Source organism: Melanaphis sacchari, unplaced genomic scaffold (genome assembly GCF_002803265.2).
Source record: "Melanaphis sacchari strain LSU unplaced genomic scaffold, SCAv2.0 Contig43_pilon_pilon, whole genome shotgun sequence".
Lineage (NCBI taxonomy): Eukaryota > Metazoa > Arthropoda > Insecta > Hemiptera > Aphididae > Melanaphis > Melanaphis sacchari.
Window position 1 is genome coordinate 3,068,287 of NW_020271284.1, and position 124,227 is coordinate 3,192,513.

The window sequence follows — 124,227 nt, forward strand, 5'->3', positions numbered from 1 at the left end:
CGTTTATACTACCTACCTACCTACCTGATATTTATTATTGTCGACATTTTAATATTCTTAGTTATTTTCAAAATACAAAAAGACCAAGTAATAGAATTTTTATTAACCAGTGGTTTTAATACTTCAACGTACCAACGAACAAAAAAATCAATTGAATCTTAATCGCCCAACTTCTCATTGATTATTATAAATGATCGCAGAATTGAATTAAGTAGATAACAAAAAAATTTAAATAATTATATCATTAAACCAGTGGTCGTGGTTCCCAACTGGTAGTCCGTGGACTCGTCTCAAGTGGTCCGCACTTTAGTAACAGCATAACGTTTCCTCGTGGTTTTTTTCAACCACATATTTATGTGAGCAAGGATTTTCCTCGCAATCGTTTATTAAAAAATAAACAACGAAATTGTCTGAATTCAAGTGACGATAATATGCGACTTACACTAAGCAATAGCATCATTCCAAGAATGCCACAACTGTTCAAAGAAGCGCACACTAATAAGTCACATTAATTACCTAAGTACCTATTATAAATTTCTTCAATTTTTTTTTAAATTGAATAAGACTTAAGTTAATTAATATATGCCCGTAAAATGTAGGTAACATTTGAATTTGTATTACCTACCTACCTTATTAAACAGTATAAATTAATGTATTCAACAATTATTATTAAAAAGGGTTTTTCTTGTTCATTGCCTTATGAAGTTTATGTTACAGAATTTATGTCTCTCCAGAATATTTACTCACGAGCCGCTACTGTTTATAATATATTTATTTACAGCCCATATTTACGTAGTCTGTACCTACTTTACATTGTAATTTGTAAATATTTGTGATAACTGATAAGGCCTATCATTTATATTCCGTAGATGATAACGAATTGTGATAGTGTGATACTATGTTTTTTAATTATAATACTATAATATTATTATAGTAAGTAGTAACTATTAAATAATAATAGTAACTATTGTACTGTAATTATTCATAATCCATAATTCTAAATATTTTTAATTCAATTTCTTGTCCAATATTTTTACTTCATCGCACATTCCGAACAGTTGACGCAACATGGTCGATTACAAAGAGTTCGATTTCCCAGCCGAATTGTGCTGTTCGCCCAGTCCACTGATCGCCATCGCCGGCCTGGATACAGTTAACAATACCATCCATAGGACAATTTGGGATGCTTTCCACAGCCCTATAGGCCGTGACAGCCGAGCTGTTTTAAATTTCTTTCACCTTACATCTGAGTACAAGTTTCCTAGTTTGAGCGAAAAGGTATATAATAATGTATTATTAATAAGTCACTAATTTGACCCCATCTGAATCAAACCAATCAAACTTAACCAGTTTACGTTACATCTGCTTTTCTGAAACTTACTACACTATTTATGTTTTTTAGAGGGTGATGCCTTATATTCCAAAAGGTATACTCAAAAGAAATTGGCTTGAAAAACATATTCGTTATGATCCTGCTGTGGTAGTAATTTTTTACGACTGTGATTGGAATGACGAATCGTGGAATGAAAAAATCAGTGAATGTTCATCCAGAGTCCAATCAATTAGGTTGTTGTTTAATATTATACAATTAGACTTACTTTAATAATCAATAGTTTATGGTTTTCAATCTACTTGTAGTGATGTTTATGTTTTTACTATAACCATTTACAACTTGTCAACCAAAAAAAAAAAAAAAAAGTTTTACTCTCAACCATTCTTAGAAACTATTATTTTCCTATTAACTACCCTTGTTGTATTTACATGAAATTAATAGGCTGTCTCTGGAAGGAAGGAAATCAAGAATTGTTGTAGTCTTAATACAAAAACTAATGCCTGTGGTTGATGACACTATTACTACTGAAAGAGCTGCATCACTGTGTGAAGCTTGTACATTGAATCCAAAAGCTTTATTTATACTTCCAATAGTAGACAATATCCATGGCTATGCTATAAGGTAACATCATTTTAATACACTTATATAAATCAATTATTATTTATTAATTATAAAACTTAGGTTAGAAAATGCATTTTATGATTTGGCGCAGAATTATTATCAACAACAAATCAGATCAGTTAAATCTAAATTAGAAAATTTAAGTAAAACCAGTCATCAATATTTAATTGTTCGTTATTCATTCAAAATTGGATTTTATAATGAGCTTAGACAAGACCATCATAATGCTCACAAGTTAGTATGCTATTATATTTTACATTTCTAATATTTTAATTTGTTTTGTCAAATGTTCATATTTAGGCACTATCATCAGTGTTATATGTCTTTATTAGAAATACGCACTTTTGACACAAACATCTATGAAGTGAAAGTTGTTGCTGCATACATTGTATACAAAATAAGCAGATTGTTGTTTGCAATGAAGAGAGCTCGAGATGCATTGACTCAGTTTAATTCCCATATAAATGTATTTAAATCAATGATAGGACCTCCAGAATTGATGTTTGAACACTATTCTTGGTTATCAAAACAGTAAGTTTTCACATACATTATCCAATCAAGAATAAAAAATTATTTTTTTATAGATTTTCAATGTTTGCATCATTATTTGATGAAACAACAGCTGAAAGTTTCACTGCTACTCAAGCATTAAATCCAGGATTTTTCTTTAAAGAAGCTGCAGACTATGCAAAAAAGAGAAAAAGTAGTGCTCATGATATTTGTCAGGTATTATGACTATAACATATTATTTTTCTGTATTAATTTCACATTAGAATCAAACATCACTTATTTATAGAAATGTAAACATTTTCAGTAATTTTTATGATTATTTGATGACTTATTTCTTATAACATTTTAAGCTATTATAAGCTTAATAATTCTAATAAGTTATATAGTATATAATTTATTATTTATTTACTTAAAAATAAAAATTTTATAAATTTTACAAAATACTAAATTAAATAAAAATAAAATGGTCATTGTGTTATCTAGGATGCAAATGTTTACCCATCCAGTAATCCATTAAAAGAATGGAATAATATTGAATTTTATGGTCAAAGGCCATGGCGACTTATGAAAACTCTCAACAATTTAGATTTTGATACTATCGAAGCTGATGGTGTTCAAGCTCTAAAATTTTATGAAAACACCAAAGTTGATCATTCAGTATGTAGTTAAGACAACCAAATAATAAATTACCATTTATCTTTCACATATTTAAAATTATTTATTAATATTTTTTAGAAAGCAATCATCAGCTTCTTAGGAAATGCAATGAAACAATTTAAACATTATAAGTGTCCTAGAATGAGAAATTTAATAGGTATTTTTCTAACAAGTGTATATTAAATTATTTTCATGTAAATGTTTATTTATCATTTAATTTTAGCTGTACAGATGGCTGATGAATATTATAACGCAAAGGATTATAGCAAAGCTCTTACGTAAGTACTTTTATCAATTTAAATTTATAACAGAATTATTGATATTAAATAATTACCATTTTATAAATAAGTTTATGGAGTCACATGTTGTGGGATTACCGAGACGAAGGCTGGGAAGCAATTGCCCACGAACTAGTAAATAAATGTCTGAAATGCGCATATTTAACAGCGAGTGTTCAAAATTATGTAGAACTAAATCTAGAAGCTTTAAAATATTACAAAAACATTGATCTCCAAAAAGCTTTAAACAATATTGGTTCGATAATACAAGTAAATATAATATTACAATAAATAATTTTGAAAACTTATAATATTAACATATATTTAAACAAAATATGTTTTTAGAGAAAAATTCCAGAACCTGAAAAAACACTTAATGAATATGAGAAAAATATATCCATGGAAGAGTGGCAAAAATGTGACTTTATGCGATCAAAATCTGTTTTGGAAATAGATATGTCTGTTACAAATTCTACAGTTGATACCAAAGTTATTCTGAAAGATGTTTCATGTGATGGAATTGAAATAGATATCTTTATCAAGTACTTTATCAACATAAATATAATATAATATCTATCATACTGTAATTTAATTTAAACCAGTTTTGTACTATTTCAGGGCTAATTTTCCTATACTGGTGCAGTTTTCAAAACTTATAGCTTGTGTTACTTGCATTGATAATACATATGATGTTGAGGTCTGCACAGATAGCTCTAAACTTATTTATGGAGAATCAAAAACTCATACATATACTTGCAAATTTGTGCCTTCGCCAAATGATGTTGGAAAAGAAATCACTGTAAGTATTATAGTACAATAGTGAAATCAGTTTTGTTCATATTGTTCAAATGAAAACAGACAAATTCAGTCGGTTTCAAATAAGAGGTTAAAGTACTGATACTTGTGCAAAGAAGAGTTTTAAAAATCCTAGAAGAATTAATTCAAAAATTATTAAAACCTTTTTTTTTTTTTTTTTTATTATATTACAATAAGGTACTCCTAGCTTACGCTATCTATACCTAGAGATGAAGATAAATTAAAACCTAATAAAGTGTGAAAAATTATGCTTATTATGCTTGCAGTAAAAGTTTAATTTTTGATGCTAGTTGAAGTGTGTATATCTGACTTTTTTTCATTCAATGGACAGTAAATACTTTTTTTACTTTTGTGAAGTACCAAAAACAGTACATCGTAAATTACTGTTACACTTTACATCAGGGGTCCCCATCAATATTTTTGAAGGACCGCAATAGGAACCTGAAAATTACTCTTTATGGTAGTTCTAAGCCTAACAAAACATAATAATCATTGTCACAGAAATATCTATGAGAGGCCAAAACCTGACAAAAAAGTGTAATTTGTGTAGCTTGTGCCTTTCAATTTCAATCTTGATAAAAATACATCTCACAATTTATTACAATAACTCGCTTCCCACCTTTGCTACAAAAAATACTATATAAATACATAAATTATTAATATAGTGGTAATTTTTTTTCTTTTTGTCTATTTTCACATTAAAAAAACTGTCTTTGTTTAGCTATGAATCAAGCTATTGAATTATTAAACTATTTAAATATAAACTGCTATCATATATAAGTTTTTCCTGAAATAAAAAACTTTTTTTTTTTATTAGGTTAATTCTGTTAAACTACAATTGGGAAATGAACCTGATTTTCCAATAGTTTTGAAATTCTATAGTTCAATAAAGAAAACCAAAAGCTTTGAAAGAGAAATGATTAATTTCAGGTATTTTTACATCATAGATAATAATAGTGATGTTACAAACGCTGATTTTTAAGAACAAATCAAACTTTAAAAAAGTATATAAATATAATATGATGATTAAAAATATTATATTTATCCTAACATTTAATTAAATGTTATATTTTCTTTATAGTTCTTCATCAAATTTAGAACAAATTTTAGATTTTATTGGTTTGATTCTATTTACATATTTACAATTAAAAAAGCTCAACATGCAAATTTACAGTTTGTAATATCACTAATATTAATTTATTATTACTTAATTTTAAATATTTTACTCATTTTCATGATTATTTAAGTTTGTCTAAGGCTTCTGATGATGAATTTGAACGAATCAAACAGATAACATCAACTACTCTAAAACCAAGAAGTTCAAGACTAGGCATGGAAATCAAACATAAAAATCCAGCACTGTTATTGGAATGGTATAAAGTGTCCATTTGTTTGACAAATTTAGAAGATCGACCTGTTAGTGATGTTTGTTTAAATTTCTCACTCAATCGCAAAAATAATGAAAAAGTTGAACATTTGAGTAAGTATACGATATTAAACAAAAAAAAATTATTTCTATACCTATTAACATTTATCAACGATGTACAGCTGAAATATGTGAAGATCCAGATAAAAATGTATTACCATTGCCTGTAGATTTTAAATTAGACAGTATGCCTGTTGGAGACCAGAAAACTCAATCATTTTATGTTAGATTTTCAAGTTTAGACACTCGTTACTTTCAACTTATGGTCAGTATACATTTTTTATTTTTTATTTTATTGTAAACCATTTATAAAATAAATCAATATGATAAAAACTAAAAAAAGTAGTTATAAAAGTGTTCAAATTAGAGAAACTTGAAAAAAGTTTGAATTATTAGAAAATTTGTAAATAGTGTTCAATTTATAGGTGGAGTACATAAATTTATTATTCAAATATATTTATGAACACTTTCAGTTGAAAATGTTCATTGAAATAGAAAATAATTCGAAGGTTTGGTAAAATTAATAAAACTATAGAATATAAGATATTTCACTAGTTTTGAATTTCATTTTTTATTACAAAATTATTAATGTCTGTTGCTATTAATTATAATAAAATATCATCATTTTATTTTGATTGTGAATACAAACATTTCTAGTAAAAAATAATTTAATTTATTTGTTTTAAAGACATTAAAAAATTTTTCATGAATAAGTAATAAGTAATTATCATAAAATCATTATTTTGTGTGAATAAATTTCAATGATACATGATGACAACACAGTTAACATTTTAATCATAATAGACATTAAAAAAACATTTTCTAAATGCAGTTTAATACTATTAATTACTGTTATTATTTTACTTAAAAATTTTAAATATTTAAAAATGTTATATATTGCTGCTATGTATATACTTTTTAATGGTTCATTAAATGAGCATTCACATATCTAGATGATTAACATTTCACTACATAGGACCTTTTATAAAGTGAATGTCCACATATAAAAGATTTCTTCAGCTAAAGATTTATAATTAAGTTTATTTATGATAAGTATCTAACCACATTAAAGAATTTTGCCATTTCATGTTGAACTAATATATTTAATATATTACTAATATATCATTACCTAAATATTTAATGTATGAAACATGATACAATAAGTTGTGATTGCACCATTATAGTTATTATTACATTTCATTTATATGTTAATCCACTACAGATTAATAGTTTCAAAAGGAAATTATTTGAATGTTTAATGATGCTCATTGTCAAATTAATTAAAAATTACTTTTATTTAACATTTTAACCCATCATATTTTATTTGAACTCTCTGTTAATATGTATACAAACTATTATCAATTAATTAACCAACAATATTATACTAATATTTATTATTATTTCAGATAAGCTATTCAATAGAAGATAATAATAGAACAAAAATTGCTTGCGTAAAAGATGTTGAAATAATTATAGATGTGAACATTGTATTTGACATAACAGTTACTTACATGTCTTCCAAATTTGAACCTGTATCTAAGGTGTATGTTAATGAACCATTAATAGTGATGCCAAACATAAAGTGTCTTTCCCCATGGCCAATATTTATAGAAAATACATCTTTTCAATTGGTAAATCTTATGAGAAAAAAAATTATTTAAATCAATCTAGAAAATTTTCATTTAATATTACAGGCTAAACATGTTAATATTTCGGCTGGTGGTTACCAATCAGTACTTAATGGAGTACTTTTAGAATCTGATGAATGTGCTTCAGAAGTAATATGTATAACACCCTCTGAGTTTAGTGAAAATATTTTAGGTTGTTTCACTATAAATTGGAAAAGGTAATAAAAAATATTATAAATAACTAATAAGTAAATATTTAAACTAATTTGTAATTTTGTTTATAAGCTATAAAATCTTCATTTTTATTTGAATACCTACTAATTTTTTGCTTTTTTATTTTTTTGTCAGGGCTAATGTGGAAAGTGAATGTAAGAGTGGATATTCAAGTATAGAATTACCTAAAATTATTGTTGAAAAATCTACATTTCTGGTCAGTTATTTTAAATTATGTGGTTTTGATACTGAAGAAAGTGATGGATTAATTTTGATTTTAGGTGGACATGAAATTACCAGCTCACGGGTGGCTACATACACCAATGAGTGTTGTATACTTTTTACATAATAACTCTGAATCACTACTTACATTAGATGTATCAATGGAAGCAAATGAAGCATTTATGATGGCTGGACACAAAGATGTATGTATACAAATATACTATATAATATCAATATCATACTTAATTGTATATCATTTTAGATGAACGTCACAGTTTTGCCTGAAAGCACATACAAGTTGCATTTTAATCTCTATCCTCTTGTTGTTGGTGTGTCAACATTGCCAAAAATGCACATTGACTGTACTTCTGAACCTAATGATTTTAAACACATTTTAAATGATGTATTAGTTAGATCTTTACAAACCCAAATATACATTATGGTGAGTAATATTATTGCTTTTTAGCACATTGACTGCCAGCAGTTGCATGGATATTTTTCTTACAGAGCCATGTTCTATTTTTAATACCATTTTAAAGTAATATAAAATTGTTACATTCTTATTATTATTATTATATACAGATTTATTTGTTTATTAAATAAAACTCATTATTTTAAAATTTATTAACTTAAAAAAAATTTTTTTTACTTAATTTCTTATCGAAATAAAAGAACTTTTTTGAAAAATTATATTTTTTAATATATTTTTATAAATTACATACATTTTTAATTACATAATTAAAGCAAAATATTTTTTAGATTATTTTAATGTATACAAATTGAAATTTGAATGAGTATTTTATAAGTTATAAATATTTAGAGTTTAAGTGGGTGGAATGAAAATACTCTGTAAAATGTAGTCTACTACTCCACTTACTTAAACTTTAAATACTTATAACTCATAAACTACTAGTCTAAATTTTGACTTTTATTGTAACAAAATACTAAGAAAAATATTTTATTTCAAAATACAAAATTAAAAATGTATTTTGTTATTTAGAAAAATAAAAACATTAAAAAAGTGCTGTAATTTTGACTGAAAATTAAGTATTTTTAATAATTTTTTTTTTAATGCGGTAATAAATTTTTTAGTGCATATAATATAATCTGTTTAAGACTACTAATATATCTTTCAATCCAAAATTTTCTCCTCTTTACTATCATCAATAAATATTTATTATTAGTTCAATGCCATGGAAAATATCTATATTTAAAAATAAAATGTGTGGTCATACAGTATATAGATAATGACATAATATAGATAACATGGTGCAACTGCCAGCGTTTATAAAAATACTTTTATACTCTGATACTGTGCTTGTGATTGCATGGCAGTCAATGTAAATAAATAAATTAATAATTATATTCAATACAAAATAAATGTGTGATACTTACCTTTATTAAGTTTAAATCATTTGGGTTTATAATTTTCAGCCCAAACACTTGCCAATTCAAACAAATGAGGTTTTGAAATAAAAACAAATATACTTTATAAAGTTACTTTTATTATTATTTTTTTTTTTTTTTGTTTATTATGGTTGATATTACAATTTTTTATCCAAACAAACATGCAATCGATTTGCTGAATATTTATAATATTAAATGTATTTAATTTTTAATTTTTTGCGTCATTATCATGTTAACAATTGAAATGTGTTACCTACTTATAAGTCATAGCACTGTTCAATATATATTTATTTATTTATTTTAAGTTATTATAATATTGTCTATTATGTTATTATTAAAACTATATAAACATTTTTTTTAAATGTATTAGAAAAATTAATATTGAATACCATTTAATGCATTACTATATTGTATTTTATTATACTCTAGTCTATATTAATTATAAAATCATTCATTATGAAAACCTATTAATCTCTTTCAAAATAATAGAATTCTATTTACTATAAAAGAACGAATATAAACCATTCTATTATACATAATAAAAATGACAATGAAGACTATATGATAAATGTATACATGATAAATTAAACATCAATACACAGAAGTACAGAACATTAAAGATTTATTAACAAATATACATCATTTAAGTAACCAATGCAATTGAATTTTTAGAAAATTAAGAAAAAACGGGAAATTTGACACTAAAATAGTTAAACAAAATCAATATTTTTATTATGTCGTAGTCCAAAACCGAATAACCATAGAAACTTGAAATTCTCACCAATTGTTAATATTATCATTTTTTATCATGGTATGATTTTCAAAATATTTTACTTGTTTTTGACTTATTTATAGACAACTGATACAAGATTTCTCATAAGTTGTTATAAATAAAAATTTAAAAAAATAAGTCGAATGTAAATTCACAAAAAAAATAATAATGACACTGAAACTTGGGAGACCGGTTATATTACTTATATTATTTATTATTTTGTACCTCTGTAACAGTTCCTAGACTGACTGCAACTGTTTTTTTTTTTTTGTTTTTTTTGTTTTAAAAGTTTTATTTATATGTTTTGTTTTACATTTTTAATTTCAAGTCCAAGTCTAAATAAATAGGTTACAGCAAATACCTAATAATGACGATAATATTACGAAGATATTATGCTAGATTGGTAATAAGTAATAACACTTGGTAATATTGACATAGTAATTTCCAGCTGCGTTATTTGTTCAATAAGCAAAACATAAATACTCATTAAGAGTTATTGTAGAAATTTTAATAAAAGTAATAAAAGACACATCAGATTTCTTATTACAGTTGGTAATATATATTTTAATTATTGTAATCTACAAGTGATAGTAAAGACAGAACAAATACATAGGTAAATATTATACAACATAATAGATAATACAAAAATATTATAAATATATTTAAGTGTTTGTCAACCGATATTATTTTTTTGGTAATTTGTATTGTGTTCATGAGATAAATAGATATATTACATAATACATTATTAATAGTGTAGAGTTACCTGTCTTGGTAAATTTGCTGACATAGTGTCGAAATGGTGAAATGACTGTCGTACCGGTAACTACCCATCTAAACGATAATATGATATCTACCTATTTTTGTGACAAATGGACAGCGTTTAATAGAATAACATTGAATCGAATCATTGAATCCCAAGTACTGAACGAGTCTCGCAAATACTTTTGGGTTACTCGAAGTCGAGTCCGACAAACATTGTTAGGTAATTCGAATCGAGTCCCTTCCTTTAATTATAATAGTAAGTATAAAAAGACAAATAATTAAAAAATGATAATAAATAAATATAAATTTTACCTAGAGAATAATTTTTTATCGACAGTAAATAGTTATAGAAAATACTAAACAAAAATTGAAAATTTGTCATACTTATAAATATTTCAAAAAGAGTTAAAATTTTTTGAAAATTTTATCACAGTATAAGTATTGAAAATAATAATTTGGAAAAAATTTTAAGTACATACTTATCTTATTATTTTTGGAAATATAACGAAATATAACAAATTGTTTGAAGAGAAATATTTATTTTACTGGTAACTATCTAAACATACACTCCATTTTTCACTCGCAATAATTTAATAATTAAGTAAGAATTAACTAATTGTGTGTCATCGGCTATATAGGTATAGTTATGAAATTTTATCTTTACTGACTCAATTCAAATATATTAATGTAATAAGCTGAGCTCACAATTCAAACACATAAAAGTAGCATGGATTCAATTCAATATCACTGATTTAATGCGCTAGTACATTTTAAGGGATTTGCGTGACACTCAAAACTGGCCGAAGAATAAAATGTTGAGTTGTTTTTAGTTGTAAAAAACGAAAAGTTTTTAAATTGGTATGTAATTCTCTGCAGTAATCCTGCTAATACACAGTAATATATAAAAAAAAAAAACATTAAAAGTATTTTACTGAACGCATTTATTATATTTACACATTTGTTTAAAAAACTGAAGACAACAGAGGTAACTAATTTTTATAAATCGTATTGTTATAATAATTAACATACGTAAAACATATTGTATACAAAATTTTTAATATATATATTTTATATAGATTTACCATAACAAAAATAATTCACTGACGTGATTGCGATAATTGACATTACTTGGTTTTTAGAACAAGTGAATCAAGTTTAAATTACTTTGTTTGTAATAATATATTCTAGTATATTATGCAGTTAGATATTATTACTCTTTATAAAAATCAATAGTAGGAAGTTAATTTATTACACGTGTAATGTAGGTTTATATAGTAACTATTAATAATTAAAATTACAATACACGTTAAATTATATATATATATATATTAATAAACTTATAATAATTATTGAAGATTGTAAAATACAATGGCAACTAAGTTTTTGAGAGATTATAAAATATAATTCTCATTAAAATTAAGTACAACTGCTGCATAATGCGTGTACTTACTAATATATTAGATATATATATTATGTACACTGTAGTATAAATATATCTTATTTTCAAAAACAGGTGAAATAAATTAACCTTTTCGAAATATATGATATTTTAACTAAATAATAGTATAATATATAAATATATGTATATATATTGATATATTTTAGAAAATTATTATTTTCCAGAATAATGTGATCCAATATTGGATGGCGGTCCTCTCATGTGTGGATGGTGTTTGGCGGTGCCCGAGTACCGACTACCTGGTCGTGAGTGTACTATCGCATAATGATCGCTATTTGTCGACATGGATCTAGTTGAATTCATCGTAGAGCCACCAGATACGTATCCTGGCTTACCATTTAATGAATACCTAAATTTAAAAAAAGTAATCAATGATCAAAAATAATTTATTACAATGTTTTATCAAATTATAATTCAAATTGAAAAATCAGAAATTTCTAATAATGTTCATAATAAAATCGCAAATACTAGTAATTATTTTCGAATTATTATTTTCACCATATCATTTATATTTTGCCGAATTTGATTAAATTATTTAACTAAAAATTTTTCTGAAAATTTTGACGTATCAAAATCAAAACTATAAACGACCAAATTCGACAAGCAACGAGAGTAACGCGAGATCTTAATTAACAGTAAAGGGGGGAGGCGTTTGAACGCAGAATTTCTGATCAACACAAGAAACTCTTTAAGTAGTAGGTACAATAAATTTCGAGAATTTCAACATATATACGGTCTTAAAGTATGTTTAATGATCCCATCAAAAATCAAAATTTAAATAAATTCGTCATTATAATATATTTATATATATTATATTATAATGGGAATGAGCATGCTTGGCGAATCACACTACAGAAAGAAGTAAAAAAAAAAAATGTGTTACAATGAAAACAAACTCAACGAATAAAATAGGACCAAGTCAGAGTTAAAATAATCAAACGAGAAAACCATCTGAGAGGACGAAGGATATAAATATGAAGATCTCTGTGGCCGGTGCGGGGTAAATGCATTATTTTTATCCGCTCGACATGTGAACGCGGCGAAGGGGATGGAGATCTGCGGGGGTGTAGAAATTTTATCGTCGTCATTACCACTATACGCATATCGTATACACAATATAATGTGATATTATTTTAAACCGTTCAAATTGTTTTTTCGGTCGCACGCCATCGCCGGCCAACCGCTTACCTCGATCCGTACTGCGAACCATGCCAGCTACGGTACGGGTCGTAGTCTTCGATGATGCTGGGCTCTTTTTCAATGATGTCGGTGCGAGCGCACGAGCACGTCATCGCCGAGCACAGGAACACGTTGATGACGAGCATAATGAGGAACATTAGCCCGAACGCTATGCACAGGTATAGCAGCCACGGTGGACGGATGCCACCGTCAGCCGGGTCGTCGCATAGCGTCAGGCTGCGGGCCGTCTCGCCGGGCTCGAGCACGAAAACCGTCGTGCTGGCAGTCAACGTGCCGTTTTCCGCTGGCGAGTCAACAGCGAACTCGTACTTGATCTGCTGCTGCTGCTGCTGCTGCAACTGCACCGCGGATACGCCGTCGCAGTCGGGCTCCACGCACGCGCCCCGACACACCTCGATGTCGCACTGGAAATACAGTTCCGGGCTGTCCGGAAACCGGAACATAGAAGACAGCGTCGCGTCCGCGTACCCCGACTTTGGGTCGTACTTGAACGGCGTGATGACCTTCGAGTTGGACGGACAACTGCGGCATTATACGTGTATAATGAGAATGATATCAATACAATTATAATATTATTGCATATATATAGTGTTTGAAAAACATAAATAACTAATTCGATATTTTTCTGTCCAATATTCTACAGGTAGGTATCTAATACGAAAAAATAGAAAATGTTTTCGAAGCGACAGTGTTTCTAAAATTATGATACGGGTGGATTTAGACGCGTTCTCAGCACGCTTTTTATGAACATTGTTGAGTACAATAGTGAAACCAATAATTACTGTCCAATGAAAATCGGCACAGTTAACTTTATGTTATTAAATAAAAACTAATTGATTGTAAACAACTCGAAAATATTTCCGATTTGATATTATCTGCCACTGACCATTTAATAAAATTGTTGACTGTACGAGACCGTTTATTTTGAGAAGAAACATACTGCTCTGATCTCTCGGACCATTGCGGTTATTAACGAAACAAAATAATAGCCAAGTATAAAAGAAAATCCCATCGAACAACATCTTCTTAGAAACGCTAGAGCAGACGTATGCGAGTTAAAAAACAATCACGGTTTAAACCACTAATTTCAGAGTCTTTGGAAGTTGTAACTAGAAAAACCACATAATTGTACTATACGCGGTACAGCGGGAGATCTTTTGTAACCAACTATGTGCAGTATCGTCAGGGTTCACTTACCCGAGCTCATTGATGAGGTTGACGCTGTTGTTCCTCTTGTTGAACGCAAAACAGTTCTTAACGCGTATTCCATAGGCGCCTGTGTGGTTTAGAACATGAAAAAAAAAAAAAGGAATTTATGTTTGATTCCTCGTAGTTGCGTATATTATTTACACAATTATGTACGATATACACCTAGGTTTGGGTAAATATGCCTTTAATTTTTTTTTAACAATATTTATATTTAATGGTTGTTCCACTTCAATAAATTACGTAAAATGTTGAAATATTAATAAATTATAAGTGTAAAAATTGTTTAATAAAACCACAAATTGAAATTAAATATTAAATTCAAATTATCATTATTGAAGCGTGTAATTTATTACATAAATACTTTCTCACGATAAAAAAAAAGAAGAACACTGTAGCTTTAGGAATCAATAATACACGTATAAATTAAATATATTTATGTATTATACATAAAGTATTAAAATGTGCTAATAACCGTTACATTACAGTGAAATTAAATATTTATATTTTAGTTGATTTGAACAATGTGTATAAATTGGTTTTCAGAAATCTTCCTTAGTAGGTAAAATGAAGATACAAAAATAAATACTTAGTAGTTACCAACCAAAAAAGCTACAAAAATAAGTGTATTTTATTAACTATTATGTTTGTGTATTATATTATAAATTATAATAAGCGTATTATGATTTATGATAATATATAATTTCATCATAAGTGCATAGAATAACTTTAAGGGTTTTAAAGATAAATAAAAAAAAATTCCTCTAAAATGTATTTGGACCCAAATTTATAACACGAACAATATTAAATTTTCTTATAATCATCCGTTAATAAGTTGTTAAAAGTTTCAATATTAATTAAGTATTATTCTATTTTACCATCGTGTCTAGATATCTCAGCCCTTAGTGTGTATGGATGGCTGTAAACAACTTCCTGAATTCTTTTCCCGTTCTCGAGAAATTTTAATGATACCAACGACGTTTCGTTTCTGAAAAATAATTTAATGTTTTAATCTTGTTGAATTTTTTTTTTCTTTTAACATTTGTAGAATTTCATCGGCAAGTTCAAGTTTATAGACATTATTTACTTGGAATTCTTGAATCCCGATTTGCCACATGTGATGACGTAATACTTATCGTCCGCAAGTTCTAGAGTCCTGTGTATTCTTATAGCAATCGGTACTGATCTTTCTTCGGTTTTCTATTAAATTAAGTATACAAACATTAATTAAATATAGGTATAACGATTATATGGTGTGAAAACTTAATTGTTAAATTTTTCATATGGACCTAGTGAAAAACTATATAATCTAATTAAGTGTTAACTACATAGTGTGTATAATACATTTAAATATTATTCTTATTTCCTATAATATTAACATGTTTTTATATGTGATTGGTATTCTAATATTGGGTAACGACTTATGAGCTCAGTTGAATGAAACAAATTATTAGTATATTTGTAATGAAATTTTAATTGCCAAAAATCAAAATTCAAAATCTTCTGACTTTATTCGGTATATCTATTTGTTTAGGGGGAATGTTTATCTAAATTTTATTATGTACATTTATATTATTTGAAAAATTAATTTCAATTTTTAGACCAAGTGTTTAAAACAATAAACATTTTATGACCATTTTAAATTTTTAAATATATTCAATCATATTATTTTAAAATATTTATATTAATAAAAGTGAATGTTTATGTGTGTGTATGCAATCCACAGTCAAGTCTATCGCACGCGGCGTCGCGGCGTTCTGAAATTTGGTAACTACATAAATAATCATATTCCTATACTAAAGAATGTACATCTCGAAGCCAAATTTTAAAGCGTGACTCACACAGAGATTTGTTGGCTCCTGAAAAATTAATATTTATTTTTATTTTTGTAGGTTACTTTAACCAATAGCATCTATTGGTTACATGAAACAAAACAGCCATGATAATTTAAAATAATTTTAGATCTATATTATATATTTTATCTAAATCTCTCAAATAATTGTGTTGAGAATTTGTATAGTTTACTCTTTACATTTAACGGAGTTCAAATAAAGGAAATCTACTAGATTTTAATTTGTCACGGGCAACGTTCTGCACAAACAGTTAGTGTGAAATATATTATATGAATTATCATTTTTATCGTATTTGTACAATATAATTAGATTTATATTTCGAGTAGGTATCTAGGACCTAATTTATCAATCCCGGTACTTATTTTTTATGTGTACATAAAAATGTGATTAAATGAGAAATGAGAATAAGTATATCTACCATTATTTATTGTAAAATAAAACCTTAATGTTATAAGCGCATAGATTCTAGTTTTTAGACTAGTGATTACAATAAATTATGATTTAAAAATAATAAACTTTATCTAAAGAATATAATCAGAAAATATACGATCATAATGTACGACCCACGTCAAAAAGATTAACTCTTTTAAATGCACGGATTTGTATATTAAAATTTATATTTATATATACAATTTAGTCGTTGATTTAAACGTGTTCTATTTATACTTCCGACTTCCAAGTTATTTACTGTGATTATCGTTACCGAAGATTAAGTATGTCGTTCACCTTAATCTTAAATAGTAAATACATTATCTACATTTATTTCTGTGTCAAATTTTTTATGGGCCTATATTTCATTAAGGAATCCGTCACATGGATCAACTCGATTTTGTTTATTACGTAACTGTAACAACTATCCACGAGAGAAAAAAAGAAAACAATTGGTCATTCAAATACGAAAGAAAAATGTTTATGTGTATATAATGTTTCAATCGTTTATTAGACATGCTCGCGTAATGAATAATTTTTTCGTCACCTCCACGGATCATCTGTCCCTACCGTTGCACTTTCCCCGTTCGCTCGATGGCTTCGGTGTACTGACTTCGCTGTGGTCAACTACTCGACCGTAACCAACCACTTCTATTTTATTTACACAATATTCACCAAACAGACACTCATAAAATAATTTACTACACTTTGAATAAATAAATATGCTAACGACTGAATCTATTAATTATTGGTAATTGATTACTTATACGTGTATAAATTATAGTGACATCCGCGGTTGATGGTCATATATTAACATTCATATTTTATATCTCCTTAATAAAACGTACTTATTCGTCATATTATGTAATAAAAAAAAGACCAAACACGAAGAAAATCAGATCTCGACACTGGAAATGTAATTCAATAAAAAATTTGATTAAATTACGTTTATGAACAAGAAAATCACTTGCCAGTTAGTTTAAGTACAAATGAAAATAATGGCAGAAAATTATTTTTAAATGTGAAGAGTTTTAACGAGTAAGGAATAAAAAAAATCATTAAAACAAGTTTGTCAATTTACGAGTTCACAATTATTATTAAATATACCTATTAATCACATAAAATTACAATAGGTATATATTATATTTATTTGTACTATCAAATTTTCCGTAACATATTATATTATATGATAAAAGAATACCATTAAAAAAAAAAAAAAACCAAAAATAATTAAAATGGTCCATCTTAGATGAAGTTAATTTCAAATGTATTAAATAGTTATTTAAATGTAAATGCATTAAACAGTTACAGTTGATGTCCTACTCCACTGTATTATTTAAATATTAATAAATAAGTATTTAAGAACGTATTATGCATGATAATAATGTATAGTTTTTTAATGGTAAGCTAATGTTAAAATCAACAAATCCATTTTGTTCGGAATAATTTTAGTATAATTTAGCTAAAGATATACTATTTCACGACAGTTTCTTAAATCCTAATATATATTCAAATCAAATTATTAAAAACGAGCCTATTATATGCTATGGAAAATAATTGTTTTTAAATACATACACACTATTTTCAATACATAGGTTTATTTTATATTTGAATATAATTGTGCCCTAAAGTGATTATATGAATTTTAAATTACATAATACCTGTAATAAAGTAATAGGTAGGCGTCTACCAGAGAAAAATGTTGATTTTAAAAGATAATAATAATATTTCAATCAAAGACTTTTTTTTTATTTAGCTTTTATAAATTAGGTACCAAGTTTATAAGAATGTAAATCATGATATTAAATCGTTATAAAATATGTAGGTACGTATTATATGTATGGTTTATTTTAGATAAACCGAACCCTGAGAAATTGAAAATACTTACTATACTACTATAGATAATGATCTGTAAAACTATTTAATTACAATGTGTGATTTTTGCCCCTAGATAACTTTTTACGCAGTAAACAAATTCCAGCAGTTGTCAAGGAAAAATTTAAAACATAATGAGATGGAGAAAAATGAATAGGTACCTATAAGAAAAGTTGAAAAAATGTATGGAAGTATCAAACATTAAACAAGACCCGTTTTTAATTTCATTCTTATTATTGTTTCTTTAATCTATATAATATAGTAAAGTAACCTACTATACCTTGATAATTATAAACTTAAAAAAATTATTTATAATATCAAATTCCTATATGTTTATACTTCTATATTTTTCAGAAACCAAATTTTAACCTATATTACTTTTTTTTTTTTAATTGGGGCCTAAACAACTTATAGAACCTCCTTTGATGAATGCTTATAGATATATTATACGGTCGTATAAAAAGTAAAATAAAAATACACGACTTATTTTTATTTGAATATTATAACACTAATTTTTTTGACAAAATATTATAATGTATTAATGTATAGATAATAATGGTAAAAATACGTACAAAAACCAGTGGTAGTCGGTAACACGTTTTTTTTTTCAATACAATTCATACTTAAATATTAAATGAGTGTAATAAATAAGTACGAAAAAAATATTTCAATTTTAACGAAAAGAGTACAATTTATTTTAAGAGTAATTGCCAATTCACAACCGGAATTGGAAATGACTAAGTAATGTTATTTTCATGAAAGACTGAGTACGTATTTACCTATATTTTATATTAACGTATACGATACTGTCTATAGTATTCTAGCATCTGTATATACTATATATACTCTCAAGTATTTTGTCATGCTCATAGAATTAACATTAAAGAAGGTACAACAATTGAAATGACAACGACAGAATGCTTTATTCTTTGTAATCAAAATGTCAAAAACCTGTTGTAATGTTATTCCATAGAAAAACGGGTATTAAACGCCAGTAGAAATATATATTATACTATTAAATCGAATTGACGAGTATCATATCATAGTTTAGGCCAATAGCGTCTTCAAATGGTGATAAAAGGGGAAATTCATCATCATATCGTTGAGCTTTTAAAAAATGTTTTTAGTTTTATATTGTTAATCTTTCTATAATGAAACAATTTTTGACAAAGTATTTAAATTAAGTACATAAATATAAATAAAATTATACATGAATGATTAATGAATATATAAATATATAATTAATAATAATAAATTAAATGGTTAAGTTTTAATACATTAATTATATTACACATTTTTTTCGTCTCATATATAGGTATATATATTATGGCTAAAATTGTCTATCGTATATTGTACGTTTGAATTTAGTTTGAAATAATACATTTCAATACAATTTAAAAACACTTTTAACTTGTTTTAAAATTAAAATATGAAAAAAAAATCTGTTTGGTGATAACGAATAACGTCTAACCACGTGTGCCTTTAAAAATTTAAACTTAAAACGTCTTTAATATCAACGGGTAAAAATGAAATTTATTTATAGACTGGAATACCAATGGTACTCTAAGCTTAAAAAGACGCCTATATAAATTTAACTTGTAAGAGGTAATTTTTATTTGTATCTTATATCGAGTCAGTAATTAATTAGTTATTCTTATTCGATTTATAAAAAATCATATTTACTTTGATAAAGGTAGATTCGAAAAGGAGTAAGTAAAACGTACAAGCGTTTTGTGGAGACCATTGTACTTGCCCGCTTATCCGCTCAATTAACATACAAGTAAAATATGCTTATGACCGATTAAAAAATAATAGCTGGTGCAACTTAAAAAAATAAACGGTTTTCAATACTAACGATTTCAAATTGTGTAAAAATTAAGGTTTCAAAAAAAAAAAAAAACACGAAATTTCCGAAAAAAATGATAACTGTTTAGAGATAAATTTTACCTAGGCTATTTATTATTATATTATTATAACCTACACATAAAACTATAATTCAGGCACGCCCATATCGAAGTATAAAATACTGTGCGTGTTTAACAGGTGTTCTACGGTTCTACACGCTTATGGCGCATAATAATAATATTATAATAATATGACGCCTTATACGACTGCACACGTCATGGTATTCGTACGAGAAGATGGTGCTATTGACGGGATGACGTCTGTCCGTGCCGCTTTTCCGAGGAAAATCTTTACGGGCGGCGACGTGATATCATTAGGCACACGTCGTTCGCAACAATCGCGTAACGCATGCCGCCAAAAAATGCGCTGCGCACCCACCCGCCGTTAGTAAGCCGTTTACGCCGTCCATTCGAGACGTAGTTTACCGTGAAATCGGGTGCAAATTTTTCCCAGGTACACACAACATAACACAACATAACATAACATAACATAATATAATATACGGTACACGATGATAGATAAATGGTATTATGTCTCGTACTCGTCTGCCGACAGTCATCTACTCATCTGCCTCGGCCGTGTGTGTCGTCGTAACACTCGCAACGATAATAGGCACCGAGTGGTCGATAATAGAAGGTATTCGGACGACAAACGGTACAAAATATAGAGCTGTGCGCAAGACGTGTGTAACCATCATAACCGTGCCGGCGAACGAGTAGGTACGTATTACACGACTAACACGTCCGAGCTCTCGACGAAGGAAACCATTAATTTATTTTCGCTGATATTGTCAAAACTCGAAACTATTATTAGCCGAATAAAATTATCCGGTTTCGCCCGTCTACAGTTTTGACAGAACTTTTTCCACCCATTTAAACTAACTATAATTTTCTGGGTTAGGTACGGTGGCACGTTAAATAAAATATTATTTACATAAGTTTATTTTCAATTATTACCTCATAATATACGCGTTCAATTTTTTAATTTCCACGTAATGTTTAATTATACTCGAACTTACATTGTTTGTTTTTAAAACGACGTTCCGTCCAAAACCTCGTTTTGCCCATGAATAGTTTTTATGCAGTAATACAGTTAATTTTTATCTTATTTTTTTTTTTTTTGATTTCTATATTTAATAACTATAATATAATAACACAAATAATCTCTAACCAATGGCAATAATTTTAAAATTAACAATAAAATATTCTATTTTCCTGAGTCAGAAGTAAATTAATGCGTGAGCCACACCTATACTCTATAGTAACCTATAAAGATAGAAAAAAATAAAACTACATACGCCTAGTACATACTCCTAATTCCAATGCATTTATTAATACAACTTGTATTAAAAACAGTTTAATAGTTCCTGAGAATATAAAGGATAAAGAATCAAATAAACCAACATTCGTCGTTTATGAGTATATAACATATTATACACATACTATAAATTTAGAGATTTATAATTGCATTAAATATTTCAGCTGTAACAGACTCGCAACGAAAGTGGCGCTTTGTATACGAGTACACACGATGGATGTGGATGATTTAACGTTATAGATAAAATAGGCCTGTTTTTTTATTTACATGTTTAATAAAACGCTCGTATAACGTATAGCCAGTGGCGGACTATGACAGCGGGATGTCCCGACTTTAACCGGCGGACTGCAGCTAGTAGTGGGGGCAGCAAACTATTATTTATTAAAATTAATAGTTAAAGTCATTCCTGTTTTATGGCTGCAGAGAAAGATATATGTTATACAGAATAATATTTATGTTGAAGACATTATTGACATTGTTAAAAATGAAAGTGATTTATTAGATAAAAACTACGTATGTGTACATTTTTATTAAATTTAATATTGTGTTTTGTTTTTATAAAGTGAGGATATGAGTTATTTTAATATCTAATTTGATAGAAACATATTCTATTAGACTTTAAAATAAGCATGTATTTATAGCCTAAAAAAAAGTCACTAAATATATCCAGGATCAAAACAAAATTAATGACCAGTCAAATAGTTTTCCCGGGTTGCATTGTTTTCATAGTCTGCCACCGCACATGTTCATCTTACTAATTCCACGAATGCGTTACAACAACTTTTCTCTATTTCAATACAAGGTTTATACTCGAAAGTATAGTATACGTTAAGTGATATAATATGTTTGTGTAAGCAATTAAAACATAATAATAAACAAGTATTTGATATCTGTGAAAAAGCTTGATAATCTATAGTTTTAATTGGTACCTACTTCAATTTTGTAAGTGTACTTAATCAATATATTATTTTGAAACCCAAACATCCTTTGTGGAATATACCCATATCAATCACAGATTTATACGAGTTAAGGTAAATTATTATTTAATATTGATAATACATACGTTGTTAATGAATATTCCACAGTAATCGGTCGATCCTTGGGTGGCCAAAAGATTGATGCCGAGCGTGGTGAGCTTGGTGCCGTTACCGTAACTCAAGCAACTCGGTGAACGATAATCTCTAGCGTGCACGGCCCCTGTGAAAAACAAAACGGTTTTATTTTTTATAAAATAATAATTTCGATTCGCCACGACGTTTGCGATGTGGTTATGGGTGCGTCCGGATTTCGAACACTGTTCTTCTCTAATTCACTAATATTGAGTATGGGCAAGTGTAAGTATTTTATTATTAATAAAACGCAAAAAAGTAAACAACACGTATCTGAATATCTCCAATTATTTGGATTGCATTTATTTTTGGAGATTAAAAATGTACTTGATTTTATTTGAACGATTTTTTTGAGGAGAGAGAAAAGGGACGTCATTATATCATGGTTAAGTCACGACGATAACTATAAAGAGATTTATAATTTTTTTTAACAAAATTGGATATAGATAGGTACGGCATGATAAAATGTGAACGTAATGATATTTAACATTATAGGAATATCAACTTCCACCGTCCACGTAAGTATATAATATAATTCTATACACTACTTGTACACTATTACGTTATAGTCATAAAAGTTAATGGTATAATATGGTATACTAAACTTAAATTTTTAATATACACAAATATCATACTTACATAATACGTAATTCTTATTTATTATAAGTAAATGTCAAATAGTTATTATTCTTCATTAAGATCTTAATTATTATGTAATCTTTAATTTTTTTTTTTTAGTGAACACGCTATACATTTAGTAATCTATGTATATTTTATTTCAATGTAGTTACATGATATAATCTATGTATATATCAGTTAAGTTAAAATATTTATTTTTATTTTAACTTTGATATCAATGACTTAATTTTGATTATTTACAAGTTTAAAAAATAAAATTAAGTGCTAACTGTATTTTAAAATGGTTAACTTTAAATAGATAATATTATATACGTGTATTAAGTATCTACTCATATTATACTAAGACGTACCTATACCTAATAATATTATATGTGTACTTGAACACTATACTATACATCTTACAGTATAACCAAAAATCGTTTCTAAAACTTGTCTAATAAGTACATAAAAATGATGTACTAATGAATAGTAAAATTGTTTTTCAAACATTGAAAATCAAGTGACTAGTGTAAAGTACTAGTGTATATTCAATTTTATTATATAATATTTCAAATATCAGTAATGACTAATGACTAATGAGTATATAATGGCTAACTACTAATGATATTAATTAGAAGGAGATTGTCAAATAGGAAATAGCTTAAAAAATAAAAAAACACTTTATGGAGAGATTATTAATTTCTTATTTTTACAATAAAAAATAATTAGATTAAAGGAAAATTATATCTGGTCCAAATCTTAAAGTAGATAGTTCTTTAGTTTAAAAACAATACAATTGAATGCGGAAATTATAAAGATAATAATATAATATTTAGATCCCATGAAAAAGGCGTGGAAAAAGTCCTTGGTGAAATTTGATGTTGAGTGCCTATTTATACTAACATTACTAACTATAGCGTTATGGTTGTTGAAAACAATAAAAGTATTGATTATTGGTTCACACCTTTCTAGTTAAATAATTATATGCAATTTATTCTACTATGTTATAATTTTCTGTGAATGTATAATATTGTGTACATCTAATGATTTTATTTTGATGCACGCGAGTGTACATATATATTGTGTAAATATTAAAAAGTAAGAAACCGAGCTTGAGTGTTAGTATTCCGGTATAAATGTATAATATAATATGTCTTGCTTTGGATTCGTTCACCATGTTGCTAACCACGTAGAGTCTTATTAATTTAAATTTGAAAGCAAAGATAAAACGATGAACCGTGTACAGCAAAGTTTAATAAACGATTTGGCGATGTAGATACGTTAACTCTGTTAGGTCTTTTTGGTCGTATAGAAATATAGATACAATTTTCAAAATGCCTCGCATGCTATATGATTCAAAAATATTCTAAATTTCTTAAATATAATAACATACAATGTAAAATGTGCAAAGTAAAATTAAATGATATGTGATATTGTTAACAGTGTGTTATATAATAGTACAATACAATATCATCTGACTTACAATAGAATAACTAAAATGGTTTATATACCAACTTATAAACCTACACTTAAATATTTAATACAAGCTATACATATTTTAAATAAGAAAATTTGAATTATTTATTTTGCTTTTATACCCAAATATCATTGATCGGATATTCGTTTGTTCTATGTTTATTGTACACGTCTTGTTATATTATATATTTTTATAGATAGAAATATTTTGAAAATCATTCTTTATTTTTCACTGAGGTCGCATGAAAAATATAACAATAATGTGGCCTCGTCAGGGATTTTAAAAAGACATTATTTTTAAAATACAACACTATATTGTTAAGTTCTATTCACTATGAACGAAATAGAAGGTTTACAGTGACGGCCTTTGGTCAAAACTTAATAAATATGTAGTTTTAGTTAGTACTCAATAAACATATTATAATATTTAATCGACCTATCGGTTTTGCAATCCAATATCTAATGTCTGATTATAAAGACTATAGGTGTGCACTGCATTCTGTGCCGTGTTTAAACATATTTTATGACCAGTTGTTCATATTAGAGGACGTGGGATTCGAAGGTAGCAAAGCAGCCAACAAATAAAACATTCTTATTATGTTACCGTGTGTAAAATTGTAAAGTATATTAAAGACCAGTTTAAACACCACGCGTGTATATATATTATTAGTTGTAACTTTATATTGCTTTTAAACTGCGTTTTAGAAAATTAAATTATTCAGTCCCTTAATGGTTTTTAATGCTCTTATCAAATCAATTTTAATCATTTAAAATTATCAAAGATATGAACAGATATAAGCTTTTTTAATACAATTTTATTACCTATTAGGTATTTTCATAAATTTAAGATCAATTTATTTTATGAAATAGATAATATATTAATTTAATAAACGCATTTTTATTTATTTTGGTGATATACCTATATAGGACATTTTAGTTTGACACTATATTTTTAAAAATAACGTACCTGTCTAGATACCATATGTTTTGTTAAAAATAAAATAATTTGCATTACAATATAATACAGTAACTCGTGTCCTTAATTATCGTGTAATTGGCTTATTAAAACGGTCGTATAGCATGCAACAGAGTAATTATAATTGAATAGGTAAATAACAATATCAACTAACCAACAAAAGGCTGGTTGGTGGTGACTTTAATCGTCATGTATCCAGCTTTGCATGTCGCAGTAACGGATGGTATGAACTCTTCTTCCACGAGATTTTGTCCATAGTTAATACGCTGTAAAAAAAAAAAAAAAAACAAAACAAAATTAAATAATAGTGAAGTACGTACAAAAAATATAAACACAGTAATAATATATTTTTCGTTAATTTTGAATGTGTTGTGTATCTTATTATAAATAAATTACGGTTTTAATCTGATGTTAAAAACATAATGGGTATATTTATTTATACATTTATATATTTATATAACATACAGGCAATTTAAATGGCAAATAGTTCGTAGTATACCGTGCGATTAAACCAATGCGAAGTTATTCATTTCATGTTTTTGAAAGTTTCGTTATTTTGAATATGCTTAAGTCTTTGTTAAGTAATAGTCACCCGTGGTTAAAAAAAAATACCATAACTGTATCTTCGGACCACAATACATAATATGAGGGCGTATTGAATTGATGAGGCTGTTGTAAGACCAGATTTTTTGTTGTAATATATATATATATATATACATATGTACTATGGGTGGTACTGTACATATACCCGGACTTCGAGGTCAAGGACCTAGATACCGATAAAGCACGATTAAACAAAAATAAATACGATGATGATTTTTGCGTGTTTCGGTCATAGACGAAATCGTGTCGGCCGTTAGCTAATCTGCCAACGTTACAGGCATGACATGTGTACCCATATATATATATATATATATGTACATGTAAATTGTAGGTATACACACAAACCTTTAATGCATATACAATATGCACGCTACATACACATTGCACACACAATATTTAAGCACACGTACATAATATACATATAATGTGCTACCAGCTATTGTGTGCGAGTATACTTAAATAATATTGTATAGGTACATACGACGGATTACTCAATTCCGCGTGTCATAATGCGTTTAATATTATCACATCAGCAGCGTTATTCCGCTTGATAAAAAAAATTCCAAATAAAAAACTCATCATGGGATGTTGATGAACGATGTTAATGCCTACCCATACGTCCTATATCAGGTATTATTATATATTATATTGATTAATAATCGCACGCAGAAGACGCCGCCGACGTCCCCATACGTCTTGTCGTCGTGAGCGTGCGGCCTTGGTACACACACCTGTACACTTTATAATATAAAAAACCAGCAAAATCACACACACACACACACACATACATAATATCTCGCGACGTGGTTGACCACCATTTAAGGTTTGTCCGCGGCGAACTTGTGTAGGCGCGCAGACTTGTTTTAATAGTCACGAGGGCGCTGCCGCCTTTGTTCCAATATATATATATAAATATATTATGTACTACATGCACGTGCGAGATACTTGTCGGGGTTAATTTTATGCGTTCGCTTTTTTATTCTGCAGAGGTATCGTTGAATATATATATATATATATATATATCTACGTGGTATGCAGAGATCAGCGACGGCAGTCGACAGTCGTATATAGATAACAACAAGATATGATGATGATGCTGCGGTTCGTAGGTACGGTTTATTCTTATTTCAAACACACATTATAATAAACCGAGCTAATTACGAAACTCACCGTATATTATTACAGGTACGGTTAATGGCGTGACGAACGAAATACAATATAGGTATATGCGCACCCCATCGCGATTGTTAATTAAAACCGTCTTTTAGACGCGCTTAATTAGACCACTCGGTTTTTTTCGCGTTTATATCTATAATATGTGTGTGCGTGTGGGTGTGTGTTCTAAGTGGTGTCGTGAATTTCAAAATCATTGTACGTATATAGTATAAATTATTTAGACTACGTACAAGAGATTAAATTATAATACATGTTATATGACAGTACAGTCTATATACGCGAGACCAACGTAGCTGCTGACTGTATACACGTTGTATGTAAATATAGTGTGATTCACCGAACACGCTCGTTGATTTTTTATTTGATAATAAATTTATTAAAATTATTTTATTTTTTTTTGGAATTTTTAAACAGATTTAAAACCATATTTTTAAATATTTTCAAATTTTTTTGCTCTACTTAAAGAGGAGTGATCTGCGGTAGTACAAACTTCTATTTTTTATACCTAATTTAAAATCAGTTAAATTACAAAAATATAAAATATATTTAATATCGAATCTACAATTTATTATACTTCGACCGGTTGGACCTTATTTATAAACTACAAATATTGTAGATAGATTAATATAAATTATTATAATCTTCAAATGACCATAGCCACCATTATCATGGACCTATTAACCACATCACTCAAAGTTAAATAACAAAAAAACTCGTTTGAATTTTGATTTTAATACGTAAAAATTTTAAGTAAATTTATCCACTAAATAATTTATTATATAAAAGGAAAATTAGTATTTGAAAAACAGAATTTACTACCTCCACAAGGCACTTTTAATTAGTAACTATAAAAAAATTTATCAATTTGAAAATATGGTCTTTAAGTAAGTATATTTAGAAATTCAAAATCAGAATTTAAATAACTGCATTATCGAAGAAAAAAAGTAGATGGTTAATCGCGGTCGATGAATCATTCTGTATATAACTATCTGTAAGCAATAATAGTATAGTAATCAGTAATCGATAGGCGGTCTAAAATGGTTTTTTTTTTCTTGATGTACATCAATCATTCGTATGTCGAGCTCATTATCGGAAATCATCCAGCGGCTTGTCAATATATACATTATAAAGGAAATATCGTGGTATATCCGCTACACGCAGAGCGCGTTCCATCAATACATAACTATCACTAATAAGGTACACAAAATAAGACGGCGAGCCCATTGAAAGAAATAAGAATCGACTGCAGAGAGTAGGTATAGGTATTAGACAGGTATGAGGTTCAGCATATTACGGTCATAAAATTACAGATTATAAATGATGATGGGAAGAGCAATGGTCAATGATGGAATTTTCAAAGTCATGATAGTTAATAGATAAGTTGTCTAAGACTAATAATAACATAATATTATTAGTATATATCTTTTGTTCTGTATATAGCTATGTTATAATATAAAAATATTTGAAAGACTTAGGCCGGAAATTGTTAATGTACAAGTTAACCGTTATGATCACATAATATGTATGTATATTGTATATGTATATGCGCGAGTTAAAACCTTCCAATACAAAATAATACGTAGGAATGATTAAATCAGTAAATATCTGACTCCTATCTATAGGGATCCTATACTATAATATTATTTTATTGATTAAAATGTATAACTAGTAACTACAAACCTACAATAATATATACACAAAGGTATTTTGGTTTTTCAAATTAAACTGATAAAAATAATACACTGAGTGAACATATCAATAATAATAAAAAGTATAAATACGAATGATATAAAAATAATGTTGTTTAAATATCAATTAGGTTAAATTATATTATCTCTATGATGCATTATACCTACTCTAAATATGATTATAATATATTCAAATGCGTAGGTATTCCAGTAGATTAGTCTGGGTTTAATATTATTGTATTAACAATTAAAATCCAACGTAAAAATCGGTGTTATAACTATAAGTATTATGATTTTTTTAATATAATAAAATATTCTATTCGTTATCTATACAAATACAAATGCGTAATGCGTGTCATGAAATAGTCCACTATAGTAGTATTATTCGCAATTGCTCGATGTGTAGGATAATAGTCCATAGGTAGTCGGTGAACACAATTGCATTAAGCATCTTATAAATTATATAGTACCAATACAATGCCTCCTTAAACGGAAAGTCCAAAAACGACTGTTGTCGGCAATTGCCCGGGACTTCTCTTTAACCTTGGAAAAATGAGTGAAAAACACCTTCCACGGCCATGCATAATTATTACAAACCATCCCATACATTATTGTTCTAATGGCAGTACGGCGTTCCTTACATGGAATGCGATCTCACAACTATATCACTCGATCTCACAATCATATCATTTGATATAAACTATATCGAGAATCTGTACATCATTAATAAAATATAATAAATAATAATGCATAAAGAATGTACTGTCACACATGGTAATTGATCATTGATCGGGAATGCTTTTATTTACTCTTTACCTTAATTGAATTATTATCAATCAATGTAATAAATTATCATAAGATAAATAGTAATCAAAGATCGGGGTACCTAGCTATGTGTAACTATGTGTATTTTTAATTGAAACAACAGAAAATATGCATATATCTGTATAGTGTATATATTATTGAGTATTGGCCTGTACGAAACGAATCATACGTATAACCCAAATTATATGTTATATTACCTATGCATAGTTAGTATTTGTGAGAAGAGCAGGCAAGAAAACATATTTATATGAAGTGTATTCAAATAAAGTAGTAAAAAAGTCTATTATAGGTAATTATATATTTATTATTTAAGTTTTTAAATAACGTGTGTTGTTTAACACGATTTTATGACTAATCATTAATTTTCACTGAAATCACAATATTATTTTTCACACACTGGAGATAAATATTAATTTAGATACTTATGGTGGATTTAAAACCACTATTTTAAAAACACTCGAGAAAATGGACAGTCGTGCGTAGAAGTTGTGAGAAGCTATAGATAAAAAAAACCACTGCATTACAAATGACAACCGAACATACACATCGACAGAATTGATTTATATTCCTTCGGTTTTAAAATATGTACATTTTTAGAAGCTGAAATTATGTGAATGTCAAGTCCAGAAAACTTTACGTTGTTTACAGAAATAACAGCAACCGGGAGCAAAAACCTCTATGGAATTGTTTATTATTTCAAAATATATAATATTATAATCATTAAAATACACAACGAAGATGGATTTATGTGATGTTATCATTTTTACTAAAACGATTAATCGCTTAAATGTATCTATTACATTTTGTGCCTACGATTAGAAATTTGACAAATTTAATCGAATAAGACATTTTAATAAAACTGTCGTACGGGTACACATAGGACATTTTGTGAATGTTTATTTTCAAATACTTACCAAAATAATGAGTTTAAGATATCCTTCAAAACTCAGTAAGTACATGAATAAACTATTTATATGATAAATGGTTTTCGAGGAAATAAATTAAATCGTATTTGATACATACATTTACCTATATTAGTATACTACCTTTAAAAACTATTTTACTGAAATATATTGCTATTTAATACATTATTTAAACGACAATTGTTTGGTTTAATAGAAAAACCGAATACTAAAATAACTTAAAAATGTATACATACTATACATATAGGTACTAATTTAAAAATAATACCTACGTTAAACGTGTGAATAAAATAATGTTTGTTTTGAAATGCACAACTCGTAATGTTTTGTAACGTCGACCTTCATTCAATTGATACATTTGATTAGCCTGATTGTAAAATTGTGTATGTGTTATATTTCCTACTTCCATGGCCATTAGACCCACACACTAACGTCATATTAAAATTGTTTAACATAAAAAAAAAAAAAAATCAACCGCTCAAAAATGTCCATGCAGTTAGATATCGAAATAGTAGGTATGTTTTAAAATAGTAAAAACTTATAATATTAGCGTATTTTTAAACGTAATATTGCAATGAATTACCTACCTATGAACTAATTATTAAAAAAAAAAAAAAAAACATAATTGAAGATCGATGTAATAAAAAATTGTATAATTTGTTCAGTCATACTTTTTTTACAATCGAATCTTTACGATGTCACTCGTTGTTTTGAAATCAATTTAAAAAAAATAATAATAAAAGCAGTAGATATTAATAAAATTTAAAATTGGATTCATTTTTTTCTCGCGCTAACAACAGAGCTATAAAACATTTATCATCATTATTATATGATTCACATTTCACACACACACATATCAAAGTTGGATACATTATTAAACGCTCCATGACAAATATTTATATATATATATATATATATAATAATAATACGTTTAGTTTACGACACAATTTCATCGTTACGAATGTTATGATGATAATAAATATTGCCTCTTCGTCTCGGAAGATACTACGACGGAAAGGTACACGCAATATACAATTATATTATTATATTATATTATATTGCAGTATTCATCTATAATATTCTTTAGTAAAACATAACATAGATATGACCGCGATATAGTAAATAGTCATACCTATTTTTTCTTCGCCACATAAACCGTTCGTCCTTAAGTATGGCCGCGTTTAATTTGTTTTATTACTATTATTTTTTACTGCCACACTGACGACGACGATGTATCCGCAGCAGACTTTTATCATTTGTCACGGGTCCGCCATCGCCACCGACACACTGTACCTACAGCTATCTCATATCCGGACGCGCGGGCGTAGTATAATATATTTACGCTGTTCACAGCTCGCTACAGGTAATATATTATTATAGGTACCTATATTATAGGCGCGGGCCGAGCCGAGGCGGCACCCAATCCGAATATCTAACCACTAAAATACTTGTGTACAGCAAGTACAGTCAAGTCGCGATAACTCGAGTATCGGTAACTCAAAAACCTTCATAACTCAATTTATTTTTTTCACCCCTGAAGTGTTTATATCAGTTGTAATTGAACGACACTTTTGCCCTTCTAACCTATAAAATAAAATGTGAGCCGTCAGATGGCAAAAGAAAAATGAACGGTCAAAACGTGTATACCTACTAATCACGTATATTTCAATGCGAGTTTTTCTGAATTTTAGTTCTTATTTTTAAATGTTTAATGTGTATTTTTAATTTTCAAAAAAAGTATTATAAAAAGTATTGCAACGTAGGAATACAATATTTTGTTAGTAATATGTACGTACCTATAATTTATACGTGACAGAGATTTTAAATAATTTCATATAAATTGAGTTAGATCTCATATTTTTGTCATTTTAATCCATCAAATTCATGTTGACAAATCATTACGTCAATATATTAAAAACTAATTCATGAGTAACTCGTTTTAATTAAAATTGATTAGTTACTGTGATTTTATGATTGAACTTAATTTATTTTACACGTCTACCCAGTGGCGCACAGAGGTATTTTGAGAGCACATGCAACTATCCAAAGTTACCCACCCACCCATTTTTTTTATTTAAAAACAAAATGTTATTTTATTGAATGTAATGTAATATTTTAATAAATAACTGTGAAAATTGAATAATAATAAGTGATAGTTAATTTCACCAATAAAAAATTGCCATAGACGCATACAAAATAATTTGAAGTTCGTAGATCAAACAGTCAACAGACGAACAACACAAATTCACTAAAATATCTAGTGGAAAGTGTGGAATACCGAATACTGGAATTTACTAACCGATTATCGGTCATAATAATTAATAATTATCGTGAAGCCAATGGATAGGCCGGGTAGGGTGGTTGCTGGCTAGTTATATTGAGGGAACAGGGAAACACATTTCTAAAAATAAATACCTAATATACGCTGTTATTGGTATCTTATCACCATGTAGCAATACCCGTATTGTTATTTTGATTTGTATACAAAAATATAATAATTCATTATATTAAATATACGAGCGTATCAGCTAAACAGCGTACAACATTAATATTCGAATATTGTATTATTCTTGATTCAGATGATTTTTCTATTACTTTATCATTTAATATGTTGTAACTTGTAACTATAAGTAACTTGTAACATCATATGAGTTGTCGTGTAGCATTGTTATACTTTACTCCTATACTTTATTTAGGTACCTATAACCATAGGGACTAGGGACTATACCTATCCACCCACCTACCCACCTACCCATCACGAAAGCACATGCAGTTGCACCCCTTGCTAACCTGTCTGGGCGCCACTGCGTCTACCTACAGGTATAGGTATTTGGTTGCTTAAGAAAATAATATTAATTTTAAAATGTAAAATAATTAACGAGTAATTGAGATCCCTTTGTAAAGAGTGGTGAACTACTGCATCCCCTGGTATGTGCTCACCAAGTTCCGCTATTATGTTACACGGGGTGGTCTGCCGTGTGTGTGAATGTTGTACGCACAGGGGTTGTATGTGTGTGTCTGAGTAGGTGGGCATCGTAGGCATATATCGGATATTAATTGTTTTTTTAGTTTTGTTTTCACCACGGGCCGAGACCAATGCGCAGGTTATAACGCAACGAACCGTGTCATTATTTATTATTACCCAGTGTGTTCTTATTATTACTATTATTATTATTCTGGTTGTTTCTGTAGGTATAGGCGCATTCGTGTGTACGTATATTAAACGCGACATGTGCGTGTGTGTTACTGTATGGATAACACTCACTTATAACTTACACACTATACACGCAACACACACAAAAATATACCTGTATATAGGTGTACCTACTACATAAGAACCATCTGCGACGAGCGCGCGCTTGCTGGCACACATTCATTTCACTCATTATGCAACGCGCGCAGCGGCATTTCTCTCTCGCCCAGCCGCGTGTCCTGCAGCGGGGGCATTCCATAATATATTATTATTATTATTATTATTAATATTACTATTATTATTATTGTTGTTGTGTTATTTGTCCGACGACTCCGACGCCGTAGGTACATACCCTAAGTTAGGTACACACTAATATCCTCTTTATGTAGATAAAAAACCTACCTATATTCTCTATATATATACGTATATATATTTATAAAATGGTATATTATTATTTATTATAGTGGACGTATGCGTATATAGTACGATATCGCTTGTAGAATACCTAATACGTCATGGTATTAATAATAAAAATATATCGAAGAACCATAAAAATCATCGCGTCATCTCTTAAACGCGGAATTCGAGTTAGAATGGCCAATAAAAGGTTACGTGACAGACGCTGGTCAATGAATAACGACATAATATTATTCTACAGCTATTACGTTATAAAAAATGTACATATATAATAATATAATCTGTGCGTTGCTTGTTGCTTACCCATAGTGTTATTTATATAATCATAGTTACTGTATAATGTGTATAATATGATTAATATGTATGTAAATTCTAAGAGTCATCACCCATTTTAAATTTGTAATTACACCAATTTACAGCGATACATAATAATTCAAGATTTTAAAACAAACATTGTTATGTTATACATATGTAACTACACTATTATAATGGAAACACGACATTATTTACATAACACACATATAAATAATATAATATTCATATTTTGGAGGCACGTGAAAAATTAAAATTAGGTGTATTAAAATATTAAGATTTTTATTTGGTATACATCTAATTAAAACGAAAACAATTCACGAGTTCAAAAATTATTTCTTAACAGAAAAAATACGTACTTAAAGTTATCAATTATTTTGTTTTCCCATCACGTCATATTTTATGTTGTATAAGATATACATATGGTTAAATAATACGAATTTTTACAATTTCATAAATTTTTAATTTTCAAATAAAAACATTGAATTGTAAAAATACTCGTATATTGGAATTATATAGCCAACACTGTATAGTCATCAATAATTTGTTCATAACATAATATATTTACTAATGGCCAACGGGTAATAATTTTTTGTGACATAATTCTTGGAATTACTGTATTGCAATAATAAGACGTAATTATGTGAAGAATTACGTTTTTAATAACGGTCATAACTCACAAAGTCATAACCTATAAATTATAATTAATATTTAATTCCCAAATATGTTGAATAATTTTAATACTAAACAGTACTTAGTGGTTTAGTTAACAGAAGATTAAAAATTTCTATAAGCGTATAATAATTTATAAAGGATTATCAACAATGAAAAATTATACTTAATTCCTACTAATATTTATATCTTTTTCATCTAACTGTAATCTAAATTATTTATTATTGTATTTATATTATAAAAATACACAATACATTTAAAAAATATTATAAATTCTATTATTTTGATATTTACTAATCAATCTATATAACATAATATTTATTTTTTGGTTTACCACACGAATTTGCAGCATAAATAAATAAATATTTATTTTATACATTTATGCGTTAGCACGATTCAAGAAAATGTATAAACAAAGTGTATAGATTGAATATTCATTTCGAAAATACCTTTTAAAATAATACATTTATATAAGTGACAGAAACAATATGAACTAATATTAACATTTTGCAAACGAAGTTATTTCTACAGCGAAGATTTTAGGTATAGCGTTTAAAAAAATAATATTCCAAATACAACTCGAATTTTATGTGAAGAAGTTTCAATTCATAAAAAATAGAGAAATATTCCTTTTTCGTTTTTAATAAAATATTTTCTATTGTAATCATATCGTTATTTTTATTATAAACAGAACGATAACAGATCGACTTTAACACACAGTGCTTATGGAGGTTTAAAAGTTATTTAATATTATATTTTGAAGAAATTGTAACAGACTGTGACAATCTGACTATTGCATTGTACACTATTATTATTTGTACATTATGACGATATGTTTAATATGCCAAACTGTGTACAAACAATGATTCATAACACACGGACATGAGACAAGTGAGGAGTACCTATTATTATATTTAGATGTCACGTCATCGCCAAAGGGGTATATATGTGGTATTTGTGACGTACCTACTTATAAGAAGACGTATCGTTCCCCTCAACCTATATAATAACTAGTTTGTCATAATAGCCAACATTCCATCAATGCTACATTATGTATACAAAAGGATTTTTTTCACTTCACAAAAACCGTAAATGGGTTTTTTTTTAATTTTTTTTTTTTTTTTTTAGTATGACGTGATCATATGTTATTGATACGTGCAAGTTTGGTGATGCAAGTTAAACTAGTTTTGGATTTTTTACATGTGCCGTACGCATAATATATGTAAATATTTCGTTTGAATGTTTATACCTATACCGCGACTACACGCATCGCGCGATAAAGGTATTGAGCGGCTTCCGCTGTACGAGTGCATAGTTTCCTGTTTTTGAGTATATAATATATTGAGCCAGTAATAATTGTGTTGGCGGTCATTATTGTAGGACTCGTGTGACATAATTTATGAGTCATTATAAGGTACGAACCAAATAAGTATAATAATTACGATTGTTAACACTTGTAGACAAATTAAATTTCATACATATTTATAATCTAAATATTGAATTAATGTAGCCATGCAGGCATATATATTCATATGTAGGTATAATTATATCTAATTAATATTAACGCACTCGCGCACCAATCGACATTATCCCATTTGAAAATGAATAGTTTTCAAGTCTTGGAGCCACGCCTATGGAGTTTTGTTGAATTTCATCACGTTCAAAAGAAATCATAATATAGGTACCTAACTACGATTATGTGATTGAACTAGAATCTAACAAGAGAACGAAGGAATGTTTATTATTCCGAATATACAATGATATCTATTCTGAAATATTGTATAGTTTGAACACATATCAATCATCTATCAGTAATATAACTATATGGAATAATATATGTATTCAATAACTATTCACAGATATAAAATATTATGCTTTCAATGATTTCCAATCATTTATATTGCATTGCACATTTTGCTAAATAGCAATAGCTGATTCTAGGACATTATTCAATAATTATATTCAATGATATCTTAAAATACCCAAGTTAAAAATGTCCAAAATCAAAATTGCAGAACCATAAATGATAAAAAAAAATATTAAGTTATTTTAAAATTAATTATTAATAATTAATAATATTTCATTATAAGTACTTAGAAACATTTTGTATTATATTATATTTTTTACCATATAAAAAATACAATGATAATGGAACTAAATTAAGAACTCCTAAAACCAAAATGACTTAAAGTTATGAGATATAAAAAATACCTACTTAATTTTAACAAATTATAATACTCAATAAAATCATATATACTCCTCTTTACTTATAAATCTCAAATATTACCCTTATTAATGGTTTTTTAATTTAAACAGCAAATAGAACCATACTATATTTTGAGATTATTTTATAAACTTCAAAATCACTGCAATTTTCTTCCTATAAAAATGTACATACTCTATCATTCCTTAAAAATACCAGATAGTGACTCAAAAAAGGTAACGGCGGTAAAGCAGTGATGTTTGATTGAATTTAACTTAATTACTAAGAGGTGCGTTTCTCTAGTATTATAATAAATGATGTATTCAAATTTGATGATTTTTTTTTTTAACATCGACTTATATTACTAATATTATTATATTTTGTAGTTAAAAATTACCGAGGGAAATACCTTTAGTCAAATAAATTTCTTTCAAAAAAATAACTGTCTTACATTGAATCAAACATGAATTCATCCCTATGTAGTGCTGCTAATTATAGATGATTTATGATGGAATTTTTTTTTCGAACATTTTTACTTTGATTCATAATCTATATGAACGAATACTTTTAATAGTATTTAATCGCAACTATTTAGATATATGTACATTAAACTTAATCCTAGCTGCAATTTATATGATAAGATCGATAAGCCAAAGCTACAATCTGAGTAGATGTTCATTGTTTTATTATAGACTATAGTTAATAGTTATTACGATATGCCACAAGGCATTTGATTAATAATATATGCTAATTAACATTATAATATACATTAACCATAAATCTTCTGATCCTCAGGGCATATACGCCATGCAAGTTAGATAAATAAATCAATATGTATAAATGTATATTACAAGTATTACGACCATAGCCTATAAAACGATTGCTTAAACATATTTAAACAATATTTCTGTACTTAGTACTATTTTTTATGTTTATTATAATTCTGGATAGGTACACAATTCTGAGTTCTGAGTTGTGACATATCTACACATACAATTAAAATGAAAAGTAGAACATATATTATAACTTATAATACATATTTTATACAAATATGAGTAAATATATTATGTAAAACAATTTTGTAATGAAATATAAAGAAAACACTACGATTGCGTGTCATTTTAATAGTTTTTTTTACGGAAAGATGATTTTGAATGCAAAACCTTATTGTCAGAATAGGGTATGCCCAATGCATACAAATAGAAATGAAAAGTTACTGATACATTTATAATAACAATCTTTAAACTGTTTTTTTATGATATAAATTTTAAGTGACACGTTAAAACAATTTATTTATATTAAAAAAAAATATGCTGTTTTTTTAATTTTTACTTGGAACAGTAAATATTAATACTCATTACGTACCCGATAAAATAAAATAATGATTTTAATTAAACATCTAATATAATGATCATTTGATTAAAGTTTATTTCTTTTTAATGATTTTGAATACAAGTACACAAATATGATTTATTATTAATGTATTAGTTAAAATAATCGTATATATTTAACCACATAAACTTGAAAATAATAACCTGATAGCTTATACATAAGTATAAACGTGTTTTAGTGTACATACATAGATTTTTCTTCAATTTATATGCTTATTATATAGATCCGTCATGCTACGTGATGTACTGCAGGGTCATTTGAAGAGTATAAATATATTTATTATTTATATATACATAAATTATAACTATTTGTACAGTATGTCTCTATACACACAATATATACAATATTAAATTAATTTATTCTCTTAGAAGAGTAAAATTATTGCTATAGTATAGACTTATAATGAAGTTATTTAATGTTTAAAATAGTAAATACTGTATAATTGAAATTGTATAGATATTTTTGTGTTTTGGAAGTTATTTATCTTGGTACAAATAAATTAAATTTTTTACAAGTGCATTTTTTTATATTTTAGATTATGAAGTGTTGATACAAATCAGGGTTTTAAAAATGCAAAGAATATCAATATAATATACACGGTATAATAAAACAAAATTAAATTATTTAATTTAATAAGTATACATTACACTCTATTGATATATTATACGAGTATGTACAAAAAACCTATTGTGTAAAATTTGTCCCAAATTTTATAAAATACTTAAAATGTAGTACAAACAGCGTTTCTGACACTTTAAGAAATTTTTTAACCACGTATATTAAGATATTTTAACTTTCAATACATATTTGATATCAATTGTGTACACAAAAATTTCTAATAAGATAAGAAGAAATATAAAAAAAATATCTTAATATCCTTATTTATTAAAATAAAATAAAGAGGGATTTAATATCTTAATTTCCCAGCGTGAAACTAATACGTAAAATCTATAAAGATACAATGTAAGTAGTTTGTTTCGTAATTTGAAATGATATTGATCTTGTTCGATGATTGTGTAGATTCATAATAAAGAATGTTAACTAAGTTATTTTTTTGTATGAATTTAAAATAATATATTTTTAAAGGTGCAGGAATGTAAGTATGCATACAATAACTTAGCTATACTTTTTAAAAGAGAATCTGTAGATGTTTATCTTAAATATTTATGATTTTTTTTGTTTTGTGTTCTTTGTGTTTTTAAAATGTATTGTATAGTATACTTACAATATTTATAATATCTGAAGCAGAATATATCACTCGAGTAACAATATACGTATATAATTGTTCAAATATAGGTATAGGTCACACAAATACAATTAATTTATAATAAGATTAATGATTAGGTTATAGTAGATACCTAAAATATTATTTCAACTATACAACATAATGATGCTACAATAAGTTTTTCCTATATAATAATAATTAATAAAGGTCATTGAAAATTTTTTTAAAACATTTAGAATTTTGTTATTTGTATAAAGAAATTAATTAAAATAATAAACAATTGTTGAATACAGTTTTTATATTTTTATGGCAAAAAAGAAAACATCCCTAAAATAGATAAATGTTTAAAACTATGCGGAATTAAAGAAAATTCAAAAACATGTTTTAAAAAAAAATATATATAGTTATTTAGATAATCTATATTGCATCAATTAAACTTAAAATGTAAAATAATGTTAAAATATATCTAAACATAAATGTATTTTTATTGATTACATATTTCGATATAATATTGTTTTCTTGGAATTAGAATAAATTTAATGTTACGTAAACAATTGATCAATACTATAAAATTGAATACATCTATAACAAAACTACGTCTAAGGCATAATAATAACATTCAATATCTATGTGTATTCAATGTATTGGCTTTTATTCGTTGAAATTAGCATATTTTATTACATAGATAATACATATGGACTTAAGTTAATTTAACTATACATAGTAAATTTTAATTTTGAAATTATATGCGTTTTAAAAATTGTAATTAACATTTAATTTTCAGTAAAACAAATTATTATCTAATATAAGCAAGCAATAAGTACCTACTTACATTAAAATATGTACCTATTTTCAATCAAAATGTATACAAATCTTATGTAATATGCATTTGTGTGTACTTACACTTACTATAAGCAAAAAATTCAATTACTTTAGAAAGGATAGAATAAATTGTCAACAATTGGCATTGTACTTAATAGTTTTATTTTTACCGGTTATCTAAGTGCCTACATGAGGTGAATATACACATATTGTATTCAGTATAATATTATGAGTCACGGAATGTTACATTTCTCACAGTAGATACAGATTATACATATTATGACATCATGTCAGTTTGGGTGTTCATAGCTTATACTATAAAACGATTATTCTTATATGCGTGCAAGTCCCTATATAATACACTTAAAAAAAATCATGACTCACGGATACGCAGAATCCGATCAATAGGATCAGATAAACCGAAGTTGGTTTCATGGCGTCAGCGGAGACTTCAACGAACGGCTCTTTTATTTTCGTCCAATATAATTATTATATGGAATAGATTCTCTTCCTCTTTTGTATATCGTTCACAAAATAATATTCTGATCGCAGTATACACGCGTCTTACGAGTGTATAAACGCATTATTTACGTTGCGTTAAACTGGAAAAATCGAATTATATTTGATTAGAAGAAAAAAACACGAGCAATATATCAGGTACGTACTGAACGCGAACGACCGACCACAAACTGACGCAGTGAAATACTGAGGACAACAACGAAAAAACGAAACCAACGCGACACGCAACGCGAGTAGGCGAGTTTGGTTTGGTGCGATGTGGTGAACGGTGTGCGGGGTGAAGTAGAACCTTGGAATGAGTAGTGGTATGGAGGTTGACTGAGCGCATGCGCCACCTTAATGTATAGGTATACCATAAAATAATGATATAATGCTGAGATGTGTGATTGTTATTTACTTTTTATGAAAATTGTTAATTTTTCATATCCATGCATGCGCACAGGCAATTAAATATATTGTGATCTCTCAAATACGAGTAACGAAGAAAAAATCAGAGAAGCTACGATGACTGGTAAATTTAACATATCTAGGTATAAATCATATAATAAGAACTTATACCCAAATATATAGGTACACTCGTGTATAATACGTATCATACAATAATGTTGATTGTCAGGTTTCAATATATTATAATAATAATACCAAAGGTGTTAAATGGGCATAATTCATACATGAAAAAATCTATTTACTATTAATGAAGTATTTTTAAACTCACATGAAAATCTTAAGAATTGTTCGTTGCACATTTAGACTGAAATGAATGATTATTTTACATGAAATAGTTTAGAAAAAAAAGTTAGACTCCATAAACACCATGTTAAAATATAGGTACCTTTACTAAAGTAGACTCTTTCTTAAAATTTTACAAATATCTAACTAACTATTTTTGCTGAAAAATTAATTATGATATGAATATTTATACACGTAAATAATTACAAATAATTGTAAGATAATATGTATGTATAAATATATTAAGTTTATTCTTGAAGTCATGTTCAGTCAACTCATCCGGTCGCTTATGCATAAGTGAAAGTATTTCCTTGAATGGAAATATTTATAAAATGTAAACAAATACTAATGCGAAAGTGCACAGTAATATAGTATAACACATATTTTTTTCAAATACTATATATCTATTGAATAGTACTTTTTATGAATTTTATGATATAATATATAAACATTTTAAAGAACTTCAGTTTATAATTTTTCTTATTCGTGTAACGTATAAACATTAGAAAATACTGATATAAATATTTGAAAAAAATATCTCTGAAAATTGTTCATTTTTTAATTACAAAAAAAGTAAAGATATTGAAAATTATTAGGTACCTATGTTTAAATAACCCTATTAATTCGACATAGTTAATTTAGATTTTCCCAATTATTTTGAAATTACTCACAATTTTTTACTTTTGACTTTTCAAAACAACAATTGAACTCAACTTATTACCAGAAACAATTCTTCTCAAAGTTAAAGGTTGAAGCATTTATATTTTGTTTTTTTTAAAAAAAAAAGAAGCAAATTCCATTTGCAATTTGTTTGCTGTACATTAGGTGTCGAGTGAATTACTATTATGAGCATGTTAAAAATATTTTGAATTCAATGATTTATCATTGTATACAGGAAAAACGATTCTCAGTGGAGACGATCTGTCAATGTTGTGGCTATATAGATTTTCAATATAATTTTTTTGAGAATTTAAAAACTTACGAAAAATCTAGTATTAAATTTTAAAGTAATCGAAATTTCTAGAAAAAAACTTAAATAAAATAAAAAAGTTATTTTGTTTATAAATACCTCAAAAATATTTGAAATATTTTGAAAATTTTATCTGAATTTATTTACGATAATAGAAACATTTTGTGAAAAATCAAAGTATATATGGTTATTCGTTTTTAAGTTACACTAAAAAAAATATAATCGATTTGGCCAACATTTTAATTTTAAAAATTGGATTTGCATATAAAACCCTTGTTTTTCCTTATTTAATTTTTTTGTTTTTTCAATTCACAATTTTTTTTTTCACTTATGATCCTACAAAGTACCAAATAAATTTAATTTACCAAAAACCACTCCTATTTTTTAAAATAGAATCATTTGCATTTTTACCGGCCTAAAAAGTGTGAACAGACACACGCACAAAAAACAATACATCATTGTACAATCAATATATTTATCGCTCTACTCAGAATCTAAAAATTATGAAAAACACAAAAAATAAACACTCACTAATAAATATACTTACTCATTCCTCTGCTAATAGAATCTAAAAATTATATTTTTTATTTTCGTACACATAATAATATATTAATATACCTATAATAAATTATGAATACAAATTTTTAATTAAAAACTAGTTTTATTTATTTTTAATTACAATAATTAACTAAAATATTAGTCACATTTCAAAATTTAACAATTTTCAGTAATTATTTGTTATTCATTATACACTCCACGAAAAAATACCAATAAAATTGAAAAATGGCCAAATTAATTAAATATAAAAACTATAAATTAAACCTGCCTATACATATATAAAATGTTTGGCAATTTACAAAATTTATTTACATTAATTTCATGAATGTTTTTTACTATATTATCACCTACGTCGTGATAATATAGGTATAGACACAAATACTTTTTAATTATGCTTAATAATGCTTATGTAACTATAATTAAAAATCTTATAAAACCAATAAATTCTACACTTACTCGTAGAATCTAAAAACATAAATAAAGTTAATGGGCATAATGATGATTTATTCTGAATTATGAAAATAGGTCATTACAATATTTATATTTTGTGTTTATTTTCATTAAAATATATTGAACGTTTGCCAAACAATTTTTATTAAAGTTCTATTTCATAATTATTTATTCTTGTTAATACATAAATATATACTCCTCATACATATTAAAGTGATTTTATATCAAACTATAGTTATTTAACATGCCATATTGATTATCATTGATATTACTGTAAACTTGACCGTTTTTTTTCAATCATTAAAATGTATGACATTCCAGAGCTTAATACATTTTTTAGTACAGTAGCGTCTTCATAAGAGCCACGATTGATGAACATAAATATTGGTATCCAACAGCCCGGTGATCTAACTATTTTGTATTTCATGAATGATATAGGTATATTTACTTTATTGTTAAGAATAAGTTTTTTATCTTGATTTCTCGCGATTTTTTGTCCCAATTTTCGATAATTTCGTTCATTTTTATTTTGAAATTTTACCACTAAAACAATATATTTTTTTAATGTTATTTTGGATAAATTAAATGTTTTTTAAATATTTATTTTTAATAATTCTCACTACTATCCGTGTGATTATAATTTTGCTTGTCGTAATCTAGACCGTTACTTTTTATTCTGACCCTGCTATTGGTGTTTTGTAAAGATACCAAACTATCCATTTCATTAGTCTTAGAATAATTTGATTCACTTTCAAAATCATTTTTCTTGTATTTTTTTGAGTGCTTTTTGTTTATAACTTTGTTTTTTGATTTCTCTGACTGTTTAAATTGCTTAGACCGATTAGACTGAATAAACTGGTAAGAGTCATCCTCCGTGTATCTTTGTGCATCCTCTAAAATTATAAATATATTATGCAATTATAAATTATAAGTAGTCATAACTCGTGATGTTTTAAGTTAATCTTAGCATACACGTCTAAACTAATTAATTATTTAACTTTTAACAAAAAAAAAATGGTACTCATATATGCTTATTAAATTCTTAAGACTAAAAAGTCGCATATTTTTAAATATTTCTTGGGAGATATCTTAATAAAATATCGAAAACCTAGTACTGTGCCTAAACTTTATTTGTTTAGAATCTTTTTAAGTATTCGAGTACTTTTATTTAAATTATTTTTTTTGATATTTTAAAAACATTTTAAATACTTTTTGACAAATATATTTTTAAATACTTTAGAAATACTTTCTTTTTCCTTTTTTTATTCTAATATACAAAATATATTTATCTTTTCATTTTATCGTTTTAATTTAATGTCAAATATTTTTGTATTATACCATTTTAAATTTTGTTTTTAAAATAATATTTTATAATCATGCTAACAATTTATAAGATACCATCAATTAAGTAAATGAAAGAATAGCTAAAATTTATTTTGTTTTAATTTTAATATGTATTCTGAATATTAATTAACACAATCACATTGATGAATAATTTTTAAAATTTAAGCACTTACCAATACAAAATCTAAATTTATGTTTTTACTTGTAATACTGACAGTAGTGTAAACATCTTTTAATTTTTTTACTGTATATTCATATAGTAATAGTACCAATAATAACTCCAATATCCGAATGGCTATAATTCTTCTTGTCGTAATCTAGATTGTTACTACTACTTCTAATACTAATTATAAAGCTGATTTCTGAAGATACTGAATCGTAGAGTTTACTGTTTCTAGAATAGCTTGAACCAACTTTAAATTGTTTTTTTTTTGTATTTTTTTGAGTGAGTTATGTCATTAACTTTCTTTTGTGACTGTTCGGAGTAATTACTTATGTCGTCTAAAATTATAAGTAATATGGTGAAATTATAATAATTGGTCATTACTTTAAATACATCTTAGTATCTAACTACTTATATTATTAAAATTTTGGAAAAAATTGTTAATGTAATTTTCTATCTTAAATAATATTATTGTTCAAATAACTATTATTATAATAGTTATGTATCTCTATCAGTAATTTTAGTTATATTGATTCAGTATGACTTTTGTATGATGCAAAAGCTATTTTTAATGTGTTTCATAAATTTTTAACTCATATATGACCAAATAATAATAATGATGTTCAATATTATATAATATATATTTTATTAATAAAATTTAAAATATCACAGTTTTGGATTAAAAAGTGCTGGATATACTTTAAATAATTTTTTGAATAGTTATATACACAAATTTAAAAGGAAAATGTTTACTCGGAGCGATCAAATGTGAAAAAAAAATGAAATTGGAAAATCAATAGAAGGTTAAGTATATCTAAAAAACAGAATAGGTTTAAATTATTTTTAATGAATAAAATAATATGTGTTAATTATATCATCTATAGATGTTATTGGGTAGGGGTTGATAATCAGATAGAGATAAAATAGAACAGTGGTATGACAGATGCTTCGGAGATATGTTGTGTGTATTTATTTTTTAATTTGTAACATTTGTAAGAAATATAGATGCGATTATTCTAAAAATTACTCTTACGTTCTCAGTTATTAATGAAAACACTCCTTCGTGTGTATGCGCAATCCTGTTTTAAGAAGATTTTAACATACTTAACATACTGATACATATTTTACAAAAAATGATGTACACAACCTAAACTTTACTGTTTTTAAATTGTTTATAAGTTGTAGTAGTTTACAGCTTCTACTATAATAAATATAAATTACTTAAATATTAATTAATAACCCCAATTTACAGTACCTATAATTTTAATTAATAATTTGTATGTCACCTTAGAAATAAAGTAATTTCGTTAACGAACAATATTTATTTATAATAAAATTTGTTAACTGTAGGACGTAGTTATAACAATATTTGAGTGGTTCAATATTTTAATGATTTTGTTCAGTTATAAATGCTTTAAGAACAATCAATAATAATAATTTATTCAAGTAAATAAAACAGCCATATAATATACATGATGAGAAGAAAAATTTCACAGTAGAAAAAAATCTATTTATTTATTTATTGAAGTTAGTATAACTAAGTCAGAAATAGTCTCACCGTTATTTGCAATTTTATTTCATCTATAGCAATAAAATATTTAGTATACCATAGAAACTAAAACTGATATAATTATAAAATACAATTATTATTATTATTATTATTATTATTATAAATAGTATTATTGATTATTAATAATATGCAAATTTTCATTTAATATTATATAATGATAATCTATTATACATATTGTTATTATAATAATGACCTCCCTTCGTAGTCAATGACTAAAAATGGTGTCATCATCAGAACCTCAGTGTATACATATAATTGTATACACATTCACACAGATTCCTATATTATAATATAAATATATTCATTTGTGACTTATAGTGTTATGTTTTAATATAAATAAAAATATGTTATCCACTCGGACCGTACCCATTGACTATTCGCTAGATCCCTACAACAGCACTCTCCCTGCGTACGCCTCTGACGGTGGTCGTATATATGTAACGAGTGGTAAAAAACGAGTTCATGTGTTTGTACTTTGTATGATTAAGTAATAAAAATATTCTTTTAAGTATTTTCAATGTGTTAAGTGTACCTATATTTAATGAGTATCGAATTATAAATATAGTAATATAAAACCTATTTTCCTAATCATTAGTTCAGCAAACAATTAGTAAGCCTTCAGTTGGATTTAAGTAAGTAAATTTATCATATAATTAAAACCTCATATATACATGTGTATTGTGTATACTCGCATATAGGTATACGAGTAAATAAGAGTGCATACCTATAAGTTGTGTAAACATACTAAAAATACGTAGGTACGCGCTCTATTTCGATAATTACATTATTTATTAATATTATCTTGTATTTTGAGTACCAAATTATAGGTAGGTACCTGAAGATGGATTTTCCGATATTTTTGAAAAATTTGATGACCGCGAATGTGTAATTAATAATAACGATTTTGAAGAGAACGATGATACTGAAGACAGAGAAATGTATTCGTTGTTTTCCAAATGTTCACCTATAAAACCATCAATTAATTAGTAATTTAATTCATATAAATTAATAGCTAAATCATACTATTCACTATAGATTTTCCAGTAGAAATAAAATTTGCAGAAGATATGTTTGATATTTTAACATTTTTATTATTATTTAATTCATTTTGAATCTTAATTATATGTTCCTTGCTCATTTGTAATTTACAATTATTTTCTTTATTATGTTGATTTTTACAACTTTCTGAACAAAGCAAAGCAAAATAACAACTTAAACAAGCTTCCATATCCTTAGATTGATGCTTTAAGCATTCATAACAGACCTGACTTTCTTCCTATAAAATTATTTGCAGAAATAGAAAATATTTTTATATTTTAAATTTAAAATCTACTTTAGTAAGAATAATTGAATTTTGAGTTATTGATTGTAAATGTTGTAAACACAATGTGTATGTTTCATTTTTCATCTTCTCTTTTACATCCTGTATATTTAGTTACATTTTAAATTTAATCTTAAATGTAATATAGAGGTATATATAAATACATACAAATTTATCATTTTTTACAGTTCTAAACTTAGATAACGTATTACTCGGCATATTCACAATTTTCGTTCGATGCGTTAAGATGTTATTACCCAAAGTCAGCCAAACTAACATTGCCATTTTCTCATTAACTGATAATAATTGTGTAGTTAAATGTTTTCTATAATCATTTCTAAAAATTATTATTATTATTTATATTTCACAATATTAAACCAATATGATTTATGTTATATATTATACGATTATGCTACATGACATTTTATATGGCAGAATTATAATATATGCTTAATTCTTCGTTCCTAATATTCCTACGCGATTATTCATAATATGGGCACCAACGTAACTAGAAAGGATTTCATGTTTACAAATACTTGAGTAAGTACTTACATTAGTGCAACAGTAGCTCTTTTCGAATAAATTATATCTAAAATTTCTCTACCAGAATTTCTTAATTTTTTCTTTATTTCAGTGGTATTTAAATAGCGTAATGGGTGTGTTTCTTTGTTCAGCCTAATAAATATTATTTTCAAGTCAACTACAATTATATTTTTAAATAATATGTAGAAATATATAGAATACTTTTCTGATTCCGATAAATTGTAATAATATTCACAAATATTGCCTCTGAATTTAATATCAAAAACCTCAACAATCTTTAATGGATTTGAATTTGCTTTTAACAATAAATCCAACAGCTTATTTAGTTTCGTATTTGATAAGTTGAAGTTATACAATGGATTAAGTAATAATGACAATAGAGTACCAAAACCAGAAATGATTTTGTTTACAACTAATCTATTTTTTTCTAAAAACGTTTTGGTTAAATGTAATTTTCCTGTTAACATAGCCAAAACAATTGGCTCAAAACCACAATAAGTATGATTTTTATCCGTAACGTCATAAAGCATAGATGCTATTTCACTTTCTGATTTCTCATCGACAGTAAATTTTTCATCTAATTCGTGTATATTTTCTTTTAAGCAAAAAATGTCCAAAGGTGTCATAGACGCATAATTTTCATTTGCTTTTTTATTCCATGGTAATTTATATCGAAAAATACTAAACATAGGCTGAAAACATATCGGAATAGTACTATAAACTTTAAAATATCTATAAATTTATTAATATAATGCAATAAGTATTTTATAGTAATTACTAATGCTTTTAAATTTGGATTGACACAATGCGTTATTAAGACTTTAATACACTGAACAACGCTATGGTTTGTGGGAATCATAACAGCCATGTGTAATAAATTTAATTTATAGTTCTACAATAAAAAATTATAGTTATCAAATGAATACATTTTTATAATTCTATCGAATATTCGAGTTCAACTATTAAATACCTACCTCGTTAGATATAGTATAAGCTGGAGATCCTCCAGCTTCGAACACAGCTTTTAAAATGTTTGAATTTATAGTCAATAAGGCTAAATGAATTGACATTTTTGGAACGGCGCAAGTTGTTGCTTTAGCACCCATATTAATCAAAAGTAATATTGTGTTTTCTGCTGTGTCTAATAATATTTGTCTAAAATGTTCATTGACATATGTATTACACATTATGTATTTATGTGCTGTTATATTTATAATGATAAACAATTAAATATACACAATATAGATAATAGATATAGGTATAAATATTGACGCTCGTATATTACAATTTACTTTTTTGTAGCTGTTTGAATTGTTGTTGAATTCACATCTTCGACATCATTATCATTTTCTGTAAACTATTATTCAATTTTATATAATTTATAAAGAACTGCAAGGTTTTCATTTCTGAATTGATCTTATGGATTTATTAAAAAAAAAAAAACCCTAATTTAATCTAATATGATGTACCTTGCAAATTATAAATTATTACATAAATACCTATGTAATATTTTCAACATGGGTAAATTTTTTTTTTTAGCATACCGTGTACCTACCAATTACCAACATTACTGCGTATGCCTATATAGTGTAATATATTATGTATCCGATATCGCATAATATATTCATATATGCATATTTATAAACAGGTAATTGTCATCTTCATTCTATATTTCTACACCTAATAAGATTATAATATTATAGCTGTAGGTACCTATTACAATTGATAAATTAGACATGTATTTATGAACTATTATTTACGATGAGAAATTAGTGGTTTATACATTAAACATCTTAGTTTAAGATTATGCACTAAAATAAAATAAATCATTGCTAATTATTAATTGGTTATACCACTTATACCCTTAATAGCACCGCTGTCCAGAAGTCCCGGAGGTTTATATACAAACAGTAAGGACTTAATTTAGGTACTTCTTATGATCAAGTGTTGTCCTAAATAAAAACCACACAGTATTGGAATCCTCGAGAACTCCGAGTATATACTAAATATACTCGTTATATTAACCAGTTTTGTGCCGCATTGACAGGTTTGAAAGCACGGTATTATAGCATTTACAATTTATTGATTTCTATGATTAGATAGTAGGTATTAGTGATATTATAACAATATAATTTACCTTCATATTTTTTAAGTTTTCTGGATGAAAAAAATTTATTTTCTGTATGTTACTTAATGTAATATTTTGATTTTCTAAAATAAAATATGATCAATATCAATTGTGGCATTATATAATTATATACAAAAACGACTGTATCAATACCTAACTAGGTACTGCAGTAATAATGTACCTAGTACCTACTATATGTTAATGTAGAGAGTAGGGACTTATACGAAATTTTAATTTTCAAATAGGTAACTTATTAATTTTAAGTATTTAAATACTATAAAACGTTATATAGTTATATAAGTACATACCATTGTACCTACTAATTATGTATGTGTAATATTAAATTTAAAATAATTGAAGTATTTACAAGTATTGTTAGTTTTAATTAGATCACGGTAAATTATACAATAATCTACCATGATTAGAACTAAATCAATTGATTAAACTTACCTTTTATAATATTAAATTTTAAATTGACATGAGGTATAAAATATTCAGTCCAATGTTCTATATTATTTAATAAACATATGTATCGCATAATAGTTAGGTTTAAAGGAGTAAATCCATCATCATTGTAGCATTCTAAGTCAGCGCCAAGATTAATTAAGCATTCAATAACCTCATGTTGGTCATTGGCCTTAAAATATAAGCAAGTAAGTAGGTACCTATAAATATCAAAAGAAATATTTAAATTAAAAATATTACAGAAGAAATCATAAGACGAGTATTCCCTCGAGAATCGGCTATATCCAAATCAATATCATAGTTTTGAATAATATGTTGTATGTTTTCAGGGTTTAAATCTAGTTTGGTTAAAAACTTTACAGCTTCTAATTCATGACTACGTGAAGGCATGAACCTATCTCGTCTCCCACTCCAAACATCGTCAATATCGTACAGTAATATCTTCTAAAAGTACATGAAAGGTAAACAGAATTCATTGCCTATTTTACTTTTAATTTATTTTTTATTGTTAACATCTTAAAATAAGCGTTTACTTCACCGAATTGCTGTTGATAAGCATGTGCCAATATCATTTTGTCTAAAGTGTTGTTATTATAAGCCAACATTTTGATAAAATGATGATCGTTACTTATTATTTCGTGAGGATTGTTTTCATTTTTTTTTTCGTTTGATTTTAAATGTTTGGATTGAATATTGTCGTTTGTATTACTAATCATAGACCACGAGTTATTATTCAAAATTTCATATTGTTCGTCAATGCTCATGCTACAGTTCGATAAAAATTCATCATTTGACTGTAATGTTTCTTTGTTATTTTCTATGAACGTAATAAAAAATATACACATTTAGTAACCTAATAAAATATAGCTGGATTATCATCTGTCTCGGTTTTAACTTAAAGCAGAATTCAAAATTATTTACTCCTAAGTGTAGAACAGAATTTGAAAAAAGAAATCCCGTCAGTGCGCTGGAATTATAAAATCATGATGGCAATAGAATTGAATATAGGTGTTATTTAAAATCTTTAAATTTAGTAAAAAAGTGATAAATTAAAAAATTACTTTATCAGTTTAGATAATATTATAGTTAGGTATAGGTACTAGGATTTTATTAAATTTTCATTCTATAATCCTAAAATATTTGAATATTATATAATTTCATGATAAATTTAAAATCACTGAATCAAATGTGATCGATTTAAAAATGTAGTGTTTAGTTTAAGTAGATACCTACCTATTAAAAGAACCCTTATCAGTTATCTCCACATTCCACACGTCTAGTTTCGAGAGACAATCATTTATGTATCAATACTATATTTTTAAAATACGAATATTTGTGTATTATCTACATTTATGTAGGTATACTATTTAATTTTTCAATTAAAAAAATAAATAATAAAATATAACAATAATAATTTAGGTAAAAAACAGTGGTTTTTTAGATTTTATAATTATAATAAATATCTCCTATTGGTCTTAATTTAAATACGTATTTAATTTCTAATTACATAGATATAGCCACCTACTATTCACTAAATAGTTCTTTTGTATCAAATTGACTAAATCATAGCCACATATGAATCGATTATTTTTCTTTATCTGCATATTATTCTCGGATAATACGGTCTTAAAAGTAAATTCTGTACCAAATTGTATGGAATCAAAAAATAAGCTGCTAAAATGTCTGATGTATTCAGGACACGAATAATTAGTATTAAGATATTTTTCGTTGTTATCACGTACATTGATAATTGAATGAGGTGGCTAAAAAATGAATTAAATATTTAATAACTTAGATTCTTTAAAAATATGACATCATAAATATCTAGTTAATTTTAACTTACTCGGGTAAGATCAATGAGGTGTCTGAATTGAAGTAATTTTATTTTTGAAGAAACATTTGGTAAAATATATGATGGAACCAAATGTGTTGTCAAATTATAATTCAAACGAAAAATGTGAGTCCCTATCCAAAAACCTACTTCTTGGAATTGATTAGGATACGTCAACACACCAGGTCCAAAACGCATGTTATCTTTAAATAGCCCCTATAATTCATCTTGAATAAATTATTTAAGTTGACAACATTTATTTGTTAGGTACTTCAAAAATCAAACCATTTCCATAAATCATACGACCATAACCATGTATTTGATTTACATAAAAATACCCTTCATAAATTTGCTTTTCATTTTCTTGTACCCATATTATTAATCCTAAGCCATGATAACAACCTCTTACAATGGGACCTTTATAAATTTGAGTCAACTGAAGAAAAATTAATTATTATAAAATTATTTTACTAAAATATTTTAAGCAAAATGACATTAATTCTTACTTCTTCATGCTTAATGACATGTTTAGTGTTAGGGTTAGTATTCCTTAACCCAAATAAGTCAAATGTAGGAGTAAAAATAGATTTTTCTTTTATGTTCATTACAAAAAAATTAAGAATTATAGAAAACAAATACTGTATTTATTTTTATAAATAATTAAATAAATAAGTTCAAACATAATTTAGTAGACTCTGGTTACCATTGATATAAAATTAATATTTACAATCAGTATAAATAAATATAAAATTAAAAAAATAATTTTTTCCAAGAATGACAACAGTATAAGTCTATAATTCTTCTCTCCGTTTATTTATTTTGTCTTCTAATATTTTATGTAACTTTTGCACATTTCTACTCTCTTTTTTAATTTTTTTTTCAATATCATTATGTTCATTTCCAGCTGCTAGATCCACATTCAAATGTCGAAGTTTTAATAATCGTCGCTCATACTCTTTTAATTCATCCTAAAAACTTTTAATATAAATAAATTGTTCAATGTGAAATTTAAACTAATTATTTCTTACATGCAGAAGTTGCAGTTCATCTTTATTAAAATTTGTTTCACGAGCTTTAATCCAGATTTCTTGTACTTTAGGTTCCACAAACTCTTCACTATTAGGACCAGTAAGCGATAGCCGATGAAGACGATCAAAACTATCTTTTATATCATGTATTCGATTCCTAAATAATATAAGTAGAAAAGATTAAAATATACAGACATAAGTTTTAAACAGCAAAATAACAAATTTATTGTTTATATTATAATGGAACAAACTTGAAAGCAAAAAAGTGTATTGTGTATATGTAAACAAACTGATATTAAACTAAGTTAATAATACTCTGTCTTTGAGTAAATATGTAAATATTTATATATGTTACATACAAAGTCCGGAATTGTACATTTTGCAATTTGTACAGTGATTTTTGTACACATTGTGAAGTGTACAATGTTGCTGTACAAAGTAACTAGATTGTATAAGTTGCGTTATACAATTCGCGATGTGTACAATAATCACTGTACAAATTCCGAAGTGTACAATTGTTGTACAAATCACAAAATTTAAAAACATATTCTAAAAATTACAATATAATAACTGTTATGTTTTAAAAGTATTTTCTTAATAAATATTACATATTATTACTTATTTTTGTGATTTGTTCAATGATTGTAGTATATTAATATGTAAAGACCTGGTATATATATTTTTATATAGTATACTAATAAATAATAATATGTAATATTAAAAAAATACTTTTAAAACATAACAGTTATTATATTGTAATTTTTAGAATATGTTTTTAAATTTTGTGATTTGTACAACAATTGTACACTTCGGAATTTGTACAGTGATTATTGTACACATCACGAATTGTATAACGCAACTTGTACAATCTAGTTACTTTGTACAGCAAAATTATACACTTCACAATGTGTACAAAAATCACTGTACAAATTGCGAAATGTACAATTCCGAACTTTGTATAATAACATATCTTATATATATATATATTTAAATACAAATATATTTAGTAACTTTTTTTATTCCACAGCTAAACAATGTCTGTCTCACAGAAGAAAATTACTATTTTACTAATGTAGATTGAGTTATAAACCAGTACCGTGCTGAATATGGTGGGAGTAATAGGTGTGAGGATGTGCAAAAATATCTGATTTTCATCAAGACAAGGTACCTTTCTTTCATAAGATAGACTATAGTATTTAAATTTATATCATTACCATGGAAAAATAAACAATAATATGTAGACTTTAACAATTATCAAATACAAATAAAACTTCAGAAAATGAGACTAAATCAAATTATACATTAAACTGCCAAAAAATAATGTTTTCACTACTGAAAAGCAACAGCCAATATTGATATTGTAAAAAATCATATCCATAGACATAAAGATTTGTTCATTTAAACTAGTACAAAAAAAAACACTGAGTTTTTTACATAATATCATTAGTATTGTTCATTAGTCTTTACCCTGATATGGGATAATTTTACTATGGTTCTGATCAATTATGGTTTTTAATAAATTGTCTCTTATATAAACCAAAATTTTTGTAGATTTAGCAAACCTGAAAAAATTTACCTGCTATCCATTAAACATTAAAAAGGTAGTTCATAGTTTTTATTATTACTGTCTGTGTTATTGGCTTATAAATAGATACTAGGTAAGACATATTATATTTTTTTTCTCATTCTTAATACATATACCGTGTGTCCATGGAAACAAAGTCCACTTTATAATTCAGTACACTGTATATATTTTTTAATTCTGTTTGGAGGACATTAAACTAGACTATTGGATCAAACATTTCTTTGATTCACTATTTTTTAACATATTTATTCCAAACATACGCAACACAACTTTATTTTTTATTAATTGTAACCCCTATTTTTGAATTGATCGATTTTTTTTTTTCAAGCTTTTTTGATGTATTAACTTGTATTTTAAAATCAAAATTAATAGAATGAGAAATGTAATAAAAATAAAATATTGTTAAAAATTAATTTTTGAGTATTTTTTTTCTTAATTGTACAAATTGAACAATTTGTTGAATAATTTATATTTGTTATTTCTGTAAGTAAATGTTATGTAAATTTTATTATTTTTCCAATGAAAAAAATAATTATTTTAAAACGTTCTCTGATAGTAAGAATCATATTTTTAATTATATTTCATCAATAGCATAATAATAAAATAAAATAGTTAATAACTCATAAATTTTAAATAAATTATAATTTTAATTATAAAGTTAAGAAGAAAAATAAGTATAGTTAGACAAAATTTGCTCAGAAATTCATATTTAATAATGTTTTATTTTTATCATATTTCTCTTCTGTCAATTTTAATTTTTGATTCATCAAATTGGCTAGAAATCGATCAATCTAAAAATGTATAGTAAAACCTCAATTATACCTAACCCTCTGTTATCCGAACCTTATTTCGTTTAAATTTATGTAACCGAACTTCAATACTCAATACGTAAAATATCACAGCTTACACGCCCAATCGCACTTTTTTTTCAGTACATAATTATATGTTTATCTTAACAACGTTCACCTGCGGCTAGCTTATCATTAAATATTGTATACTGGACATCTATATTATTTTTGTATTATATATATATATATAATCAGTTCGTCAAAACTTTTTTTTAATTTCTATTATTCAAATTCAGTGTGGTCTCAATTAGTTTGGATAATCGAGGTTCTACTGTACTTAAAATAGAGGTTACCGTTAAAAAATAAATAAAGTTAGGTCGTGTATGCGCAGAATCTGTAAGTTAAGAAAATTGTAAATCAAAAGAATTTATAGTCTAATAGTCTAGTTTAATGTCCCACTAACAGATAGAAAAATATATAGTGTACTGAGTTATTAAGTGGACCCTGTTACCATGGTCACACAGTATATGAATAAAGAAAATTAATAAATATATTTATTTACTGTAGTTTTCTTTGCTTATGACTGAAGTCAGTATAACCCTGAGATTCATGTAATGAATTCAAATTGTCTTTTAATCCTTCTTTAGAAATTGCTAAAAAAAAATAGTATAAATATTAATAAAAATGATTTGTTATAAGTTTATAAATATTTACTTATAGGTATATCATTTTGCATGTGTTCAATTTCATTTGTTAATGAATAAAATTCATCAATTTTTTTTTGGTGGCTTAAAAATTCATCTTTCAATGCTATTAGTTCAATATCTAAAAATCAATGGGAAAAAATTGTACTATTTTAATATTTTTAGTTAAAATTTAGTAATTAATAATATTACTTGTAAAACCAGATTGTTTGGCTTGGTCCCATAGTTGATTTAATCGTTTGTCATGCAATAAATATTTATCAACAACTTTGGACGAATCTCCAGAAACATGATCTTGTGTTTCAAAATTTGTTTGATTAATTTGAGGTTCATTCTCATCAAAATGATAGCTTAATTTATATCTATCCAATATACCTTTAAAATATTGAATAGTAATAAAATCAAATTATATTTTATACATTTTTACAATCATAATGGTTAATAAAGAATATAAAACAAAAAAAAAAATTAGTATCAAATTCATTAATCCTTTTAGTTTATGGGTAGTTCAATCAATAAAAAACAAACTTTAAAATATAATGTTTTTAAAGTAGTTAAATCTTTACATTTTTTAATACTAAATTTTGAGTTTTTTTTTTGTTATCATAAATTAAATAATTATAGTATAATTATTTACAAATTTAGTTTATTTTTCCTTTAATATTTCAGAATAATACTTTTTTAAAACCTTAATTAAGTAGAAATATTTTTTTTAATATTAAATAATGTCATTACTCATTACTAATATAAAAACTTATTATAGTATATTTGTTAATCAGGTCATTAATCTTGATCAATAGATTCAAGTCTCTATAGTAATACGAAACCTTAAATAATCTTAAAACATTAATTATATTTTAAGAATTGAGACCCAGTCAAACTTAGTTTGTGAAAAGTTAAAACATAACAAACATGTCACTTTACCTAAAAGCTTTTTTCGGACAATAGATTCCATTTCTCCATCCTTATCTAAGTTCTTGGTTTTATACATCTTAAGTTCCCGTTCGTCTTCATCATGAATCCGCAATTCTGATAGCAATGATCTCAATTCTGGTTCTGAACATCTCTATAAATTTTTAATATGTTAATTGAATTTTGAAATATATATCAAACAAATAGTCACCATTAAAGTTACCTGTTTGGCTTTGCTCCAAACTAAATTAAGTTTATTAATTTTGAATGGTTTATTAAGGTGCCGAACATTAAATTCTGGTTCATTGTTTAAAGAAATTTTTTTTTTCAAAGTTTCATTTTCGTTCGAACGAGAATATGCACTTACATAATAACACAGTAATAGAACAATTAAGATTTTTTTTTTTCCCATGGTTTCTATTATACAATAGCAGTTACATGAAATACTTAATCACTGTCAAAATTAGTGATATAGAAAACTGTAATAGCTTAAAAATGTATTAAATTAAAATTGTGTCAGATCTATAGATTACAGAAAAAATTTTAAATTATTATTAAAATATATGGTGTTAATGGTATTATTATCCTTTATCAGAATATAATTTTATGTTCATGGCCAAAGTTAGTTAATTTACACACCAACTTGTGGATACGAATTAATAATTACATCGATTTGACGGAGTGGGGATTACCGTAATAAAAAAAAAATTTTGATAACATAGTTGATAAACATTAAACAATTTTTAACATGAAATTTAATTTGGAAAGTATAACGAAATGCAATTACTCCATTTATTATTGGTATTTAATTGTTAAAGTTGTCTATTCGTGTTAATATTGAATTGAAGTTTATGTTATTGTGTGATTATTATTTAATTATGTGGTGTCAGTCTTACAAATGTTCCATCGCTATCAAATATGTAAAACGTACTAACATTACTTTCAAAATTAATTCAAAAACCGAATTTTGATGTTTTAAAACGCTCAAGGTTAAGCTCTATTTGTATTAAAATGACATTTAATTATATTATAATATCATGATGTTCGAGGATAGCTTAATATGGTTTGTGTCCGGTGGACTATTGTTTACTACCATTATACTGATTGTTGCTTGTATTTGTGGATGTCACAAGTCAATACCAAAGTGAGTCATATTTTATAGTTTTGCTTAAAGTTATGATTATTTTATTCTATTTACCCATTATAAACTATATTTTATCTATATTTAAGACGTTATAGTAGATATTTGTTACATATTTTATACAGAATGATTCAACTAGCATGCTCACTAGTCACTTTCAATTTAATAAAATTTTGATTTTTAGAATTTTTAAGTTCACTGAATAACCATACTTTCAAATATTATTGCAAAATTGCATGAAAAATTGATAAATTTAATGGTTCAATAAAATTGTATGGACTAATTACCTATGAGTCACTAAATTCTGATAAAGAAACCATTGGCTCAATATTGATCCATTATATGTTTAGTGATTGTTCATACAATTCAAAATTATATTTTTATTCTATTTAAATTTTAAGGAATATTTTGTAGCGATACTAAATTTTATTTTAATACATATTATAAGTTAACCACTTCTATTCTAGACAAACAATATAACCACAGATAATGTAATTGATTTGTCATGTAAATTTCTTGAAAACGTGGTCAACCACCACAGATAATAAGGAAAAATTATCTTATTATAAAAGAGAAGTGCTTAGATAATATTAATAATTCCAAAAAATTTATCAAAAACTTGGTATAAATGCCTCCCTTATTAGTAGTTAATTTGAGTAGGCTGGGCATGTTGAACAGCCTTTTAATAAAAAGTCTGGTAGGAAAGTTAAATTGAAAGAAACCTAGGAATTTCTTTAGACAATATTAGTCAAATAGAATCAATAAAGATTATTCACTAAGGAAACAATAATAGAAGATAAAATAGATAAATACAGATGGAGAAATGTAGAAAAGAATATATAAGAGGCAGAGAAAGTTCTTTAAGGGCTGTAAAAGGTTGAGAAGAGGAAAGATAATAATCTCTTTACAGCTTAGAATTTAAATAATTTTCTGCATTTTGAGTACTAGTATAGCATTAATTTTATATTTTTGTAAACCTATTTTTAGGAACTATTATCCTAGTAGGTCTGAATAAGTAACAGTAATGAATAACGACTCATTTAGATTTAGATTCATCAAAATTTTCAAAAAAAATTATCCGTTTAACAATTTACTATGATAAAAATTTTTGATTATTATTTGAAAAAGAGGTTTGTAATACCACAGAACTTTCTTTACATTATAAAAAACAATATTAAGCACATATAGGATTTACCTATAAAATAACCTGTAAAATAATAGCACATTAAACACATAAGCACTTATTTCAAAATATGGTTTTATATATGATTAAAAATAACAAATTACAATTCGAATAAATTCATTATTAATGGATAAAATTAAGTTGAGTGTACTTGGTAAATTCATTTTATATAACTGAATAAATATAAGTTTTATTTATATGCTTGCTAAACTGTATTCATATTCTATACAGTATATTATACATTATTTTATTTTAGTATAGTTACATCAAAGTATTATAAAAAGAAAAAATACTTTAAAAATGTCTGTTTAATTTTAATTACATATTACCAGGTATTTTATTATAAGTAAATATTTGCTATTAACATTTTTTATAACTTAGGTAAACAAAGTGGGGTGATACTGGGTAACCCGTTAAACATTGGTCTACTAATACACTCAGCTAAACTTTAAATACTTATAACTCACAATACTAGTCCGCATTTCAATTGTTATGTATTGAAATACATTGAAATACTCCAAAAACTATTTTGTTTCAGAAAATGAAATTTAAAATGTATGTTCTTTTTAATAAAAGTTAAAAATTAAAAAATTATAATGATTAAAAATATTGAAAATATGTTTTCAAAAATGTTGATAGATATTGAAATAATTAGTGTTATTTGATAAAAAAAATCACCAAGTATTATTTATTATAAATGTTATAGTTAAAAACAAAAAACTAATATCTAGCTAGATTTACCTATACTCTGTCCTACAATAAAATATATTCAATAATCAATTCCACTACCTACAGTAGCGTGTCATGTGAAGATGTAATGAATAACCGATTCTGATTAGATTATAAATATATATTGCTAAGTAGCTTTTTTAACTGTATTAATATCTGAAATGTTCATTCTGTAAAAAAATTATTTAATATAATTTGTCTAGTGAACATGTGTTGAAAAATTATTGAAAATAATGCATGCTTATGAAATTTAACTTAAAATGTTTGCTATTGTTTGCTTCAATGCTATTTTTAGTGTATTAAAAATTGAAATTTTAAAGTAATGCAATTTAATTATTTTGTTATTTTATTTTGGAATGTTCATTTTTGTTTATTTGCTTGTATCACATAGAAATGAGTTGCTTGGTCTTGCTGGCATGGTAAAAATTACCAATCCTGACGTTGGACCAGAACCAGTGAACAAGAACTTATCAACTAGTCCATCCCCAACAAATAGTACCAAAAGGTTTTTATAATAGGCATTATATTTATAATTTAATTTATATCTAATTTTTTTATTTCTATTTCAACAGAAGTTCAGCTGGTGCAACTTTATCTTCAGCCACTAGAAGTCTTCCTGATTTACCTGTTGAAACACCTAGAGGTTCAGATGCTGTTGCTACTGCTGTTTGGTATGGCGGTGATACCAACTCCGAGCTATATGCTACTGTTGAAGAAAATAAAAATGGCATCAAAGGAGATTCTTCAAAATATCTCAATAATACAATGTCCCCTTCTAGCGGCACTACAGCATCCAAAAGTGAATGTGTCTATGCCTGTGTGAACAAAGAAAACCCATATGACAAATTACAACAAGAACATCCCTATGCTAAAGTCGGTATGCATAATACAACTAATCAGTATCCTGGTTCCCAAAGGTAATTTATATTTGTTTATTGACAAATCCATATTATATTTCAAAAATATACATTATTTTAAAATTTTAAAAATTAACATTATAGATCAGACAAAGCCAGTTTGAATGGGTCAATAGAATTGGATGTAACTGACAGGGCTCCCGATCAAGATATAGCAGCAGCTAGTGTGATTGCAGGTGATGAAGCTGCTAGTATTAACATTCCTTACATGACTCCACCAGTAGGACCTATAGAACATCCATTAAATGTGCAACCAAGGCAGGGACATTACAGTGGCGATTCACATGATTCTAGTAGTAAGAATACTAATAGAATAATTTTATTGTTTTAATATTTTTCTTTAACATTTTTACCAAATTTCAGAAGGATACACAAGTATCAGTGTTCGAGAACCATTATCAAGGATCATGTCCAATGTTAGGAATGGCAGTATACCATCAGATCCTCATTATGCTTTTGTCTCGGATGATTCTGGTATGTGATATAGCAATATTTAAATATACTATAATAAATACATATTTTAATTTATACAGATGAAATGTATGCAGCTATTATTGACCCAAGTAATAATGTATATACTAGTGGAAGTGAAACATATGCTCAGATACCAAGTGCAAATAATATACCAGTTGCTTTAACAGGTCAAGCATATAAAGCTTCTACATCACACATTAGTGGATCTGAACAAACACATTCCAGACAGGGTAATTTTTTAATAATTTATGAGTATATCAATCTATATTTATGATATAAATAATGTAAAATTATAATATCAATTGTATTTGTAGATTCATCATCTAGTGCTGTGAGTTCTAATTCACCCAAGCCTGAAAAACGACCAGCCAATTCACCTCTACCTAAACCTCCAGAATACTTGGATGAAATGTATGCTAAAGTTATGAAAAAACGCAATGATTCGCCCGAACAAGGATCTTCTATTGTGCCTTCTATATACAATGAAGGTATTTATGACAGATTAGTAGAACCTAAAAAGACATCGGATGTTGATCCTAATTACGAAGAGTTACGACCTACTAATCATGGTTATGCTCGGATAAAAAAAATTGACAAACCATCTGAACCAGACTATGCAAGCTTGACTAGGACTATGAATGTTGAATATGTTGAAAATGATCCAAATTATGAAAGTTTAAAAATGGACTTAAACGAAATTAATCACAATTCAATTTATTCAGAAGTGAACAAAAGATAGTTTTTAGACAAACAGCAATTTAGTTTTATAAGTAAATCTAGCATGAGTTCTTTATTTCTTTTCTATTTTTATGTTAAATTTGTACCTGACAAATATGTTTGGTATATTTTGTTCAAATAACATTTATTTACCAAGTTAAGTACCATTATTTTTAAAATTTACAATAACATTAATCATTTATTTAAACATGTGTGTTCACTATTGTCAATGGACAAAAACTACGGCTCAAACTTTTTTAATTGACATAATTTAAAAGTTGTTATTATCAAAAATGTAATATGTTATGCTATAACCAAGTAACCCACCTAAAAACTATTTTATGCGTGTATTTTTACTTCCATTATGATCTTAAGGATAATATAAACTTATTTTTTTCCATTTTAATATTTAGTTTATATACTATATAGAATAATTTATGTTTTACTATTTTTTTTATAAAGTAATATAGTTTCTATAACTTTATTATTATCATATTCAGTATATAAATAATATTTTAGAATTTTATTAGTGCAGCTATATATAATATAATATGCTACGAGTTAAAAAGCACAGACGTTTAAACCAAACTTTGCTATAATATCAAATTAGGTTATTTTAACACAGACTGAAGTATTATTATTATTAGTTTTTTTTTTTTTTTTAATATTTTTACACATGATCTACTTAACAAAATATATGTAAATGTACAATATTATACGATATATATTATTTTTTAGCTTAAATTTTACATGTTAAAATTGGACATATTAAAATTTCACTAATGCAATGAAATAATTATGTATGAATGTTAGCGTTTAATTTTTAAATGTATTTATTTTATACAAGCATACTATTTGTTAGTTTATAAGAGAAAGGTATTTATATTTTTATAACATACACAGTTCTTACCAAATGTTTTGATAAAAAATATGAGCATGGCGCCGTCCTTTTTTAAGTTTATGTTCTCAAATTGCTGCAACTCTGCCTCTACTGACCTCTGTATTGTAATACTATAGTACTCTGGTGTTCATGGTTCAGTCAAGAGGTAAGAGTCGTTTTTTTTTTTTTTTGAACATACTTATATCATATTATATACGAAATAATTTTGTTATTATTAGTTTATATATTCTAAAATTAATATTTTATTTTATGTATAATTTAGTTAAAACTATTAAACATTGTTTAGTATATTTCAAAATCATTTTTTTTATACTTTATATATTATGTCAGTTGAATTAATTGTTTTATTTCCATTATTATTATTATTATTATTGTTCTACATGTATGTATTGTGTTAATTTACTTTTATTTCTTACTTATTACTGTAAACTGTTATATTGTTGATAAAAAGTATAATTATGAATTATACTTAAGTATTAATTAGTATATTGTGATTTTTTCTGTCTGTAATTACTTTTTCATCAAATTTTATATTTTAAATAGGAATATATATATTTATATTATATATATTTTATGTAATTTTTAATAATATATTAACTATAATTTAAATTGCATATATTGAGTAAAACATATTTAAATAATAAAACAAATTGATTTATTGCAATACCATTATGTAATGATTAAAATTAATTGTTAATTTCTTATCTATTTTTATAAACCTTAATTATAATTGTGACTAGTTTAAAAAACAAAAGTTTTTATAATAATGTTTTAAAATGTAAAAAAAAATAAATAATAATAATGAAAGGTAACTTAATAGAATTTAAACAAACTATTTCTTTTGTTTTTTTCATAGAGATCCTTAAAAAATATTCAATTTATTGACTTATAATAATAAATATATGCTAATATTAATTTAAGTATCTCATTTGTTCGTCATTAGACTTTCCACTTGACTAGTTGGCACTTTGATGTAAATTATTTTTTTTGGTCTTGCATCATTAGACATTTGGACGAAATCATCCTGATCTTCCCATTTCCTTCTTTCACGGACTTCTTTGGCACGTTTATGATCTAGCCAGTTAATTATACAAGAAGCCGGTACCCATATCAAACCAGTAATCAAAATTACTGTGCCTACAATGTTATCCTTTAAGAACCTTAGCATCTTGTTAATGTTGATTTCTTCAATGATATCCCAAAAACGTTCTACAACGTCTTGAATAGTTTTCTCGCATGCACCCTATTACAAACCAGCATAATCATTAATCACATAATTTTTTTATTTGACTAATACATTCAATAAACAATTCAATAGTACTTTATTACAAAATCCTTGAATGCATGGCGTACCATCCGGTAATACATCAGGTGGATCAACTGGATAACATGTATCATTTAAATTTATACGACAACAACGTTTGCATGACTGTAATACTAAAAATAAGAAGCTATTATGATTAACAATCACATTATTGGAATTAAATTAATATTATCTTAATAATTGAATATCTAAAAACAGTCATAAATTAATTTTTACTTACTAGTATCACACATACAACTTTGTAATCCTTGTGTCTCGCAATAAGGTATGCATTTACCAGAACGACATTTACCCCTTTCGAGGCAGCCAGTACCATCAGGCATAGGTGGACTTTTAGGACACTCAGCTCCAGTACCTGTACAACGAGATTCTTGCTCACAAGTGGCAAATTGCCCTTCACGGCATTTCACACCAGATGCCATAAATTGACAATTTTGACAACATGGTGAGTTTTTATCACTAAATAAAATTAATCACAAAATGAAATGACAAACAATAATTAAATTTTACTACACAGTATTTTATATTTTAGTACCTGCATCTAGCACCTTGAGCTCTTCTGAGTTTACAGTTTTTATCACAGCAAGAGTCATTATCTTCAGTACCTAAAAGACCAGCATCACATTCTTCATTTCCTTCAACTCTAAGATTACCACAAAATGATTCCTCTGGCTCAGAAAAACAACGTGCTGATTTAGCTTGTAATACTTTGCGTATAGACCGTAAACTGCATGGAGAGAATCTCTGAAAAAAATGTAATAAAATTTAACATAAATGTAATAAAATTTAAAATTATTTTTTTTTTATTCAAACTTACTTTGTTGTTAATATCATATCCACTGACACTATATGTATACATAAGAAAAGATCCTCCCTGACTAGCCGTAGGACTACATTCAGTTATATCTGGATCATGTTCAGATCCCCAATTGTGACCAAATTCGTGAGCAGTAACTAAATCCGCTTCTCGTGTAATTACTCGTTGACCATAATGATTACGGCTTGAACTTAGACCAGAATTAAGGTATAATGTATACCCATTTTTAAAATACTCTGTTACATTAAATATCCAATTATAAATATGTATTTTTTTGAAAAATATTTTTTTTTTTTTTAACTATTCCATCACCTGGTGTACAAATTCCACCAACCGAATTACGTCTAGGAGAACCAACATAAGCAAGTCCTAGAATACCTCCTTCAAATTTTAAGTCAGTAAATAGATGGGCCAAGCAGAAGTCTTTATGGCTATATTCACGGCTAAATACCTGCCACCAGCAAAGCAATATAAAGAAATAATAGATTATTTATAATTTTTATATTTTTTAGAAATTAAATTTATCCTATTAATTAATAAAACAAATAAAGTTATTATATTGAGTTAAAAAAAGCAAAAGTAGAGATGCATATTTAAACAATTATTAAATTCCAAGTATACTTGTTAATTTAATAGTTAAGCAAATATAAAATTAAAATACTAAAAAAAATGATTTTATTGTACTTGGATAATTACATATTTCATATTAGTCATTAAATATTAATTATTATAAAATATCATTTACACCGTTAATTATAGCAAGTAATACAAAAGCAAACATCCTAGGATAAGATATTGTTAAGGCTAAAGGAACAAGTAACTAAATTAACTATGTAAGTAGCCTTAAAATTAATTATTATGAATAAATAAATAATAAGAATCCTTGTATTAGTCCATTATCTAATTAATCACCAATAACATAATAACATAATGACATAACATTATAATCCACGCACTATTAAAAGTAAATATGGTTGAATGTATATATGATCACATAGATTTTACCAATGATAATATTCAATATTTTATTAGTATGTTAAGGATTTATGAAATTAATTAGTGCTTTGTGCAGTTAGTCTTTTTCCATCAATAAATTGTCATAAACAAGAAATATTCACCAGGACTACATATGCCGCCGATTGCATAACTTCTAGGTGAGGCTATATATGCTAGACCCAATACTGAAGATTGTTTTGTTCTGAATGTTTGATGGGTAAATAGATGTGCTAAACAATACTTGGACACATCTTTTGATTTAGAAAATTCCTATTTGTTATTATTGATTAATTGTAAAATTAATAATTATTGATATAAATATATATGTAATATGTATATTTAATAATAAATTAAATGTTTTATTGTAATATTTACTACTATATAATTTCAAAGATTAAGTTATAAACAATAGAAATAAGAATGTTAAGATAGAATTTATTTTCTAAGTAGAATTAGAGATATTAAATATTTAGGAGTTAAAATTGGGAAATAATTGGAGATATGAATAAAGCATAAGAAAGGAGTAAAACTTAAAATTAGTAGGTAAAGAAAATTCAATATAGCATAAGAAATAGGAGTTTGACTAGTTTTGAGGTGGTAAAAAAATACTTAGAGTTATATTGAAGAAAAATATAGAAATATAGCAAGGTGGTCTAATAAAAAGTGAATAAAAAGACAATTTGTACACAAATGTAATGTGTATTGTTTAGATCATATAAAACAAAATACCTCAAGTAGTGATCGAACATCCCATTTTTCTCGAATCATGTTATAATGATCCTCTGAACTTCGCACTTTAGTTGGATCACTATGTACTGTTATTTTTTTAATAACAAATCCCATTCCGCGAAATCCATCAGACTCTTGACGTTCCAACCATAAAGTATCATTATATATTTTGTGTACACGATCAATTAAACTTATCTAAAAAATATACATACATTATAAGTTCACTAATTATTAGATATGTATAAAATTAAAATATATTTTGTTTAGATAAGCCAGAGTATTTTCTAAATAATGATAAAAGCTGTTAAAAACAATAAGTATTTGTTTGTTAACTAAGACTGATAGTCTAGACCAAGTATACACAATATTAAAAAGTAACTAATTTATTTATGAAATAGTAAATTATCAAATTAGTCTAGTTAAATTTATTGAAATACTTTATATTTAAATCCTTACTAAATAATTTATAGTTGTTTTTGTATCACCTCCACCCATTTCTCTAAAAAATCTATAATCAGCAACCAAAAGCAATGGACAACGAGTTCTTGTCGGTGTTATCATATAATCATAAGAATCGGCATCACGTTTAGAACGTGTAATGGAATTTAAATTATCGTCGTCTTCATCTACAGTTTCCACCTCTGAAAACTTATTATTAGTTTAATCAAATCTAAAATCAACACAATTAAAACACAAACCTGCGTCTTCTTTTACATAAGCACAAGGTTTATGTTGATTTTGGTTTGAATGTTCCCAACTTAATCGTACATCTGATGCCTTATAAGTTACCATTGTTTTGTTATCTTTATCAACCATATGCCTCCAAGATGGCTAAAATAAAAATAAAAATAAAATAGTAAATTGAAAATTACTAATGTAAATTAAACTGTTTTATATACTTCAATATGATAAGTTTCTCCAGGAACATCAATAATAGCTGTCATAACACCTTTATCTAAATGTACACTAGCATGTGAACTTTTTTCTCCAAATACCCGACCATCATAAAAATGGTCATGATCTAAATCATAAAGAAAAAATTAAAAGAATAATATTTTTTTAAATATTATATGCTTCACCATCACAATTCATATTATAGAAAATAAAAATATAATTTATTATAGATACTTAATTTTAGGATATTATTTGTAAACTTATTATTTATATTTTTAATGAGAAATATGTTTGCCAAGTTAATAAATAATAATGTTTCAACATACCAACTGCCACCGGGGTTTCGTTTCCTTCAGCATCTATACTTGTGGCTTCAAATTGATGATGTAATAATCCTTTTTTTGGTGTTAAAATTAAGCGAAAATCCCTATAAAATAATTTGAATCAATATTTCTAACTATAAGCATCAGGAGATGGACATGAACTATAGCATAGAGAGACTTTTAATTAAATCAATGAAGCAATGTACATTCTACAGGTTTACGTATTTAATTATAAATATATTACCTTCCTAATGTGGTAAATGATACTTCTTTTACTTTATTTAATGGATGTGGACTATCATTAATACCTCGTTTTACTATGGAATGAGAAAAATCTGAAGCATGTAAAATTTCAAAATGGGCAAGATTTTTGTGGATTGTACCTAAATAATAAATTTAAATTAATAATAATATTTAATTTATACAAACATACAAAGCTCATTACATACTTTGAACATTGCTTGTTATAAATAATAGAAGTAAATTTAGTGAAAAAGTAAATTTTTTCATAATAAATGATTATTTGATTAATAAAATTAATTCAAATCCAATAAATTGCACGTTAATACCAAACAGAAGAATTTTTAAGTGAACATAAATACTTTGTATATTCACTACATATTGTGGCATTCATTTGGTTGAACATTTTTCAACATGAAAATAACAATATTAATATATTAGGCAATAAAAATAAAATTAAGAAATAAATTCAAAACTATACTGGAGCAAGTATCCTACGTGAACAATGTAAATACTTAATTCAAAAAGTCAAAAATGAAATTAATAAACTATATAACTATAATAGAATCTTCAACCTATTATGTATAAACATAGGTTATTTTGCGAATTTTATTATATTATCTAATCACAAATATTGCAATAATATTTACATTATATATATAATATTAATAATATAATATTATCTATGATTTAATCAGCTGTTGATAATGTTGACAAAATATTAACTGATAATGATTTTCCATTTCAAATATTTTAAGCATGGCTTTTTTAAAACAATTCAAATTATTTCTTCATTCTACGAACAGTACGAACTGCCTTCGATTTGACACATCAACAAAATATAATAAATTGTTTTCATCTGGAGCTGTTTTTTCATCTAATGGTATGATTTTTAATTAATATTTTATTCATACTTTTATTAATATAATTTAATGTTTGAAATGTGTAATATAGAATTATATTATATTCTGTACTCAAAACAACAGTTTGTTTGAACATAAAATTGTAAATATTGTAAATCTTTTCATTCTAAAAGGTTAAATTAGATTGTTTCCACAATAATGGTATAAACTTTGCTGTGAATCAATGTTTACTGATTATTTTCTACATTTACATTATTCAAAGTTTTTAATATGATATTTATCTTTTTTTTTTCTCAACAATTAGTGAGACATCCATAACATTCTATGAGTACTATAGATGATAGATGTTCCTATATTTTTTTTAAATATATCATGTATTGTTAAAAAAAAAAAAATATTATGTTGTAATAATAATTATTAGAAATTTAGTTGTCATATTATATTTTATTATTTCAGAAAATGTAATTTATCCAAATGTTAAAACATTCAAACACCAACATATTACTTTAATATCATTGAATAGACCAGATGATAAGAATTCATTAAATGTGGCAACTTTAAATGATTTAAGAAAAGCTATTACAAATTTTGAGAATGATTCTTCATCAAAAATTGGTATTTTATATGGTGAAGGAGGATCATTCTGTGCAGGAATTGACTCTAATGAATTTTCCAAGGCGCCACAAATATATGATGTAATAAATAAAAATTTAGTTAATTCAATTTTTTTTTATAAAGAAATTATTCATTTTTCTTTAAGGAATTTTTACAATCGCATTGTCAAAAGCCAATCATAGCTGCTGTTTCTGGATTTGCTTATAATATTGGTTTTGATTTGTGTTTATGGTGTGATATGCGCATTGTAGAAGAGAATGCTGTCATGGCAATTGATAGAAAATTAAATATGTCTAAATCAAAACCATTTCTTAAGAGGCTTTTAAAAACTATAGGTTATTCAAAAACTATGGATTTATTATTGACTGGCAGAGATGTAAACTCTAAAGAAGCATTTGAAAGTGGTCTTGCAAACCGTGTAGTTGCATGCGGATCAAGTATGAAAGCCTTATTCTCTTAATTACTGTATTTTAAAATAATAATTAATTTTAAATGTGCTTAATTTACAACAGGTGTTGGTCAAGCAGTAAATATGGCGTTTAATATTGGCAAATTTCCCCAACAATCAATTAATTACGATAGAAGTGTAATACATAAAATAATATCAGAATAATATTGTAATATAAAATTAGTACCAATCTTACTGTCTTGAAAGGTACGAACAATGTATCTTCATGAAACCACACATCATTTTTCATGTATATTATCAAAAAAAAAAAGAAACATGAAAACATGAAATAGCAAAAACAACTAAGTATTTTAAAAATGATGACCGTTGTAATGAATAAAACCTTATAAAGAGTTGTCAGACTTCAGCATAATATACAACACCCTATTAAAGTTACCATTATTCATGACATTTAAGAGAGTTCTTCTAGTTTGAGATGTTTACTGAGAACTGAAATAATGTTTATTTCCCACTCATTGTAACACATGCAATATAATGAAATATAAAGTATGTTTTGTTTAAAGATATATTTTTTTGACCTAACGCATTTAATAATCTTTGTTAAAATAAAAAAATCGTACTTTATTTATTCATTTAAACAGGAAGTATAAATAGCATTAGGTATATAGATAATGTTTAACTCACATAAAATAAACTAGATTGGTACTATACATTATACAGTAAGTATACATATTACATTTAAGTTATTTTATAACACTTAGTACACACATAAAAATATAATTTGTCTCATTTAATTATTATTTAACATAAACATCCAGTGACAAAAAATATAAAACTAAGTTAATATGGTATACCATGTAAATGTAAATAAAACTATGGAATTCCAAACAAGTGCTTCACTGGGATTCTTATCCATTAATATTCTACACAAAAAGCTTATAAGTTTATAGGCGATGATTCATTATAATTTTGAGATAAGAGAGGGTTGCTAATATTTTTAACATCAATATGAGTTTAATTATAGTTTGAATGACTGACAATGCAATTTACTTATCACTAGTATAAGTGTAACAGCGCTGAATCTACGATAGATTTACAATAGCTATACTAATTGAAGAATTAAGTGGTGGAAACAACTGCCATCACTAACACTATTACTTAAGAATGAATCGAAAAATGTAATGTTCAACCAAGTAAATACACCTATTTTAGAAAAGTGAAGTCAAAATCTCAAAAGTGTTATAACTTTTAAAGTTAAATAACTTCAAACTTGTATAACAAAATATTAAAATAAATACCACCTGCCTGCATTTTATCATCATACTTATTAGTATGTTTTATAGAGTATAGTATATATTATATAGTCTCTATCATACAAACTATTTATCCATGTACGATATATTATCTATTTACAGCTTTATAGCAAAATCATTACAATACTCATAACTTAATAAATTCTGGCTTTAGGTTGAATTATTATAGTAAAATTATCAAATAACAAATTTAATGATAGAAACAGTATTTAGACAGCATCTTTTTACGTCTTTTTATTAGTTCTTAAAAAACATTAAAATATCTCAAGACAAATTATGAGTTTAACTATTTCAATAAATATCAATATTATAAACGATGACCACCCTAATTGGCCTAATTTCTTTTGAATATTCAAGCCGTTTCTAGGTTACAGGTGGTCTTAATAATTAATTAGCATAGGTAGAGATGTTATTAAATTTTAATTATGGACAAAACAATTATGTTACATAGATGTGTTCTATAAATTAATTTTAATATTATGAGAAAAAAAAATTATTTTAATATTTTAAGTTTCATTACATTTTAGATGAGTAACAAAAAACAATATTTATAGGAGACTTCCCTGCCAACCTCTAAGTGGTGTCTCTTAAATCCTAGGTAATGTTAATAAGATAAACGGGCCCAAACTAATTTTCCCAAGTAAACGAGGAAAATAAATTTACTCACTATAGGTTATAGCGGTATAAAAACATCAAAGTGTGATAAAATGTGATCCTTAAGTAGTTAAGTAAGATATACTTACTATAACTTATAATTCCATTAAAAATATTGTAATCATCGTATAAAGTAGGTATGTTATTTTTTTTTATAATTACATTTATCACGGCAGTATTTTATAATTTAGCGTCCTAGGAATAAAACTATTTCAACGCTTCTCCCTTCACAATATTTCTACATAGAAAAAATGTAAAGAAGACACTGATTATTTTTTTATTCACTGTTAATAATTTATATTACCTTAAGACAATATGACGTTTCTAATTAAGAAGTCGAAGAGGTTTCCAAGGATTCAGGATCGCTGCGACAACGCAGTAAACAATTTACGAATGGAATCACCATTGCTTGTTAATTTCAAGTAATTACCTAGCATAAATATTAGTTTGTATGGTAGTAAAGAGTAATAAAGTTAAAAAATATTTTAAAATTCACCATGTAATATTCATGCTTCAGTGGTGCAATCAGTGGCATAGCCGGAATTTTTGAATAAGAGGGGAGGGGTTTAAGGTAGTTTAGGTATATACTAGGGATGGTTCAAAATATGCATTTTAATTAGAATTATTTTGTTTATAATTTAAAAGTATTTGACTTCATTACATTAACTATAGTCTTCTTATTTTTATCGCTAATTTACTGAATAATTAAAAATATTAAAATAATTAAATAAAAATCAATAAGGAGGTTACAACACCCAAACCCCCTCCCTGGCTGCGCCACAGCTTGCAATCCATTCATATCGAAATTTTCGTTGAAAAATTACATATATTTTGCTCGAATAACCATGCAATAACACTTTAAAAAATCGGGTTTTTGAAAATAACTGCTTGTAATAGGTATTCCGTTTTAAAGATGTAGTCACAAAAAACTAAAACGTCCATCTGTTCTAGTCATGTTTAAAAATTTGCTGAAATGTCAAGTATGTCATCGTCTTTGATTTAAGATCGCGAGAAAATGTTAGGGTAGGTTAATTATATTAAAGGATTAAATAACAATAACTTTGTTTCGTTTTTAACAGATAGAGACATCATCATTCATAGAACATGTCGGTCAGCCAGTACAGTTGAGAAGCCGTTTTTATTATCTATGTCTAAGGAGGATGGCTTTTCTTCGGGGTCTTCCTCTGAAGATGAGGCCATCGCCATGGCAAACGATGTTGCAATTCCGGACGTAAGTGCATTTATTTGATTTTTCAACTTTTGTAACGCAATATATTATTGTCAATACGCATGCCTTACATGTTCTAATACCAAATTTCAGAGTAACGAAGTTGTACAAACGGATGTAACAGCGAACTCTAAATCAACACCACCTAACTCCGTTACGGCATTAAACTTCCAACGATGTAAGTACCTATCAGTTAAATAAATGATTATTATCTAGCAAAATTGCATTTTTCTAATTAATGTATTATCTTATTGTCTAACTATTGATGGCACATACAAGATGCTAATGAATCTATTTAATAGGTTCAACGATGGAGTCCTTTTGGACGAGAATAAATTAAAATTAAGATATACTTACTGTTGTGTACTACTAAATTGAATAATAACACAAAATATTCTTTAATCCCTTATTTTTAACTTTCTAAATCGTAATGACTATGTATTCAATATGTCTATACTTACTAAAGATCAATGGACAGTCTAGACCGATCATATTGCATGTAACATGATATTTATATTTATTTTTAATATAAACACAATGTGTAATAAACATAAATGCTGAATATGTAACACTTATGATCACGTATTTTTACTCTATATACATGATCATAATAATTGTTTGTAATATTTTTTTTTAGAAAGTTTTTACTCGATTTACACAGAAATCATTAGTGGGTATATCGCAAACAAATGTATGGGAATGAAGGTGATTATAGACCATAGACCCATTTTGCGGAGCTGGTAGAAATATAATTGAGCTTACCAGAGTTTGCAATTCAAGTACTATAAAAATACATTCTTATTTTCTTATTGTAAATTCTATTGTTTTCTTTCTTTTCGAAATAGAATATTAAGCTTTTTTCTGAACAAGTAATAATTTAATAACAGTTATTAAAATCTTTTTACAATTTAGTCATAGCAATCGATATCGACCCGGCGAAAATTCAGTTAGCGAAGAATAATGCGGAAATGTGTAATGTGTATAATAATATAACATTCATAACGGGAGATTTTTTCAAAATTTATGATCAACTACAAATAACAAAAGCGATTGTTAGATACACCACCGCCTTGGAGTGGTTCTAATTATGATAATAGCCAATCAATTAGTACAAACAATATTTTAGTCGACAACATTTTGGAATTGAGGATAAAGGTAACACCAAAGATTTTATTACACATGCCGAAAAACCTCAACACAAATGAAGTATATACATTATTATAGTTAGGCTTCGATATAAAATATGGTTTATAAAATAATGTTTCGTATAATATATTGCTCTTGATATTAATTTATTTGTATTTGCATTTTGATTGGAAAACAAAAGAAAATAAGAACTTATAAAGAAGAAACGTTAAAAATTAACTACTATAAGAATTGCAAGCTACTGCAGTATTTCAATTCATTCAAAGTAAGTCATGTGTGTATTTTATTTTGGTAATTGATGACGAAAAAATGATCTATAATTAGTCAATTTAATATTAAATAAAAACTACATTTATATTACATAATATTATTAGAACATATTCATCATACCTGTTTAAATTTGTTTGGATAATGGAAAAGAGTATACAAATTATTCCATCAAAAATTTCAATTAATGTGAGTCGAAATAAGCGCTTACCATAAAGTTATTATACAATTATGTGTAAATATATCTTGTAAATTATTTGTCTTTAGCGGCCTACTTTAATAAAATTGACTCCAAAGAAGTGTACCGTAATTATCTTAAAAAAGTTGGGCACTTTTTAGGTCGTTTCCATAAAATCCAACGTGAGATGTGGAATGGCAGCTATTATGCTTAAAGAAGATGAACTAGCCAATTCAAAAACCTTTTCCTGATCCTGCCTACTCTCTGCTCCTGCTACCACCGCCACTTCTACCCACTACCCTCCTCTCCAATGCCGCCGCCGACACCCATAGACCATAACAATTTGTCAACATTTACTATAATGTTACATCATATAGTGAAAACTTATGTGCAATAAAATTGTTGAATACAATTATAAAATTCAATAAACCTATTATTTTTTGTATTTATTTTATTTAGTTACTAGTATTAACTATGATAGCTCAACAATTACATTTTTAACAAAGAATTTAAATGACCTCATATGTCAGGGATAGCCAACAAGAAGAGACTTGCGAGCCGCTCACTATATTAATAAACATTGAAGAGCCGAAATGAAAAAAAAGTTCATATTAGTGTATGTATATGATTATCGTAAAGAAGATAGTTAGATATAAATAATTGTAAAAAAATGTATAAAATGCGAAACAATATATCTATATGATATTAAATAATAATTAAAAATAAAAATAAATATATATTTAAATTTTAAATATTTTATCAAAAACTGTCAATGTAAATAAAATTTGTTGTGGCCATTTTTGGTATGTATTATATAAATATTATACATTGTATTAAAAGTTTCTATTTACGTTGTAAAGATATTTTCATAAAATATATTTTATTCGTAAATGAGACAAATTCTCAAATTTCTCTGGCAATTTAAATTGTTGTATCAATGGGGTCTTGTCGTTTGTCATCAATCATTCAGATTTAAGATTATATTTCGGAGTTTAGACAGTAATCACAAGCGGAATCGAATAATCAAAACATGCGTGTCGGAGTGGCTTTAAAAAATGAAACAGGAAACCAGTACGGTTGTACGAACTGAACCAATGTACGAAGAAATAAAAAATAATAATGTATCGTCTGTGGCCTACAGGAGTAGACAAAATCGTTATAATATGTATTATATTATAAATGTTTCGAGTTTACTTGAATATTTTGGCTAAGTATGGTTAAAATCTTATAAAGTTTTAAGTATTAGTTATACCTAACGGCTAACACTAGTAACACTTAAATGTGTGTTAAATATATTATATCTGCCCAGTGGCGGATTTTACGGGTAGCCCTAGGGGCCTCGTCTCTCTCCACCTATTAGCCTAAGTTTGGTTTTATTAATATAATATTAAATGTAAATAAGTAATTGAATGTGTGAAAAAATTATATTTCTATCTGGTAACCGTGGATAATTTCTCAAAACCAGATTTTATAGTTATCAGAAAAAGGTTACAATATTCTTATCGTGTGAACAATATTGTTTCTATATAGATTTATTTAATTTAATTATTTTATCATGGATTGAAGTGATTGAACTCAGATTGGTTTTCATATTTCTGAAAATAAGTATTGATCTGGCTTAAGTTTTGATGACCACAAATATTTTTTGTTTTTATTTAACTATTAGACTGCCACCAAAATATGTCCAGACAATATTAAATTTATTGGTACGAGTATTCTCCATACACATACACAAAACACAAAATGAGAATATATACAAATATCACTTATTTATAAATTATTTATTAAACAATAAAAATACCATAACAAAGTATTTATACTATTATGTTTAATAAGAATCTACTTATTAATATAATATAACAGTCCACGGTAGATTTGATTTCATGGCAAATTTATCTACTACCTTTTCAAAGTTCAAGTTAATATCAGTTGAGAAAGATAGTTCTAAATGTCTTGGCCAATTTGTTGAATTTATATTTTCTCGATTATTTGCAAAACTAAATATATTTTGGTGTTTAGGTTGATTTATAATAATAAAAATTATCAAATGAAAAATCTAATAATAGTAACAGTATTGAGAAAACATCTTATTATGTCTTGTTAGTCCTTATAAAAATTAAAATATTTCAAAGACAAATAATGAGTTATAGGCGTTATAGCTATTTCAAAAAATTTTGATATTATTAACAATGACCACCCCACTACCCAGCCCTAAACATGGACTGTGGGAAAGCCCTAGTATTTTGTATGTTCAAGCCGCCTCTGACCTAATTATTTGACCATAGAATATAATATAGATTAAAATATTAAATAAACGTTTGGAGTAATGGCATACATTGTACTGTTCTATTTATAAGTACAGTTTTGGTTTTTACATAAAAATGATAAGTGACGTTAGATTATTAAAAATTTTCAAATATAGTTTATTATTTTATGTGGGTATTGTACTGTTGAGTGTTGACTATTGTGCTATTTTGCTATTATGTGTTTGTTAACTGTAAAATACCAATTGACAAAAAGGTTCTAAGACGTGTTATTATTAAACTCAAGTCTAAAAAGTTAATTTTGTGAAGTCATTTGTAGTCTCAAGCTTTATATTGTCCACCTTTCCTTTATTTCTTTTACAGTTATACATAACCAATTGTCGCTGTGTTTGATTTAAATCTATAATAAATTCAATTCAAATTAATTTCTTCGAATAATTGAAGTAATTTAAGTAAGCAAGTAATAATATTAAATTAGCAAATAAGTACTGTTTCAAGGGTGGTTTTTTAGCGTTTTTTTTTTTTTTTTTTTTTAATTATGTAGTAGCTGTGGTCATGGTATTGGTATTTTTGTAATGCTCTTAAAACATTTTTAATTAATTTTTTTCAATGTTAATATGTATATTATCTCAGTATAAATTAACTCTAATTTATTGAGGTGTTTGAATGATTATAAATTATAATGTTGGATAAAATTGTCTAAAATATATCATTCCTGCCATCTTATTATTAGTTATTGATCATAATCATTTTTCAGTTTTACAGGTACTAGGTAGTGGTTTAAGCTTATAATGGATACATGATGATTACAATTATATTAAATATTTTTGTACAATAAAATAGCAGTTATTGATAACTATATTTTTGTGAGTAGTATGGATTCTTATAACATTGTTGGTGTGCTCGGACGTGGAGCTTTTGGGTAAATATTTAAATAAATTTAACACAATATATTATTACTTTTTAATTAATAAATATTACAATGTTTAGAGTTGTTGAATTGGTTAGAGACTTTAATTTAAAGAAATTAGCCGTGATGAAGACTATACATATAAAATCCATGTCAACAAAGAACGTAAAGGTAAACAACAATAATATGCTGTATTTGTAATTTTAATGTACCTACATTTTTTCAGGAAGCTATCAAAGAAATTCAAATTCTTCAAATGTTGAATCATCCAAACATCATCAGATATTATAATAGTTTTCAAAATAAACAAAGTTTTCATATTATTATGGAATACGCCATACACGGAACTCTAGAAAACTTTGTTAATAAATGTTCTCAAACTTCAAATTATATTGCCCAAAATGTATTTATTTATTTTTTTAAATTTTATAATTTATAAATTAATTTTTATCAACTTTTATCTTAAAATTTTCTAGTGTGTATTAAATATATTTAGTCAACTTACAATGGCTGTGGATTACATCCACAAAATGAAGATAATACATAGTGATATTAATCCAATGAATATATTATTAACTGGAAGTCAAGGTACAATAGTAAAACTTGGCGATTTTGGCTCTTCTCGCATATTAACCAAGTAAATTTTTAATTGATAATTTTATTATTATTTACTCCAAGATAAAAACAATTTTATAAACTTAATATGCTAGTGACAAAATTATTGGTGAAAATTGGTGTACTCCATGTTATATGTCTCCTGAGCAATGTTGTGGGAAACCTCTAAGATTAAAAACTGATATATGGCAAATTGGTTGTGTGTTATACTATTTGATTACTTCAAAACATCCTTTTTATGCTGAGGTAAGGAATTAGGATAATAATAATATACTCATTGATTTATAAGAACATAGCGATTAATCTAAATTTAACCAAATTTATAGAGTTTAGCAGATACTATATCAAGCATTGTAGAAGGAGTTTTAAGTTTTTCAGAAAAAATTACTTTTTACGACAACGATGTGATAATGCTTTTGCATGAGTTATTAAATCGTGATCCAACTGTTCGACCTAATGCATCTGCTATACTTTCAAATCCATTTATACTACCTTATGTATTAAACAGCAATTGTCATTGGCCTAAATCTGGTAGGAAAGTTTTAAACAAAAATTATTAAATGTATTCATTAACACAATTTTTTGTTATTTAAGTGTATAAATAACTAATAAGAAGTAATTGTTATTATTACTCTGTTAAAATGCTTGGATTTTTTTTTTAATTTTTTTTTTTTTAAGACATGGTTGAAAAGCTTACATTTAAGAATTGAAGTTTGATTAATAAAATATTAAATTTGACTTCAACTCAAAAAAAAAAAAAAATTCTGTGACCAACAAATAAATGTATACAATTTGAATGTGCAATTATTTTGTTAAGCTATTTATTTTTTTTGTAATTTTGTGTTAATTGATAATTTGAATAAATTAGGAAATAATGTTTATTATCTATTTTCTATAAAGATATATACTAGTTTAAGTAATATATGATTGATTTATTGAGTAGATCTGCTTTATTTTTAACCTATGTAATTACCTTTAAATTTATGGAGGTACTAGTGTTTGCTACTTAATTCAGAAATTTTAATTAAAGAATTCACGGTAATTAAATTTAATTTCAATATTTCAAGTAGTTTTGCAACTGGTTTTTTAAAGTAATACACTACTTCTAACCTTAATTGTTTAAATTATAAATTATTATTTGTTCATAGTATGATAATAAGTATTTTTATTCTTTTATTTTTTATTTGTTGATCCTCAACATTATTTTCAAATGTGTCGTCTGTCTTATAAAGGTAAGAACATTTGTACTTAAGAATTAGCTTTTTCAATATTTTAATTTTTAAACTAGAAATGAGCACTTTTAATTTGTAACTAATATTTAAAATAAGTGTATCTTGCTTAGAAATTCAATTGTAAAAAAAAAGTCAACACTAAACAACAGATAATATCTTATTTTAAACTTTGATTATAAATCAATTTATTCTAATATTAAAGCTAACAACACAGTTTATTTTACTGTATACATGTAAGGGTAGTGTCCTAATTAGAAGTTTGTTCTGATATCTAATCACAAGACAAGACATTAATGAGTGTACAAGTTTTTTTAAGTTGTTGTCTATTATGATATAATTAATAAATAAAAAAGATACAACTTAAAATAATATTTCTCATTTGAACACTATTGTTAGCAGCAAAACCAACAATGTTTAATCTCTATTTAAGTATAATGATTTGTGTTGAGTGATTCATCATCGCCTAGTTGGAACCATTGAAGCTATGGGTATGAAATTAGAACAGTCGTTTTGTTTTGTGATGTATACACCTATCACCTACTAAGATTGGATTTTTTCAAAATTCAACTACTACAGGAGTTAAAAGTTATATGTTGGTCACACAAAAATCAGCATACGGGCAAAGCCAGGTTATTCAGCTAGAATATATTATAATTAACACACTACTTCTAACTACTGATCGAAACAATTAAAAATAATAGTATCTTGTAAAATAGTTTATTTATTAATTAATAGCAATTATAAACTGCATATATTTTTTTTCTAAGAATTCACAGTAACAGACAGATAAAACAAAATAATGAAAACCATTTTTTCTGTTCAAATCAATACATTTGTCATCTGTTAGTCATGCCTTAGTTGTACATCTTCTCACCTTGATCAATAAAAAATAAAAATCTATATGCAAGTTATGAAATTATTTTATTTACACAAGATTACTAAAAAATTAAATATTCTAAGAATTCAATATCCAAAATAAATAAGTATACACTTTTAATTCAGTTTTCATTTATTTATTAAAACAAAATTATATATTAAATAATTAATACTAATTTTTAATTTTTGGTCTTACTCACATCAAACTTATCGTATCAGCTTATGATGTTCTTCATATTAGCTTGTGGCCACTTCTGCAATAGACAACTGTTATCCATTTTGTAACAGTTTTCAGTTAAGTAAATATAGTATTTATAAAAAATAATATGTTACTGTCCGTAGTTCATAATTTTCATCATATCCAGGTTAAGTTATTTCAGAAGATGGATTGTAGACTTATAAATGATCACTGCAATCACTAAATACTATCAGACATGTAAAATGAGTTAGCATTGCTTTAAAATGTAACACTCATGTGCATTAATGTATAATGCTTCTCAACATATAAGCTTAAATAACTAAAAGTTAATATTTTACTAATAACCTATTGATAATAGGATTCATGAAAAAATTATAATTAAAAAATAGACCAATAGTATGTGTATCTGTTCTTATCTTTTAATAAACTGATTAAATATTAAACATAATATATTCTTAAATTATAATTGAGAAATTTAGCCTTCAATATAAGGATCAGAGGACTGGATCACCACTATTCCATTGGTGTGGGTGCTTCATTATTGTCATCATCATCATCATCAAATTCTTCAATATTTTCTTCTAGTAAAAATACATAATTATAATTTATAAATAGAATAAATTTAAATCTATTTTTTATTAAATTGATTATATTAATACTAACCTCCATTTAGTGGAACAGACTTTTTATTTTGGTCTTTGTTAGGAATTTGTCCAGCTTCAAGTAACTTGGAAAGTTGTTCAACTTCTTCTAATGATGATGCTTCAGATATTGCCTTTCGAATTCTCCACATGTCTGCTTGGCTATGACCTATATTAACAATAAATAATAAATAAAGACTAATCTATAAAAATTACATTTGACACTTAAAAAAAATACTATTTAAGATTCATAAACATAATTTTAAAATTATACCAAACAAAACCTACATACACTGATTAAATTTTAATCATTATAATAAAAAAAATGTATTATTCTGAATGTAAAATTTGTTATGCACTAATAAAACAGAGACAACATAATAATGCAAGTATAATATCCTCTTAAACTACACAAATGTGAATTAATAAATTATTTAACTGTAAAATACAATCAAAGCTATATTTTGAAAATAAGTTGATTTAATATATTTTTAGCTTTTTTTTTTATTACCATTTGCTCTTCTGCTTTCAAGACCTTCTCCAGGAACAAATTGATTAGATTTTTTAACCAACTTCTTTTTAAGTTCTTTTCCTTCTTTGCCTTTAAATAATGCTTTAGCTGCTTCATATTCCTATAATTTATATAACAATAATTAAATATTATAATTATTAAATAATAAATTTTAAGAAAAACAACAAACCTTCAATTTAACTTTTCTAAAGTCTAAAATCCGAACTTGTGGAATTTTATGTGCCACATAAAGTCGATAATGCTCTTTGGATGCAACTGGGTTATGCAAAAGACTTAACATTTTCAACTTAGGAAGTGAAGCAAGAGGATCTAAATCTCCAAGCTCTTGAATTTGGTTACCTGTTAGTATTAAAGATTCAAGATTTGGTAGACATTGTTCTAAGTTATCTGATATACGTCTGAAAAAAATATTTAATTAAATTTAAGCTATTTTTTTAGTTATAAAATGGTCTATAATAATTAAAAATGTTGCACAAATTACTAGTTATTTGAACTGGTGAAATAACCAGTTAAGAAAAAAAAATTTCAGAATACCAAATATTCAATGTATAAAAACTAATTTAATAATTTTTATACAAATTAAAAACATATATATTAACTTAAAATAAACACACATAAGATATATTAGTTTCTAGAATAATTAATTTAAAATCAGTGCTGTTTAGTGATTTAATTATTTTTTTATACAAGAGAATCAAATTTAATTAGCACAAACCAATGCATTCAGTTTAAAGGGAGAAAATACTGGTTTTTATTAGGTGTTACAATTACAATATCAAACATATAATTTGAAATCTAGATAAGTACAATTAAATTATTTTAACTATATTTTAAATGAATAAACTTTGAATACTTACACAATAGCATTATTATTAAATATGATATTTTTCAATCTTTTAAGGTATGCAAAACCATCAATTTTCCTGATATCATTGTCTGAAAAGTCAATAGTATCAAATTGATCAAGTGTCGCACCCATGTTTTCTATTAGAGGTATTTTATAACCTAAAACATTTTATATTTAAAAGAAACATACAATTAGATACATTAATGTATATGAAATATAAGAATTGTTGAAATGTGTTAACTATCAGTTACATTGTACTTAGTCGCTTACCTCTCAAATCCAATTCTCTATCTTTCACTGGGTTTATGAATTGGTATGAATTCATGATTAACTCTGTTGTGAGTTTGACCATGATTCTAGATGAAAATTAATTGTCTAGCAGAATCAAACTTTAATTAAATTTCGGATTAAAAGAACTTGTCAATATTTAGTATTTGACATTTGTTATTATGTTAACAAATAACATATTAACATATTTTATATAATAATAAAATAAACCAACACGACGCTCCAGACGCAGTGTTTCACTTTAATTTTTAAACGCTATCATGGTAGTAACTACTACCACTACAACGCTTGTAGCGGTTATTTAAGCTAAGCAAACAACAAACCATGATATAATGAGGTAAGATGCTAAAACTATAATAACACGACCGTGGTTCATAAACTATCGTCATATATTTCTGGGAGATTGTAAAATCGTAATCAGTTTTCATAAAACAGTAAAACACAAAGTTAATATTTTAGTACTTTACTTGCCGCATTCGCCGTGTTTTTTTCATAACCAGGATTTGCTTATTTCAATTTCTAATCGTTTTATGTTTCGTCCGGTGTCGTAAAATCATATCTTTAGAAGTTCAGCATAGTATATAAACACAAAACTCGTCTAATGGAATTTTAATCTCAATAGTAATCTTTTCGTGTGCGATTAATACTCGCACAGAGATATTCTTGTTTTGTCGGTTTTATTGGCGTAACAATCCACTACAAAACCATGGCTAACGTGTCGTACCAAATCGCTCATTTGCTCGAAAAAGTGAGTGAAATTATTTAATATATTTTTTTTTTGGCTTTAAATAGTTACTCGAGAGCGGTTGTTGAACAAGTTGTGTGTTGTTTTAGATGACTTCGAGTGATAAAGATTTCCGGTTTATGGCTACTAACGATTTGATGTCAGAGTTGCAGAAAGACAGCATTAAACTTGATGATGATTCTGAACGCAAAGTAGTAAGAATGTTGCTAAAGTTGTTGGAAGACAAAAATGGCGAAGTTCAAAATCTTGCTGTTAAATGGTAAGTATCAAGTTTTGAATGATTATGTGCCTAGGTTTATTCGTTAATAGAAACTACCAATTTTATTATTGAAGCTCTTGCATTATTATAAAGTAATTAGTGCTATAATTTTGATACAAACATTTGACTGATTTAATAACATCTTATTATTAACATTCTTGTCTAATAAATTATATAAGTAAATTTAATCTTGAGTTTAAATGAATGAGTGATATTGTTTCATTGAATTTTAGTTTGGGTCCACTTGTTAATAAAGTAAAAGAAAATCAAGTTGAGACTATTGTTGATGCACTTTGCACTAATATGATATCTGAAAATGAACAATTGCGAGACATTTGCAGTATTGGATTAAAGACTGTTATAAGTGAGCTGCCAATCACTAATGCTCAATTAGCTGCAAATGTGTGCCGGAGAATTACTGGAAAATTGACAAGTGCGATTGAGAAGGTAAGTTTAAAAGTTAATCATATACAGAACATATTATATGAAGTAATTTTGTTTACAGCAAGATGTATCTGTCCAATTGGAAGCTTTAGATATACTTGCTGATTTACTCTCAAGATTTGGAACATTGCTTTTAGACTTTCACAGTAATATTCTAAAATCATTATTGCCTCAATTAAATTCTTCTCGCCAAGCAGTAAGAAAAAGGTAACTTAATTATTAAACTTAGTACATCTAAATTTAATTTTTGAACATATCCTATAATAGTGTTTAATCAGGATTTTTTGTTTCGATTATTTGTCATTTTTTTTCTGGTCTTTTTGTATACTGCTATCTCTAGAGATACTAACAAATATATAGTTAGTTTTTACCTTAACATATGATCTTCCTTGTTTGAGCAAGTAATAATGTTTAGGATTAAAAATAATTTATTTTGAATAAATATTATTATTTATTTAATACCATATAACAAATTAAGTAGGTAGTGATAGTAAAAAGAAAATCAGTTCATATTGAAGTATTGGTGTTATGACATTTGATGCAAGTTTTGATATTATATTCTTGGGAATATAATTTTGAGTGTATCACATATTATGCCATTAAAAATATTATGTATATTTAATTTCCTTATCTATTTATAAAAACACCTAATCATCAAAAAAAAAAAAAAAAAAACTTGAAAAAAATTTAATAACTTCATGATATGCATTTAAATGAAGAAAATGAAGCAATTTCAAAAATGTAAATTTTCCTTTCAAACTCATAAAATATACATATTATAGTTTCCCTCTCAAAAAGTCCATGTTTTTCCTCTTATACAATACTAGTTATTTATGCTGTGCTGAATATATTTTTTGATAACTATAAAAACCAACTAGTTCAAAATATTAAAAAAAATATGAACCAAATACAACTATTAGATTTAATATGCCTCATGCCAAAAAAAAAAAAAAAAAATAGCAAATATTTTATGATTAAATGATAAGTCTTTATAATGTTCATTTATAATATAAATAGTATATTTAGTGTTTATATTAAGATTGATCAATTAGTTATTTTGATTTTCTTCAAATTATTTTTATTACAAAAATTAATTAATATATGTAATAAATAATTTCATTAATCTATTTTGATAATTTATCTAATAAATGCTTAATCATGATTGTGCAAACCCGGATAGTAATATATTTCCTAATAACATATCATATAAATCTAATCAATATTATTAGCATTAAACTAAATTTCAGTAAGAAAATAAAATGTTCTAAGATCAATAATTGTTTTAATTATTATTTATTGTAGCATGATAGAGATAAATAAGCTATAAAAATGGTATACTGTAAATTATCATATGAGTTATGTATTTAAAAAATATTAAAATTTATTCAAGCTTATCATATGCTTGTTCTTGAAACCAGATTTTGCCAGCCCTTTTGTTGAAATGTGATTATTAAATGCTGGTCATCAAATATTAAAATAGAAATAATTTGTTAAAACCAAAAGATATTTCATAATAATTTATGAATTATAAAATATTCTAACTTATAGTAAAAGTGATTGACATTAATCACTTACTAACTCTTTACAATTATGTAGAATATTACATTTTTTCCTGTTTATCTAATTTTGAAAATGTGTATGTTTATTTTAGGACTATTGTTGCACTTGGTCATTTAGTATTGTCATGTAATCCAGTATTATATATTAAACTTATTGATTATTTGGTTAATGATTTATCAATACAACAACCAGCAGCAAGATCTAAAACATCCATACAGTGTATAGCAGCCATATGGTAAAATTTAAACAAATAATTTTAAATTCTATTATTAAACTACTATTGTCTATTTATTAACATTGCAGTCGTCAAGCTGGCCATCGTTTTGGTATCCATGTGGATCGTGTTGTACCTTTAATACAAGGACCATTAGTGGAAAATTCTACGGAAGATGATGAATTACGTGAATATTGTTTGCAAGCGTTTGATGCTTTTGTTAACCGTTGTCCCAGTGAAACAGCAGCTTATACTGATGACATAATTAAATTATGCTTGGAATATTTGGCATATGATCCAAATTATAATTATGATGATAATGGTGAAAATGGTGATGATAATTTAATGGATACTACTGATGGTGAAGATTTGGAAGATGAATATATTGAGGATGATTATTCGGATGATGATGATATGAGTTGGAAGGTTCGGCGGTCAGCTGCCAAATGTTTGGAAGGTATAATTGTAACCAGGAAGGATTTGATTGCTGATATGTATAGAAATGTTTCAAAGTCATTGATACAAAGATTTAAAGGTAATTATATTTTGAATAGTTTTATCCAAGTAAAAATAGTTAAATGTTTTAAAGTTATTTTATTTATATTTTAGAAAGGGAAGAAAATGTTAAAAGTGACATATTACATGTGTACATGGCATTGTTGAAACAAACAAAGTTGACTAGTAGTAATATGACAACTGATATGGCTGATGAGGATTCAGCTATGTATCTTCTTCAATCTCAAGTTAGTTAAATGATGATAAACTGATAAATAGTTTATAAATAATTAATATCTTAAAAAAAATGCTTATAGGTTCCTGCTATTGTTAAATCTATACATACTCAAATGAAAGAACGGAGTGTTAAAACTCGTACTGATTGTTTAGCTTTGTTGAAAGAGCTTGTCATTGTTCTTCCTGGCGCTCTTACCAATCACATAGGAACTTTAATTCCTGGAATTCAATATTCCTTAAGGTATTATATATTAATATTTCTCATTTTTTTTTTCGTTTTTAATTTTTTTGTTAATTTTAATTTGTAGTGACAAAAAGTCTAGTAGTAACATGAAAATTGATACATTATCATTTATTCATTGTGTGTTGACATCACATGCTCCTGAAATCTTTCATCCTTGGGTAGAACAATTAATTCCACCCATTATTACTGCCGTTGGTGATCCATTTTATAAGATAACTGCAGAAGCACTTATTGTTCTACAAGAAATGGTCAAAGTCATTCGTCCATTAGGTAAAAAGAAAAAGAACAATGTTTAAATAAATATACATTTTTCTAATTTTATTTTGATTTAATAGATAATAGACTAGAGTTCAATTTTGTGGTATATGCTGTACCATTGTATAATTGTACATACTCTCGTTTGAAAACATCAGATATTGACCAAGAAGTAAAGGAACGCTCAATTTCTTGTATGGGACAAATTATATGCAATTTAGGTGATGTATTACAAAATGAGTTGCAAGTATGTTTACCCATATTTTTGGATCGTTTGCGCAATGAAATTACTAGACTTACTACTGTTAAAGCACTTATTAAAGTTGCTGGATCACCATTGAAAATTAATTTGTCTTCTATTCTGGTAAATTTAATTTAATTAATAATTAGTGGCTTTATATATTTGTATCAAACATTAAAATATAATTTTTTAGAGTGATGGTGTATTAATTTTGGCATCATTCCTTCGAAAAAATCAAAGAGCATTAAAATTGAGTACTTTGACTTTACTTAATATGTTGCTAAATAATTTCTATGCTGATTTTTCTGCTGAATTATTAAATAAGGTACATAAATGCATAAAATAATATTTTATTTAATATAAATATTATCATAACTTGTATATATATATTTTGTTTTAGATACTTATTGAATTACCACAATTAATTAATGAATCAGATTTACATATTGCTCAGTTAACACTTTCTTTACTAACAACAATAATAAAAATTCAACCATTGGCTATGTCATGTTCTGCTAACATTATTATGCCAGAAGTTATGACTCTAACCAAATCTCCATTACTACAAGGTGCAGCCTTGAATGCTATTTTATTATTCTTCCAAACTCTGGTTGCTACAAATGTTCCACAGTTTGGATACCAAGAGTTAGTGACACTTTTAATTTCACCATTGATGGCTCAACCAGTTGGCACTCCAACTTTAACTTTACATAAACAAGTATTATTTAATTTAAATTATTGTTTATCAGTAATAAATAAAAACATATTAAAAATGTTTAGGCTTACCATTCGTTAGCCAAGTGTGTAGCAGCACTGACAGCCACACAACCAACTCAAGCAATGGGTATCATAAACAGTTTCATGTCTGAATTAATTAATCCATCTAATGACCAACAACGTATTTTTTCGTTACTAGTAATTGGAGAAGTCGGTAGACATATGTATGTTTATTTATTTTTATTATAATAATTAACAGTTATAATTATATTTTTTATAATTTTGGATATTTATTACAGAGATTTAAGTTCTGTAATTAACTTGAAAGAGACTATACTACAATCATTCTCATCTAATTCTGAAGAAATAAAATCGTCAGCAAGTTACAGTTTAGGTAGCATTTCTATTGGAAATTTAGAGCAATATATACCTTTCATATTAAGAGAGATTGATATGCAACCAAAACGTCAATATTTGCTATTACATTCCTTAAAAGAGGTAATTTGTATTTTAAAGTATAATTTTATTTTTTAATGATTATTGATAATTTTCAGATCATCACATTCGAGTCGTCTACTCCTAATGGCATTGAAAACTTGAAACCTTTTGTCCCAGCTATTTGGAACCAATTATTTAAACACTGTGAATGTATAGAAGAAGGTTCGCGTAATGTGGTTGCTGAATGTTTAGGAAAACTTACATTAATCGATCCATATAATTTATTGCCAAACTTGCAGTCATCACTACCTTCATCATCTGCACTTATGAGAACCACATTATTGACTGCTGTTAAATTTACTATATCTGATCAACCACAACCAATAGACATGTTGCTTAGACAAAATATGGATCAGTTTTTGAGTGCACTTACTGATCCAGATATAAATGTAAGGCGAGTAACATTAATTGCTTTTAATTCAGCTGCACATAATAAGCCATCTTTAATAAGGGATCTACTTGACACTGTACTTCCTAAACTTTATGCAGAAACAATTGTTAAGGTATGCATTTATTTTTTTAAGTTAAAATTTTAAGATTCATATTATTTGTTTTGTGTATATTTTTAGAAAGAACTTATAAGAGAAGTAGAAATGGGTCCATTTAAGCATACCGTTGATGATGGGTTAGATATAAGAAAGGCAGCCTTTGAGTGTATGTATACATTGTTAGACTCGTGTTTAGATCGTCTAGATATATTTGAATATCTTAACTATTTGGAGAATGGACTACGTGATCATTATGATATTAAAATGCTCACATATTTGATGGTTTCAAGGATGGCTCAAATTGTACCTAGTGCAGTACTGCAAAGTAAGTTGTTGACTTCTGCTCAAATTAGTAATCAGTAATTAATATAAAAATATAATAATTTTCTTTTTAGGGTTAGATAAAATTGTTGAACCGCTTAAACAAACATGCATGTTGAAAATTAAAGCTAACTCCGTAAAACAGGAATTTGAAAAAATGGAAGAACTTAAGAGATCTGCTATGCGAGCAGTTGTTAATTTACAAACTATACCCGATGCCAGTTAGTAACATTTTGAGCACAACTTACTTATTTAATAAAATATACATTTTTAACATATTGTATTAAACTATTATTGTTAATAATTGTATCTTTATATTATATATATATATATATTTTTTTTTTAGATAAAAATCCACATATGGCCGACTTCATATGTCAAATTAAAAATTCAAGCGAATTGAATAATATATATGAAACAATTCAAAGAGACACATTAGGAATGGTAACTGATAATAATTATATGGTACCTATGGAGATCTGCGAATAATTATGATAAATATTAGAATATTGAATGTTCTACTACAACATAAATTGGATTGGTTTCTACTAATGTGTTTTTACAAAAGAAATCAAGAACTTTGTAAATAATAATTTTTATGTGTATATGCAAGATTTAATTTATACTATTTCTGTAAATCTTTTGAATTCATTTATAAAAAAAATTAATTTTAATCTTACAAATAATAAATATTATCTAAATTTTTTTTTACTCATTTAAATGAATAAAATTAGTGATAACTGTATTATTAACAGTACCATTTGTTAACTGTAATATGTATTGGTGTAAAAGTTTTTTTCAAATAATATCAAAGTATTATTCCATTTGAATTATATTGTATACCACAAAAAAAATATCTATTACTAATTTTACTGTAGTTTTTGCATGTTTTTTCTACTGCAAATCACACTTAACATGTTACATGTGAATACTGAGTGTGTTTTTTAGTAATAAATAATAATATATTCATCAAAACCTAACTCAAATAGTATTTTATTAGTTAATGATTATGTGGATATTTAATTTTGTTAATGTTATTATAGGTAGCTTTGAAGTATAAAAAATTGACTTCCAATAAACTGACAATACTTATACTTTAAATATATTCATAGAATTTTTTGGAATGCTGTAGTCTATTGCTATACTATACATCTTATTTTCAGTAGTGTAACGTAAAATTCGATAGCCCTATAGAACCTATAGTAGGCGGAGACCATGTTCAACGCCGCAGAAATTAAATTATTAAATAGTGATACTAGATAAATTATGACGCTAGGAGCTAATAATAAAAAAATAATAATATTATAATTTGTTATCCTGTACTTAAAATTTTGTTTAAACCATTAATGTTACATGCTTAAGGATTATCTTTTCGAGTTTTCCTTTAATTAAAAAAAAAAAAACTTTTCAATGGCTTTTATTAAGTTGTATTGTGGCTTCCGGTTACGGGCGTACCTCCGGAGCCCCGGCCTAAGTACGTCACTCTTTATATTAAAAGTACCTATCTTTTGGTGTTTATTACTATGTTTATTTTTTTTTTCCACTTGCTGTTTTCCTAAACTCCGATATTTAATAATATTTACTATACTAGACACTACATATTATAAGTACCCGGATATAAGCGTAGTATAGTTGTAAAAAATATGTTCGTCGAGGAAAATAGGAGGTATACACATCCAATAAAAAGTAACGATGCATATAATTTATATGATAACAATATATTTATTTTATTGTGTTACAATATATATTATATATTACGTACAACTAATAGACGTTTGCAACAATAAATATAGGAACTAAGAGAAAATAAAATATGTTATATAAAAAAAAAAAAAAAAAACACTTATAAAAGTAAATATCGATTTGCTCAGGAGACGCATGGATAATAGTAAAGTAGAGATTACGTTATAAAAAAAAAAAAAAAACAAAAAAAAAATACACTGCAGTCTTTTTCTTGACGAGTTTCGCGCACTCCAATTATCTATTACTAAAACGTAATATTATACTCATACGAACGAACGCGGTATACAAATAAAAAAAAAAGGAACCGTTCGGTAAATACGATCGCGCACCCACACATAATATTATAGTGTTTCATGCGCGCGTACCGGTGTGCGCATTTTATTTTAAATGTCTCGGGACGTCCGTCACGAGTCTCCAAAACGTTTTGCCCGCCAACAGCAATAACGTCTAAACACGATTGCGGTTTCTGAGAGTATCCGACCTTTGAGTATCATCATCATCATCATCATCATCATCACAATCGCTATTATTCGTGCGCCGCCGAGTCCTGCATATTGTGTGCGAGTGTACGAGACATCGCGGCGACCACCGGACACGAAACGAGTGTCGGCGGTCGCGGAACACTTCCGGCGCGTGTGTGATGCTAATACGCACGGAAATGAATCGCGGCGTTGCAAAGGCCCGCGGAGGAAATCGGACTGTAAAGGCGTGTAGGTACCGTGATTATTATCGTTTTGCGATTCGTGCGCAATCAACAACAACGTCTTACACACGCATCGCGCGCGCGGACGTGTTTCCGGCGTTCGGCGAGGAGGTGCGAAAACTACGAGTCGCGAACAGGCGCGTTCCGCCATCTCCGGCCCAGGTTCCGGCGCCGTCGACCGGTACACCGCCGCGGGTGTGTAGTGTGCGTTCGTTACACGCGCTCTGACCGGTTGGCCGACGACATCGTCTGATATTGAAGCGATATACCTACTCTGCTCTGCCGCTGACGTCGCCGCCCCCCGCCTACGATGTGCACTGAATACGTTTTTGTAAAATTCGATTTTACTGGCGCGATTCGCGTAGAGCAAAATGACCATCTCATACTGAAGTGGAGGTACGGAACGGCGGTGGGAAAAGAAGAAAACAAACAAACAAACGCAAAGCCAGTGAAGTCGTGTACGAATGACGCCGTGTGTATATAACATATAGGTATAGAGGTTTGTATTAAAGCAATTGAAAACGTAATATTATTTTATATCATATATTATATATGATGAGCGCACGGCGGCGCGTGCAGCAGATATATGTTTATATATTTATAAATATATATGTATAGCAGTAGTAGTAGTGGTAGTAGCAGTAATAGTATAGTGGTAGTAGTAATATTGGTAGTAGGCATATAGTATTATATAAGTCAGTGCCGGATTTAACTGCAGGATGGAGGGATTGCGGGGAGCCCCTAAGGTCGATTCAAGATGATTGGGGGGAGGTGGTTACTTTCTCAGTTGAAACGTTTTTGTTTTTGAAATCAGCTCTTTTATCATTTATCGAAAGCACATAGGTAATTGATTCGTCGAGTTATTCGGAAACGATAATTTTTTATTTACTTATTTATTTGTGTTCTTTTAAAGGGGCTTCCGATATTGTTGGGCTGCACTCCGGTGGCCTCCACAGAGACTTAAATCCGGCACCGAATTCATAGTTTAGTATTATGTAGCATAAAATATATAATAATATAATATATATATATATATGATAATAGTCACAGTGACGATTTACTGCAGCCTCGCGACGGACAAAACGACATTTGACGCGGTGCCGCCGTCACTGTAACACATTTTACTGGTATTTATAAATAATATTCATAATAATAATGCACGGCGAACGGGTGTTGCATGTGTGTGTGTGTGTGTATGTGTGTGTGTGTGTGGGAGGAAAGACTTCCGGTCGTTCTGCTGCGGTGGCGGCGGCGGGTGGCGGCATTAGGCCGCGATGTACGCCAAGTGGAAGGCAGTGCACATCATGGTGACCACGTTGCCGATGGCCACGAACAGGTGCACTTGCCGGAAAGCCCGGTGGATGGCCATGTAGTGCGGACAGTCGACCAGCGGGCCCAGGTCGTAGCGGCCCACTTCGTTGCCGACGCCCGCCGACTTCTCGATGGCCGTCTTGACGGTGATGAGCCGCAACAGCGGCGGCACCACGTACAGCCGGATCATCAGTTCCAGCAGGAAGCACAGGCTCAACACGAACAGCTATTCGGACAAATACGGGAAAAAAACATTTTAGAAAAATATGCTAATATATTATTATTGCCACAGTCAGTTATATATTATATTATATTGTATTGTATTGTATTGTTATTGATGCAGTTATTATATGCGCGTGATGGGTGTACAGCGTGCAGCGCGCCTGCATTTATAATCGTCAATCGGCTTGCATAGATTATGTGCTGCAGGTGCGCGCAGTCAGCTGCAGACCGAGACGTTTTATGCACATCCGATTTTCCGTTGAAAAACAAACGGGACGAGATTTCAAAATCTCCAGGGAGTCGGGAAATTCCACAGGACAGGGGATCACTCCTCGAAACCTCATTGCACGGTTCGATGTGAGACTCGATCACTTGCAGGATCTTTGTGACTTTGTAAGGACGTCCTATTCGGTGTACTTTAATACATTGCATGCTCGTAATACAAACTAATAATTTGGAACCCTATCCTATTCCTTTTCTTAAAATATTAAGTTGTATTACTTAGGTACTGTTGTTAGCTTATAAAATTTGTACCTATGGAATTTGTTATTATAAAATATTTACTCGGGAGTTATTATACGTTTGAAAGTCAAAAAATATAATATGGAATTTTTTTGTTATGTATTTTTTTAATTTTTTTTTTTTACTTTGACTGAGGTATATTATAAATTAGATTTTGACATTTACAGGATTACCAGATGGTACGATATCGACACGATCGTATTTTCAAATTTAAACCGAATGGTGTATGCCTACGTTCCACAACACGAATACAATAACAATAAGTTTTTATAGGACTGCGGCTGTCAAGTTATATGTCTATCGCAAGTAAATCATATTATACATCGTGCGTGCGCTTGTACCCACTATACGCATTTTATTTTATACGATGTTAGAAATGCATTGAAACTGATCCTGAAAGATTTATCGAGGTATTATCCAATTATAATGTTTAATAATTTAACAAAACCTACTTGACAGTCAAACGTGAACAAATACAGCGATAATCCTATATTATTCTCGTAACGGGTATTATTCGTTCGAGAATAATGCAGTTTAGCATATATTATGTACGTACATTATAGGTATAAAAAGACGTGGTTCCCAACTCCTTAAGCATAAATAATTGTATGCAATGGTAGTTGATAAATGCCGTCTTATACATAGAGATCAGAGATAAATATGTCACCTCGAAAGAAATTTACTTGTACAGTGGTCGACAACGTGATACCAATATCATAATTTATCACTGTCGACGTTCGTCTAAATAAATATCGTAAATGTACATGTAGATCAAGGACCAGACGAGGATTTGTCCCGAATACAAAGTATAAAATGCACTGTCTACGTGGCGTATGTGCGTCTTCCGTTTTTTTATGATCGGTCATGTACGATGAATAACTCTGATAAAATCGTCTTAATGTATGGTACCATTACACCTATTGACCTATGCAAGGCGTACACAGAAAATTCGGCAGATATATCATGAGCGCGATTTTGGTGGCGAAGAGGTGAAAAACATGGGCGTTATAACTTTACACACGACCGACGACCAACGGCAGTTTCGCCCAAACACCTTTCACAGAACATTTGCAGTGAGTGAGTGAGCGCCGACAATGTGTCAATACACTACGCACGTGTTTTTTAGTACCTATTACTATTGTCATATAATATATTAATATGTTTACAAATTGTGCATACCTGTAAATACGTGTGTACGTCCCACATGTTGGCAGCGACGTGCATCTTGCCGAATTGGATGAGTGTGATGGCGCTCAACAGACTGTTTAGCGAAAAGTATTTGGGAAATAGGATCTTTTGAACATCGCCGAAAGCGTGTCTGGCCAAATTGAAGTACAAGCTCAACCCTGAGAAAACAAAAACAAATAAATAATATAATCTCTGTCTTAGTATAGCAATTGGAGTGGGCGTACGGTGGTATACCGTAAATAATAGAGGAAGGCCATTTCAATCTCTACCTTTATTCAATTTAGGAGATTTAAATATTTGGTGACAATTATTTTATAAATGTATTATTATACGGACACGTAACGCTATCCATTTATATTCAAAAATATGATTGGGTACTGTAAATTCAATTTCGTCTGGGGTGATACATTTCATTTTATAATATTTTTAAACAGTAAAACCTATTGGGCTTGAGTAATATTTATCAGCGGACCCAAATGTATCAACTACCAAGTCTATGTGGAGATAAGATAAGCACAGCTCGTTGACATAATTGAACCGGATTCGTAGATTACGGAATATATTTCATAATCCAAGTACATGTATATTTCTATTTAATACGCTTGTATTCGTATTCCATGTAAGTTAGAAAATATAATTATAATATAATTTCAAAATGTGTTAAATTGTTATTTCCTGAGGCCGTGGCGCTCAGAGTTCACGTATAATTATAACAAACTTGTGCTGATTATCCCGTTTCACGTAAGTCGTTACAATTAAAAACCGAAAACGAATACTACGTTCTATTACTATATACCAATCCTGTGCCAATAAATTAGTCGGCTAAATTTATAATGACTTCTCGTCTCGTTGCTCGTATTATCTGCCAAAAACTCAGTAAACAAGGAGAAAAATAGTCATCGGGTACACGTATATAATTAATGCTTCGCATGCCCAAAAAGCGAATCGCCGTCCTATAAGTCATCTCGTCAGTGTTATTGCACGCATTAGTACGGTTATTTTTAAGACACAAAATATTAAATATTATTCTTGAGAATTTGTTTAAAGTGTAGCCGAGTATATTTATAAAATTTAGTCCACATAAGCACCTATATCCATATTTTATTCGAAATATAAATATTATAATACGCAGTCCATTCTCTTTGTTCAATAATTCAAAGTTCAAAAGAACGAAAAAATAAAACTAATATTCACAACCTTAATATATGGATTATGATATAAAATAAATGAATACACGTGAATTTATTGATATAATTGAATTGTACTTGTACCTGTGCATACGATTCGCACGTGTCACAGAGAATATACATGGCGACATGGCGTCAGTCTTTAACATAATATGTCAACTAGAGCTCATGTTTTTTTTTTGTATTTTGTACAAATTAACCATTTAATGTATTTATAACGCATATAATATGTATAAACGTTTAATGTACCAATGAGTTTGCGAATCGCTGTAATTAAAAATAACCTAAGTTGTCCACATTTCCAGCTAATTCGAAAGTGCGGTTTTAAAAGTCAAACTTTTTAGATATATTATTGCCATTATTACATAATGATATAACAATAAATCATTATCTATACATGTATATGGCATTTTATTCGAGCGGAGAATCTCAAAAAATCAAATCACAATTGCTAGACGATCGAATTTTTTAATGTGCGATCCACGAAAGTCGCACGTGACTTATAGGTACCGTCTGCAGATGTATAATATTTATATATATCTATTATTATAACGAAGTGCTTGTAAAAATATGAAAATAGCATGTACATGTGCTCAATTTATTATTATTATTATTATGTTTATCGACGACGATTATTTTTTGAGGCAATACCTATTTTATTTAGTTTTTGTCCTTATATGGCTATCTAAAATACTTGCAAATAATTGCTCTACTTTACTCACCGGAAATAAATGTCATCCAGAACTGGGCGCCTACGTGCGTGCAGAACGCAGCCAGATACACGAAATTTACAAAAGTCCTTGGTTTGACACTTTCACCAGTAACGTTAGATGTTTTTTTCATATCGCCGGGCAACATCGATGCAGCTACCAGAGTTACAGCTAACGCCATTATCACGTGCGCTGGTTGCGTGAAGAATAATACCCTGATAGATAAAAAAAAAAAAACAATTTAATTACTAGAATAATAATTATTATTGTAATGCCTAAGCTATAATTAATTTGATGCGAAATTCGAAAATACTCGTATTAACGATTAAAGCCGTACACAAAGTTTCAAACGCTAATAAGTACCTACAAATTGTATTATTCGTGAAATAATCATTATACATCACATTGTGTATTTTTATTTCATTTTTTCTCGAACGTGATTTTAATAATATGTATCTATTTGCCCACATTACCCGTGTGTAAATGCGTCATAAAATTATTTATTGAACAGGTTTAACTTTAACGTAAAAATACCCAGGAAATATTTAACGAATAACTAGCATACATTTTTTAACGTTTATTACTAATACTTATATATTTTTACTTATATTATTATTCTTTACAATTATTATTATCATAGATATAGTAGGATTGTTCAAAAAAATGATTTGCATATCTATTTTTACTGAACTCTATAACAATATAAAATATTTTTTTTCTGTGCACATAGTTTAATCTTAGATCTACAAAGATGATGAAGTACTTTAAATTTTTAGGCAATTTTCTTTTATATAAATATTGATACGAATTGAAGAAACTATAATATATATTTTTAGATAATTTCGAAAATATCGATGATTTGGCTCGTAGAAACTATCTTTGCAGATGATTTGTTTTAATTGGCATATAACTAAAGGTATTATTAATAAAAATTTCACTTTGAAGCTTGGTTAATTTTGCGTCACATGCATTCTCGCGGTAATGCTTTCAAAAGTACCGCGGTCCACAATAACATTTTAAAAATAAATATTCAACTAAATAAATAAATAATTAGGTGAATGAAAATTTAAAAATGTATTTGTACTTTATTATTATAATATAGTTTAGAAAACGGCAATAGTACATTTTTAAAATAATTATTTAAGAAATAAAATTATTTAACATTTTACAGTCTAATATTTATTAAATATAAAATACGGGAAATATATTTTTGTAACATTGCTATAATTATCTATACTCATTTTGACCTCATTAAATTAATTTTAAAATGGTTATTACTTATTGCTCTTGAATTTTGTAATATTTGTTTGTAATGTAACATAAATAATTAGGAATACAATTTATAATTTGAAGTAGAAATATTTACCAGTAAGGTTTAATATTTTGGTATTGTACTTCTGTTGAATTTTTATAATTAACGAATAAATAGTTTTTTATAGATTAGAAAATTATTGGTTTTGTACAGAACACTTTTAACTAGATTTTTGAGTTAGGAACAAATTAGTTTTTCACCCTTTCCTTGCAAATCCATTTTTCATCCATACATTTTTTCAAAACACTGTTTGATTAACCAAAATACTTTGTCACTCAAGATTTTACCCTTTCTTCGCCCACCCCGTCAGTACCTTTGGTACATGTAACCTCGAAGTCTGTCCATTATAAACATCGAATGTTTTTATTGACTGCTGCCAGTTAAAAACTTTAAATAAATATGTGTGTGTCAAATATAATTAATGAAATTATTTTTGCTTAGAGGATTTACTAACAATAATATTATTGAATCATTCCGTCTAATTTTAAGTCAAAGCAGTTCAAGGCAAAATTAGTTAATAGAAATCAAAACGTTTCGTTTTAAAATATTTCTTCGTATATGTAGTTTGCCTTAATGATTAACGAGTAATATTAAAATCATCAATTACAAATTAGTTACCTAGTTATTACACTACGCCGTTGACATGAAATATAGGACAAAATAAATTTAAATACTACCTATTGTTGTAAATTATGAAAGATCGCATTGTTGTGAAAAGTCAAATGTAAACAGATGTTGTTATAAATTCTTTCAAATAAATAAAAAAATATTTGCGACGGTTTTCAATGTCGTTTATTGTGCAGTGAAATAATATTATGAACGATTCGTGGAAACTATACGTCATATTAGTTATTTGGTTACGTACTTGCTTGTCTCAATTCAGTTTAACTATACGGTTTTAGACACAATTGTACCATTATGTTAATTAATTCGTGTTCAAAAACATTTCTTTGATAAATATGTGTGTGTTCATACGACGAAAAAAACTAATATTCCACGTATTAAATACACAGAGTAACCACCTATAGTGGAAACAAGAGTGTACCTAATACAATAAAACGTACAAAACCACGGAATTTGATACGCTAAACGGTTGACTAAAAAATATCACTCTCCTTTCAAGAAAAGTTTGGTTGTGTCTTCGCGTCCCTAATTTCCCTTCAGTTTTTCACAACCATGCGTACCCATATTCGATTGATACAACTTTCTGTCATTACGTATCGTTTCTGAACGGTGTAAAATGTATTTCACCATTTTTTACCCGTTCGAACAAATTCCAAGTCCAGAATTCTGAATGTCGTGTCTATACAGTACACAAGAAACTGTACTATACACGCCATTCACAATACGATTCACGTACAACGTTATAATATAGCCAATGTCTAAACATATGCACACGCACATAATGATTATATAAATTAGCAATTAAAACATTTTAACGTACGAGTTAAACAGGCTAGACAAGTTTGAACAACTCGAGTCAGTGGTAATATCATTTTAACCGATTTTCGAGACGATAAATTGTTAATGAAAAATGAGAGGATGGCGATTTTCTAAGAACTCTACACGGGCTATCAATCAAATGCACATACAGGAATATAAAATGGTTAATTCGGACACGGACATAATTCAGAACAAGTGTTCGAGAACGGTGATCGGTGATCGACTATATATAATTATGATATATTTTTTTTTATCGCATCCTCAAAGTAGATTTGCGGAGAGCTCAAAATCAGCAGAATACTGAAATCAACTATCCCATACGTGTCATATTATATCGTTATACTTACAACAGTATAGAAGTAATGTTAAAATTATTTATGATATAGACATATCATATTATTTAATATACCTATACGAAGAAGTATGTGGAGTACACTGCTATTCTCGTCGTGAGTAACGATCTGAGACACATTTTCACGAAGGTTCACGAATAATTATTATTAAACTCGTTTTTCAAATATTATTTATGCGCAGTCTTGTTAGAACCATTTTTAAAATATACTTTATTATTTTAAACACGCATAGGTATTATTATACGTTAACGTATTATTATTGTGTTCTTGTCCTAAATTGAAAAAAAAAACATGTCTTGAGACGGGTAGACAGAGATTTTATCGTTATTTCTTTTATAAATACGTCGTCAATATGTTTTCGATAAGTCATAATATTATTATTATTAGTTTTATATTATATTGATAAATAGTATTGTGTACGTCTTCAAAAAAATAATTACGAGAATATCTTTGTCATAATTTCAAGGAATTTAACGTATTACCAGTGGATCTTGTAGTCATCAAAATACTGTAGTAAAATTTAGACTACTGGGTTGATAAAAAATATATAAATAATAAAAAAGCTTTTCGAGCTTTTAATGCTAAAATATTACGCTTTAAAAAATCTATTGGTAAAAAATTCGTCGGTTATTATCTTCGCCATAATTATTAAAATTATGTATTATTTTCAATAAAGAAAAACATACGTTAAAATATTGTAAAATTGAAAAAAAATTTTGTCGGTCGGTTAACTACATCTTTGTAATTTTTTTTTATTTTTACTTTGCGTATTTCCGTATTTCTGGTTTAAAATATAATATTTATAAAATTGTCCCCGATTATTTCATATTCTTTTTCCATAAGTTTCTTTAACTGTAGCTGACTACCTTTGCCACAACCATATAGCGCACAGAAAGTAGATGATTCAAATTTAAAATGTTTATAAATTGTAAATATTTAATTTTTCTCTAGTATAAAAAATACTTCTATATTTTTATTCATTATTATGCTCACTTGTAGGCCGGCGATTTCTGAAATTCTCCGAAGAACGATGTGCACTTTTCGACTGTGCTTCTGGTAAGGGCGGTCAGCGTGTCGCCAGGCTTCTTCCGGTCGGCCGGACGTTTAGTCTCCATCGTCTGTGTCTTAGTCTCTTTGGCCAAATAGTCGTAGGCGGCTGCGTCGGCCGCCTGCACTCTGAACAAGTGATGCGGATGACCGTGTCCGTGTTCCGACTTGTGATTAGCTGTTCCGCACATTGTCGTCGTCGATAATATTATATAATATTATGATTATACTTTACAGCGGTTGACGGTCGACGAATTCGTCGGAAAAGCGTTCGTAGAACAGCGTTCGAAAAGCTCGGTCGATCGCGGCGTGATGCAGTGAACTTTGACTATGTTAGACAGTGTGTCGGTGCGAGCCGTCGTCTGCAGTGAAAAGGACCGTGCATAGGACCAGGTCTTATATATAGGCAGCGGCGGCGGCATCAGGCATTGGCCTACGTGACCGACGTGCAGGCGGCGTTCACACCGTGTCGCGTTCGGCCGCGCATTATCGTCATTACTCGTGTTCGTTAACCATCGCAAGCCGGACGTTTCACGTTTGTCAAGCATAACATATCAATAACAATAATGTTAATATATTAAAATATTATACACTATACAGTGCGATTCGCCAAGCGGCAAGCGTGCTCGTATACCCTTATTTTTCCGTTAAACAGTAGGTACACGTCTACTCAAAATCTGATTTTTGTATTTCCTCGTACTACACTTAAAGAGTATCTTGCGACTTGCAGTGATAAAAATTTCTGTTTTACAAATGAAACCTGCTCTTTTTTGATCGTACATTTTTTGATGAATAATTTTGGTGCTAATTCGCCTGTATAATTCAAAATCCGAACGAGCAGTTTTTCAGTCATTAAAATGTTTATAATTAGGATAATAGCCTTCAAAAATGGTTTCACAAAAATATAAAATATATTTTTTAAGGAATTTAAATTCAAGTCTTACTCAATGGTCACGGACGGATTATCCTTAGTACACAAAATTAAATGACTTAAGACTCCTCACTTAAGTTTTAATTTTGATGCGTCAACATTTCTTGAAAATTATTCGCTAAATAAGTATAATTTAAAGTAGAAAGGTAAGTTGTTGTTTGAAAAACGAAAATTTGTGTTTTTACCGGACACTCTTATTAAGTATTTCGAAAATTGTAATCAATTTGAAAATATGATTTTTAAGTGAAAATTCTAAAAATCTAGTTCTTAGTAACTACATTAATGAAGAATAAAAAGGGGTTGATCATGCTTGGTGAATCATTCTGTATACAAATAAATTCCGGACGCCCGGGTTCCCACCGCCCGACTGGCCAATGGCATCATATGCGTCCTGCGGGTTTTGCGTCGCATAACACATTATGACAATACAATAGTTAATACCAACGACGGCCTACCCGGTGCCAACAGTACCTATAATAAAGATGTATAAATACAGTGTCGAGGAAGTAAAGTTACATTGATTTTGAGTTAAAAAGTAACTTCATTACAATTAAAGTAATTTTTTTTTTGTTTTTAATATTATTAAACCATTTAAACCTCTGAACCGTAATAATATTAACTATGTTGTCGATGTATTAACTACGTAATAAAAATATACAATATGATTTTCACATAGAAACTATGTAACATACGAAAGTACTTATTTAAGATCTAAATAGAAGACACTCATTGTTTACATATTTTATTCTTTATTTTTTTTAATTTATTCTTAATAACTGCAATGTTTTTTCCAATTGACAAGTTATTAAAAATAAATTTTTCGTCAAATAAAAGCTATTACAAAAATGTTATTGTTAGAAAATTTTACTCAATGAAATATTTACATAAATTATCATTGGTTCTTAAGGTTCTTAAAGTATACAAAAAAAAAATTTATCAAGTAATTTAGTAAATTTACTACGACATTATAACTTAATTATTAAATTACAATAAAATGCAATTAAATTACCATCAAAATACTTATTATATAATATACAAAATGTATATAAGTTTTAGTTTATTACAACACCACGAACGATAAAATTAGTTATAATAATAATATATATCATAATATTGTACCGTCATGTAATAGCTAATTACAATAATTGTTCACGGTGTGGTAATATAGCTGCCGTTCTCTACGGTCGGGGTCGCGCGTGGCGCCAAACTTATCGTTCTGTGAAGCCATGAAAATACCTTATTTTTGACGACCTCCTCTGTATATTATACATATCTATATAATATCCGATATCATGTACGCTGACTCCGGAATCCAACACACGGTTGGGCAGTGTTTTTTGCTTTTGGCGACGTCACTACCACGTGCGGAATCTTAAACTATTTATCTAGTGCGCGCGTACGTGCATTGCAATTTCAGAAACCTTATAACTGGGGCGTGGAATTAAATATGAATGTTATTATTTTCTGAACGTTCCAAAATATTGCTTTCCAAGTATAAAATTCGTTTCATTCATCAAAGACCTTAAAAATGAATATTTTATTTTGTATTTTTTCATTTATAGAGCATTTTTGGAAATTGTTAAGTCAGTCTTACATTTTTTTAAGTATATTTTTCATATATTTCATAATTTGATAAAAATTTACCCAAAACTAAACCTTTAGGAAGGTAAAAAATTAAATTAATTAGCTATTATTTATTTTGCTTAGTTACGTTATTTTTATTGCGCATATTTTTACCTATTTGACTGATTACGGCGGTAGGTGCGCAATAGTATCATGAATTATATTTTCATCACGCGCAAACAAAATAATATTACATTACGAACCTGTTTTATTAACGGCTTGTTTAATCGTGACAACGTAAAATTTTGTAAATTTAAATAATATAAATACATTTTTTACACTTTTTTCTATAATTTAAATTCAACATAAAGTCAAAAAATAATTTTTAAAAACATTTTGTTAAGTCTTAAAATATATTTAGCGCATTAAGTTATTTTTTCAAACTCATTTTCTTGTTTTTTAGAATAATAAAATCATAATTTCATTACACTTATTCACTTATTAAATTATAACGATATTATTATGTTACGAGTATATATTCTATTTTAATCTGTTGCATATAACTTCGTTGAAGTTACAAACCCTACATGCAATTTTAAAAACTAGCATAGATGTATATAAAATCCACATAAACCCATCATTTATATGATTTTTCATTTCCACTGTCATGCACGATTTCTGTCTTAATAATGAGCGTAATTCAAGTAGATCCCATGGAAACATTTATGTCGGTTAATTTATGACTAATTAATGGATGATTCTGGCATGTTTCTATTGACTTAAATTTGTAAAACGATCTAACCCAATTACGCTAAAAAACTAATCCATCATTATTATTACAATATAGCTTTCACAGGAAACTCTTAAATGATAAAAATTCTTTCATTTTCCAAGGGTCCTATCTATAGGTCCCCTAACACTTGGCTGCAATGAAATTGCTTTAAGAGATAATTTATACAACTCAAACCAATAATTAAAGGATATTATCTATTTTTAGTATATAAGTAGTGGCAGAAAGTGATTATCACTTTCCTCTAATCAAGTATTTATATTTTTTTTTTATTTCTATTATAAAATTAATCTTAGTAATATATTTTAAATAAAAAATAAATATAATAATCTTATTTTTTATTATTGAGATAAATAAATTTGACGCAATGCATTGTAGGTCTTAGAACGTGTATCTACACATTTTACGTAACAAATATATTTTAACATCTTTTAATTACTGCCAATTATCAGAATATTAATAACGTTAAATCCTGCTGTACTGAGAGTCAATTAGACATTGGAAAATTTTACGAGTATTACATTAGCATTTAGCAAATTAATTAATTGCTGTGTGATGTTCTTATACATTATACTACACTTACCTAAATCAAAATGCACATAAATCAACAACTTATATAAACGAATCGACATTGATGCCCGATGATAACTGTAATTTAAGTATAAAATAATGATAAGTAATTAAATTAAGTATTATAAAACTTATAAATAACGGCTGTAAAGATAGATAAAATTATCTATCTATAAAAGTCGTTGCCTCCTATGTCCTATCTAACGGTCGTCTGATTAATGAAATTTTTTTATCGAACCGTTTCCGCATTCATAAGTGAATATATTACTATGGTAAATATATAGTACTTATCATATACGATATAATGTTGTGCAGTACAACAAAATTTCGGTAAAACGAATATTGAATGAGTTTCCAATTATTAATACTATTAATAGATAATAGATAGTATAAACTTCGGCTCGAAACGCGGCACCGGTTTGTCGAAGATTGTTGTGTTTATCTATGTCTATATAATCGTATTATTCATAACTCATAAGTTTCTAATAGAAATTATGACAAAAATGTTGCTCCTTTAATGCTTGCTTATAATTTATCGTATCTGATAGATATGCAGAGAATGGGTTGCAGCGTTATTATGTTATTGTGGTCGAGGTTGACTGAACTGTGTGTGCGTGAATTTTGTAGGTGTGAAAAAAAAAGTTCCCTAAATACGAGTTTAGAAAACGCCATGTGACATCGACATAATATCATGCACCACTTAATAGCTAATATTATAATACAGATAGAGTGGGTCGAGCAATTGTAATTATAATAAACCATATTAATTATTTATTTTAAGCGATGATATTACTTCTAAAAAAATATTTATTTTTATTGTTGACTTCTTATTGTTTATTTATGTCACTAACTATTTTAAATAAGACTCGATATAAATAATGCACTTTTACTTGTCAGTCGTTGTGTTCAATAATAAAACTATAAATTATTGTAGCGTAAATTATGATAGATGCCTAGTGGAATATGATTTATTGTTGTTAATATTTTATTACATCACATATCTTCCTCAGATCGTCTTTTACAAAATAGGTAGATAGGTAATTACGTATAGTAATTTACAAGAATTACTGATTTTTTTTTTTCATTTTAACCGAGAGATCGCGAGTAGAAATTTTGCTTTTATATTACCTCCGGACCATTCACTCGGAAAAATTATTTCTACCTACTACATTATGTTTACCTAAATCTGACTTTAGACTTTTTAGAAACTATAAAAATATAAGACTGAGTATTAAAATAAGATTTTGTTTTGACTACCTACCTGAAATACTAAATACTTAATTTATTAAATAGGTTAGGACGTGTGCAATATGTATTTCTAACACGCGTGCAAATATGCATTCAAGTCATGCAGGTGAGTCGACTAACTTTGATATAATTATAAATGATAGACAAGATGTATTTGATTATTTACAATCTATCTATATAGTTTATATTCTGTGGTTTATATATATATAAATATATTATGATTTAAACAACGCAATCTCATGAATATAATTTATGGTTTATGCATTTAATATGTTTTACAGTATTTCACTATCGCTTTGCTAGATAATAATATAGGTACCTACATGATTTAATTAATATACAACATGGTACAATAATTGATACAAAAAGAGGTATATCGTATTTAGTATTATACAACCACTATACAGATTTATGTAGACTATAATTAAAAATAAAGACTTTTTTATTAATTGTTAAATAAAGTAATGCTTTTCAAGGTATGACAATACGATGAAACTGGAATCATTATTATAGATATTAATACATATAATATTATACTTATATTATTTTTAAAGTAATTTCTTACTTTTTCTAGAAAAATTAATGGTCATTGCTCATTATAAAATATTAAATTATTCGTTACTTATCATTAAAAACTACTGTGTAAAATTGCTGTATGAGCAGTATTTTGGCCTATTAATCCTAATTTAAAATTAAAAACTAATTCAGACTTCAAGAGGTAAACATAATAAATACTTATTATTTTAAAATTTAAATGTTTAATATTATTATGATATTTTAAAATTATATATTGAAACATAAATGTTATAATAAATGTTTCTTCTTTGTTCTGATGTAAAAGTACTTTATGAATATTAATATATTTGTTTACACACTCAATACAAATGTGCTAACATTATAAACTATGGATTTATGAATTTAAATATTTTTATCTTATCTATGGTATTCAATTTATTTATTTTTACTTATAAATTATATATTATAATAACTTTACAACTTTATAGAGAAAAAAAATGCCTGAAACAATAATAGGTATTTTAGAAGGATATGTACTTGTTTATCAAAACATAGGCACAACTATGATACACGGTTATAAAATCGAATACATTTACCAGATTATAAGTAAAATCCTGTTATCCTGTATATTTAATTGTTAAATAATCACAATATAATTTAATTTGTATAACATCGAGGACGTTAGTAATTAGTTGTTTAATTTAGGAAGTTAAAGGAAGTATAGGTATAGGTATACTTTTAGATTATACAAAACAATGTCGATTATAGCAAAATCTATGGGATAACAGAAATAATAAAATATACCATAGCATACCAGATCAACAAAATCGTGATTCTATTTTTAATGATGTTTTATTTGTTATTACTAGATGTAATAATTTCAATAACTGAAAAAGTCTATATTAACATAGTTTCGATTAATTGAAAAATTTCATTTAGATTATATTTTACAATACTTATAATCGATATTTTCTAAAAAAAAAAAAAAAAACATGAGTGTTGAGTAGTTGTCTTAATAAGACTATAAAACATTTCAAGAATGACTTTAAATACAATATTGTTATGTTGTAATATATGGATGTGTAATGCGTGATGTGTATCGTTCTGACTTCAGAATTCCCAATAACTGTTATTCTTATAATTTTATGAGTAATGCTAGAAGTTATACTCTTAGGTATTAAGTAATTTAAAAATGTTAAGATTTTATAATATGAAATATATGAGTATCTTTTGGTTATTGTCTATTGATGTATTGTGTAAAAAACAAGAAACTATCTAGTTAATTTATGGCGCTTCCATGATGCGTATCAAAATTTTTAGTTTAGACTTGCTTTTAGAAATATAAGAAAAGTTCGATTTACTTAATATTCTAACTCTTAACGAAACCATATGATATGTTTTGTCAATAGACAATCAGGTACTAGGTATTAGATATGCGTATACAAGACACATATAAGTAGGTATATTATAATTGACGGGTGAATTTACAAGATCGTTAAATTCACTTCCAACAGCAATAATATACTGTGCATATATATATATAAAAAGAGAATAGTCATAACTCATAACAGTCATAACTATAAGGCTTAGTTAGACCTTGCATAGTTTATAAAAGAATGTTTTGTTTTGACTATTTTTGTTCCTGTCCTATTGTAAGTTATTTATCAATAGTATATTCCTACGTCATTAACTCATTACACAGATTACTTACTTTTGTCTATTGAAACTAGTTTCAACATTCTTCTTACTTGAATCACTTTAACAATAGTCAATAAATATTTTTATATTCAAATTAAATATCAATGAAAAAGTAATGGTTATTATTTTATACTACTCATGTGTATTGATATTATTACATGTTTCTATTACAACAAACGTATACGATTAAGAAATAATATTCAAAAATAATTATGTTTATCGATTTGAAATGCATTTAATATAATTTCTAATATATTTTATATTTGTCAATTGTCATGCAATTAAATATTTATCTTTGATTTATACATATAAAAAATATTAGCTATAGACTACAGTCAATATGATTTTAACTTTTAACACTAAATATGAAATATATTTAGCCTTTTAAATAGGTGCCTACTACCTATACATTTTCTAATCAATTATTTTTAGAGTAAATTATATAAAACAATAGTTAATTAATACGTACTTGAAGTATTTTTAGAAACAGTTAAATATAAACTACAATATTTTGGTTTAACAATATATTGCTTTAGTACAGTCGTATAGGTTATCAAGTGTTGTAATTAATATTTGCAGTAAATTCACAACGTTTGACATTATATTATTATAATTGTTGGCGAATATATATTTATATTATATCATATAATGTATGAGTGCATCAGAATCCAAAGTAGGCGCAATTGGGTAACCCTTTGGTAGATTTGATGGTACTTACTACTTACTATAGTTTATAAATAATATATTTTTAAGAATATCAGAATTGAATGATTTGATTATAATAAATGTAGGTACTAAAAAAAAAGAAATCCATATAAATATTCAAAGAGTATTCACCTGATAATAATTGAAAAATAAACCATAAAATATAATACCTACTTTACAATATAGGTATGTTTGAGATTAATTTATTATAACATGAATTATTTCAGAATATAGATAATCTTATTGATTTTGTGTTGTAAGTTATGTGTTTACTTGAAACCCGATAGTTTTAGTCTTAAATGTGAAAATGTGAGAATTATATGTCGAAATAACTATATAAGAATAAGTAAACACGATATTTTAAAATCATTCATCCAAACAATAATTTTTACTTCACATGAAATAACAAACTATTATATAGTATATAGAACCATATATATAAAAATACGATATAAACAGGGTGGTTTTTAAATTTAATATTTTAAATCGTAATATTTAATTGAAATAACTGAACATTTAACTAATATCTTGTTTACATATTATTTTTTAAACAGTCTCATCATTTTAATTCGGAAAGTCGTACTTTAAGTCTATCTTAGAAAAATATTAATTAGTAATAACTTATTATTAATAAGCAATAATTATTAAGAAATATACTAGAAATTTTACTAAACAAATTTTATTGTACTGATGGAGTGTTGTAGACTGTAGTAGGTAAATTGAAGTGTATATACATTTTTATTCATATAATCATATATATTGTGTATAATTAATTACTAAAAAAATAAACCAACTTATTTATTTATGAATAGTTTATATTTAATATTTTTATATATAGGTACATTGCATTTATAAAATATAAATGTATTTATAAGTACTTATTATAAATTATATTTGTAGGTTACTTCGATTAGCGTTATTTTTATTAATACTTTTTACAAATTAATACGATTGATGAATACATTAATATTATTTATTATAATTGCTAATTATTAATTAGTAACATAAATATTTTATGAAAAGATTAAAACCAGCTACTTAAAAATACATCTGTATATTTTATATTTGTAATCTTAATTTTTTACTTAAATGATCGTGATTAAATTATTATTTTCATTGAATAACATAACATAATTCGTTCAGTATAAAATAATTCAATCGTAAAAATTAGTTATTTTTATTTTTTATTTTTATTTATTATAATGATTATACTAGGCAATATTGAATAAAAAATATAGGTGCATAGTACTCAATTATCCTATTTGATAATTACCTCCTGTTTTTGTCGTGATAATTTTGTACTACTATTTGTCATTCAGTGTTATAAAGGTCTTATTATTTTAGATCTACCAACAATAGACTTTTAGATTACTAATTTATTATCTCCAGACATTCAGTAGATGTTATTACTGTTTAAAAAAATATATATATATATACATATTTAAATAAAGCTATACCTAGTGTCTAATCTGTATGTTTTTGAGATATTACACAATGCATAGCGCAGTATCTATTATAGCTGGTAGGTATTTACCTAATTTACAACACTGTATAAGTACATCATGCATAATGAATTCAACGTTTAAATTGAAATTGTTTTTTCTGAAACTAATTGTTATTATTGTGTTTTAATAAAAACGTTTACTAAAATTCTTAGATTTTTAAAAATAGAACATGGCGTTCATAAACTTTAAAAATAAAAACTCTGTTACATCTTACAATATAAATAAAAATATATTGTTTTGGTGGTAGTTATTTTCTGTTAAAATATATTATAGGTACATAGTTTATTCATAGCATCATAGCATGTTAGTATAATAAGAGGTAATAATGTGTATAAAATGTTGTCGTATAAATATTCGATTCATCAACTAAAACAACAACACGCATTAATGAGAAATAAAATAAATAATAATAATATTTTTTGATTTTATAATAACTATATAAAATAGATAAAAAAAAATCTAAGAATTATGATACACCGGTATTTTAAACATTGTTTTTTTTTTACATGGCAAAATAAAACACAATGCTTTTTTTTTATCATGAATTTGTTATGGTGACAATATAAATAGCATATTATGATATTATGTACTTTATATATTATTAAGTAACACGAAATATCTAAATTTAATAATTACATAATATAATTAGTCATTGTTTCAATTTTAATATGTGATGTGTTTACCATCTTTGTTATTCAGGTTTTATTAATGGTATCTATGTAGGTTAGGTCACTAATTTATTTATTTTCCTTCCTTCATTTACGTTTTTCTTTTATTTAGTATAAATTAAACTTTGATAAAATCATTGATTTAGATATAGCTACTATACAGTAAAATTTTTTTATGTAAGTTATAAGCTGCTACATACTACTTAAGTAAAAAAACCCAATCAGAAAATTTATTTTTGAAATAGGTATGTAATAACTAAGAAGGTTATTTGTGTTGACTTATGCAAAAACCCTAAACGACAGACATTAGAAAGAATAACAAATACATTTTGATTTTCAACAAAATATACTCACAATATTGTAACGTAACACATATTACCTATTGGCTATTTAAAATACATGATTTGTTACTTGAGAATATAAACAATTATTGTAATAATTTATTAAGTTAATTAAATGTATTTGAAATTAAAAATATTGTAGCACTATAATTATTAAAATAAAGAATTTAGATATTAATTATAAAATTGATAATATTGATATAATCATTAGTCCTAGTTTTTTATATTAAATACATAATATGTTGTTACTTGTTTGCTATTTTATTTTCTAAGTTATGAGTTAATTGTATATAATTTAAGACTTGATAAAAATTTAAGAACATTTTTTATGATATTAAAACATAAAAAATATATTGTGTTAAATGTTATTTTTTTATGATATAAATAGTTTTTTATAATTAATTATTCTCTAAATGTTCTCTTTAGTTTCACTCCAAATTCTCATTAATATTGATAAAATAAATTATGACATTCTAATAGTTTTCCTGATCCCTTTGAATTACTATTGAAATATTTATACGACATATTATATAAAAATTGGAAAATATTATAGGCACCTTAGCGTTAAAAATCATTATCAATATTCATCCTTCCAAACATTCTTTACCAATGACTGATGTATCTTGTTACATACAAGTATTTAATGAACCCATGTGTCTTCTTAGAGTTTTCGATTATTTTTTTTCATAGTATTACAGGTTACAACAATCCGGTTTACAAATAATCGGAGATTTTCGATTTTGGCAGAACGACACAATAAAAACGAAACATAGGTGATAAATTTAAATAAATAATTAAACTGAATAACACTTTCAAAAAGTAAAAAAGAATCAGTCTTATCAAGAACATTCACTTATTTTACACATCGTAATACGAAGTTTGACGTGCCCACTGTTAATTTTATACTGCCATAATAATGGTACTCAAGAGTCAAGAGGAAACTTTTAACCATCACACTAAATGTATTTATATATGTAATATATCCAGTCATTAACGTGACGTAGTGGGATAATATGTATAATTTATTAAGATGACCTTCTGACAGGTGGAAGTGTAAAATGAATGTGATTTGATCTAGTAGAGATTCACAATATTATTGTCATTTATGTTAATTTATAATAATTGTATGCTCACAATTTCATACGTCAGTTAATTGATGGATTAAAATTTTAATCAGCCATCATTACTTCAGGTTTAGGAATGTTTATACGCTGCATATAAGGATGAAAACCAGTCCAGTGTAATTAATAATTATAATAGTACGTGATATGTTTCACATACGCATTTATACATAGTTTCCTCAAGGTCTGTGGTTATAATATATCAATAATTTTGTGATCATTTAAAGTTTAGGAGCTCACACGATACACTTTTGACGTCACGCAGAAACAATATTCGTCGTAGGTAGTAGGTACATTTCATTTCCGTATTATTTCACATTTTGACAGTGTATCTGCCATCTGGGTGTGTAAACATATTATTTGATATAAACCATAGACCAATACCAATATTAAATGCTTGAATATGAAGACAAATACTTACGTCATTATTCGTTATTGTTTTCAAAGTTTCAATAAAGTTGAAAAAAAGGTATAATTATCTAGTATTATTTTTCTCTAACAATCGTGTAAATATAGTAATATTGAATTGTGAAACCATTTTTTTCATATTCAAAGTATGCATTGTTAAAACGCTGTAGCTGCCCCTCCCGTGATCTATATTTTCTACAAATATTAAGTAAGTAACCTTATATCTTGAATCATGACTGATATTAATATATTATTTTTAAAAACAAAATAATAATTGACACGGATAGTGCCACTAAAAGGATTCTGTATCTCTTGCCAGCAAGATCTGTACAGAGTTCTATAAATTATTCACAATTTATACGTTAATATTACATGTTAAAAATTTTAAGTTAGATAGATACTTACGTTAAATTTCTCATTTATTAACAGTTAGTTCCGTCTCCAGTAATCATTAAGAGGACGCCGCACCCGCATGTGTTGTCTCTGTCTTACATACATACAACATAGCAAATTTTCGTTTAGCAGAATCCATTTTATATTGTTAGCTTTAACATTAGAGTAAATTTACCTATTATCAAATTTAAAGATAAGAATTTTATCTAGGCAATGACATAAGATTTTATTGATATTTTAATTTTAAGCTGAGTTATAGCCATATAAGATATTGAAACTTTAAAATGCTCATAACTCACTTTAATATTATAATATTAACAAAAGCCTATGTCATTGCCTAGATAAAATTCTTACATTTGAGTTTGATAATAGGTAGATTTACTCTAATGTTAAAGCTAACAATATGAAATGGATTCTGCTGAACGAAAATTTGTTATGTTGTATGCATGTAAGACAGAGATAATACATGCGGGTGCGGCGTCCTCTTAATAGTTAATTTTATTATTTTAATTATAAATTATATCCGAATCGAATCACATTCAAGCTGATTCCTATACGGTTATACAGCTATAGGATGCTTTAACGTTCTATATTCAAACCTCAGTTAGATTTGCCACCCATATTCAATATATACCAATAATCGATAAAGACTAATAATTCAGATGACTCCCATACTCATCATTCAGCTTTTAATTTTTAATTTAGGTATAGTCAGACATGCATTTGGCTATTGTACCTACTCAATCCGCCGCAGCTGGATTGCCTAGACAGGTCTAATGACTGATACTAAATATTTAAATTCAGTTTTTAATAACTATTTTACACTTAAAAATACTTAAAAAACCAGATATACTATTAACATAAAAAAATTAATACTTTTTCTTTAGAAGATTTACAACAAGAAACATTCGATTAAGTGAATCCCCGATGAAACGAGGTTTACTTACACCGAAAGCTAGTATTATAATGATAATAAAAAAAAAAAAATATTGATTATTAATATTTCCATTACTTTTATAGAGTCGTGTGTTGACTGTCCTTTATAGAGAGGTTTGACAACAGTCGTTTCCTTTACATGACGTGTCATATTATGTTTGCCGATTTGAGCTATCGCTATCGGAAGAGTAATCTATTATTTCTACACGATTTAATACTGTTGTGCAGTCTGCAGAGTAGAATATTATATAAAGGAATGCATGTACACATTATATATTAAGTCTTTGGTAGTTTGGTGTAGTGAGAAAGAGTATTAACATATTATACGTACATTTTGTCGTGGTCGTTAAACGCGTGCACGTGTGGCGAGAGTAAAGTGAAAACGGTAGTTTAGTCAGTAGCAACTATAATTTGTTATTTACTAACCTAACCCAGAACCCTAATGGGTTCTATGAAATCTAAGCCATCTCGCACTCCTCTCTGGATTTTCCAGGACAAACGGGAAAACCTGATACACGAGGTGTATACGGTTAGGGAGGGATGGACTTATCAGTTATCGCGGGAGTTGAGCGGCCGGTCGAAATAGTGCTACGCAAGGGAATTTCGTGCCTACGTGCGCTACGGCACAACCAAGGCCGTGCCAGGCGTTGTTGAGTACATGACTGACCTCATGTTGGCATTCGGTTGACCCACTGCCGTCGCGCGCACACGCGTTAAAATATGCATAATGATTATTGTTATTGTATTTACAAACGCGCCGACGCGTGTTATGATAATAATAATTTAATATCATGTACATATTTGGCGGAGCTGGCAAGAGAAGATTTGTGATTTCGAGCTTCCTGATTCAATTACTAAACATACAAGTACGTCAGGCTAGAACATCCTGATTAATATCATAATGCAATATTAAAGTTGTCAACCGACCGGGCCACGAGCGTTGCATTGGCCGTGGTCGTGACGCGTGGCTTTTTGAAAAGGGGGATTTGAACGCGTCACAGAATTACATTACGACGTCGGTGTAGCGTTAGGTTAGGTTAGGTTAAGTTCTCAAAATATTTTGTTTGACATTTTTGGGCCGTTCAGTATTTTATCTGTGGTCCAGTGGTCCATCCACTATCTGATGGTTTGCATTGCACGCGTGTTTCGTCGCGTTTTTCAGGCACAAGATTAATTGAGAACGATCTAAGCTCGTGACGTTTTGTTACTAGTGTTTTGCAAATGTACTATGGGCCTTTCACTTTAATATACCTATCGCATAATTTTAGTTATTATTGATTATGTTAAAGACGTGCGTGTAATGTTATCAACGTAGCCCCGTCGATAAAATGTGCATATACAACAGCTATTTATATAAATTAGATTTATACCTATTAAATTGTTTTATTCATATTAGCCAACTCTTGGTGGGTGTTAATTAATAGTTGTTCAGTTCAAAGACAAAACTTAACCAGCTCCTTGCAGTAAAAATGTAATGTCCGTTTCAACGTATAATAACTGTGCAATTATACTACCAACTACCAAATGAAAGATATCAGTACCTATTTAGTTTCAGTTATTTGTTATTTTTATCGCTCTCACGACTTTATGTAACATATACCATAAAAGTAGGTACCTATTGTCATTAAACATGTACATAGAAACACGTGTTAATGATGAGTTGTAGAGATGATTTTATGCATTTTATATAGGTATCTTAGGTATTAAAATATTGCATGTTATAGCCAATAGGTATGTTTCAAGTATGAATAATATTATGATAATTGTTTCGTAATTGTAATGTGTAAATATTATAATAGCCTACAAAAAAATTAATTTATCCAATTCATTGACATTATTATTTATAAAGTTTCTAATTAGCTTTCAATAAATGTTAAAACAAAAAAAATTTTATTTACTTAGATGTTATTTTTTTATCTTATCACCAAATGATATTAATCATAATATAGTAAATTGTAATACCCTATACCTAACTTATATAGTAGGGTATTATAGTGTATAACTAATTAAGACTTATTTTTAAAAATTAATTTTTATTAACAATTTTATTATAAAATACAGATTATTAGGTATATTATTAATGTTATTACTTACTATGATTTTTTTCATAGATGCAGCATAATGATTTGATATTTTTAATATCCATGTATTATTTGGAATCATTCATTTTAATAACATATTTTTAATTATTTAATAAGTTACCTATATTGATATTAATATTTTTTACATTTATTTTTCAAAATATTTCAAGTAAAGAATCATTATATCTATTTATAATTAGAAGATATGTGAATAAGTAATTTATATGAATGTAAAACATAGTTTAACAGAACTATTCAAAAGTAAAATTTTCAACGTAGTTTTTATTTTCATATTTTGCGTGCTGTCTCTGTACCAGTTTCTCTTTATCCTTTTCGGAAGATTTACTGGGATACTGTTAAAGTCAAGGGCAAGGCAAGTGAGTTTGAATGATTTTTAATATGAGAATAAAAGAGTTTTGTATTATATCTATTAAATTCCGTTAGTGCATTATACGTATTATTTAATATTTAATATTATTTAGATAATCTTAAACAATTTTTAATATTGTAAAAATGATTTTAGTGATTTTACAAAGATGAACTTATTCAAGTACAAATTTCACACAGATATGTGTTATATATAAAATAAAATATTATAAGTACACAATCCTACTCAGATAATGATTTGTTGAAATAATCTGTTTAATTAGTAAAATATATGAGTTGGATATGATAAAAATTTAAATATTGTTGGTTACATACAAAAAAAAGTTGTACAGAAATCTCTATAATTAATAATAAGGTATAAAAAAAATAGTTGCTTTTAATTTATTAATATAAGAGATGACGACTAAGTAATATAAACATTAAATATGTTTTTTTTTTTTTATAATTTTCTAACCCAACATTGATTAAAATCATTCATTTAACTTTTTAAGGTAAACCACCTTTTACTGTTTCAAATTTCCTGCATAAGTACTAAGTGTATCTGTGTATAACATGTTAACGACTGTCATTTATATAGTTACATTATCTACGTGAATACATACGAGATTCACGTAAAACAAACACCCAGTTTTCACGATTAATATCTTCTCTGTAAGAAGACATTGAAGTGTATTAACAGTGCAAGGCCTTGAAGTTAATATATGAGTGTTTGAATTTTATTATACAATTTTGTTTAGCTGACGGCTTCAGCGAGTTATGTTATTTATCGACATTTTTTTTTTTTTTTTTGTAAAGCGCCTACGTGACTTAGGAAAATAGTGAAATTATGATAATTATCACATCTTTCAACAGTGGTTAGAAATCACTGCTCACTATGGTATTAATTTTTAACTAGTTTACCTACGTAGTGCATGATACCGTCTATTTATCGCTCATTAACTAAACAAAATTACCTACTGCTAGAACTATTGTCTATTATATTTTTATTGAAGTATATAGCTCCATATTTTATAAACGTACACATATATTTTGAATTTTTTGAAAATATGTATTATATTTGTATACTATGTATGTGTTAAAAAAATATTTCAATTTATATGTGTGCAGCAGAGAAAATATCAAGTTATTTTAATCATGGAATAAATAGTTAATTTAACCAATTTCAAGAATTGAAATATAATTATTTAAATATATTTTAAGACTTAAAGTTATGCACAATATACACAATATTATAAAATCGTAATATTGATGTTATAATATCGAATAACTTAAAACTATTAGGTACGCATATTGTGTGCATTTGAAATAATTAAACTAGGATAAATTGGTGTTTTTTTTCTGTAATTATTTACTGCAAGCTTACACAATTGTATACGATACGTATTGTTGCTCAGTTGCAGTTTATTGCACATTGTATTTTTCAGTAAAGCGGATATTAAATTTAGTGTATTCAGTAAATTATAATAATACTAAACTAGTGAAATTTCTTATTCAATTAGCATTTAGTCATGTATTATTTTAGTATTGTGACTTACGATTTAAATTGTGCACAGAGACGGCGCAGATCGACTACCAAACATGCGAAAAGTCATATATCATTATAATATTATACATTCATAGACTGCATTGCGTATTACTTTATATTAGTTTAGCGCCTTGTTTTTATTTCTTAACGAATATACTTACATACTTACAAAAAATAGACAAATAAAAACTTTAGAATGTTTAAAATATTAAACAGGGATTAGGAAAAAAGTATTATTTTACGAATTTTAATGAGAGAAATTATTATATTTTTTATTATACAACACAAATGATACAATAGGAAATAGGAGTACAGTATATTATATATTATATTATATTACAGTATATATTATGTAATAAAATTACATATCTTGTAATATTAAAATAATTGATAAACCATTAGTTACAGTAACAGTGTGTTCCCTTTGTTGTTTGCTCAAAAGAATATGACGGTGTATGAAGCTATTTATTTAGTGTTGATCTTTAAGGTATCCATAGTGATACTACTTAACATTTTTAAAAAAAATTCAAAGTTTAATGTATTTTGTAACTTTTATAATTTTATTAATTAAAAACGATACATTATTTTTGATTGATATAAATAGATTTTTTTTTATGTTTTATGTGATTTAATATTTAAACATTTTAATATTTTAAAAATTCTCAGAATATTTATTTAATTTTTAACGATTTTAATACTATATAAAATCCGGTGACTAAAATAGAACTCAATAAACTGTGTATACAATATTATCTTTCATAATCTTTATCTCTTATTTTCATAGTTAATAAAATTCATCATGCAAATGTAGTATGTCATAATAAATGCCACGCGTGCCAGGTAAATGTTCAATGTTTATGTAGTGCGTGAACCAATTTCACATTTACAAACTGTAATCAAAATTGTTTTATTTTATATACTGTTAAATTGTTTTAATAAACTCTTATAATAATGTGTGTAGTTTGTACTAGGACAGTAAATGAATACGTTCGTTCATAATAGTATATTATTATTTGATTTATGGTGAGAACGTATAATAAACAGTAGGTTCCACATGACTGCAGTTTATGCATGGGTGTCAATCTAAAAGTAAGAGCATGGATTGCCCCCAACTAGCATGGCAGTAGTTAACCAATTTATTTATGCTTTAAAGCTCCGACCGTGTTATCTCTTTACTTATGTATAATGAGTAGTTTAGGTACTTAATATAAAATTATGAATGTTTAGTAAATTATACCGTTTCTAAGTTATATTCTATCTTTGTTATTCGACGTCCGTGAACTGAGAATGTATTTTTAAAATCTGTTTTGTTCCAATTTATTTGAATATACAATGCTTTCTTTCAAAATAATAACAAACACGAAAAATGTTTTATGTGACACTTACACGGTCTTGAGACTACCAGTCTGGTTATATTAGATATGATAATTGGCAAACTTGAAGACTTTGATTAAGTAGGGTATTTTTGACGAATGAAAGATATTCGTTATGTGTTTATCTAAAAAAAACTTTTTGAATAATATGTTATAACTTATATATGTATACAAATGTTAAAGAATTTGAAAAAGTAAATTTTACTTAAAAATTTAAAATTTCCATTAGATTTTTTATAGAATAATATAAGCTTTTGTCGTTTTAGATCGGTAAAAGATTTAAATAATTCTTTTTATCATTGTTTTTAAATACTTAGTAATTTGGGCTACTAGGAATTAAGCGTTGTAAAACTTTAGTATTTAATTAAAATAATTTAATCATTTTTATGATAATTTAACGTACTTGATTATTTAAAATTTAAATATTTTGATGTATTAGGTAGATACCTACAAGCTTTTAAAAAATGTAAAGTGAGATACAATTTGTGGATTTGTAAGATTTATAGCATTTATATACCAAAAATTGTACATTAAAATGGTAATGATGGTTTTATTTATGTATATAAATGTATATTAATAAGTAATTTATTAAATATTTTTTTTATGATGAGTGTTGAATAATTATGGGTAAGTGAGAGGTCTTCTATTGAAGTCACTTAAGTAAATGTAAATAGTTTTTTTGCCTAATTAATTTGTTTAAAATATAGTTTACCACACAAGTAATAGTAACTTTATTATTGATTTTAAAATTTTTCACATTTACTCTTTAGAGGTATTCCATAATGTATGACTGTTATTATATTTATTTGGTATAGTCTACGTTTTAAGTTAAACATTTATAATTCTTAAACAATGTACAAATTAAACAATTCACAAAGAAAAATATATGTAAAAAATAAACTATTTCAGAACCTTACATATAACATATAATGATAAGACAACAAATGATTACGTGTTACCACATTCTTTTTTAAATTCTTAACTTTAAAAATGTAAGACATATTATATAAATAATATAGGTTTATATTATATTTTAATTTTTATACTAAAATAATTTTAAACTTCAATTGAAAAAAAAAAATCAGAAAATCAGTTTTATAATTACTTAAAAAGAAAAATTTTATACAATGTATTTTATATTTTCAAGGTCATTTTTAAATGGTACTATAATAGCATGTAATTTTGTTAAAATTGTTCTCAATTATTAAAATAATAAACGATTATAGTACTTTTATAGCTATTGTTTGATAAAAGTATCATAACCATCTTTAGTATATGGGCATGACACATTCATTAATTTATGCTAGTGACTAAAAGTCATACACAAGGGTAAGTAGCTACTTTGTGCTTCTAAATTATTTGTAATAATAACAATTACCATTTATATAGTACTTACTTGTGTTTTTTGGCTTGTATAATA

At 26.8% G+C, this 124,227-nt stretch overlaps 11 protein-coding genes and 1 long non-coding RNA gene across 19 annotated transcripts; 6 read left to right on the plus strand and 6 right to left on the minus strand.

The window, feature by feature from the left end:
* The first annotated feature begins 967 nt into the window (after positions 1 to 967).
* On the plus strand, positions 968 to 9,375 carry LOC112597822 (trafficking protein particle complex subunit 11). The gene is made up of 21 exons (XM_025344041.1): positions 968 to 1,278; positions 1,403 to 1,566; positions 1,775 to 1,954; positions 2,015 to 2,188; positions 2,255 to 2,485; positions 2,539 to 2,680; positions 2,948 to 3,121; positions 3,200 to 3,278; positions 3,345 to 3,399; positions 3,471 to 3,669; positions 3,745 to 3,941; positions 4,018 to 4,198; positions 5,033 to 5,145; positions 5,463 to 5,695; positions 5,764 to 5,906; positions 7,048 to 7,272; positions 7,336 to 7,487; positions 7,618 to 7,699; positions 7,764 to 7,907; positions 7,967 to 8,146; positions 9,139 to 9,375. The coding sequence occupies exons 1-21, from the start codon at positions 1,069 to 1,071 to the stop codon at positions 9,178 to 9,180; spliced, it is 3,300 nt and encodes a 1,099-aa protein (XP_025199826.1). The 5' UTR covers positions 968 to 1,068; the 3' UTR covers positions 9,181 to 9,375.
* A 2,820-nt stretch (positions 9,376 to 12,195) lies between these two features.
* On the minus strand, positions 12,196 to 42,281 carry LOC112597836. Of its 2 annotated transcripts, XM_025344063.1 has the most exons (9): positions 42,185 to 42,281; positions 41,904 to 42,121; positions 26,223 to 26,334; positions 22,953 to 23,086; positions 15,598 to 15,710; positions 15,389 to 15,498; positions 14,502 to 14,580; positions 13,293 to 13,826; positions 12,196 to 12,453 (listed from the first exon to the last, which is right to left on the minus strand). In XM_025344063.1, the coding sequence occupies exons 2-9, from the start codon at positions 41,952 to 41,954 to the stop codon at positions 12,258 to 12,260; spliced, it is 1,329 nt and encodes a 442-aa protein (XP_025199848.1). In that variant the 5' UTR covers positions 41,955 to 42,121; positions 42,185 to 42,281; the 3' UTR covers positions 12,196 to 12,257. The 2 variants fall into 2 exon arrangements, with proteins under 2 accessions (XP_025199848.1, XP_025199847.1); XM_025344062.1 differs by having other exon boundaries at positions 41,904 to 42,252.
* A 2,683-nt stretch (positions 42,282 to 44,964) lies between these two features.
* LOC112597853 lies at positions 44,965 to 54,715 on the minus strand. Its single transcript, XM_025344089.1, is given in 23 exon segments — positions 44,965 to 45,036; positions 45,038 to 45,288; positions 45,366 to 45,474; positions 45,544 to 45,638; positions 46,359 to 46,512; positions 46,514 to 46,590; positions 48,658 to 48,786; positions 48,846 to 49,098; positions 49,156 to 49,245; positions 49,312 to 49,480; positions 49,696 to 49,818; positions 49,888 to 50,378; positions 50,465 to 50,578; positions 50,661 to 50,841; positions 50,979 to 51,043; positions 51,824 to 51,897; positions 52,265 to 52,451; positions 52,520 to 52,723; positions 52,813 to 53,096; positions 53,805 to 54,042; positions 54,123 to 54,326; positions 54,382 to 54,546; positions 54,617 to 54,715. Coding segments are annotated over 23 exon segments (3,828 nt in total).
* Positions 54,716 to 54,804: 89 nt separating this feature from the next.
* Positions 54,805 to 59,665, minus strand: LOC112597769. Its single transcript, XM_025343967.1, has 7 exons — positions 59,351 to 59,665; positions 59,140 to 59,281; positions 58,408 to 58,590; positions 58,226 to 58,336; positions 58,074 to 58,164; positions 55,139 to 55,295; positions 54,805 to 55,078 (listed from the first exon to the last, which is right to left on the minus strand). The coding sequence occupies exons 1-7, from the start codon at positions 59,537 to 59,539 to the stop codon at positions 54,902 to 54,904; spliced, it is 1,050 nt and encodes a 349-aa protein (XP_025199752.1). The 5' UTR covers positions 59,540 to 59,665; the 3' UTR covers positions 54,805 to 54,901.
* A 213-nt stretch (positions 59,666 to 59,878) lies between these two features.
* LOC112597768 lies at positions 59,879 to 64,394 on the plus strand. Of its 2 annotated transcripts, XM_025343965.1 has the most exons (7): positions 59,881 to 60,271; positions 62,572 to 62,685; positions 62,753 to 63,097; positions 63,182 to 63,393; positions 63,461 to 63,571; positions 63,631 to 63,801; positions 63,886 to 64,394. In XM_025343965.1, exons 1-7 carry the CDS (start codon positions 60,165 to 60,167, stop codon positions 64,308 to 64,310), a joined length of 1,485 nt encoding a protein of 494 aa, XP_025199750.1. In that variant the 5' UTR covers positions 59,881 to 60,164; the 3' UTR covers positions 64,311 to 64,394. The 2 variants fall into 2 exon arrangements, with proteins under 2 accessions (XP_025199751.1, XP_025199750.1); XM_025343966.1 differs by lacking the exon at positions 62,572 to 62,685 and having other exon boundaries at positions 59,879 to 60,271.
* A 1,646-nt stretch (positions 64,395 to 66,040) lies between these two features.
* LOC112597766 (ADAM 17-like protease) lies at positions 66,041 to 71,000 on the minus strand. 2 transcript variants are annotated; one of them, XM_025343962.1, is made up of 13 exons: positions 70,722 to 71,000; positions 70,517 to 70,655; positions 70,276 to 70,376; positions 69,955 to 70,076; positions 69,754 to 69,886; positions 69,512 to 69,696; positions 69,056 to 69,250; positions 67,643 to 67,781; positions 67,331 to 67,566; positions 67,049 to 67,257; positions 66,734 to 66,972; positions 66,511 to 66,626; positions 66,041 to 66,432 (listed from the first exon to the last, which is right to left on the minus strand). In XM_025343962.1, the coding sequence occupies exons 1-13, from the start codon at positions 70,780 to 70,782 to the stop codon at positions 66,115 to 66,117; spliced, it is 2,193 nt and encodes a 730-aa protein (XP_025199747.1). In that variant the 5' UTR covers positions 70,783 to 71,000; the 3' UTR covers positions 66,041 to 66,114. The 2 variants fall into 2 exon arrangements, with proteins under 2 accessions (XP_025199747.1, XP_025199746.1); XM_025343961.1 differs by lacking the exon at positions 67,643 to 67,781 and adding an exon at positions 68,449 to 68,596.
* A 254-nt stretch (positions 71,001 to 71,254) lies between these two features.
* LOC112597767 (probable enoyl-CoA hydratase, mitochondrial) lies at positions 71,255 to 72,948 on the plus strand. Its single transcript, XM_025343963.1, has 4 exons — positions 71,255 to 71,395; positions 71,832 to 72,070; positions 72,136 to 72,427; positions 72,503 to 72,948. The coding sequence occupies exons 1-4, from the start codon at positions 71,272 to 71,274 to the stop codon at positions 72,601 to 72,603; spliced, it is 756 nt and encodes a 251-aa protein (XP_025199748.1). The 5' UTR covers positions 71,255 to 71,271; the 3' UTR covers positions 72,604 to 72,948.
* A 1,756-nt stretch (positions 72,949 to 74,704) lies between these two features.
* LOC112597820 lies at positions 74,705 to 76,817 on the plus strand. 3 transcript variants are annotated; one of them, XR_003114860.1, is made up of 6 exons: positions 74,708 to 74,788; positions 75,318 to 75,389; positions 75,446 to 75,597; positions 75,688 to 75,772; positions 76,232 to 76,373; positions 76,507 to 76,817. It is a non-coding gene; the product is annotated as an uncharacterized LOC112597820 (long non-coding RNA). The 3 variants fall into 3 exon arrangements; XR_003114861.1 differs by lacking the exon at positions 75,318 to 75,389 and having other exon boundaries at positions 74,705 to 74,788; XR_003114859.1 differs by lacking the exon at positions 74,708 to 74,788 and having other exon boundaries at positions 75,113 to 75,389.
* Positions 76,818 to 79,569: 2,752 nt separating this feature from the next.
* On the plus strand, positions 79,570 to 81,581 carry LOC112597802 (serine/threonine-protein kinase Nek8-like). Of its 2 annotated transcripts, none has more exons than XM_025344023.1 (7): positions 79,570 to 79,901; positions 80,207 to 80,371; positions 80,440 to 80,524; positions 80,586 to 80,762; positions 80,836 to 80,996; positions 81,070 to 81,220; positions 81,301 to 81,581. In XM_025344023.1, exons 2-7 carry the CDS (start codon positions 80,325 to 80,327, stop codon positions 81,532 to 81,534), a joined length of 855 nt encoding a protein of 284 aa, XP_025199808.1. In that variant the 5' UTR covers positions 79,570 to 79,901; positions 80,207 to 80,324; the 3' UTR covers positions 81,535 to 81,581. The 2 variants fall into 2 exon arrangements, with proteins under 2 accessions (XP_025199808.1, XP_025199805.1); XM_025344020.1 differs by having other exon boundaries at positions 79,573 to 79,901; positions 80,440 to 80,530.
* A 2,094-nt stretch (positions 81,582 to 83,675) lies between these two features.
* Positions 83,676 to 85,835, minus strand: LOC112597735 (U2 small nuclear ribonucleoprotein A'). 2 transcript variants are annotated; one of them, XM_025343918.1, is made up of 6 exons: positions 85,572 to 85,835; positions 85,312 to 85,459; positions 84,624 to 84,852; positions 84,434 to 84,554; positions 83,945 to 84,091; positions 83,676 to 83,859 (listed from the first exon to the last, which is right to left on the minus strand). In XM_025343918.1, exons 1-6 carry the CDS (start codon positions 85,651 to 85,653, stop codon positions 83,795 to 83,797), a joined length of 792 nt encoding a protein of 263 aa, XP_025199703.1. In that variant the 5' UTR covers positions 85,654 to 85,835; the 3' UTR covers positions 83,676 to 83,794. The 2 variants fall into 2 exon arrangements, with proteins under 2 accessions (XP_025199703.1, XP_025199702.1); XM_025343917.1 differs by having other exon boundaries at positions 83,676 to 83,862; positions 85,572 to 85,832.
* A 460-nt stretch (positions 85,836 to 86,295) lies between these two features.
* Positions 86,296 to 92,945, plus strand: LOC112597815 (cullin-associated NEDD8-dissociated protein 1). Its single transcript, XM_025344036.1, has 18 exons — positions 86,296 to 86,337; positions 86,424 to 86,593; positions 86,827 to 87,040; positions 87,099 to 87,244; positions 88,689 to 88,832; positions 88,901 to 89,346; positions 89,421 to 89,554; positions 89,624 to 89,784; positions 89,852 to 90,057; positions 90,123 to 90,406; positions 90,477 to 90,608; positions 90,684 to 91,001; positions 91,064 to 91,224; positions 91,300 to 91,498; positions 91,555 to 92,001; positions 92,068 to 92,311; positions 92,382 to 92,528; positions 92,654 to 92,945. Exons 1-18 carry the CDS (start codon positions 86,296 to 86,298, stop codon positions 92,794 to 92,796), a joined length of 3,738 nt encoding a protein of 1,245 aa, XP_025199821.1. The 3' UTR covers positions 92,797 to 92,945.
* Positions 92,946 to 95,280: 2,335 nt separating this feature from the next.
* Positions 95,281 to 104,457, minus strand: LOC112597816 (transmembrane protein 205-like). The gene is made up of 4 exons (XM_025344037.1): positions 103,995 to 104,457; positions 99,906 to 100,108; positions 97,988 to 98,154; positions 95,281 to 96,290 (listed from the first exon to the last, which is right to left on the minus strand). The coding sequence occupies exons 1-4, from the start codon at positions 104,237 to 104,239 to the stop codon at positions 96,018 to 96,020; spliced, it is 888 nt and encodes a 295-aa protein (XP_025199822.1). The 5' UTR covers positions 104,240 to 104,457; the 3' UTR covers positions 95,281 to 96,017.
* Between the last annotated feature and the right edge of the window lie 19,770 nt (positions 104,458 to 124,227).

Excerpts from the sequence above, each read along its gene's own strand:
- LOC112597822 (XM_025344041.1), top strand. The coding sequence starts at position 1,069 with ATGGTCGATTACAAAGAGTTCGATTTCCCAGCCGAATTGTGCTGTTCG. Across the intron at positions 2,189-2,254 it reads GACCATCATAATGCTCACAA|GCACTATCATCAGTGTTATA; the intron begins GTTAGTATGCTA and ends GTTCATATTTAG. Across the intron at positions 7,908-7,966 it reads TGATGGCTGGACACAAAGAT|ATGAACGTCACAGTTTTGCC; the intron begins GTATGTATACAA and ends ATATCATTTTAG.
- LOC112597735 (XM_025343917.1), bottom strand. The coding sequence starts at position 85,653 with ATGGTCAAACTCACAACAGAGTTAATCATGAATTCATACCAATTCATA. Across the intron at positions 85,460-85,571 it reads TAGAGAATTGGATTTGAGAG|GTTATAAAATACCTCTAATA; the intron begins GTAAGCGACTAA and ends AAAATGTTTTAG. Across the intron at positions 84,853-85,311 it reads TTTAATAATAATGCTATTGT|ACGTATATCAGATAACTTAG; the intron begins GTAAGTATTCAA and ends TATTTTTTTCAG.
- LOC112597767 (XM_025343963.1), top strand. The coding sequence starts at position 71,272 with ATGGCTTTTTTAAAACAATTCAAATTATTTCTTCATTCTACGAACAGT. Across the intron at positions 72,071-72,135 it reads AGGCGCCACAAATATATGAT|GAATTTTTACAATCGCATTG; the intron begins GTAATAAATAAA and ends TTTTTCTTTAAG. Across the intron at positions 72,428-72,502 it reads TGTAGTTGCATGCGGATCAA|GTGTTGGTCAAGCAGTAAAT; the intron begins GTATGAAAGCCT and ends AATTTACAACAG.
- LOC112597766 (XM_025343961.1), bottom strand. The coding sequence starts at position 70,782 with ATGAAAAAATTTACTTTTTCACTAAATTTACTTCTATTATTTATAACA. Across the intron at positions 67,567-68,448 it reads CGGCGGCATATGTAGTCCTG|AGTATTTTAAAAATGGGTAT; the intron begins GTGAATATTTCT and ends TTAATGTAACAG. Across the intron at positions 66,433-66,510 it reads TTCAAGGATTTTGTAATAAA|GGTGCATGCGAGAAAACTAT; the intron begins GTACTATTGAAT and ends GGTTTGTAATAG.
- LOC112597769 (XM_025343967.1), bottom strand. The coding sequence starts at position 59,539 with ATGGGAAAAAAAAAAATCTTAATTGTTCTATTACTGTGTTATTATGTA. Across the intron at positions 55,296-58,073 it reads CATAAGCAAAGAAAACTACA|GAATCGAATACATGATATAA; the intron begins GTAAATAAATAT and ends TATATTATTTAG. Across the intron at positions 55,079-55,138 it reads ATGAACTGCAACTTCTGCAT|GATGAATTAAAAGAGTATGA; the intron begins GTAAGAAATAAT and ends AAAAGTTTTTAG.
- LOC112597836 (XM_025344063.1), bottom strand. The coding sequence starts at position 41,954 with ATGAAACCAACTTCGGTTTATCTGATCCTATTGATCGGATTCTGCGTA. Across the intron at positions 26,335-41,903 it reads TGATCGGATTCTGCGTATCC|CGTATTAACTATGGACAAAA; the intron begins GTGAGTCATGAT and ends TTTTTTTTACAG. Across the intron at positions 12,454-13,292 it reads GGTTCGCAGTACGGATCGAG|GTATTCATTAAATGGTAAGC; the intron begins GTAAGCGGTTGG and ends TTTTAAATTTAG.
- LOC112597816 (XM_025344037.1), bottom strand. The coding sequence starts at position 104,239 with ATGTGCGGAACAGCTAATCACAAGTCGGAACACGGACACGGTCATCCG. Across the intron at positions 98,155-99,905 it reads CTGGATGACATTTATTTCCG|GGTTGAGCTTGTACTTCAAT; the intron begins GTGAGTAAAGTA and ends TTGTTTTCTCAG. Across the intron at positions 96,291-97,987 it reads ACGTACACACGTATTTACAG|CTGTTCGTGTTGAGCCTGTG; the intron begins GTATGCACAATT and ends TTGTCCGAATAG.
- LOC112597802 (XM_025344020.1), top strand. The coding sequence starts at position 80,325 with ATGGATTCTTATAACATTGTTGGTGTGCTCGGACGTGGAGCTTTTGG. Across the intron at positions 80,531-80,585 it reads TGTCAACAAAGAACGTAAAG|GAAGCTATCAAAGAAATTCA; the intron begins GTAAACAACAAT and ends ACATTTTTTCAG. Across the intron at positions 80,763-80,835 it reads CAAATTATATTGCCCAAAAT|TGTGTATTAAATATATTTAG; the intron begins GTATTTATTTAT and ends AAAATTTTCTAG.
- LOC112597815 (XM_025344036.1), top strand. The coding sequence starts at position 86,296 with ATGGCTAACGTGTCGTACCAAATCGCTCATTTGCTCGAAAAA. Across the intron at positions 87,041-87,098 it reads TGACAAGTGCGATTGAGAAG|CAAGATGTATCTGTCCAATT; the intron begins GTAAGTTTAAAA and ends TTTTGTTTACAG. Across the intron at positions 90,609-90,683 it reads CTGCTGAATTATTAAATAAG|ATACTTATTGAATTACCACA; the intron begins GTACATAAATGC and ends ATTTTGTTTTAG.
- LOC112597768 (XM_025343965.1), top strand. The coding sequence starts at position 60,165 with ATGATGTTCGAGGATAGCTTAATATGGTTTGTGTCCGGTGGACTATTG. Across the intron at positions 60,272-62,571 it reads TGTCACAAGTCAATACCAAA|AAATGAGTTGCTTGGTCTTG; the intron begins GTGAGTCATATT and ends TGTATCACATAG. Across the intron at positions 63,394-63,460 it reads CGATTCACATGATTCTAGTA|AAGGATACACAAGTATCAGT; the intron begins GTAAGAATACTA and ends ACCAAATTTCAG.